Below are 135,763 nucleotides of genomic sequence, written 5' to 3' on the forward strand. Positions count from 1 at the left end.
TTTTGGGAAGCATCTTTGATTTCAGGTTGAAAATGATGAATTCTCAATTAATGGCCCTACCTATCGACAACGGAGCTGGCCTTCAAGATGAGAACAACAACTTAACCCCCGGGGGTGCAAGGCCGCTCGTCGACCCCGTTGAAGCTCGGGTCAAAGAGCCAATAGACGTCAATTCACATGCGGCCATCGAGGCTAACCAACGTTCCGACCCTGAAAATAGCATTCATGGTGGAACTCGGTCTGCAGCTCGAAATACCCAAAACGCTGAGGAAAACGGAATCAGCTTGCGCATGATCTTCGAGATGTTGCAAGCTCAACAAATAGCAATAGCCCAGTTGCAGAGCCAAACCCAGGCACCGACCAGACTCGAGCCCAGTGCACCCCAAGAAGTCACCCACAAAATGGGGCCAACTATAGTAAGGTCAAATGAGCAAGAATCGAGGCCTAATCACGAAATCGTTAAGATTCTCGAAGAACTGACAAAACGAATAGAGTCAGGAGAAAGGAGGATCGAGGCAAACGACAAAAAAGTAAAAAAATATAACTCCAGGGTTGATCAGATCCCGGGGGCACCACCGATATTGAAGGGTTTAGATTCCAAAATATTCATACAAAAGCCCTTCTCCCCGAGCGCGGCTCCTAAACCAATCCCAAAAAAGTTTCGCATGCCTGAGATTCCTAAATATAATGGAATGACCGACCCTGACGAACATGTCACCTCTTACACATGTGCCATCAAAGGGAATGATCTAGAGGACGATGAAATCAAATTTGTATTATTGAAAAAATTCGGTGAAACCCTGTCAAAGGGAGCAATGATATGGTATCATAATTTACCGTCTAACTCTATTGATTCATTTGCTATGCTTGCATATTCTTTCGTAAAAGCACATGCTGGGGCCATAAAGGTCGAGACCAGGAAGTCGGACCTATTCAAGGTAAGACAAAAGGATAACGAGATGCTAAGAGAATTCGTATCTCGTTTCCAAATGGAGAGAATGGATCTAACACCAGTCACAGATGATTGGGCTATTCAAGCTTTCACTCAAGGTCTAAACGAACGAAGCTTGATGGCTTCACGGCGGCTGAAGCATAACCTGATCGAGTATCCAGCTATTACTTGGGCCGACATACACAATTGGTATCAATCCAAAATAAGAGTCGAAGACGACCAGTTGAGTTCTGGGGCCGATATTAAAAGGGATATCGACCGAGAACTTAGGTCAAACAAAGAACGATACCGGCCGTATAACGGAGATCGTAGGGGTAGCGAACCTTCACGTAACCCCGTATGAGGCGAAAAGAGAAATGATCGAGACCAAGGGTCTAGGGGATGATGAACAGGAATGGGTTCGACATGCATACCAGACCTAAGGAAGCACCTCGGTTATCGGAGTATAACTTCAGCATCGATGCATCCGCTATCGTATCGGCTATCGGACGCATCCAAGATACTAAATGGCCTCGACCTATGCAGATCGATCTTGCCCAGAGGAATCCCAATCAAATGTGTGAATATCATGGCACTCATGGACACAGAACGGAAGATTACAGGCAACTAAGTGAGGAGGTAGCTCGGTTATTCAACAAAGGGCACCTTCGAGAAGTTTTAAGTGACAGGGCCAAAAACCATTTCAAAACCAGGAATTTCAAAAGACAAAATGAACAAGAGGAGCCACAACACATCATCCACATGATCATTGGTGGGATCGATACCCCCAAGGGCCGGTGCTTAAATGCACTAAGATGTCGGTTGTAAGATAAAAGCAATCCCGGACACATGATTACACCCCTGAAGGAACCTTGTCCTCTAATAACGAAGACGCGGAAGGAATCATGCAACCATATAACGATGCACTTGTAATATCTATACTTATGAATAAAACTCAAGTTAAACATGTGTTAATTGATCCAGGTAGTTTGTCCAACATTATTCGATCGAGGGTCATAGAGCAACTCGGTCTACAGGACCAGGTCATGCCCGCAACCTTGGTACTAAACGGATTCAATATGGCATGTGAAACTACTAAGGGCGAAATAATCTTGCCAGTTAATGTGGCTGGAATCATCCAAGAAACGAAATTCCACGTGATCGAAGGCTATATGAGATAAAACACCCTGTTCGGAAGGCCGTGGATCCACAATATGAGGGTTGTACCCTCGACCCCCCACCAGGTTTTGAAGTTCCCAACATCGGAGGGAATCAAAACGGTCTACGGGGAGCAACCGGCCGCAAAAACAATGATTGTCGTCGATGAAGTAATTTCGATGTCATCATTACCATCAGCAAAAGGATCAGATTCGGAGGAGGAACGAAATACCAAATAGCAATTAAAAACGCCAGCTTCAACCCAATTATAAAATCAGAAGACTGGCGAAGATGATGAACATAGGATCCCTCGATCTTTCGTGGTTCCCGATGATTCCGACGCCACCCAATCAACAATCGAAGAACTGGAGCAAGTCATACTAATCGAATATTTGCCCGAACGAAAGGTATACCTGGGCACGGTATTAGATCCCGAGCTCAGGAGAAAGCTTATTCAATTTCTTATAGCTAACATAGACTGTTTCGCTTAGTCCCATCTTGATATTATAGGGATACCACCGGGAATCACCACTCATAAGCTAAGCTTGGACCCAAAATTCCACCCGGTAAAACAAAAGAGGAGGCCCCAATCCGAGGTCAAACACGCCTTCATCAAAGACGAGGTAACCAGACTTCTTAAAGTAGGATCCATTCGGGAAGTAAAGTACCCCGAATGGCTAGCAAATGTGGTGGTAGTTCCTAAAAAGGGGAACAAACTTAGAATGTGTATAGATTATAAAGACCTGAATAAAGCATGAACTACAGACTCTTTTCCTTTGCCTAATATCGATCGTATGATCGATGCTACGGCTGGCCACGAGACTCTCAGTTTTCTCGATGAATATTCCGGGTACAACCAAATATAGATGAACACAGAGGATCAGGAAAAGACCTCATTTATCACTAAGTACGAAACCTACTGTTATAATGTAATGCCATTCGGCCTAAAAAATGTTGGTGCAACTTACCAACGCCTAATAAACAGAATGTTCGAAAAGTAAATAGAAAAATAAATGGAGGTTTATATTGATGACATGTTAGTTAAATTCCTGCGAGTAGAGGACCATTTACAGCATTTGTAGGAAACTTTCAACATACTAAGGGAGTACAACATGAAGCTCAATCCCGAAAAATGTGCTTTCTGGGTTAGCTCGGGCAAGTTTCTCGGTTTCATGGTGTCCAATTGAGGAATCGAGATTAACCCCGATAAAATCAAAGCAATCGAGGACATCACTGTGGTAGATAATGTAAAGGACGTGCAAAGGCAAACGAAACGGATAGCCGCCCTGGGACGATTCATTTCGAGATCTTTGGATCGGAGCCACCGATTTTCTCTTTGCTTAAAAAGAAAAGCAATTTTTCATGGACTCTGGAATGTCAGCAGGCTTTGGAAGAACTAAAACAGTATTTATCGAGCCCTCCGTTGCTTCATACCCCGAAGGCAGACGGACAGCTTTACCTGTATCTAGCTGTCTCAGAGGTAGCGGTAAGTGGAGTCCTAATTCGAGAAGAACGAAGTACGCAATTCCCTATTTATTATGTCAGTCGAACTCTAGGCGAAGCCGAAACTAGATATCCACACTTAGAAAAATTAGCGCTTGCTTTAATAAGTGCCTCTAGGAAATTAAAACCATATTTCCAGTGCCATCGGATACATGTTGTAACAACTTATCCTCTACGAAGTATTTTACATAAACCTGAGCTTTCAAGTCGATTGGCCAAATGGTCCATAGAGATCGGTGGGTACGACATTGAGTATCGACCTTGAACCGCTATCAAATCTCAAATCTTAGCGGACTTCATGGCTGACTTTACGCCGGCTTTCGTACCCGAGATCGAAAAGGAATTACTGATAAAATTGGGTACCTTTTTGCGAATCTAGACCCTCTTTACAAACGGTTCCTCGAACGCAAAAGGGTCCGGACTGGGCATCATACTAAAATCGCCCACAGGTAGTATAGTTAGACAGTCTATTAAAACTACAAAATTGACTAACAATGAGGCCGAGTATGAGGCCGTGATTGCAGGTCTCGAACTAGCTAGAAGTTTAGGAGCCTAGGTTGTGAAGGCTAAATATGATTCCCTCCTCGTGGTAAATCAAGTCAATGGGACTTTTGAGGTCTGGGAAGATCGAATGCAGAGGTACTTGGATAAATTACAAGTGACTCTACATTGATTTAAGGAATGGACTTTGCAACATGTACTTCGAGAGCAGAACAGTGAGGCCGGCGCTCTTGCAAACTTAGGGTCATCGGTCGAGGATGACGAACTCAACTCGGGAACTGTCGTGCAACTCATGAAATCGATAATCGAAAAAGGTCATGCCGAGAAAAACTCCACATGTCGTGAAGGCTAAATATGATTCCCTCCTCGTGGTAAATCAAGTCAATGGGACTTTTGAGGTCTGGGAAGATCGAATGCAGAGGTACTTGGATAAATTACAAGTGACTCTACATCGATTTAAGGAATGGACTTTGCAACATGTACTTCGAGAGTAGAACAGTGAGGCCGGCGCTCTTGCAAACTTAGGGTCGTCGGTCGAGGATGACGAACTCAACTCGGGAACTGTCGTGCAACTCATGAAATCGATAATCGAAAAAGGTCATGCCGAGAAAAACTCCACATGTCTAACCTGGTATTGGAGAAACAAATATATAGAGTACTTCAAGAATGGGAAACTTCCATCGGATCCAAAGGAATCGAGAGCTCTACGCACAAAAGTTGCACGGTTCACCTTGTCTAATGATGGAACACTGTTTAGAAGGACCTTCGATGGTCCACTGGCAATATATTTGGGACCGGGAGATACCGACTACATCCTGCATGAGATTCACGAGGGCACTTGTAGGAATCATTGCGGTGCCGATTCATTAGTCTACAAAATAATCAGAGCAGGATATTATTGGATCGATATGGACAAAGATGCAAGAGAGTTCGTTCGAAAATGCGACAAATGTCAAAGACATGCCCCCATGATTCATCAACCCGGGGAACTCCTCCACTAGTTCCTATCTCCATGGCCTTTCATGAAATGGGGAATGGACATCGTCGGCCCCCTCCCATCGGCCCCAGGTAAGGCTCAGTTTATTTTGTTTATGACTGATTATTTCTCTAAATGGGTTGAAGCACAGGCTTTCAAGAAAGTGAGAGAAAAGGAAGTAATAGACTTTATTTGGGACCACATCATATGTCGGTTCGAGATGCCATCCGAGATTGTATGTGACAATGAAAAGCAATTCATCGGCAGCAAAGTAACTAAATTTCTCGAAGACCACAAAATCAAAAGGATCCTATCAACTCCTTATCACCCCAGCGGGAACGGACAGGCCGAATCGACCAACAAAACCAACATCCAAAATCTTAAGAAAAGATTAACCAACGCTAAAGGAAAATGGAGAGAAATATTACCCAAAGTCCTATGGACATACCGCACAACATCGAAATCCAGTACCGGAGCAACACCGTTCTCGTTGGTTTATGGCACAGAGGCTCTTATCCAGTAGAGGTCGGAGAACCTAGCATCAGGTTTCGATATGCAACTAATGAGTCGAATAACGAGACAATAAACACGAGCCTAGAATTATTGGACAAAAAACGAGAAGCAACTCTCATCCGATTAGCCACCCAACAACAGTGGATAAAAAGGTATTATAATCGAAGAACCAATCTTCAATATTTTATAATCGGGGACTTAGTGCTAAGGAAAGTCACCCTCAACACTCGAAATCCAAATGAAGGAAAATTGGGTCCGAACTGGGAAGGACCGTATCAGGTTCTCAAAATTATCGGAAAAGGATCCTACAAGCTCGATGTAATAAACGACAAATAACTACCAAGCAATTGGAACGTGTCGCACCTAAAACAATACTATTGTTAAGGTATGACCCTTCTATGTTCATTTATATTTTAAAATTAACCCTTGCAGGTGTTCGATCAAAAACAGCGATGGATTATCCAACTCGAAGCCTTTAGGCCTGAAAGCACGCGTTGCACTCTTTTTCCCTTAGACCGGTTTTGTCCCAAATGGGTTTTTTGGCAAGGTTTTTAATGAGGCAACCATTGATCGTGCTAACTTAGAACAATTAAACAGCATCCGAGGCCTCTTTACAATCCACCTCGGATACTGGGGGGCATTATCCTCGAATATATCAAGTTCGATGCAAGGAAGTTACTACATGACAACAGGGTTTCGATAGGAAAAAATGTAAGAGCCAAATGGTCAAAATAAACCATGCTCCTGTAGTTTGCTCGATCCTTGGTACAAAACATGAACACATGTATAATGATAGAGAAATGTTTTCTTTACCGATATCTCATATCTCAGAATCCATCCTCTACTTCGTGATCTATTATGCAAACAGGCTTTAGGGCCAATCATTACCCCATAAATCGGGGACTGCCAACGGAAAAATCAATGAGATCAAGCCCCACATAAGCCTACGGGCTACTCTTACTTCGAATTCAAGCAAAAACTCACTCGATTATTAAAGCCTACGGGCTACATTACTTCGATTTTGAGCAATCACTCACTTGACTACAAAGCCTACGGGCTACATTACTTCGAGTTCGAGCAATCACTCACTCGACTACTAAGCCTACGGGCTACATTACTTCGAGTTCGAGCAGTCACTTACTCAAGTATTAAAGGCTAAGGGCTACCCCAACTCGAGTTCGAGCAACCATTCTCACTCGGGGACTATCTACGAAGCCCAAGGGCTAACTTATTTCGAGTTCGAGTAAACACTCACTCGACTACTAAGCCTACGGGCTACATTACTTCGAGTTCGAGAACCATTCTCACTCGGGGACTATCTACGAAGCCCAAGGACTACCTTATTTTGAGTTCGAGTAAACACTCACTCGACTACTAAGCCTACGGGCTACATTACTTCGAGTTCGAGCAATCACTCACTTGACTACTAAGCCTAAGGGCTAATCTTATTTCGAGTTCTAGAAATCACTCACTCAACTACTAAGCCTACGGGCTACATTACTTCGAGTTCGAGCAGTCACTCACTCGACTATTAAGCCTATGGGCTACTCTTACTTCGCGTTCGAGCAAACACTCACTCGACTATTAAAGCCTACGGGCTACTCTTACTTCGAGTTCGAGCAAACACTCACTTGACTATTAACGACTACGGGCTACATTACTTCCAGTTTGAGCAATCACTCACTCGACTACAAAGCCTACGGGCTACATTACTTCGAGTTCGAGCAATCACTCACTCGACTACTAAGCCTACGGGCTATATTACTTCGAGTTCGAGCAGACACTCACTCGACTATTAAAGCCTACAAGCTACTCTTACTTCGAGTTCGATCAAACACTCACTTGACTATTAAAGCCTATGGGCTACTCTTACTTCGAGTTTGAGCAAACACTCACTCGACTATAAAATCCTACGGGATACATTACTTTGAGTTCGAGCAATCACTCACTCGACTACAAAACCTACGGGCTACATTACTTCGAGTTCGAGCAATCACTCACTCGACTACTAAGCCTACGAGTTACATTACTTCGAGTTCGAGCGGTCACTCACTCGACTATTATAGACTAAGGGCTATCCCAACTCGAGTTCTAGCAACCATTATCACTCGAGGACTATCTACGAAGCCCAAGGGCTACCTTATTTCGAGTTCGAGTAAACACTCACTCGACTACTAAACCTACGGGCTACATTACTTCGAGTTCAAGCAATCACTCACTCGACTACTAAGACTAAGGGCTAATCTTATTTCGAGTTCGAGCAATCACTCACTTGACCATAAAGCCTACGGGCTACATTACTTCGAGTTCGAGTAATCACTCACTCGACTATAAATCCTACGAGCTACATCATTTTGATTTCGAGCAATCACTCACTCAAGCATAAAGCCTACGGGATACATACCTTTGAGTTCGAGAAACACTCACTCGACTATAAAGCCTAAGGGCTATCCCAACTCGAGTTCGAGCAACCATTCTCACTCGGGGACTATCTACGAAGCCCAAGGGCTACCTTATTTCGAGTTCGAGTAAATACTCACTCGACTACTAAGCCTATGGTCTACATTACTTCGAGTTCGAGTAAACACTCACTCGACTACTAAGCCTACGGGCTACATTACTTTGATTTCGAATAAGCAATCGCTCGACTATTAAGCCTAAGGGATACTCTTACTTCAAGCTCGAGCTAACACTCATTCGGTTATAAAGACTACAAGGTCCGACTTCGATCAAATTGCCTAAGGCCTCGAACTTATGAAAACTTTCATAAGGCATGAATGAAACAAAATCTTCACAAGGAAGAGAATAAAACAGAGACAAGTCGGGAAAGTATATATATATATATATATATATATATATATATATATATATATATATATATATATATATATATATATATATATATATATATATATATATATATATATATATATATATATATATATATATAAGTATTTACAACGTCTAATCAGGACCCTACACAAAAAATCAAAATGGAAAAAACCCTAAGTTTCCTGGTTATCTCCGGGGGCAGTCTCTTCTCCATCGGGATCCTCCCCGCTCTCAGACCCACTCTTGCTCCCATCATTATTATCATCATCATCATCATCATCATCGGAAGCCAAGGCTCCGGCATAGGCTTCAAGATCTTTAGCCTTTTTTATCTCCTCGGTAAGATCAAAACCTCGAGCATGGATCTCCTTGAGGGTTTCCCTCCGAGATTGGCATTTGGCAAGTTCAGCAACCCAATATGCTCGAGTTTGAGTGGTCTTGGCTGCCTTTTTTACTTGTACTTGAGCGGCTTCAACATCGGCCCGATAGACGGCCATGAATGCATCTGCCTCGGCCTTTGCTTTTTCTGCTTCAGATTTGGCCTGGGCAAGTACGAAAGCCAACCGAGCCTCGAGCTCCTCTATTTTTCTTGCTTGAACCGAGCTCTTTTCCTTCATGACTTGAAGTTGACTTTCGGCCAATGATAATTGGGCTCGAGCAGTCTCTTTTTCTACAGCAAGGCGGTCCATGCCTTCTTTCCACCCCAAGGTCTTCGCCCTTATTGTATCGACCTCCTCACGAAGCAGCTCGATCACCTCAAGCTTTTGCTGCAGCTGTGAGATCAAAATATTAGCCATCATTCCCGAATCGATCCCATGAGTTTTTAAGATTATAATTACCTGCTCAGTCAGGTCGGTCTGATCTTGGTATGCCTTGGCCAACTCAGCTCGGAGATCTTTGATCTCTTCCTCTTTCTACCCATTAAGAAGTTTAAGGGCATTTCTCTCTTCTAAAATCCCTCGGAAGTCAGCCTCACGTCGGCTCAGTTCCGTTCGAGACTTGGAAAACTCCTCTTGGTGAAGAGCTAAAGCCTATACGAAAAAGAGAAAAAGTTAGGCAGAAAATGGAAAAATATGACATCGACAAAGGGAATCGAGACTTACCCGATTCAGGGTCCGTTAAACCTCAAAGAAAAGACCCGACGCGTCACTCGGGTCGGCAGCATCCTCAATACCGGTAAAAAAATCACGAAAGGGATCCTCTCCCTCATGGGGCCCGTCTACATCAAGGGTCCCCAAAACTAGAGCTTCCCGAATCGCCCCTTCGAAAAAAGCAGGGAGAGTAGGCGAGTCTCCGATTACTATTGCCCCAGTTCGAAGAGCTTCAGGGCCGGTCCCTTCAGATATACCCACCATTTGTTGACTTCGGTGGGAGGCATCCTCGATCTCCAATGACTCGGGGACTTTGCTCGAGTCCTTCCCCGATATCCCCTCAGTTCGAGATGGAGCCTCATCAACCGCCATCGACCCAGCTGCTTTTGGGGCATCGATGGTTTTCTTCACTCGGGCCACCAGTATGGACCCGTCATTTTCTTCTTCTTCTTCTTCTTCTTCTTCTTCTTCATCCCTTAGACGCCGAACAGATTCTTCGGTCAAAGGGATGATGTTCTTCCTCGGCTTATGAGCTGCCCTCTTCTTAAGCTTTGGATCCTCGGCAATTGAGGCCCTTTTTCTCTTGTTATCCTTCGCCGGTTTTGGAACCGGGGCCGAAGTCTCTTCCTCACCAGACGAGGACCTCATGATTGCATCTTTGCCCAGGCCTACACACAAGAAAATTGGTTTAAGTATAGGAAAGACATTTTGTTCGAATCATCGAAGACATGGGAATGAGGCTTACCATGATTTTTAGCCTCCCATTGACCCTTTGATAAGTTGCGCCACGAGCGCTCAACATATGTGGAGGTCGAAGCCAGGTCCTGTACCTAACTCTTAAGGTTAGGAACAACACCAGGCATCCAAGCAAGTGCTACATCACGGAAAAGGATACCGGTGAGAAAGAAACAAAGGAGCAAAACAATAGGAGCTAACAGTAGAAATTATACTTACGCTTCATGTTCCACTCCTCAGGAGACGGAATCTTCTCAGCAGGGATTAAGTCAGAAGTCTTCACTCAAACGAACCTGCCTATCCAGCCTCGATCCTTGTCCTCGTCAATGCTCGATAACAGCACTTTGGTAGCCCGGCATTGGAGTTTTATTAACCCACCTCGATAAAGGTGGGGGCTGTACAATCTAACGAGGTGTTCGAGGCTGAAAGACATCCTCTCGACTCTGCTCACGAAGAAGAGAATCAGAATAATGATCCGCCAAAAAGAAGGATGGATTTGGCCTAGGTTTACTTGATATTGGCAGCAAAAGTCGATGACAACAGGGTCGAGAGGGCCCAACGTGAAAGGGTAAGTATATACACTTAAAAACCCTTTCACATGGGTAGTAATATCTTCTTCGGGAGCCGGGACTATCACTTATATGTCCTCCCAGTTGCAATATTTCCTTAACTGCTTAAGATGGCCCTCGGTTATCGAGCACATATATCTCGATACTGGCTTGCATCGACCAGGGACCGGTGAAACTTTGTCGATCTTAAAATCGGAGGTAAGAACATACCCCCCCGGGAACACACTCCTCAAGTCGTGGCTCTACCGGTGTTTTGTCGCCGGCGGGCCGCGAAGAAGAAGCTTTTTCTTTTTGAGGAACAGTTTTTGACTTTTTCGCCATTGGGATTTGAAGATTAAAGATAGAGGAAGATGACAAGATTTGGTGTTCTAAAGAGAGATTTTGCAGTAAAAAACACAAATTTACAGATGAAGAACTCAGAAGATGCGAAAGGGAACTTAGAGAATTTGGAGATGTAAAAGTAAAAAATGGTAAAAATAGGGGCTATTTATAGGGTTGGCAATGACGGTTCAGTTTGTCGATGAATGGCCGACCATCGTCTGACACGCATTTAATACCTTGGTAAACTAAGCCGACGGAACAGCTATCACGTACGTCACGGTCGGGCTCGATGCAAACGTCAGTTTGTATCGAGTCACATCGCTTGAAAATCATGTCGTTTCTTGCCACATTCTTTCCGAGAAATGAGGGGACTATCTGTATACGGTCAAAACCGATTTCGACCTTCATATGATTAGTCAAGATTGGAACACAATGGACCGAAGGTCATCCTCGTAATATCAGGTATGAGATCCGAAGCCAGGTTACCGAGCTCAAATTTCTGAGACCGATCAAATACCGAACTCGAAGTCATTACTAAGCTCGAATCCAAATCGAACTATGATGCGAAGCGGCGTTATCGAGCTTTAGAGCCAGAGACCGACCAATACCGAGCCCGAGCCAATACCGGGCCCCGAGTCAATATCGAGCCCGAGTCAATATCGGGCTCTAAATCTGAAAACCAACCAATACTGAGTCCGATCAAGATCAAGTCATGGGACAAGAGCCGTTACAGACGCACTCAGGAGAGAGAATCTCGGCGGAAATTTGAAAAAAGTTATTCTATCATAGGTTTTCCACTATATATTTTTAATTATATCCAAAGTAGGATCCCTCCACTATAAGAGGAATGGCTATTATTTCTGTAAGGATCCAACATCAAGGCATACATACATTCTTATATTCAGATACTACTATTGACAGAGAAATACAGTAGAGATTATCCTCTTGTGAGCTTTATACATTGATTCATCTTGCTAGTCCATAAAATCGCTTTCTAATTTAATATTGGCTCGTATTTCATTCTTTACAAGTCAATATTCGATATATTTCTATTTACTTTCTGATTTGTACCAAGTTGTACCACGTATCCTTAGAACTACGTATAAATTCAACTCTATCCATTTTTTGGGTAAACAATGTTCTTTTAAAAGTTCATCTGCATTTTTATTTTATTTTTTGGAAATTACTTTTGCTTTTACGCTTTTTGGAATTGTGATTGTTTGAATTTGGTTAATCCTACCCAACTTATGTACCACTAATTGAATCGTTAAACAACCAAATTTTTGGGACTTTTTTCAACCCCAAGATGTAATGAATTGACATAAAATGCAAATGACTCTAATACGAGAGCATACGCTAAGCACTTAGTTAATGAAGGTTGCGTTTTCCTTCCTTTTCGTGTTTACTGATAAGGTGGAATCATGGGAATAACTTTACCGGGTATCTATCTTAGCTTTCTCAACAAATGATTTGAAAGAAGCAAACCTTGAAGGAGAAGACCTAACATATTTTACCACATTTCTTACACGAGTAATAGGATCAATTTGTTCATCTAACTCATCTTTTACAATCAAGTTCAAAATATGAGCATTGCATCTAACATGCAAAAACTCATTTCCAAGTATTACCACTTTCTAATCATCAATACGCAACTTCAAATGCTTAATGGCAGCATCATTAGCACTTGCATTGTCCAAGGTCACTGTAAACAAGTTCTCAAAACCCCAATCAAATAAACATGCTTCAATTCCCTTAGCAATAGTCTCACCTTTGTGATTCGGTGTTGGAAAAAAGTTTAAATTTTTTTTTGTAGATTCCATTGATCATCTATCCAATGTGGTGACAACCATGTAAGTTAAGTTTTGAAGTAATATCTATGTATCACTAGTAAGACATACACGTTGGTTCTTAATAAAAATTTTAAGTTTTTCCTTCTCTTCCTAATAAATCCTCAAACAATGTCTAGCAACAGTTACACGAGAAGGTAATTCAAAATTAGGTAAGGCTTTAGCCATTAATTTCTTAAATCCTTCTCCCTCAACAACTCTAAAAGGTTGCTCATCAAGAATTACAAATTCGGCAATCGCCCTCCTAATGTCATCCACATTATACACTACCCTTTCATTAGTACCCGAACCACCTTGTAGCCACCCTTCTTTGATAGGTTTTAATGTTGATTGTCTCTTATCAAGGACTCTAAAGGGAGATTTGTGACATATAGCATTTAAATGCGACCATAACGTAGTAGTCTCATTCCTGCTACCTGCAACAAATGTTTTAGGATAATAATTGCATTTTGCCTTACATTTACCTCCTTTAGCAATAAATTTGGAGAAGTGATTCCAATCTCGAATGTCTCTCTACCACTATTCCCAAATTTAGAATTTTCTGATGGAGTCGTTCTTTTTTGCTTTTTAGGAGGAGTGCGTCGATGAGGAGTATCTTTACTTTGTTGTTGAGCTGCCACTGGCGAAGGATTATTGATAACCACCTTCGCATTTCTTTCAGAAGTTGTAGTTTCCATTCGGAGAAAGAGTTCCTACAAATAGAACATATTCAGTTACTATTTAACTCTCTTAAAATAAAAGAACGATGGGATGTAAGCTATGATAAAATTAAACTTCTCTATACTCAATATCTTTTTAAGTAACAGTATAGTGAACTCAAGTTAATCATCTAAGAGAACAAAATGAACAAATAAATTCGACAACAGGGAGTAATACAACAGATTTGCTATACAACTCGCTAATCGGAAAAAGAAAACTCTTAGTTAATCGGAAAAAAGCAAAGCGTATGTATGCAGCTAAAAGAAAACATGTAAAATGAGAAAGGGAAGAGCCTTATCAATGAAAGCAAAAGAGAGTTGATAGGGTTTGAGCTAATTTGGTTTGAGTTAATTGGGGGTTTTGGAATGGAACGTAGGGTTTCTTGCCTTTGGAGAAGAGGCAAAATGGTTTCAATTGTTTTATTATTTTAGAACTAGTTTATGACTAGTCTAGTTCTACTTTAGGACTAGTTTTTGTTTGGGCTCAATTATTCTTTTATGGGCCAGACAAAAAAAAAGCATTTACATGGGCTATAAAACTAACTTAAAATATTATGCTACATACAGAAATTATAAAAAAAATTAAGAAATATTTATAACTTACATTCTAGTAAATATTTTTAGCTATCTAATATATAAAATATGTATACATGTAATATCGGGTTGGTTTAGTTTCGATTTGACTTTTTTTAGTTAATACCAAACCAAACCTATTATGGTCGGATTTTATTTTTCAATACCAAACCAAGTCAAACCAAACCACTAGTCGGGTTTTTTTCGGGTTGACTCGGATTATCGGGTTGGTGCGGGTTATCGGTTTGGTTTGCACACCCCCTAGTGCACAATATTTATTTTTTTCAAATATCAAGAAAGAATTAACTTTTTTTTTCCAAAGTTGCCCCTGGAGTAAAGAGCCTAGGTGTATTTGTTGTATTTCCACTGAACAATTTAAGTTTAATATGGTCAATTACATTGTTAATTAAAGCTAAAAGGTGGATAACTTAATATGTGTGAAAACAACCAAGAAATTGCTTAAAATGGACCGGAGGGAGTATGAAATATTAAAATTTAAATATGTTGTGAACTAATCAACTCGACACTATCTGCTTCCTTTGTTCAATGATCATGTCTTATTAAGCGCTTAATCCAATTACAATTATGAGAATATCTTCTTCGTTTAGAACCTTTTTGATAGTCTTTTAACTGTGCGAAATACCATAAACAACCATGTCGAACGTGCACGGGCACAATACATAATAGATTATAAGAGGATTAAATCTATCCACCAACTTTTGGAGTTGAGTTCATTTTTATTCATTGATAGAAAGTCATTCATTTGACTTCCTTCATTATTTATACATAATATGAAAGAGAAATAAATTACTATAATAGATGAAGGAAAATACTAAAATCACATAGAAACTCGAATGCATAACATGGATTTGTCTCAGTCGTTGCAATTGACAATAATGTACCTGTTAAGTGTTGTCTAAACTTCACATATATCATAAGGATATAAGCTGCTGTATACACATCTACAGCAAATCCAACAATCATATTCGCAATTATTATTGGTAGTACACTCTCTCAAACAAGTATTGAGTTGTGGTAGTAATCTTTTCTTGAGTCCATAGATTTCAGGATCTATATTACGTGTAGCATTGACTGAAGCAAAAATTACATTCACAATTATTGAAATAAAATGTTAGTTAGTGTAATATGAAATGCACACATTTTACAATTATAATTGTCAAAATTAAATTACGTTTAGCATATTATGAAGTGCAGTCATTGATATGAAATTCATATCACATATATGTGCCCACATGTATATGCATAGTGACACACAAAAATATAGAATTATTATCTTAGGGATAAAAGGGATACTAACCAGTGATTGCTATGAGAAGAACAATAAAAATTAAGCAAATCTTCAACAATAATATGCTAGGCACACTACGGCACATTTTATAAAAGTGTACTATGTGAACATCTCATTACCTTTCGGATGCTATAATTTATAGATCTTTTTGCTAATGAATTGGCTCTCTGTCTTCTCTTTCAAACAATGTGATCTATAATTAAAAATTTCTCTCTTTCACTTTTCCCCGCAATAAAAGTTGCATTGAATTAGTTAGAATGAGTAACTAGAAAGTCATGTAGTAAATTGTATTTTCCAATTGCTTCAACAAAAAATAAAGAGTTCACAAAATTTCATATCCATATTACAGAAGATACATATGAAAATAAAAGATGAACCAGATCATGACATTTTATAATTTGAATATGACTACAAAAATATGCAAGGAAGAATACAACACGAACTTTATTATCTGACAGTCTAGCATGTACTACAGTTATTTCTTTTATGTTTTGTTTATTATACAATGATATGAGTTGAGTTTATATGGAGAAGTGAGAATTCATATAGCCTACTGATCCATTGCTTGGGATTAAGGCGCAGGTATTATTATATTTTTTTACATGTTTTTCTGCTTAAGCCTTACTCTGAGTTTGCCTTCCTTTTTAAATAATGTGATCTATAATTTAAGATCTTTTTCTCTCCTACATTTCTTGATAATGAAACTGAATGACATTAGTCAAATGAAATTCTTTTACTACAAAATCTTGTAGTAAATTGATTCCTTAATGCTCCAACAAAAAATAAAGAGTTGTCCAAATTTCAGATCCATTATTTTTGAAAGAAGCATGTTAGAAATGAAGATGAACCATCTTATAGCATTTATGAAAGTGTACTAGGTGAACATGTCATTGCTTACTTCTCTTTTCCAAAAAATGATCTTTGATTTACAATTCCTTTCTCTTTCACATTTTTCCATATTAGTTAATTAGAATAAATTTTTTAAACTAGAAAGTCACGTAGTAAGTTGTGTTTTTGAATTGCTCCCATTAAAATATAAACAACAACAACAACAACAACCCAGTATAATCTCACTAGTGGGGTCTGGGGTTACTCTAGGGTAGAGAGGCTATTTCCAATAGAAACTCGGCATCCTTCCCTCCAAGAACTCCCCACCTTGCTCTTGGGGTGACTCGAACTCACAACCTCTTGATTGGAAGTAGAGGGTGCTTACCATCAGAGCAACCCCTTGTTCCCCTTAAAAAGATAAAGAGTTTACAAATTCAAGATCCATCATTTTCGAAAGATAAAAAGATGAACCTGTTCATATATCTACTAAAATATGTTATTTGACTACACCTAGAGAAGTACATAAATCACATTAATGAACTGACAGTCTAGCATGCACTATATATAGTTTCTTTTTGTTTTTTACTCATTATTATACATTTCTACGAGTTTTTATGTGTAATCCTTAACTAAATAAATGAGTTCTATTCATTCCAACTTTTATTTGTAATTCAAAATGAAGTAACAGACATGAATTTATTGGAAGGATAGGCTTTATAACTAACAAATATGATCTATATTTAATAATCTCTTTCCCTCCCACATTTCTTGAAAACAAAAACTGAATAAAATTAGTAAAATGTGAAAAATTTACTAAAAGGTCATCTAGTAAATTGTGCTTCCCAATTACTTCAATAAAAAATAAAGAGTTGATCAGATTTCAAATTCACTATTTTTGGAAGAAACATGTTAGACATGAAGATGAACTACATCATAACATTTTATGAAAGTTTATAAAATCAATGTCGCGATCATGGCCAACGGGTATGTCCCATGCCGATCGCAACCGCAGGCCAAGATCCGGGATCGCGAAGAAACTATGTCAAGCTTAGGTTCATCATGGGGTTCCATGATCACGTTTGGCCTAGTAATCAAATAAAACGAAATCAAAGGAATTAGGAAAAAGTACATAAATAGCCAATTTAAACTCAAACTTTGATGACCCAAAATGTTATCTTTAACTTTAATAATTAATTCAGTATTCTAAGACCTCGAAAAGTATTATTTATCACTCCTCGACTTGCGTGTGTAGTCCGTATAATTTTTTGAAAAGTTTTTATGTGAAAAATATATTAAAATGTAAAATAGAGCTTTAAAACTTAACTGAGTTGACTTTGGTCAATATTTTGAGCAAACAGACTCGGATTAGTATTTTGACAGTTTCGGTAGGTCCGTATCATGATTTGGGACTTAGGCTTATGCCCGAAATTAAATTCTGAGATCCCTAGCCTGAGAGATGGAATTTTGATGAGAAATTAAAAGTTTGTAAGCTTAATGATTTTTAAGAATTTACTCATGTTGGATTTATTGATACCGGGTCCGTATTTTAGTTTCGGAGCCCGCTATAGGTCCACTATAATATTTATGACTTGCCTGCCAAATTTGGTGGGAATCAGAGTTGATTTGACGTGATTCAGACGTCCGGTTGTAAAAATATAAGTTTTAAAGTTTTCTTGAAAATTTCCTTTGATTTGGTGTTTGATTCGTAGTTTTAGGCGTTATTTTGGTGATTTGATCGCGCGAGCAAGTTCGTATGATATTTTAGGACTTGAGTGCATGTTTGTTTTGGAGCCTCGAGGGCTCGGGTGAGTTTCGGATAGGCTACGGGATGATTTCGGACTTAGAAAATTTGATTTTCTGTAGACTTCAGGCTTCTGGTGTGTTCTTCTTCGCATTCGCGAAGGTACTCTCGCGAACGCGGAGAGTAAATTGAACTGGCACGTTTAGTGCTTCGCGTTCGCGACAGGGAGAATGCATTCGCGAAGGGTTGAGGTGCGAAGCTTCGCTTTCGCGATCGAAGCCTCGCGTTCGCGAAGGGAAAGAGGCTGGCTAGGTAATTTGCCTTCGCGTTCACGAAGGACATGCCAGGCAAGCTTCGCGTTCGCGAAGGGTAAAATTAGACAGCCCAAATTTTTGCTTCGCGAACGCGAGGCACTGACCGTGTTCGCGAAGGGTAAAAATTTCAGAAACAAAACTTAAGTTCTCGAAAATGGGATTCGTCCCATTTTCAACTCTTTTCCATTTTTGAGCTCGGGTAAGGCGATTTTCATGGAAAAATATTGGGGTAAGTGTTACTTATCCTAAGTTGATTATATTTCATAATTCCATACTCATTTACATCATGAATCCGTGAATTTATGGAAGAAAGATCAGATTTTTATAAAATCTTTCAAAAACGAAAATTTAAGATTTGAAGGTTCATTTGACATCGGAATTGGATAATTTTTGTATGGTTGAACTCGTAGAGGAACGGGTGTTCGGATTTCGCGAGTTTCTCGTAGAGGAACGGGTGTTCGAATTTTGCGAGTTTTTTCGGGATTTGAGATGTGGGTCCCACTGTCGAATATTTAAATAAATTTTAGATTTTTATCCGAAAAATTAGTAAATTCATATGGAATTAATTCCTATGATTCGTATTGGGTATATCGAATTGTTTGTGAATAGATTTGACGCTTTTGGTGACAAATTCAAAAGAAAAAATTGTGGTCGAATAATTTATTTGAATTTGCAAAGCGAGGTAAGTGTCGTGATTAACCTTGACTTGAGGGAATAGAACCCTTCAACTAAATGTTATGTAAAATGCATGTGAAGGACGTATAGGCAAAGTGACGAGTTTCTATACGTCGTCAAATTAATTGTTTGCATAATTATTTGAAAAATCACAAATTATTTTAAATCATGAATTAATTATTATAATAATTATTTCTCTCTTATTCTTTGTCAAATAGTATACAATTTTGATGTTGTAATAGTTACTCCAAATATAAGTTTTGAAGATTTTGTAAGCGTGATTTCGAAACAAGTTATGATTGATACTTCATTGAATGTTATTGAAATCAAATAAATTGTTCAAAACGGTTCTCCACCAATATTGATACACAATAATATGGGTGTATGTGTATATCTTGAGCTGAAAAAAAGTTCGAAATTTACAATGTATCCCCTTTGTACATTATCGAGTGAAAAGGATATGGATATGATATGCTACAATTCAAATTTTGATGTGATTTCCTCAGAGTATGCACAAAGGTTATACAGAAGAGATACAATGGCGATACAATTAATATGATTGAGTTTGGGGATGGAGAAACCTGGCAGGATACAGAATCTGATGAAAATACAATAATAAATGACCCTCAACACATAGATGAAGATGAAGGTCAAATTTATAAAGACAAGGCTACGATGGTCAAAGTCATGAAGCACTTGGCAGTAAAGGAAAAATTCAAGTTTAAGGTGTATAGATCAAGTGAAAGCGGGTATCAAAATATTTACTGTATAATTATGTATCTCAATGTATATCGTAGTTGATGTTATAAGCATTAATTATGCAAAAAATAAGTTGATATTTGTAAGTCTGTAGCGGTACACTTTTAAGTTGTGATTGTCACCTACTTATATTCTGTAATTCAAAATGAAGTAACAGGCTTGGATTTATTGGAAGGATAGGCTTTATACTTAACAAATATGATCTATATTTAATAATCTCTTTCCCTCCCACATTTCTTGAAAACAAAAACCGAATGAAATTAGTAAATGTGAAAAAATTACTAAAAGGTCATCTAGTAAATTGTGCTTCCCAATTACTCCAATAAAGAATAAAGAGTTGATGAGATTTTAGATCCACTATTTTGGAAGAACCATGTTAGACATGAAGATGAACCACATCATAGCATTTTATGAAAGTTCATAAAATCAATGCCGCGATCACGCCCAAACGGGTATATCCCACGCCGACCGCGACCGCAGACCAAGATCCCGGATCGCGAAGAAGCTAAGTCAAGCTTAGGTAAATCATGGGGTTCCATCATCGTGTTTGGCCTAGTAATCAAATAAAACGAAGTCAAAGAAATTAGGAAAAAGTACAGAAATAGCCAATTTAAACTCAAACTTACCAACCTCTAGCCCTAAATTAGATACTTACCAAAAGTAGCCGAAAATTAAAGATACACACAAGGAAGGATTCTTCCATCTGACAATCACGCAAAAGATCTTCCTTCCTTCCCTGTTTTTCAAGCGTATCATTTTCACAGAGACCTACATTCTGTAGATCGCGATATTCTCTCCCAAAAGATTCTCAAAAGGAGCTCCAAATTTAATTCAAAAATCGATCAATTTCACTATAAAAGCAATAATTTCCTTTCACGATTTCTCTGTAGATACAGCTTTGATGAATGAACTACGAACTACAATCAAAATCAATCAAGGAATTAGTGAGTTTTGACCTAATTTCAGCTACTTCAATGGAAAATTTACCAATTTTTATTCAGTATGGTGGCCGATGGAATGTTGACAACAGTTTTGTGAATTACAATGTCGATGATGTAATAGTTACTCCAAATATAAATTTTAAAGATTTTGTAAATGTGATTTCGAAACAACTTATGATAGATACTTTATTGAATGTTATTGAAATCAAATACACTGTCCAAAATAGTTCTCCACCAATATTGATACACAATAATATTGGTGTTTGTGTATATCTTGAGCTGCAAAAAAGCTTAGAATTTACAATGTATCCCCTTTGTATAACATCGAGTTAAAAGGATATGGATATGATCTGCTACAATTCAAATTCTGTTGTGATTTCCTCAGAGTGTGCATAAAGGTTATACATGAGAGATACAATAGGGATACAATTAATATGATTGAGTTAGGGTATGGAGAAGACTGGCAGGATACAGAATCTGATAAAAATACAATAATAACTTACCCTCAACACGTAGATGTAGATGAAGGTCAAATTTATAAAGACAAGGCTACGATAGTCAAAGTCATGAAGCATTTGGCAGTAAAGGAAAAATTCAAGTTTAAGGTACATAGGTCAAGTGAAAGCAGGTATCAAAATATTTACTGTATAATTATGTATCTCAATGTATATCATAGTTGATGTTAGAAGCATAATTATACAGAAAATAAATTGATGCTTGTAAGTCTGTGGCGGTACACTTTTAAGTTGTAGTTGTCACCTACTTATATTTGTAATTCAAAATGAAGTAACAGACTTGGATTTATTGGAAGGATAGGCTTTATACTTAACAAATATGATCTATATTTAATAATCTCTTTCCCTCCCACATTTCTTGAAAACGAAAACCGAATGAAATTAGTAAATGTGAAAATTTTACTAAAAGGTCATCTAGTAAATTGTGCTTCCTAATTACTCCAATAAAGAATAAAGAGTTAATCAGATTTTAGATCCACTATTTTTGGAAGAACCATTTTAGAAGATGAACCACATCATAGCATTTTATGAAAGTTCATAAAATCAATGCCTCGATCACGGCCAAAGGGGTATGTCCCACGCCGACCGTGACCATAGGCCAAGATCTAGGATTGCGAAGAAGCTACGTCAAGCTTAGGTTCATCATAGGGTTCCATGATCACGTTTGGCCTAGTAATCAAATAAAATGAAATCAAATAAATTAGGAAAAAGTACAGAAATAGCCAATTTAAACTCAAACTTACCAACCTCTAGCCCAAAATTAGACACTTACCAAAAGTAGCTGAAAATTAGAGATACACACAAGGAAAGATTCTTCCATCTGACAATCACGCAAAAGATCTTCCTTCCTTCCCTGTTTTTCAACCGTTTCATTTTCACAGAGACCTACATTCTATAAATCTCGGCATTCTCTCCTAAAAGATTCTCAAAAGGAGCTCCAAATTTAACTCAAAAATCTATCAATTTCACTATTAAAGCACCAATTTCCTTTCTCGATTTCTCTGTAGATACAGCTTTGATGAATGAACTACGAACAACAATCAAAATCAATCAAGGAATTAGTGAGTTTTGACCTAATTTCAGCTACTTCTATGGCAAATTTACCAATTTTTATCCAGTATGGTGGTCGATGGAATGTTGATAACAGTTTCGTGGATTACAATGTCGATGATGTAATAGTTACTCCAAATATAAGTTTTGAAGATTTTGTAAACGTGATTTCGAAACAAGTTATGATTGATACTTCATTGAATGTTATTGAAATCAAATAAATTGTCCAAAACGGTTCTCCACCAATATTGATACACAATAATATGGATGTATGTGTATATCTTGAGCTGAAAAAAAGCTCGGAATTTACAATGCATCTCTTTTGTATAATATCGAGTGAAAAGGATATGGATATGATCTGCTACAATTCAAATTCTACTGTGATTTCCTCACAGTGTGCACAAAGGTTATACAGAAGAGATACAATGACGATACAATTAATATGATTGAGTTTGGGGATGGAGAAGCCTGGCAGGATACAGAATCTGATAAAAATACAATAATAAATGACCCTCAACATATAGATGAAGGTCAAATTTATAAAGACAAGGCTACGGTAGTCAAAGTCATGAAGCACTTGGCAGTAAAGAAAAAATTCAAGTTTAAGGTGTATAGATCAAGTGAAAGCGGGTATCAAAATTTTTACTGTATAATTATGTATCTCAATGTATATCGTAGTTGATGTTATAAGCATAATTATGCAAAAAATAAGTTGATATTTGTAAGTCTGTGGCGGTACACTTTTAAGTTGTGGTTGTTACGTACTTATATTTGTAATTTAAAACAAAGTAACAGGCTTGGATTTATTGGAAGGATAGGCTTTATACTTAACAAATATGATCTATATTTAATAATCTCTTTCCCACATTTCTTGAAAACGAAAACCGAATGAAATTAGTAATTGTGAAAAATTTACTAAAAGGTCATCTAGTAAATTGTGCTTCCCAATTACTCCAATAAAGAATAAAGAGTTGATGAGATTTTAGATCCACTATTTTGGAAGAACCATGTTAGACATGAGATGAACCACATCATAGCATTTTATGAAAGTTCATAAAATCAATGCCGCGATCACGCCCAAACAGGTATATCCCACGCCGACCACGACCGCAGGCCAAGATCCGGGATCGCGAAGAAGCTAAGTCTGGGGTTCCATCATCGCGTTTGGCATGGTAATCAAATAAAACGAAGTCAAAGAAATTATTCATGACAAATGAGAACAAGCCCAAGAGAAAAAAAAATAGTCTCAAATTTTTAGCAAGGTTGAATGTAAACACAGGACAAACAAAGTTTCTTTGTGCTGTATAAAACTAAAATCCATCTAGTCAGAAAATAATTGCAGAGAAACTCAATTGACTATCAAAGAGAAGCGGTTAAAAACTGAAAATTATAGCAAATCGAACGGAACTCAGGCAATCTCTAACGCTGCTGCATTTTGCCATAATGCAGTTAGTTTTTGGAGAAAATTGGCTCCAATGCTCCTCCATTTTTGGTCCCAAAATGGGTGATGAATAGCGCCACTCTAAATTTGGAGTGACACTATTCATCTCCTCCATTACTATTCCCTATTACTTTATTATTAATTTTATTATTTAACTCTTTTAATTTATATCTTTATATATACCTAATTATATTTATGTAATATCTTTATAATATTAATTTTAAATCTTAACTTTGGCGTATAATTTTGATAAATTAATTTTGGTGCATTTATTATTTTTATGTAAAATTGTAAGTTAATTTTATTATAAGTTATAATTGTATAAAAAATATATAATCATCTCAAAAAATGAATGATGCAAATATAAAATATTAGATGTTGCTAAAATTGAAAAATGCGAATATAAAATATTAGATGTTGCTAAAATTGAAAAATGCGAATATAAAATATTAGATGTTTCTAAAATTGAAAAGTAAAAATTGAAAATACATTAAATGAAATACATTAAAATTGGAAATATATTAAATTAAAATACATAAAAATAACTTAGTAGGGACCTATGTCGTTTCCAGATACACCAAAATCATTACAGTATTGAGTGAATGGGGCCGAGGATTGTTGTGGTTGTGACTGTAGAAATTGTTGACTTCTTTTATACATTATTCGTTGTTGTTCTTGTCGCAAAAATTCACCACGAGTCGGATCGACAATAGATCCACATCGATCATTAAAATTTTATTTTCTTCTTTCAATTCTTTAAGTCTTAGTTTTTTCTTTTTGAACAGTCAAAACATCTTTTTTTGTCTCAGTTGCATTATTCATCGCCTCAACAATCCAATTATTTTCTGATTAGACTATCTTATATAATAAAGGAATATAAATTATATGTGATGAATATGTAAAAAAAAAAAAAAAAAAACAGATAGAATTTCTTTAATAGAAATAAGAAAATAAATTTTAAATAAAAGATAATAATATAATATTGAAGAGAGAGAAGAATATAAAATGAAATATTCTTTTTTGGAATAAAAAATAGAGTAACGGTTGGAGTAACTTTACTCCATTTTGGATTTTAAGGACCCGTTTGGCCATAGATTTTGTCAAAATAAATTTGGATTTTAAGGACCCGTTTGGCCATAGATTTTGTCAAAATAAATTTGGATTTTATTTGGCAAACACATGTTTGGCCATAGATTTTGCCTATATTTTGGGAAAATTCCAAATCCCAAAACCAGCTGGGCCAAAATATCACTATTATATTTTTTTAAAATTACCCCAAACTTTTGTATTTTATAAAAGAGCCCACCATCTATTATTTTGTAACAATGTTGCTTCGTCTTCTCGGTCACCTGACAGCGTATCATGTAGTTCATTATAAAAATGATAATTTTGTATCAAATTTATTTATGTTCAGGACTATGGTTTGCGATAATATAATGAATGTTATTAATAATGGTACTGTTAGGTATTTGTGATAGTTTTTAAAACTTGTGGGTATAAGTCATGTTTCATGTTTTTCCAAAATAAATTTGGGAAATATGTTTTGAAAACTAATGTCCAAACACATTTTCATCTTCAAACCAAACTTCACCCAAATCAAATTTTTCAGAACAAATTTGGGAATATATGGCCAAAGGCTAGCTAAATGAAGGCAAGGGCTGGAGATGGCCTCGGAGTGCAAAAATAACACCAATCAGTACAACTTGCTTCCTAAATTAAAATAAAGGGATCATAAAAATGCTTATACATATAAAAAAAAATCCTTTGCACCATCATTGCTACAATTCTCAATAATGAAGAATTATAAGGTAATGTAACTTAAACATTTTTATGTTCTAAATCCCTATTGGGTAAATTGATCTGCAAAAATAATATTTAGAGGGACATGTGAGGAGAAATCAAATAAAGCAATTGAGTATCAGCTCAAACGTATTCACTTCAATGTATTAAAATGATATCCATGCGTCTACATGAGGCAAAATTAAACAAGAATAGGATTATATCTCAATAACTTTCGAAGATGATTAGCAACACCAGGCGGCAAGGAAAAGAACGAACACCCTCACTACATTGTGAAACGCACAGCGAGAACTTCAGAAATTCATTCACTTCCCAAAAAAATAAAAAGGATTAGAAGAAGGTGAATCTAGTTTCTTTTTTTACTCTTTTCTATGTAATATTTCTTCACTACTGATCTCGCTCTTATTCTTCAATTCTCTTTTTCTTCACTGGTGAAAATGTGCTATCTGAGACGGCAACTCCGGAAGATGTTGGCTTCATCCGATCTCAGTTCTCGGGTTTCAAAGTAGACTTTGTCATATTTTTAAACTGAAGCTGTGATTGACTATTGGATTGTGACGGTGCAATTGATTTTCTTCAAACTTCAGCTGAGTTCACCTGTATGACCCTTCTTCTATACTTCAAGAGAGCTGATATACGACTTTTGAGCTACATGGAAATGAATACTCTTCTAGTTATTGGGACTATAAACTATGACACAGTCATCAGTATATTCTACAAGAATAATCTTAATCATTCTCTCCTATCTCAATATTAACATATACCTATACGTATTAATAAATAATAGATAAGACTTACAAGTTACAACAACAATAAAATTTAGCGAGTATATCTTAAGCTCATCACCGGGAGCAAAACCCTACTCTGTTGATCTCACTGAGGGCAGTAACATCAGTTGTCGGGAACACCAAATGTAAAAGAGGGACCGAAGAGGATGTGTTAATTGCCTTGATTTTATCCAAAGCTCTTTTAACTTCGAATGGTGATGCCACATTGTACCATCGTACATACCAAGAAAGAAGAGTTGATGAAACCCTTCTCTCAGAATCTTCAGTTGGCCATTTTCCAGATTTCATGTACGTAGAGAAGTCCTTTGGGAATTCAAGAGATGAATTAAGAATCTCATCTACACGCTTCTGCACTGAACCAAGAAAAGTTGATTGCACTATCCCTTCCTTTGAACTTGTTGATCTTTTACTTAGCAAACCATTACTGTAAGCCAGTGCTATCTATACACCAAGAATGGAATACGGTAATCAATTAAAGATGGATACCAAGCACAGCAATTAAAGGTAATTGCAGAAATAAAACTACTTGAAACTAGTCATATGCAGCTTAGTAGGAAAGGCGTAGAGAATAATTATCTTCCCTATTGATCAGCTTCTGTCAAGCATACATACAGCTAGTAAATCAACACAGACAGCACATCGTTAAGAGCAACGAGCATTTCCAAATAGATTTGTGACCTAACCCTATTAAATGTTTGTTCCTTGGTATAAGGAGACTTTAACATAAGGCACATGATTGTTACTAAATATTAATTAGGTGACATTGATTGTCCAAGGTTTACCAAGGGTAAAATCTTTACTTGCCACCTAAGTTGCTCGGACTCGGGTGCGGGTGTCCGATGCGGGTGCGGATCTAGAGGTCAGATACTTCATGATCTAAATTTAAAGATTCGGGGGTACGGATACGGGTCCGGGGATTCGGCTAAAAATAATTCAATTATTTAAAAATAGAGTTATAAAAATATGTCTAAATTATGAGACATTATATGAAAAACTTACAAGGTATTCCGAGAAGAAAGAAAATATTGAACAAGAGTAGAATTTTAGAAGAAGATAAAAGGAAAAGGACTGACATAGAAATTTATATATACAAGGTATTCCATTTTCTTTCATATCACCCTAACTTTTGATTTGTTTTAAAAAATCATTGTATCTGTCCCAAATTTCTCCGTTGATTTTGGTCAAAGTACCCAAAATCGGTTGACCAGATCCGACACGGATCCCACACCCACGTCGTGTCGACACGGGTGCGGCACTGAAAGTGAAGAGTGCAAGCAACTTAGCTTGCCACAATAAAATCTTCTTATTGACTTATGTTAGATATCTAAAGAAGATTTATTTCATAAAGATGAAATAGTATTTAAAGAGTATTAGGTCTGTAACGGTGTTAGATATGTTAAGATACATTAATACTCATCGACCAAGGGTAGGATATAAACTTTCCAAATTAAAATCATCCGTCTTTTGGACTTTCTTATGTTAGATAAGTATTATTTCATAAAGAGGAAATAATATAGTTAAAGATATATTAGTGCCTTATGGTGTTAAAAATGTTAATAATACATTAAGGGGTCGTTTGGTGTGGTGTATGAGAATTTGAATAGGGTGTATTAGTAATGTTGGGTTTAGTAATGCTGGGATTATTTCTTATCTACTGTTTGGTTTGGTGTATAAAAAATAACATGCATTACATAGGGGTGTATACATGCACATCCATGCATTAAAAACCATGGTATTACTAATGTCATGGTTTACTATGTATTAGTTATACATAAGATAATACCAAATAGGGTGTATAACTAATATTGTATTGGTTATACCAAAGCTAATACATGTATTATTTTCTCCTAATACATCCTACCAAATGATCCCTAACGGTCATCATATTTTGGTACCAAAACTAAGACCACAAACACTGCAACTCTCAAAAACATGACTTCATGCATGTAATCAAGCAATTTATATTAATAATAATCTGTGCAGAAGCATACAATTCAACACGTAGCTCCTGCACAGAAATCTCAATGCCATCTGCCCTCAATAATTCATTATACTTTCATAGTTTCATGTACTTAGCTAATGGAAAAGAGTTGGCTCATGCATTAAGTTGATGATAGATAAATAAACCTTTCTAATACCAATCAGATTAACTTTTAAGTAAACCATAGCTAGCTCCCCTCCACTTCAGCAATATCACGTACACTAACCTCTAGTTTAAAAGTTACACCAACCACCTATTTGATTTGTGTTTTGGAGACTTCCCATCACTTGTTTCAAAGAGCATTTGGTTTGGTTTACACTCCACGGTAGCCAGGTATACAAAAGAAACATGCACCAAAGCACTAAACAGAGAGTCCAAATATATTTTGAGTCTAAAACTAGATCACATTCAAGTAAGAAAAGGAAACCCTTCACTTCTTCCAAAGAGAATTTAGAATGATCTAAATGCAAAATAACACAAAGATAGCATGCCCAAGCACTAAGCAGGTAGTTAAAATGGAAATTTGAGTCTGAAACAAGATCACTTTTAAGAAAATTCATAGGTTGAACCAGCTAATCAGGTACAAAGCAAACAACAGATACCTTCAAACTTGAGATGAACAGTGCGTCCTGTAAATTGCTGGATCTACTAGTAATCTGATCGACCATGGAACCAATAGTTGTGTATAATGACAGATAAACCTGCAGCGTTTCCAAATGTTAAAAAAACTACCTCCTAATATTAACACAAGCTTTTGAACAAGGAAAACAAGTAACAAAATCTTCATGAGAATCTACTTCAAACATTGAGTAGATAACATTTTTTCTGAAAAGGCTAGCAGAAGTTCAGTTCAAATGTAAGCTTTTTCTGTGGTAACTACACAACTGCATGGCTCAAAGACATAGCATGTACTGTCCACCATTTAAGAATTCACTGTTAAGTATCAAGGTGAAAGAAACATTTGCAAGATGAAGCATCACCTGTAATAGTGCTGCCCTGTCCTTGCTTACACACTCAAATAACACTTGTAAGCAAAATTCCTGGAAGTCAATGTCAGATCTGCGAACATGCAATACAGGCTTTACTATCAACTCATGATTCCAATCAGAAGACAAGATTATCAGCAGGACTTCAGACAATCTTGCTACATTCACATCTTGGAGGCTAATCGTTCATTATCTGTGCAATCAAGTTTGATAGGACTTCACAAAATCCTGCTGCATTCACATAATCAAGGCTATTCTTTCATGCAATCTTTGTTATATTATTTAGTTGGTTCCTTGTAAATGAATTACTTGGTAGAAAAATTTTATGTAAATAGTCCCTTCTTAATTGGAGCAGATATAGCTTATTTAATCAGCTTGATGAGTCCGTTCATGCATGATTCTCGGGATTCTCGTATGCAAGTTCTTCACATTTTGGAGTATCTGATGTCTGCTCAATGCAAAGGTCTCCTTTTCTCCAAATATGGTCACCTCCAGGTAGAAGCCCATTCAGATGCGGATTGGGCTGGATTTCTAGATGACAGAAGATCTACATCCAGTTAATGTACGCTCATAGGACGGAACTTAGCTACTTGGAGAAGCAAGAAGCAAAGTATTGTTCTTGATCAAGTGCAGAGGCAGAATATAGATTTATGGCCCAGGGTGTTTGTGAACTTTTGTGGCTACAAAAGCTACTTGAGGAATTGAGATTGTCTAAAAAAGGGAAACTTTTCTTGTATTGTGATAATAAGGCCGCAATTAGTATAGCTCAAAATCTTGTTCAACATGACAAATGAAACATGTTGATATTGATCGACAACACTTCATCAAAGAAATGATTATAAGTGGTATCTTGACTTTGTTTCATGTGTCATCAGAGAAACAGCTAGCTGATGCGTTTACAAAAGGACTCAATAAAAGATCCTTTCACACACTGGTTTGCAAGTTGGACATGTGTGACATCTTTGCACCAATTTGAGGGGTTTTTATTCTTAGAATCAGGGTACTAGTAGCTTAAAAGCTATTTTGGCTTAAAAGCACTTAAAATAAGCCAATCCAAACTGGCTCTTTGTTTCAGGTGTCATCATAGAAACAACTAGCTGATGTGTTTACAAAAGGACTCAATAAAAGATCCTTTCACACACTGGTTTGCAAGTTGGACATGTGTGACACTTTGCAACATTGAGTCAGGAAATCAGTAATAGCTAGTGTATTGACTTGAGAATGAGCAATTAATAGACGGGCACTTGCCTGCTATTCCAGTTAGGGTCACAGCAGAGTTGGGCAAACGAAATTAAGCTTGGGTTAGACGAGAAAGTACTGATCAACTGATCTACCATGTCGCCATCTCGACAATCTCTACTGGTGGCAGAAGCTCTTAAACGTGTCAAACCAAACACCTGTGTTAAAAGCAAACAAAATTTGATGTAACACGTAAACTAGACAAAGAAGAGTTAAATTGATGTAAATGAGAACTAACCTTGTGCATTGCTCGTGACAGCAGTGACTGACACCCCGCAGGATCATCCACATAGGAACATGCTCCGACTTTTCTCTTGACATAGAGGACACCAGAACTAAGCGCATCATTCTTGTCCCCTGAGCTCCATGGTTTTTCTGTAAAAGAGTTGCAGATAATATTGAACAAAATAAGTAAATAACCTCAATGTCCAACTACAAGAAGCTAAAAGCAACGTCAAATTTACCCTCAGGAATGTGGTTGATGACTTGAGGCCAGTATCGAGGACCGCAGACACGAACAGCCTTTAACTATAATGCAAAAAGGAAAAAACTTGGTTTGGACCTAAAGTTTCACGTATATGGTAATCTTAAAATTACAGCATAACTTTGCTTGTACAGAAGATCAGAACTTACAACAGCACGTTCTGGAAGAATACATGGGGTGACCTCATAAAAACTTGTTTCTGCATAGTGTTCTGTCTCTCGAACAGTAACTTCTAAAGGACAATAGACAGGTAAACCAGTGTCCACATCAACTGTCTGAACCCAACGAGCTTCTGTCGCAAGAACATACAAATGCCGAAAAGCCTGTACTGATGCAAACTTGAATTATAAAGTACCCAAAAAAAAAATCACAGGCAAAGGAACGGAAAGAAGCATAAACAATGACAGTATATAATGTTTACTTAGATAATTAACCAAAATATAAGGCATCAATTGAGATCGAAGAAGAAAGAGCAATACAGTTGCAAAGAGATACTCCACACAGGGGGGAAAAGGAAATAGTCAATAACCTGTCAATTTGAAACAGGGAAACCAATATGTTGAATAATTTCAACTTCTGCATGACTAGTATCAATGAAATCCACAAATGAGAGTTTTGAGATAATTCAGCTTCAAATAAGAGTCAATACATCATATCATGTTGTTGATTAGCATGATTCAAGGAGACTTGATTTAGGAGTATTGATTAGCATGATTTCAGGAGATTTGATTATATTTAGGAGATCTGATTCTGATTTGATTTGATTTGATTTGATAGCTATATTGATTGTGTAGATCTATTTTATTTCCTTAATTAGCATTAGGAGTTTTTTATAAATTCCCTTGCTCGTAGGAGGTAAACACACACAGAAATATAAAAAGCCTTTTCTTCTTCTCAAAATCTACATGGTATCAGAGCCATTGTTGCCTTTTTGAGGTGAGTTATCTCCCTCGCAGTACTAGAGTTCCGTTTTTATCAAAGAGGTCGAGTTTTTTCTCTCTTGGTGGCTGTCTGCAACACAAACTCCTTCTGATTTTCTTCTGATTGGGCAGAATTATGGAGACATTCAAGGAGACGGTTTCTGGAGAAATCTTGTCTTCGGATGAAATTCAGCTTCTTCATCGTCTCCTAGCCAAACTTGACTCTGCTATTGTTGCTACATCCAATCATGTGCAATCAGGTACTGCCTTTGCTGCTCACCGTAATTCTTGGATTGTCGATTCTGGTGCAAATAGACACATGGCAAGCTCTTCTAAAGGCATTCAAAACTATTCTCTGTGTCCCAAAGAAGATAATGCTAAAATAGCCAATGGTTCTTTAACCCCTATCTCTGGAATAGGTTTTGTTATTTGTACTCCTAATATTAAACTATCATCCATGCTCTATGTCCCTAAGTTTCTTGTCAATCTTTTATCTGTTAGTGCCATCACCGGATTGTAAAATCGAGTTCATTCCCGATCATTGTATTTTTCAGGATCTTCAAACAGGGAAAAGGATTGGCAGTGGTAGATTGCGTGATGACTTGTATATATTAGATGGAATTCAAAACTCTAGTCAAGCCTTTTTTTGGGGGAAAGTAAGGATGTTAACCAAGAAATAATACAGCGGCATAGACGGTTAGGACACCGTCATTCTTTGTTTTGAAGAAGTTATATCCCGATTTGTTTTCAAGGACTCGATTTGAATCTTTGTTCTGTGATGCGTGTGGATATGCCAAGCATACTAGAAACTCTTATCCTGTGAGTGATAATTTAAGTTGCTCGGACAAGGGTGCGGATCTAGAAGTCGGATCCTTCGAGATGTAAATTCTAAGATTCCGGGATACGGATCCTAGTACGGACACGGGTGCGGGAATCTGGCTAAAAATAATTCAAAAATATAAAAATATAAAATTATTTCTAAATTATGAGAAATTATAAAATGGGAATTTCTTTTTTATTCTCAAGTTGTAGATAAGTAAATGATTGATTTCCTGGATAAGGTACGCTATTTTCTTCAAATTTACCCTAGTTTAAATTCTGATTTCGGGAATCAAATAGTATCTCGTATCGAATTTATCCGTCTGTCGTGGTCAAAGTACCCAGAATTGTTTGACCATATCCGGTACAGATCCCATACCCACATCCATACTAGTGTCGTGTCGACATGGGTGCAGCACCTAAACTGGCGTGCCAGAGCAACTTAGGTGATAATAGAAGCACAACTCTGTTTATGACTATTCATTCTGATAGTTGGTGCTTCATGTGCAAAAGCTCGGGCGAAGATGTAGATCATCTCCTATTGCATTGTCAAGTGGCTAATCGGTTGTGGGGAGTGATCCTTAATTTGTTTGGGGTGCAATGGGCGATGCCGGGTACAATGAAGGAGGCGTTGCATAGTTGGGTTCACATGAGTGGAAAGAGAAGTCCAAGGGCATGGAGTGTCGCTCCCTTAGCAATCATGTGGGTGATATGGAAAGAGAGAAATAGGAGGGCTTTTGAAAGGATGGTTTTGTGAAATTGCAAAGTAGTTTCTTGTTCCTAGTTTCTTTTTGGTGTACTCATGAGGTCCCTATTTGTATAGAGGATTGAATCTCTTTTGTTGAGAACTATATTTTGGTGTAGGTTCTCTTTTTTTTATATATATACGGCTTGTATACGGGGTTAGTCCCCAATTGTGAATAAAATTATTTATCTTATCAAAAAAATGACTATTCATTCTAATGCATGGGGTCCTACCCAAACTGTTTTTTTGTCTGGTAGTCAATGGTTTGTTACTTTCATTGATTGATGCACTAGGATGACTTGGGTATATTTGTTAAAAGCCAAAAGTGAAGTTTTCTCTTGTTTTCATTCATTTCATTAGATGATTTGTACTCAGTTTGATGCCAAAATAAAAATCTTGAGAACTGACAATGGTAGCGAATACATGGATAAAAGATTTGATGCTTATATGGAGTCCAATGGGATAATCCATCAGATTTGTTGTCCTTACATTAGTGCACAAAATGGGGTCGTTGAAAGAAAAAATAGGCATTTGTTAGAAGTAGCAAGATCTCTTATGTTAACCATGCATCCACCCAAACCTTACTGGGGGGATGCTATTCTAGCGGCTTCCTATCTTATCAACAGAATGCACTTAAACCCCTCAATTTTCAAAGTCCTCTGGAAACTTTAAAGGGTAAGAATGAATATATCGTTCCTCCAAAGGTGTTTGAGTGTGTTTGCTTTGTCCACACTAGAAATTCTGGAAAACTTGATCCTAGAGCTATAAAGTGTGTTTTCATTGGGTATTCTCCGATACAAAAAGGTTACAAATGTTATCATCCTCCCTCTAGGATCTTTTGTTAGCATGGATGTTACCTTTCGAGAATCTGAACCTTATTTTAGTATTACCTCATCACCTCTTCAGGGGAAGAGCAGTAAGGAGGAACAGGTGATTCCACCTAGTTCTATTACTGAACCTCTTGATGACACTATCACGGGGGTAAGTGAAATTGGAGAAAGAATCCAGAGGGAACTATTGGGCGTTTGGATAGACCTGATTTAAAAATTTACTCAAGGAGAAATAGAGCAGAAGAAGCCATCATGCAATTTACCGAAACTGAATCTTCTTCTACTTGTGAGTTATCTACATTTCCTGATAAGTTAGATGTGCCTATTGCTCAAAGAAAAGGAGTCAAACCTTGCACCACCAAACACCTTTTATGTAACTTTGTCTTCTATAAATCTTTGTCTCCCTCCTAGAGTCTTTGCCTTGTCTATTTCTTCAGTGTCTATTCCTTAGAATTGGAGGGTAGCTTTTGCAGATCCTAAATGGAAGCAAGCTATGATTGAAGAAATGAAGGCCTTGTCAAAAAATGAGACTTGGAAACTTGTCACTTCACCACCACACAAGAAGTTGGTTGGCTGCAAATGAGTCTTCAGTGTGGAGCACAAAGCTGATGGCTCAATTGAAAGATTCAAAGCAAGATTGGTGGTTAAGGGATTCGCTCAGACATATGGAGTGGATTATTCACAAGAGACATTTGCTCATGTTGCTAAGATGAATACTATTAGAATTCTTTTATCTTGTGCAGCTAATCTTGATTGGGACTTGCACCAGTTTGATGTGAAGAATGCATTTCTTCATGGAGACTTAGAAGAAGAGGTGTCTATGGAGATTCCTCCTAGATTTGATACTGCACAGTGTCAAGAAAAGGTATGCAAATTGAAGAAAGCCTTATACGGACTGAAGCAATCCCCCAGAGCCTGGTTTGACAGATTCAGCAAAGCAATAATCTCCTTCGATTACCAACAAAGCAATGTTGATCACACCCTCTTCATAAGACATCAAACGGGTAAACTCACTCTTCTCATAGTTTATGTTGATGACATAGTAATGACAGGAGATGACAAAGAGGAGATGGCCCGATTGAAGAAGTTGTTGGCACATGAATTTGAGATCAAGGATCTAGGAAAATTGCAATACTTCTTGGGAATTGAGGTTGCTAGATCCAAAAGAGGAATCTTTATTTCTCAAAGGAAGTATATTCTGGATCTCTTGAAAGAAACCGGTATGACAGGTTGCAGCCCTGCAAAATCGCCCATTGAAAGCAATCACAAGTTACAAAGCGGAGTTGGAGAATCAGTTGATAAGGAGAGATATTAAAGGTTGGTTGGAAGACCCATTTATCTCTCCCATACTAGACCAGACATAGCCTATTCACTTAGCCTGGTGAGTCAGTTCATACATGATCCCCGAGATCCTCATATGCAAGTTGTCTTTCACATTTTGCGGTATCTGAAGTCTGCTCCAGGAAAAGGTCTACTTTTCTCCAAACATGATCACCTCCAAATAGAAGCCTTTACAGATGCGGATTGGGCTGGATCCCCAGATGACAGAAGATCAACATCTGGTTACTGTACGCTCGTAGGAGGAAACTTGGTTACTTGGAGAAGCAAGAAGGAAAGTGTAGTTGCTAGATCAAGTGCGGAGGCAGAACATAGAGCTATGGCCCAGGGTGTTTGCGAACCGTTTTGGCTACAAAAGCTACTACGGGAATTGAGACTGTCTGAAAAAGAAAAACTTTCCTTGTACTGACAATAAGGCTGCCATCAGTACAGCTCATAATCCAATCCAGATCGAACAAAGCATGTGAAAATTGATCGACACTTCGTCAAAGAAAAAGTTACAACTGGTGTCTTGAGTTTGTTTCATATGCCATCGGAAAAACAGCTAGCTAATGTGTTTACCAAAGGTCTCAACAAGTGAACTTTCTATACTTTGAGTTGCAAGTTGGGCATGTGCGACATCTTTGCACCAACTTGAGGGGGAGTGTTGATTAGCATGATTCAAGGAGACTTGATTTAGGAGTATTGATTAGCATGATTTAATGAAATTTGATTATATTTAGGAGATCTGATGTTATTCTGATTTTATTTGATTTGATTTGATAGCTATATTGATTGTATAAATTTATTTTATTTCCTTAATCAGCATTAGGAGTTTTGTATAAATTCCCTTGCTCATGGGATGTATACACACAAAAATACAAGAAGCCTTTTCTTCTTCTCAAAATCTACACATGCAACACTAACTTTCAGCTCAATACTATGTGCAAGTATTGCCAACGTTCCGTGGGACTTTTAATATCTAAACTCACCACCTGTAAACAGATCTTAACTCACATGTATTAGTGGATAGCTACATATACCTTCTCCTTTGCATCACATTACAGCTGAATATGTCAGAGAACTCCTTCAACAGCAGGTGCATTCATATGCACTCTTCAGAACAAAGTTCACATATCCTAATAAGTCGGTTGTCCCACTAAAACACGTCAAGGTGTTTTATCAGGCAATTACCAAATGCAGGTAATACCAGTTTGATTTTTTTACCTCATTAAAATAGCTCTTGCAGCGACCATGGTCGTCTCTCTCATTTCAACTGCCCATTCTCTATAAAAAAATTACAACTTTCTTAATAGGTAGTCCTACAATTGGTGGATCTACAGAATCCAATGAGAAAAGTTGTCTACTTCCAGTGTTACGAGGCCTCCAGTGTTCCCTGTATCTACTCGACTATCGGCAAACAAAAGGTCTCAGACGCACTCGATTACAGTGTTTAACTTCAAAATCTTTAAGTTCTTTTCACAGGTCTTAATAGGAAATACCCCATTTACGCTTTTCTTTTATCTTTTTAAATTAAAAGACACCTATTGTGAACACCACATTGAATGGAACTTGTCTCAATTTTTCTGGTTAGCGAAAGCAAAATTTGGATGGACAAAGCACAGGCAATAGCAAGAGATTCCATTTTGGAGTGTTGGTACACCAAGCCTGATTTATAAGTTCCTAAAATCTACTAAGTCACTTCTGCATTCATTTACCTGAAGGTGGCACCGATTGTCATTAGGTCCAGTCGGCAATCGTGGATATAGTGTTATTAGCAAAGCAGCAATAGAACTTTTGCTAGTCGAAAAAGTCTGCATTCCACCCCCAAGAAACAAGAAACCAGTGGCTAAGCTTACCTGAAACATTTTTCAGATCAATGCATGAGAAAGATGGTCATAAAAGAAACTGCAATTTGAATCCACAATAATTTCTGCATCTTAATGCAAATAATTTGAATGAGTATAGACAGAAGAATTAATTTCACAAACGAGTAACGTCATACTATCAGATGCTTTGAATCTAAAATGAACATGTCCAAGCAATTATTTATTGGTTGTTGAAAGAAAATAGTTTATGGTGATCCTTTTCTTTTCAGGGTGATGAGTAATCCACAGTATTTGTTGGTTGATCATAGACATTCCTCTGATCTCTCGTGGAAATTGGGTAGCAACCAGTGCAAGAAACAGGTGATTCAAGAACTCGTTGTAAAATGACAATACACTTACAGCCATCTGATTACCGAAGCTCAAGTGCCCATCTGCAGAATTTCGACCACGCAAATATTTCAACAATTTGAATGTTTGTAGGTGTCCAGACCCTGCCATAACCTGCACAAGTAGGATTTCTGAATGAAGCCTACCCCTACAATTAACCAATTTGCACTTGTGCAACTATATACCAACCACACAAAGAGAGAGAACAATTAGGTGAAGACATGTCTCCAATGAGCCACGATCAATATATCTAGACAGTCCTTTTGGCAATCCACGTCCAGTTGTGACAGATACAGGTTTAATCTGCAATTAGAAGCAAACTTGTCACAGCATAATAAATATGAATCAGCACATTAAGGTGAAGGACAGACCTCGTTAAGGAAGTATAGAGCATATTTGTAGAGCAGTTCTTGTAAGTTGCCATCTCTAGTACCAGCATATCTTAACCCTGCCAGAATTATAGCTTGCAAATCAGGGATAACCGAAAGTACAACATTGGGCAGATGTAATGATGAATCAAATGCGATTCACCTCAGGCCTAGAAGTAGGTTAGTGTAGTAAGCATAAAATACACTCTAAAAGACGAATAAGAATCTAAGACTTCGTCCGGAATCTGATCCATTTCATATGGTATGAATTAAGCATATTTTGATATCGAGACTGCCAACAGAAATTCACCATAAATGAAGAGCTGGTGTCAAACTTGAAACAACAATTGGTTAGTTCTCTGCCAGCATTCAGCATGTCCAAGAAAATCTAGCACCCAAGAAACCTCATACTTCGTATCATATACCCGTCTCAATCTGTTAAATGACTTGTAGATTACTGATGAACCTTTCTGAGCTTAGTGCCAAGGCAACTAAACAGGAAGCCAGAGACAGAAGTAAACACTTTGAGTTGTTCAATAGTCTCCTACGCAGTTCACTAAATGAACGAAGCCCACATTTTGCATTAGCTGTCCATCCCTCTCAATTGATGTGCCTTTGAAACACAATCGCATTGCAAAAGAGCTTCTGCCCATATCAACTAACTTCTGAAAGATCCACGCTACTACAAAAACATATACTCCCACTTTCCAGAATATTCATGTCTCCACCTGCTCTAATTCAGTGTCTAAGTAGGTGTTTGGACAATATTTGGTCGAACAACAATTAGTTATGCCTCAGTCCCAAAAACATTTGGCATCGGCTATATGAATCCTCACTTCTCCATTTAAGCTCAACTCACGTTATCATACCAAATAAAAATAAAAATGAGAATAAATTATATATATATATGTATGTGTGGGTTTTACTAACCTACTATAGTAGTAGTAATTAATAATAATAATAATAATAATCATATTATTAGAGGTTCTTTAACAAGACTAAATCATATTCCCCAGTAGATATCGCCAAATGAATCTTTTTCTTTCATTGTGTCTGATCTTTAGCTAAGTTTGCATTGATCCCCAAAAATTTGTAGGTCTTTCGAGACAACTTCTTTCCATATCATTTTAGGTCTACCTCGTCCCCTTTTAATACCTTCATACATCATAATTATTTCTCCTTTTCCCATGTTCCTGGTCCCATTGCTTTTGAACTTCATACCAAAAACCAAGCTTTTTTAATTCTTGCATGCCCTTCTCTTTGTGGGAATAGCAGCAACTGATGATTCTGCTATTTCTAATCTCTTCGCATGCCTACTACTGTCAATTTTCATAAACAAAGCCATTGCCTCCTTTTCACATCCCTGGAAATCCACCCCAAATTGTTTGCTGAGTTTGATTACATTTTGGTGTACCCATAAGGATGCGTCCAGTTAACCCTCTATCTCCCTCTCTATCGGCTATATTTGTAACGGTTCAGCTTTCTCTATAGGCCCAATATGTGTTCCTGTTGTTTCAAGCATGTCTCTTGTGACCCCTGAATTCTCCAATTGTACCCCTTCCCTTTCGATGTTAGTCATGGCATCTTCATAATCATCAGCTTCCTCATGTATTATCATCTCTTTTGAATCCTGAAATTTTGGTTTTTAGTCTTGTATGTGGTTTTTCATAACACTCTCGCTTTTTCATCTTCGTTCTGGGACTTCAGCATATTGAACCCAATTTCATAAGCTATTGGGTTAAATTTGTTCTCCATATTTAAGTAGACTTTGTCTTGTTTAAAGACTTGTGTTACAACCCGCACTTTGGGGTTGTAATTTCGGCCAAGAACTGGTGAGAAAAGGTCCTTCTGATGGTCTAACGTAGAGCAGTCTACTCGGGCAACTTGGGCTTTTTAATTTTAAGCATATATAAGGGGGGTATAGGTGATGAAAGCTCCGACCTGCCTCCCCCACACGCGCTGCCACCGAGCCGTATAGAACGAGCTGCCTTGGGGGCGAACCCCAAGGGCCTGCCTAGATGACTCAAGGGAGTGTCAAAGGTATCCATACGAGTTTGGGAACTCGTATGGGTTGCGCAACGCCTTAGGGCCTGCGTTGGGCATCAAAAGGGCAGTGGAGGCTGCTATTGTGGAACGGCCAGCCCCGCGGGCTGCCGAGTGTTGGAAAGAGACCTCCACGCCGATTGGATACTTGACGCACCTGTCATAGGGGCATCATGTGTCGACTTGTGAGCATGGCTTTGGTTCAGCCATGCAAGCAAGGGTCCGTTGGCCTAAAGGTGCAGGTGTGGGCGACACTGCACTACTTCGGAATGGAAGCGTGCTGAAAGAGGGCTATGTATGGGCATGGCACGAAAGAGGCGCAGGACAATGGCCAAGGGCTAAAGGTTGCCTTACTCGGGCGAGGCACGAGCTAGTCGCGGATGCACTAGGCGAGTGTCAAGCTTGAGGATTGGGATGTGCACGCGGGAGCGATGCTCAGTCTTAGGCTAAGGACAAGGCATGTCCTAAGCCAAGTCCCCAGGGCGCGCATGGATTGTGATCCTAAGATGAAGAGCCACGACATGTCTAGGGCCAAGGGCCTAGGCATCTTACGGGCGGCACAAGTTGGGGCGAGCCTACGGGCGAGTCCCTCCGACAGGCACAGGATCGTGCTTGAGAAATCATGGGACAGGAAAAAGGCTGGCCTGCAGCGAGGGGAACTGCAGGCGCCGCACGGGCGAGCAGGTGCCGCTACCTAATGTAAGGATTCGGGCCCGTGACACTTGGGCCTCATTAAATAAGTTTGGGCCAGAGGAGGAGCTGGCCTTATTGTTAGTTTTGCTTGTATTATCCGGCCCAATCTCCACTCCTTCAATGAATTTAGTCTACAGCTGCTTGTCACATGTCTGCTCCCCTTCAACCAATACAATTTTATCTTTCCACTTGCATTTATTAGAGACCACGTGTGCCCCCTTTTTTTGTAGTATAGCTATCAGGTCTATGCACCTCCCCGTAGCTCTCGTTTACCCAGCGGTTCTCCATACGTTTCTGTTCATCTTCTCCGGTGAGTAGGATGGTTGGCGTTTGCAACAAATAGGAACAAATGAAGGTTAAACCTATGTCTTCAATCTCCACCTCTTTCGGAACTTTTCCCCCATCTCCTTTAGTCTTTACTCTTGCCCATTTTAGATGATTTCTCAGAGAAGTTTCCTCCTCTCCTCTGTTTCCACCCATCCTCCACATTGATCTACAATGGCTTTGAAGATTTTCTCTGTCCATAGATGCATGGGTAAGCCCATGGCTCTGATCCAGGTCCATCCCTTTCGATGACTGTCAGAGCAGCATCCGGCTACCGAGGACCCCATTTCATAGGGAGTTTTGTTCGCTTCCACCACCACTCTCCTTACAGTACATGTTACCCCCATATATTTTGTTGGGAATTCAAAAAGAAAGAGGTTGTCCCCCATTTCGTATATGTTCACTCCAAAGGTGCTTTTTCAAGAGCTCACTGACTATCTTCGGATGTCATACAAAGTCGGTTTTTCCTTCACTTCTTTATCAATATGACCTAGCAGACATCTTCCGAGAAACCCACTTTCAGCATCTGCTTCTCCTCCATCTATGATAATTTTGTTGCTTCTTGTGTTGATCATGGCTTCATTGAAACCCTAATTTGCCATTTCCTAGCTCTGACAGAAGCTGCGTATATGTTTGTAATAAATGGCCCTGTATCTTCTTTAATGAATTTATCAATCTTAAATGCAATATCCCTCCATCCAGCATTGAATGTAATTTCTGGAATAATAATGACAGATATATTAACTCCTTGTATTGTTGCAATGCTTATGAATCTGCCAAAATTATTGTTTTTCCTTGCACAAAAAAAAAAAAAAGTGATTGTTGCTCATTTAGCTTCCATCTTCTCGTCAGTCTCTCAGTGTCTCTTGAAGCTTCTTGTAATACAAAGCATATCCAACTGCAAAATTAATTTTGTTCTCCCCATTAAATTTGTAACAAGAAAGATACTGAAAAAGCACTAAGAAACTACCGAAAAAGAGTTCTTTTCCTTCCTCGATTTATGTGCCTTAGGAGCATTTTCTCTCTCTTAGTTCCTTGTGTTAAAACCTGCTACTTTCCGCACCACATTCTTCGTAGCACGGAAGCATTAAAATATCCACATGGGCATCTACTTCGTATTCAAATATGACGTCCTCTTCACCATTATCCATTGAATCATCATAGTATTCTAATTATTCACCATCATCATTAGCTTCAATTAGCTCTGCTCTCGTAATTTCCACATTATCAGCTTCAGTAATCATGTCGTCCTCTGATTGTTTGCTAATTGATTGACCTAAATTCACTTCCTCCATTTTCTCTGCTTATTTATCTCTATAATGTCAATTCTCCAAATTTTTAATTCTTTGTTCCCGACATTTTTGAAGATGGAATTTCTCAACAGCCTCTATCTCGATATTCATAACTATGATTATAATGAAGGGCATAACTTGGGTCAACCTAATTATAAGGACTGGGCCTATTATCTTTTTTTATTGTCCACACCGAGGTCCCTTGGCCTTTGAGCCTTTTTTATACACATTAACACCCGGCCCAAACCTCTCCACTTCATTACCCATAACCTGAGGCCTTTTAAAGTTCATTATAATATTCAACTTATTATTAATGCTATGCACACATTCCGCATGCGTCTCCAATTACGAAGTTCCACCTTCCTGGGGACTCTGCTCCACCGTCTCTCTTTCTCCGATGAACTGTTGCGTCACTTAATCCCGATTTTCGGTGAACCTCTTCAATTTTCCTGTCACTTTTCTCCACCCAAACTGTGGATTTCACCCACACCAAAACCGTGAAAGTAAGATCTTCCACTCTGAAAATTTCTAATTTGCCGGAAATTTATTTCGAGAGAATCGAACACAAATTCTTACCCATCTTATATGTGTTCTAAATCTAGTATCATCATCAACTTCCAGATACCCTCCAAGTTTAAACTCTCTGACCACAAGCAAATAGGGAATCCCACCAATCTGACCCACACATGATTAGGTCGGAATTTTTCACGATGACAATTCCAACCTCAATTCTAAATTCTTAAAGAACCAATTTCCCATCTTGATCTTTCCGCTTCAGAATCCTTAAGGAAACTCAAATAAGAAAAAAAAACTCCATTTAGCTCCTTCAAAGAGGCCAGCGCGAATTTGCCATTTTCTACAAACCCATTATGAGACTTCATATCTGCTGGGAGTCGCAACTGTATTGTCACCGAAATAGCCAATTAAACAACTATGCAGATATTCCACCCTTGACTTGATCGAGCTTTTGCCTATTATGAATTGATTTCCTTCCTCACCTTCTTTTTCTATTGCTTTCACATCATCTTTGGGCCATCCCTTAATCTGTGCAACTTGAGCAAACTTCCTTTTGCTTTGTATCTTATTGTTACTCTAATCATTGTTGATTCCCCCTTTTTCGATGAATCTAAGGATCTTTTCTGCATAATCATCCCAACCAAGATTTTCTCCTATTTCCGGGATGATATTAATAGATTTTTTCCTCCCCTTATAAGAAACCACTCTGACGTATCTTCCATATACGTTAAAGTTCAGGTATATAAAATATGAATATAGTTGACTACTAAACTCCCATTCTGCAGGTTTTACCATTCTCCTTCGATGCCAATTTGAGATACTTGCAAAGCTCCAGCAAACTAAATTATCAAAGGAAGTCATGTACATAAAATCCTTTCTTCTCGCAGTTAAATCAACCAGCCCCCTCCTACATCCAGTATTTCGAAGGACTTGTTACCAGCCAGAAAGAAAGAATTCCTCCTCATGTTATTTTGTTAGTTTCTAGGACAATCACCTTTCTCATCGCCGTATACTAGGCTTAAGTTACTCAGTGACCGTCTTCAAAGCTAACAAAACAGACAAAGTAATGGAAGGAATAGAACGTTGTTATGAAGGATGAACGATGGTAACAGGGATAAGAAAGAATAGGGCCACCTAAACAGACAGATTTGAATCTGAAAATAAACAGTAGAGAGAAATAAGAGAAGAGAAGAATCGAAAGAGAATTATAAAAATTAATCGGAAGAAAAGGATTGAATTCTTGCCTGAAAATCTAGTCGAAAGAATAGGGATGAAAGAGAATGTTTATTAGCGCACTTCCCAAGAGAGAAAATAAGATCCATTCCAATTGGAAGAAAGTATTACATAGCAACTTAACTAGAAAAAGTTCAACAGACAGGAGAAAGACATCTTTAAGAACTTGGGCTCACCAAGAGAAATGCAGGCTCCAACCATTATGTGAACATACGCCTGAACAAATGCATCAGCATTTATTTCATCTGTGTCACTCATGCTATCACCAAGGTCTTTAACACCATTTTGAATAACTTCTGGAATTTGAGATTGAATCCATCCTTCAGATGCATGAACTCTAGAAAAATTAAACTATAGTTAAACCTGAGAAGCAACCTATAAATGTTTTGCTGATTGAAAAGTGTTGGGAGCATGTTTACCTGCTCCACATTATCAAATTCCGGGCAATGACACGGAGCATTATGAAATCAGGTCGAACATAGTGTAAATCAAAATGTGTCTGCGGGACAGACAACCTAGAATAGACCAACTCTGACTCCGTCTGCAGTTGATTGAGAGCAAAATTAATTACTAGAAGAAAGTTGTCTAGGAGGTTATCTTGAACGAGAAAATAATATAATGTATAAAATTACCTTCAAAAACATAAGAGCAAGGGCAATGGTGGCTCCAGGTGCAGTAACATCAACATTGACTGCAGCGCTGTCCATTATCTGCAAGAAAAAGGGTATAGTTTCAGAAGATAGATTTAGAGATCCTTACATTGGTACCTATCTTTAAGTCAGATAAGACTAGCAGCACTATCATATATGTGAAGAGACAGGATGACCTAACCTGTCCTGCACTCCGATTATGTTCATCAATAGATGGTGCGAAAAGATGGAACCTCTCCTGAAGAAGATCAGTTTGAAGAATTATATTCAAAAAAATGAGAACATCACTTTAGTCACAAATCAAAATTTTCGAATTATATTGCATAAAACAGGAAACAAATTCTGCAAGCATATACATTTTGAGGCTCCTTGCAGCCAATGTACTGGAACAACCGATCAACCAAAGCATCCACGAAACCAAGAGCATCTTCTCCACGACCTTCACTTAAACCAAAAACACTTAGAGACAGACATTAGCCATAATGATGCATGTGATCATTCAATCATACCCAACGCGACCAATCCCAGTGAAAACCCTGCTGCAACTGCATAACCCTCCCTTTCAAGTACATTATCTCCTCCACTTCTACGACCTATTTCACCCTGCAAACCAGTTACCAGTGGTTAAATTCATGAAAAACATGCATAAAACTTGGATTAACACTATATTACCATTTTGGTCAAATAAGAAGCCATCTCTTCTTGTACGCAAGCAAGATCATTATGAACTATCTATAATCACCTACTCCTTTTCACTTTAATGCCAGAACTGTAGAAACAAATAATTCTGCAATTCCCTAAAATAACTTCCAGAGGAACAAATTATTTTAAATGAATGCCACACAAGATGAATTGTCCTACTACTCCAGTTAGCTTTTAGTAGCCCTCTGCTCCTAACTAAGATTGAGAAACAGCAAAAGCAAAACTCGGTCATGCACCAGAAATAAGAACTCAAGTTTCCATATATTCGAATAAGGTGAACACTTATCTTGAGGCGAGACCAACTACCTAATAATACACAGTGACTGTTCAACACTTGACCAACAGATGATCCAAGAAAACTCCAGGAGTGTATAGACCTCCAAGATTTAGAGAAGAAAGTACCAGAAGAATTTGCATTGTTTGGGGATGTGCCGATCCCTCATATAAAAGCCCAACAGAAAGGAGAGCTGCTGCCTGAAAAGCAATACACCTTACGAACAATCATTTTTCAAGTCAAAGATACTTCATTAAAGAGGTTGATTGTTTACCACAAAATAAAAATTCAAAAAAAACATCACTTTAACACAAGTGCATGGAGGAGGAAACACAAACCATTTTTTATTAGGTAGGAGGAAACGCATACCTTTAACTCTTCTAAAAGTTAATAGGTGGAAAAAAAGAAATAAGAACAGAAACATATTGGAGTAAGGATATCATGGAAGCATGAAACATATATTCAGTTCTGATTTGCTAGCAAGTATATTAACATAGAATAAAAATCTACTAGGGGACAAAGAGGAAATTATTTTAGACGAAAATGATAAAATGAGGTAAGGATCAGTACAGCACTTCGGCTGAACACTGAAGCTTAATAAAACAGAAGCAAGAGTATGATGACCTAAACGAACTGCAAATAAAAGATAAATCCATAGAGAAGACCAATCTCCACTGAGAATTCAACATTTTCACAGATTTACAATGCATGCAAAATTAGGAGGTAATCCTGCAACATTACCTGCAAAAGGGTTGGCAACTCCAATTCCGGAAAGGAAGATGGATGATGTGATGGTATATGAACATAGAGAGACTGCATGGAGATCAAATAGATTCCTGATTCGTTAGAAGGAAAACGAGAAAAGCACATCCAATGACAAATTCGATAAACTGCAACTAGAAAGTAGATACAAAATTAATAAAGCAGATAAGGCACCCAATAATAAGGGACGTTTGAATGCCAGTACTGATTGTTAAGTAGGAAATATCATTCAGTAACTGACAAGGGCAGATCTGGAGTGCTCTAACTGAAAAATGCGTTGAAATAAAAGAATCAAAGTTACATTTAGCTAGTTTAGCAACAAGAATACAGCAACTTCCTATCTGCAGATAAACTAAGAGACACTCTACTCGTCGAATTATTATGAGTCATCCTCCTAAGCTTCGAAAAGTAAAACAATCTGGCAGCAGGCAGTTATATGTTGTTGAGAACAACAAATGAAGTGTAAGGAAGCTTGATGAGAATATCCTGGCAATAATAAGGCCATTGCCTAAGCTAGCTGATAGTTAATAAGGGTTTTAAGATCTGCTGACACAATCAAAACTTCATGCAGTATGTCTGTTAACTTCATTAGCATAGGTTACTTCCACGAGACTTTATCAGCTACAACCTTCTACTTATCTTCTTCCTCCCCCCACCAAAAGGAAAGATGAAAAAACAGCAATCAGATATGTACATAACTGTGTTGACGACTCCTAAATAACACTACTAGTGTAGTTTATAAGTACTCTACTTAATTAAAATATGCATAGGTCGTGAAGCGAAAGCTCATAATTAGATGATTCAGAGATCACAAGGAAAATAAGTACTCTTTGTTACAACATTTGATATTCACAGTAGGTGGAGCAAAGATATGACAAGAATGGAATAGGAAATGGGAAAAATGAAGAATCATTCCTTACCTTTGAGATTGCTGGCTGCATAGTTCCCCTGTATGATGCTGCAAGGCCAAGCATCAATCCAACAGTTGTACTTTCGTGTTCCTACAAGGGACAACATCACCGGAAGCAGAAAATAAGCATGTGTCTAATAGATTCATCCAGTGTTATCAAGGGCGAAAAGCGCAAAAAAGCTCTAAGGTCCATTGGGGCTTTAAGCGCAAACGCAAATAAAGCACGTGTTTTAATGAAGAAAGGCTCAAATGCGGGGAAAAAATATAAATATGTATGTGTAGTCCAAAACTATTAATTATAAGCATGAATAATAAATATATGAACAAAGAAATAGAAAACAATTACAATAAACTGAAATATCATTGTTCAGTATTGCCTCTTTAGGATTATGCTCATTGGCAAAGAAAAGTATGCCGTAGAGCCTTGATGACAACACAAAAGTGCCCACTAAACCCGCTAAGCGAGGTAAAGCACTCAACATGTTTAGCATCTCGCTTCAGGGCTTAAGCACACTTTAAGCGCGCCTTTGACAACACTGGATTCATAATGCATTTAACTCCACCTCCATATGCGAACCTAATCTTTCCAACTTATAATTGTAATATACTCGAAAAGATTTTGAAACCTGACTATTGTTACTTCAAACAAACATGACAACGGATTGATGCCACTTAAAAGTCTTCATTCTACCAAGATGAGAACTTCAACTACGCAGGTTGTAGTTATCCTCCCAACCTTCATGTGTAATCCAAATAAATTCTACTTTGCATAATCACATAGCATTCTAGCTGTCAACACCCTTTTTTTCCTTTTCAAAAAGAAACATAGCACTCTAGCTCAAATGCAAGTCGACAGTACCAAACAGTTACTTTAGTAGCTTTCACAAAATTCATCATTTCCTCTTTCCCCCAATAGGAGCAGGAAAATCATGTTACATGATATATGCAGTACAAATAGAAGTCTGATGCGTAAAATATGTTGAATCTGAAATATGAAAAGAATATTGTAATTTAGGTAAGGAGGAAAGCACTTCCTTAAAACAAGATCGGTCCTAAAAGAAATAAACAACCTGAGAGTAATATTGGTATATATCAGTTATAGTTAAGACGCGAAGATGTCCATGTAATCCCAAAGCAAGTAATAATCCAGCATGAACAACATTGGGCTCTTCAGGTTTGTTATACAATATCCATGTTCTTGACATTTTTCCCTGCATAAGCACATGACAATGCATCAGAACATTAGGAAACGATATCAACTGAGCAATTAGAAAACCATCTACATAAGACACTGGAAGAACAGTGGGAGGAAACCGCATGCAGAATGGATAAAGTACTTCAAGAGCAAAACTGAACCTGAGGTGGAGCAAGTCTTAGTCCCGCAGCAACTGCATTGTGAAACTCCGGCCAAGATTTGAGTTCTTGAACATTCCGAACATTTGGATCTAAATTAACCTAAACAAGCACAAGAGGCAAGATTTACACAAAAAACTTCACAAATGCATAACTGCTGCAAGGTAGACATGGACCTGAGGGGTATATAGGTGGTTAGGGTACTGGTCACAAATGCCTAAAGAATCTACTAAACATCATGCAAAAGAACAAGCTTCAAGGATAAAAATTATTCACCGATATTATGTGTCCATCTACATTCAGTAAGTAAAAGGAATCAACCTGACTCCACTCAATTATCTCAAGACCGAACAGCTACTTTAAAGAAATACATACATAGAAAGAAATAGATGTTCACTGGAATTTGACCAGACATACCGTTGCATTTTGCTGTGCTGGCAACCGACCAGCCAAGACAAGCTTGGGAACCGTGAGCGCCTGCAGATGTTAAAACAACTTCCTTAAAACACCACAAGGTCCAGCTGCTATATTGTCGATCAAAGACTATGCTAAACTATACCAATTGTAGAAGAAAGTAAAGAATGGTACCTCCGTCAAGAGAGTGCAGGTTGTAGCAAGTGTAAATGCACCACGGCCAAAGGGAAGGGCAGTAGTCCTTTGAGCAAGCTGCCATAACTGAGCCTAAAGAAAAGAAAAAAAGAGAATCTATGTGACAGACAAACACTCGCAGGGGTATGTGAGATGTAAAGGATAAAGTGATGCACATGGTCATATGTCACAATAACAATGTACAACCCGACTCGACATACCATGTTGGACATGAGTCAACCCCATTATCCCAAAAAGAGAATGCACTAGATAGGTCTGAGTGCCACAATATAAGAAATAAGCCAGATCACTCGATCAGCCTTTTGTAGATTTTAAAAGTTAATGAAATATGTGGACAAAGACTGGAACTGTCTCTGGCATGAGGGAAATTGGAAAAGAGAGGAAAAGGAACAATATTCCGATTTCTTCCCTTTTATTAGAGTATTGAGCACAGGGTAAAAAGTTATAACCTGAGCCAATACATCTGCTTGCCAGTCAGTTAGCTGGCTTGCCAACACCTACCAACTCTATGTACCCTTATAGGTATATTCTGTTTACAAAGAAAACAAGCAACATACCCAGTGCAATCCCACATAGTGGTGCCTAGGGAGGGTAGTGTGTACGCAGACCTTACCCCTATCTTGTGAAGGTAGAGAGGATGTTTCCAATAGACCCTCGGCTCAAGGTGTTTACAAAGAAAACATATGTAGGTTATTAGATCGGTAATTTAATAGGCAATAGTAACTTGTTGGTAGATAGTAACATAAGGACGGTCCATGGACATATAAATTGCAAGGGCAATAGGTCAACGTAGTTAAAAAAACCAATAGCAGAAGAGAAGAAGCACATGGTGACAATTTATAGGTAAAAAAAAGGCAAATATAGTTTAGGGGGCTTTGGGGACACCGGATAGTTTAGATAGGAAACTGACAAAGAGAGTTTTAGTTTTTTTTTTGTGTGTGTGTGTGTGTGTGTTGTGGGGGGGGGGGGGGGGTTATTCACTTAGGAAAAAAGAACTGTTGTCATTACCCTATTAGTAGCACTGGGAAAACAGGTAGCCTTATTTATAGTACATGTAGCACATTACCAAAAAAGAATTGATAAAGTAAGGTGTTTTCATTAAAAAAGGCATCAAGAAGATGCATAAGGAAACAAAAGGTTACAAAGAGAGATGACTATTAGCTCTATTAATACAAAAAAAGCTATGCTATGATCAGAGAGCTTACAAAGTCCAAAAAATAGTCAGTGCTAGTTACAGGGGTCATGAAGTTCCAACTAAAAAGAACATTACCAAATTATTGAAACAGTATACCTGTTGAAGGTCCTGATCTGATGCAGTTGGATTAACAGGTGTTTGAATAACGACAGGCCTAGCAGAGCATAGAAGACGTCTAACCTATGAAAGCAAAATCACTTTTTAATGATAGTAAAGAAGAATAAACAAATTACATAAGTACAGCACTCGACCGTGCATGGAACTTCGTGATGAAATTAGCAAATGAATAGATCAGGTATGCCAGAGAAACTAATTTAATGGTCTATTGACATCACCAAGTATACACTGTGGTTTTCACATCACAAATAAAAATGACATGACAGTCAGTATTTATGAGTTTCCATAAAGAAATGAATGTGGATTGACTTTTTAGAGAAGAGTTATTGGATGGCCACCCAGTTGAGGGTAAGTATCACTCTCTCATGAGTTAATTCATGGATAGCTCCTATAAGTATGGCAAGGTTGTATTTTAGTGGAAAACATTGCCCGCAAACATCTATTTCAGTAATGCACAATATTAATAAACCGACCTCATTCAACCGCAGATCACGACCATAACGCAACTGGATGCCAGAGTTGAAAATATGCTCCATACCATCAGCCACAGATCCCTCAACAGAATCTACATCCTCTAGCTTGTTATCATCTGACTCTATTGTGTCAGATATTGAGGAAGGAATTGTCACCGGATGCAGGTTCAACATGTAAGGAGTGGACATACATGTCATATTTACATTAATGTGGGGCTCAAGCTCCACAGATTTTCTTGAATATGCTAAGCGTGAGAAAGCCAAATCCTCCCGGCCAAGAAGAACATAAGCAGCAGCAGGCCAATCCATTGGAGGAGATTCACGACATTTATCCAATGCCTGCATAAGAACAAAATCACCCCTTTTGTTAATAAAAAGCAAGTCAACCAAAAAAGAAAATCTTGAGTGCATGGAAACATCTGAGTAAAATTTTGTAATGTGAACTGGTGCAATTAAAAGGAGAAGATTGTACATCCATTTAGGGTAAAAGATCTCATTATGCAACATCTCCGGTTGGCCTATTTGTATGTTCAAGCGAATAGATCAAGAATAACCAAATTTTACACTTCCTTATTTTGGATTGGAAACCTCAGATGTAGATTTCTTTGAGCTCTTCACTTACATCTCGAAGAGGAAGGGAAACTCCAGCAGGCAACAAGTCTAACTGCTGCAGACCTACTCTTTCTCCAACCATTGCCAAGATAGTTAGTTCCTCTGGAGTATTAAATGATCCAGATGCAACAGCACAAGAAACCCCAGAAGATAACCTTTTACCCAAAAGCTCAGCGCCACATAACAAGCTATAGAAAGATACAATTTTCCGTCCCCAGTTGACAACAGAACTTCCGTCTTTGAAGATCAAAGATGGGAGATGACTGATACTAGCAGAACTACACCCATGCTTCAAGCAGGACTCAAGCCATTTGAATAAACTAGGAGGAATTTTCTTGGAGGATGAGGTGAGAGATACTTCACGGCCTTTTGAGAGGCAAGGAAAGTCGCGTATATAATGATCCAAGTAGCAATCTTCGTGCAGGAAAGCAGCAATATCACATAATAGAACCACCAGAAGACCCAAATCTCTGCATTAAGTTTAGTATATTAAGTGGATACCACATGAGATTATGGAAGTGCAATAAGCGAAAGAGATTTTACTAACACATCAGAAAAAACTGCAGAAGTCATTGAGTTAATACAGGAAAAAATTGCTCTTAATCTACAAATATATTTTGAACTGTTAACATCAAGTCCAACTCACAGTGTTGATCCATTGGCAGGATATATTTTACCCCCTAGAAACTCAATTAATCAGCAGACATTCCACCTTCCTCCCCGGGCAAAGGAAGGTGGCATATAAAGCCACTCATCTCATATTCAATAAAGTTTCCAACTGACAAGCAACATGAGTTCCGAACCAAAATTCCAAGCTTAGAGTTGCAAGCCAACGAGACCAAAAGAAAATTCATGCACAACTTGTTTTTTTTTTTTGTTTCTTTCTTTTTTCGTGTTTCTCCTTTTGGATCCTCTGACATAACATTAGCTATCTGTACGCACTATTGGTGGGGATCAACGCATCATGGAAGGTTATCCTAAACTTCAGCCTAATAGATTATGTTACAGCAAACAGAGCTCATTTCTAGAGAATCTTGCAATTTTACTTTTACAACATATGATTATTGGATAGCAAATAAGTCATTAGAAGTAAAAACAAAGGACTCCACAGAGATCTCAAACAACCTATGTAATGTGAAACCATCTTCTCTTTTTCCTTTTTTCCTATTTATTTGCAAGAGCAATGCAGATCACTTCATATAGAATCTGATCAATCTGCATCACCAGAAATATGATGAAATTGTGAAAAAGCATTAAAAAATTCACAACTAAAATACTTCTACTCAGAGATATTAATTACAAGATTTTATTCAACTCTGAAGGCAGATAAGCTAAAGCTTTAGCCACTGTGTGCACCATAACTTATCAAAAAATACTGTGTGCAATTGCCACTCCAATTCACAGACCAACATTACAAATATAGTGGCTTAGAGATACAACGAGTGTTAAATCAGCAGGATAGCTCAAAACTTTCAACTTATCCAACTAGAATGAAGACGCAAATGTCGTGACATCGGTCACCACTAAATTATATTCTGGCACCAGTCTGATACCCAAGTCAACCCGAGGAGGGGTAGTTTCAAGTATCTCGGGTCTATAATCCAAGGTAACGGGGAGATTGATGATGAGGTCTCCCACCGTATCGGTGCGGGGTGGATGAAATGGAGGCTCGCATCCGGTGTTTTGTGTGATAAGAAGGTTGTTAGTTGCTATGTTTTAGGACTGCAGTTTAGCTGTGAATAGTTGCAGTTACTTTGACTGTAGTTACTTAGTTTTAATTCTGCATTTATTACTTTTCCCAGTATCTTGTTAGTTTTTTTTAAAGTAGATCATGTGCTGATATTCAGGACCATGAAGTTAGTAGTTAAGTTTTTCTTATAAATTGTAACTTAGATTACAATGAAAAGTAATCCTTGTTCTGTATTAGTCTTATGCTCTCTCTTTTCAGATTTCTTCTCTGTTCTTCATTCCTTTAATATTCTGCTCTTTCATTAATCACAAACATTCACTTGTTTTCTGGTTTGTTGATTAAAATTAACAACAATTGGTATCAGAGCTGTTTTTTCTTGAGGGGCCTGTGTGAATGCAAGCAGATTCCGTGGACGCCATGGACGGAGAAACAAGTTTTTCTTCAATAGCACCACCAACCTTTGATGGAGAAAGTTATCAGATCTGGACAGTTAGAATGCAGACCTATTTGGAAGCATTGGATCTTTGAGAGGCTGTTGAAGATGATTACGAAATTGCTCCCTTGCCAAACAATCCCACGATGGCTCAGATCAAAAATTACAAGGAGAGGAAAATCAGAAAGTCAAAGGCAAAGGCATGCTTGTTTGCTGCAGTTTCATCCACCATCTTTACTCGTATCATGTCTCTGAAGTCAGCAAAAGTGGTATGGGATTATCTCAAGACTGAATATGAAGGAGATGAAAAAGTTCGAGGAATGCAAATGCTGAATTTAGTGCGTGAATTTGAGTTGCAAAGGATGAAAGACAGTGAAACCATAAAGGAATATTCTGACAGACTTCTTAACATAGCAAATCGTGTCAGATTGTTGGGTTCCACTTTAAACGATTCAAGAATCGTTGAGAAAATCCTTGTAACGGTGCCTGAAAGATTTGAGGCTACCATTACAACCTTAGAAAATACTAACGACTTGTCCAAAAGCACACTAGCAGAGCTCTTGAGTACTTTTCAAGCACAAGAGCAATGACGTGTTATGAGACAAGAAGGAGCTGTTAAAGGAGCCTTACCAGTGAAGCATCAAGACAGTAGAAGAAACCAGAAGAAGCAGAACAAAAAGATCCAAGGAGCAAACAATGAGAATGTTGGAAACAACAACAAAATCAAGACTGGAAGCAAGAAGACAAACTTTCCGCCTTGTCAACATTGTGGTAAAAAAGGTCACCCTCCTTTCAAATGTTGGAGGAGACCTAATGCAAAATGCAGCAAGTGCAATCAGCAGGGTCACGAAGCTGTAATTTGCAAAAGCAAAATTCAGCAACATGAAGTAGAAGCTCAAGTTGTTGAACAAGAAGAAGACGATCAACTCTTTGTTGCAACTTGTTTCACAAGTCGCGATTCAAGTGAAAGTTGGTTAATCGATAGTTGTTGCACTAACCACATGACGTATGATAAGGCGCTATTCAAAAGAGTTAAGGAGCACTGAGACGAAGAAAGTTAGAATTGGAAATGGTGAGTATATTCCTGCTAAAGGCAAGGGCACCATAGCCATTGCAAGTTGTTCAGGAACTAAGTTTATCACAGATATTATCTATGTCCCAGATATTGATCAAAATCTGCTAAGTGTTGGTCAATTAATGGAGAAAGGATACGGACTTCACTTCGTAAACAAAGCATGTGTGATAGAAGATCCATCAGGCCATGAGATATTCAAGGTCAAAATGGTGGGCAAGAGTTTCTCACTAAATCCATTGGAGGAGGAGCAAACTGCTTTTCAAGTCAAAGAAAGTGTCACAGAAGTTTGGCATAAGAGGCTCGGGCACTATCATCATGAGGAGCTGTTGCGAATGAAATCTAAAAGGATGGCAAATGATCTTCCAGAGTTCGATGATCCCATTCCAAACTGCAGAGCATGTCAGTTTGGAAAGCAAAATAGGAAATTCTTTCCTAAGTCAACCTGGAGAGCCACTCACAAGCTGCAATTGATCCATACAGATGTATCTGGTCCTCAAAGAACTCCGTCATTAGCAGGTAGTCGATATTATATTGCTTTCATTGATGATTTTACAAGAATGTGCTGGATTTATTTCTTGAAATTCAAATCAGAAGTAGCTAGAGTGTTTTGGAAGTTCCAGAAAATGGTGGAAAACCAAAGTGGCTGCAAAATTCAAGTTCTAAGGTCAGATAATGGAAAAGAATACACCTCAAAAGAATTTAATTTGTTTTGCGAGGAATCTGGCATTGAACACCAGCCTACTGCTCCTTATACTCCGCAACAAAATGGAGTTCGTGAAAGAAGAAACAGATATATCCTAGAGATGACAAGATGCATGTTACATGAGAAGAATCTACCCAAGCAGTTCTGGGCAGAAGCAGCTCATACGGCTGTTTTTATACAAAACAGGCTTCCCACAAGAGCATTGAAGAATCAAACACCTTTCGAAGCATGGCATGATTATAAACCATCTCTGAATTTTCTTAGAATATTTGGATGTCTGTGCTTCACTCACGTTCCACAAATCAAGAGGGATAAATTAGATAAAAGAGCACTTCCAGGCATCTTTATTGGCTACAGTTCTGTTGCAAAAGCTTATAAAGTGTTCCAGCCACAAACGGGAAAGATTATTGTAAGTAGAGATGTGCACTTTAAGGAAGATGAAGGGTGGAACTGGGACGATGCAGATAAGAAGGATCTGACTTCAAAGTTCAAGTTGCCTGCTTCAGATACATTAGATCAAAGTATCACAAGAGATGGGCAAAATGATTTGGTGGATCACATTCTTGTTCGAGGCACACGATTACTTTCTGATGTTTATCAGAAAAGTAACATTGCAATTTGTGAACCTGCTCATTATGAAGAAGCTCAGAAGAATGAAGATTGGAGTGTTGCAATGAAAGAGGAGTTGCTCATGATTGAAAAGAACAAAACATGGGAGTTAGTTGATCGACCTCAAAACAGAAAGGTGATTGGAGTCAAATGGGTGTACAGAACAAAGCTTAATGCTGATGGCTCAATCAACAAGCATAAAGCTAGGCTCGTGGTCAAAGGATATGCTCAAATATTCGGTGTGGACTACTCAGATACCTTTGCACCAGTAGCGAGACTTGACACTATTAGGCTTTTACTCGCTGTTGCAGCACAAAAGAAATGGAAAGTGTACCAGTTAGATGTCAAATCAGCATTCCTGAATGGTTTTCTGCAGGAGGAGATCTATGTAGAGCAACCAGAAGGCTATGTGAAAGAAGGAGAAATATAAAGTCAATCTTCTTAAAAAGGCACTCTATGGATTGAAACAAGCTCCAAGAGCTTGGTACAGTAGAATTGATGACCATTTACTCAGTTTAGGCTTTGAAAAAAGCTTATCTGAGTCCACTTTGTATGTCAAATATAGTGGAAATGATACTCTAATTATTTCACTTTATGTTGACGATCTTCTGGTTACAGGAAGTAGCGCATATCAAATTGAAGATTTCAAACAAGAAATGATGAAAGTGTTTGAAATGACAGATCTTGGGCTTATGTCTTACTTCCTAGGCATGGAGATTAAACAAGATCGGGGTGAAGTGTTCATTTGTCAGAAAAAATATGCAAAAGAGATACTAAAAAAGTTTTGCATGGAAGACTGCAAAGAGATGAGCACTCCGATGAATCAAAAAGAAAAATTGAGCAAAGAAGATGGAACACAGAAAGTGGATGAGTCATATTTCAGAAGTTTGGTTGAGTGTCTGATGTATCTAACAGCAACAAGGCCTGACATCCTCAATGTTGTAAGCATTCTATCTCGCTTCATGCATTGTGCAAGTAAAGTGCATTTAAAGGCAGCAAATAGGGTGATCAGATATGTCAAAGGAACGACTGATTTTGGAATCAAGTTTAAAAGTTGTGAACAACTCAAACTAACTGGTTTTTCCGACAGTGATTGGGGTGGTTCAGTTGACGACATGAAGAGCACTTCTGGATACTGTTTCACTATTGGTTCAGGTGTCTTTTCATGGAGTTCCAAAAAGCAGGATACAATAGCTCAATCGACAGCGGAAGCAGAATTTGTGGCAGCAGCAGCTGCGGTGAATCAAGCATTGTGGTTGAGGAAAATATTGGAAGATCTTCATCTTGAGCAGAAAGAAGAAACTGAGATATTTGTTGACAATCATGCTGCAATAGCTATTTCTCATAATCCTGTTTTCCATGGAAAGACGAAACCCTTTAATATCAAGTTGTTTTCTTGAGAGAAGTCCAGAAGAATGGGGAGGTGACTCTCATTTATTGCAAATCAGATGATCAATTAGCTGATGCTTTTACCAAACCATTGTCAGTTCACATGTTCGAGTCTTTGAGATCGAAACTTGGTGTCTGCAGATCCTAAAGCAAGGAGGAGTGTTAGTTGCTATGTTTTAGGACTGCAGTTTAGCTGTGAATAGTTGCAGTTACTTAGACTGCAGTTACTTAGTTTTAATTTTGCAGTTATTACTTTTCCCAGTATCTTGTTAGTTTTTTTAAAGTAGATCATGTGCTGATATTCAGGACCATGAAGTTAGTAGTTAAGTTTTTCTTATAAATTGTAATTTAGATTACAATGAAAAATAATCCTTGTTCTGTATTAGTCTTATGCTCTCTCTTTTCAGATTTCTTCTCTGTTCTTCATTCCTTTAATATTCTGCTCTTTCATTAATCACAAACATTCACTTGTTTTTTGGTTTGTTGATTAAAATTAACAACAAAGGTGCCACCAAGACTTAAGGGTAAGTTCTACAGAGTTGTGGTTAGATCTACTATGTTGTATGGGGCTGAGTGTTGGCCAGTCAAGAACTCAGAACTCCCATGTTCAGAGGATGAAAGTAGCAGAAATGAGGATGTTGAGATGGATGTGTGGGCATACCAGGAGAGATAAGATTAGGAACGAAGTTATTCGGGACAAAGTGGGAGTGGCTCCAGTGGAGGACAAGATGCGGGAGTTGAGGCTAAAATGGTTCGGGCACGTGCAGAGGAGGAGGGTGTGGAGGTCAAAGATTAGGGTAGTAGGCTAGTAGGTAGTCGAGAGTTCCCCGTTCTTTTTTAGTAGTATTAGTAGCTCTCTTGGTTTTTTTGGGTATTCTTTGACCTCTAGTATTTGCTTATTGTTTCGTTTACTCTGTGTATCATATTTTCCAGTTTGTTAATATTTGATGCTACTTTTTCTTTTACTTGTTGTTTTGTTGTTGTTGTTATTTTGTCGTGATTGTTGTTACTTTAGTTGTCTTTTTTCCCTTTTTATTATCGTCCTTTGTCCCCCTATTCTTTCTTTCTTCTTCCTCTTTCTTCTTCGTCTTCTTCCTTTCTCTCTTTTCACCTTTTCTTGAGCCGAGGGTCTACCGGAAACAGCCTCTCTACCTCGCCAGGTAGGGGTAAGGTCTGCGTACACACTACCCTCCCCAGACTTCACTTGTGAGATTACACTGGGTATGTTGTTGTTGTTGTTGTTGTTGCACCAGTCTGATAGACTGATACTATAAAAGCTCCAAGACTTTACTATATTGCCTTCTTATGTATCCTGAAGAAGGGCTCCAAATTCAGTTAAAACGATCAAAAGATATCTAAGAGGGTGTTGGTTTTATTTCTTTTGGGACAAACAGACAATCTACAGCATATACATTGAAAAAGGGCATCACAGCTCACTGTGTATAAATACAATAGTTTGGAGAGACAATGGGCATCAAAGCTGAATCAACAGCAGATCTGAAAGATCAGATTTAGGAGACTTTCTGCAAAGGTCAAATGTGGAAGGATCTGGAACTGACTCCTAAGTCATATCTTTCCCCCTGCTTCTTTTCTTTCAGGTAACACAGATAGACCAACATTATTTTTGATGAACATAGGAGGATATAGTAGGCTGAACTATGAAAACTTAAATTCCAGATTAGGTTTCCTTGTACTTGAAATGCATAAAATATGTCAGGAACTGACTCCTTTTTCCCCTCTGATTGTTGTCTATACGGAGAAAAGCATAATGTTCCTTAGCAATAGTACTTGTTGAGAAGCATAAAGAACTAGTGTTAACAGCGCAAATGAAAGAATGAACATAAAAGATGGTTTAAAATGACAAATGAGCTGATGAAACAATAAATGTAAACAGGAATGTTACCGTTTACGGAGGTTGTTTAGTTTCAAACTTTCGTATACAGTATGCAGTGTATCTAGGGTCTCTGCCAGCAATTCTGCATACAACGAACTTTCAGCATTATGTGACGTATCCACGAATGATCCAGGTGAATACGATCCCTGCTGATCAATTGAAGTTTCTGAAAATCCAGATATAGGATAGCTTTTGCTGTATTGCTTATGATATCTGCTGTTAATAAGGAACTCCCATGAAGAGCATGAAACAGAATCTGAAAGCTTTTCAGAATTATGACTAGACTCTTTGCATATTTGTGATATTACACTTTGAAAGGACTCCCACTCAGAATCAGCAGTCAGATCCGTCCTACTCAGATATGCTTGATCACCATTGCGCCAAAGAAGAACAAGAAAGTGATTATACAAAGTAGAGCTCATCCCCTCAGCCATTGCAGTGATGCAATCATTTGCCAAGGACGATGATGGATTGCGTCGCCAAGTACATCGGTAAATCTGAAATGTCAAAATAAAGCGGGAATCATAATTCCATCCTGGTTAGAAACTCAACTGACCTATATCAGACTATATATGGTTATCAAAATTAACAGATCGGGGATGATAACTTAAAGAAGACTGTCTCGATCCCTCCATCCAGCAGCCCCCCCTCTCTTTGGCTCCTTCCCATCAGAAACATCAATCCACCAGGGGTAAAACCTAGCACAATTACTACTCCATTTTGGATCCATCTCTTTTCTCAACATTGTCTTCTGATGTGAGATTTTAAGTTGGTGATAACAGGTTCTAATCTCTTGGTCCTGTTGTCTTACTCTCACATTTTTATCCAAGAGGGATTTAAGAGCTATGGAGCACTAACAGCAGTGTTTGCAGCCCCTCCCTTCACAGTCTATCTTCTCTTCCAGAAATACTGGTGTTTATTGGTGCTGGAATATGGAAGTCTCCTATTTCTCCAAATAACTTCTCATAAGAATAAGTTTTTCAGCAGAAAATGTTAGTAAATTTGAAAATTTCCAAACTATATAAGCCCCAACCACAATGTGGAGAAAGAGAGAAACTAATAATAATCTAAATCTATTTGCCAAGTATCTAACTTATTCAGCCAATAAAATGTCATAATTATCGAGTTAGTAAAACTACATGAGACTTGGGAAACAGGAAGTATCAACGATATAGCTAAAATCAAAACGATACTTTGCAGCACAAGTAGAACCTATAACAGTGAGTTGAAGGTATTCACAAATGCCGGACAAAAGAAGAAACTTTTACAATATGGACAACTTGGTGCCACCACAGGCCCTGAAAGGAGAAGGTAGGTTGAAACGCTAACAGGCGTGAATTATATTGGCTTTACCTGAATAGTTCCCAATTTGGGAACGCCCACATATCGTCTCTCTGTGGGACTTCTTCCCTCTTCAAATCAATGCTTTATAGAGAGGCATCTTCTTTATTAGTTTTTCGATTTAATGGACCTGTTAGTCATAAAGAGATTTATCGTTCCTGAATCAGCTTCACCTTAATTATTAGTATTTGTCTATTTGAACAAGAAGTGGGATGATTAGGCCGAAGTGGTTGGTGAGGTTGTAACGTCTTCTGGCTATCCTATGCCTTAAAACTGAATTTTCCCTAAATTTGCAGTGGAAAAATGCACTATCACAATTTTAATATGGATGCTCCTTTAGAGCGAAATAGATATTCTAGATTGCCAAAAATCATTTCAAAGGGAAAAATAAGATGGATGACATAATGCAAACAAGTGGGAGCACGAATGTATTTCCAGCTTCAAATAGCTACATAAGCAGAAAGCATGATCTCCTTCTAGGAATCTAGACTTAAGCCCAGGCATAGCATTTTTTCTAGCATTTTAAAGCCTATGATTGCAGAAAAGAAACAAAAGAAATAAAGGTAGGATAACTTGAGAACTGCATCTCTTAATTTTCTCCTACTCCATTCAAACAGTGTAATCCCTAATAGTGCTACTTCAACATGACAGTTTGTAGCAAATAAAAATACATGTATCAATTGTCACCTAGATGATTGCAGAAGCGACGAAAGACCATCTTCTTCAAATTACACATTTCAAAAGCTACTTGAACAATGATTTTAGGCATCAGAGAGGAAAATATACCATTTAACTCCTCTGTTTCTATAGAATGAAGGTCCTCAGTACTTACCTATTGCACAAACAATTTCATTAAAATTTTATGTGGTATAGAAACTTAGTGCGACTCATCCTAGCCATCTAAAGCTCAATGAAGGTAAAAACAGATATAGACTCACAATCTCGTTATCTGATGTCAGTCCCATCATTAGTAACAGTCACAATATGGGATGCAAAAGTGACAATGAGGAACTTACAAACTACTTCAGCCTCAAGTAACAAAAGCCAAATACAGTCAGCAACCATACCCGTCCACTGTTCACAATTACATTGATACGCTCCTCAACAGCATCGGCTAACCCAACAATTTTAGGATCATGCAAAATCTGATCTTTGCCAAGGGAAGACAACTTGAATCTACAAAGACATTGCTTCCCGGACTGCAATTTTAAAAGATAAAACATCATATTTCATGAAGAAATCAAAACATCAGATACTAAGCGAAAGTGACGTTCGAAGGTGATGACATCCTTCCACAAATAATTTCGTGATGAATTAAGTGGTTTACAAAAGTGAATTAAAAATTTCTAAATACTTTTTATCACAATGTGGACGATCATAGGTTTTTTTCCTACACTGGGGGGTCATTTGGTTACCAGGATGGGATAGATAAGGATATCCCATGGGATTAGCTAACCCATATAATCCCACCATTTTAGTACAAAAAATACCCATAACCAAACGCGGGATAAAATACCTGGGTTTGTTATCCCTTATCCCACCAACCAAACGACCCCTGAGTTCTTTAGACATAAAAGTACATCAGAACCTCAAAAGGACATGTTCACATAGGATCTGTACGATATTGAAAATCTTGCAATATCATTCTCATGTCCTACACCCATCTAAACAATGTGCCAAGGCAAAAGTGAAATTTCCTCAAGAAGCCAAAATGTGTTTCACTGGAAAATAAACCATGACACCATCTATGTCAAGCTTGAAAATATCAAGATAACTAAACAACTACCAGGTTTACATGTCCCAGATTGTAAATTTTGGCAGGAATAGAAAGGGGACAGAAACGGGAAAAAAGAAAGGAGGAGAATAAAAAAGAAGACTTGCTCTCCTCCCACTTTAAACCTGCTCCACAATGACCTGACCTTACCCAAGCAAACTTCAAAAGAGAATGCATTTACTCTAAGCTCTTCAAAAGAAAAATCTAATGGATGAGTTCCAATAAAGGACTCAAATATCAATCAATCAATTATCTAAGCCTCAGTAATTTAGCTTGGCACCAGCTATATGAATAATCATCTATATCCATGTCACTTTATTCAGGTCTATTTCATTCCAATACCAAATATTTGCATGTTAACACAAATTAGGGGTTCTCTAAATCTAGAAATTCTCTAAATCTCATCTAAGTTGCTCTGACACGGCAGTTTAGATATCGCACCCGTGTCGACACGACACTAGTATGAGTGTGGGTATGGGATCCGTACAGGATGTGGTCAAACAATTTTTGGTACTTTGACCACGACAAATGGAAAACTTCGAGGAGAGATACTTTGATTCCCGAAATCAGAACCAACATTAGGGTAAATTTATAGAAAATAGCATACCTTATCTAGGAAATCAATCCTCTACTTATCTACAACTTGAGAATAAAAAAGAAATCCACACTTTACAAGCTATATGTAAGTATTCTACAAAATTTCTTATAATTTAGAGATTTTTTATTTTTTTATTTTTTTAATTATCTTAGTCGGGTCCCCCCAACACGTATCTGTACTAGGAGTTGTATCCCCGAATTTTAGTATTTACATCTCGAAAGATCCAACTTCTAGATCCGCACATGTGTCGGATACCCACACCCGTGTCCGAGCAACTTAGAATCTCATACATATTGATACACAGATATAAGAGTTATAACACGACTTTTGACAAAGAACGGACCTAATGTAAGTGTAACAATAACGAAGCCTTAATATCAGCCCGTTGGGATCGTCAATACGGATCTTTTGCTTCAATTGTGTTCTGTTTCTAGCTGCAGCTGCATCAATTTTGAGAGATTATATGTTTTTGAAACTTACCTCCATATAATTTTAAATCGATATCATCCCATTTTATAACAGTGGTGTTCGAACCACCATGTCTGTACCTCAACTAATCCACTGGGTACTTGCATCCTCCGATGGTATATGTACAGGATAACTCGGCCCATCAATTTTGTTTTTAAATGTAAATAAGAATTTCATTGATAATAAATAGTCCAGCACTAAACTAGTACTTAACCAAGACAAAGTCAGACCCCCCCCCCCTCCAACCACCCTACAAAAAGAAAAGGGTCCCTACAGTGTTAAGCTTCTTCAAATCGCATACCATTCTTCTTGCACTATGGATGATTATAGTTATTGTGTTAGTTCAGATCTATCTTTCCTTCGGAACCTTGGCGAAGGTTGTTTCCCTTGCCAAGAAGGATTCTCCAGTATTATCACTCAAGACTTGGACTTGGAATCCAGCCATCTTATTTTTATTATGTGATTTCTTTCATCTATCACGTCGTTTTCCTAAAAGATAGCCTTTTGAATATCTGAAAGTCAATATATAGACTTCACGAGTTCGTCTAATCTATCGTGTCATTCATCAAAAACTCTGAGCCTAGATATATGAATTGTCTACGTTTAGCTACTACGATCCCGACTAATACAGCTTCATCTTCATTATTCTTATACTGACTAAATTTGTCGCGCATATGTACTTTCTTACTTACTTCTACTTATTCTAAAACTCTTACATGAGTATTTTCCCATAATTCTAATTTCTAACTTTTGGTTGACTCTTTATGAGTTTCGCCAATTAACACAATAACATTTGCAAATAGCATACGTCTATTATTGGTTAGCTCATCTATAATTCTGGAGAAAAGAAAAAGTGTTGAAGGCAGATCCTTAGTGTAAGCCCGCGGTTACAGAAAACTTCCTCTATTTTTTCATTGTTCTCACGCTTATAACCACTCCTTTATACTAATCCCTTGCTCAATGAACAAAACAGAAAATATCTTTTCATCCAAAATCAAGTTTTGTATTTGTATGGATAACCTCTTGTAATATATTTGACAATGCAAATTATCCACACTTACTTCTAGCTTTCTCTAGGAAACCTTTGTACCATCTAATCTTAATTCTTCATTCCAAGTGATGAACATTATTAAGTTAGATAAATTTCTTAAAGAAAGAAATCAAAAAGCTACACAAATCATAATGACAATCATGCAAAAATTTAAAAGGAAAATAAAAGAATTAAGAGAGAAAAACAGTATTTGCTGCAAACATACCAAATATCACAAAAGTTGTACCTTTAAGACAAAGAACTTTTGTGGAAAAGACAACGGCACATTAGCATTTAGCACACAAAGAAATAACTTTTGCAAAATAGAGTATGTTAGTTTAGGGCTATGTACATGATATAGTCTTGTCCCACATTGGAATGGGAGTAATATGTCCTTGTAGTGTATAGCTATAAATAAGGACCTATTGTATTGTATTCATCTATCCAATATCAATAACATATTTTCTCCCATACTTTCTCACATGGTATCAGAGCAATTGTGAGAGATTTATCGCTGTGCATAAATTACAGCGACTCCGGGAAAAGAAATCAGTCACCGAAAGTCTTTTTCCGACGACTTTTTCAAGGATGTTTGCGTCTGCTTTATCTCCGTCAGTGTTGTGCAAATCCAACACTACCACAAGAGTAGTCATTGTCCGGCAACCAAACCCCAATAAAAATCTCCGACAGAAGCCTCCTCACGCGCCACCAGAAGCTCACGCGCCGACGCATACGCCCACTTCCGGCCATTTTTTGAAAAAGTCTCGTAAGTGGCCGGAAGTGGGCGTACGCGCCGGCGCCTACTGTCTCGTAATTCCGATCCTACCCCTACTGTTTTTGTTTCATTCCGACCACTTTGGCTTTTTTCCGTCAGCTACAGTAGATTCCGGCAGCTACAGTAATTCATTATTCTGTTTCAGCGTTTTCTTACTCTGTTTCAGTGGATTACAGTTGATTCTTTCTCTTATTTGGTATTCCCTCCGTTCCAATTTATGTGAACCTGTTTGATTGGGCACGGAGTTTAAGAACCTGTTTGATTGGGCACGGAGTTTAAGAAAAAATAAAGACTTCTAGAATTTGTGGTCCTAAACAAGTCAAAAAGGGGTCCAGAGTATTTGTGTGGTTATAAAAGCTTCTCACTGAGGGTAGAATTAGAAGTTTAAGCTAAATTATTTCTAAATTTAGAAAGGGATCATTCTTTTTGGAACGGATCAAAAAGGAAATAGGTTCACATAAACTGGAACAAAGGAAGTAATAATTTGCAACGATGTCTTTAAGATTTGATGTCTTTGGGATTTGATGTTCAAACTACTTAGCTGGGGCTTCATCTGTCGAGTTGTGGTGTAAAGGTCAAGGTGTTCAAGATCATCTAATCAAACAGTCTAGCGAATGAGATGAAAAGGCGATAGCACGTTGGGCAAAGATCGATGTTCAGTTATGTAGCATCATGTGGCGATCTATTGATTCCAAGTTGATGTGCTTGTTTCGTCCATTCCAGACATGTTATTTGGTTTGGGCAAAGGCCCGTACCTCATACATTAATAACATACCTCGCTTCTATGATGTGATATCGCGGATGACAAACTTAAAGAAGTAGGAACTAGATATGTCTACTTACTTGGGTCAAGTACAGGCAGTCATGGAGGAATTTGAGAAGATGCAAGTTTCTGCTAGTGTGGAAAAACAAGAGCAGCGACAGAAGATGTTTCTAGTTCTTACCCTCGTTGGACTTCCTAATGATCTTGATTCAGTACGCGACCAGATTTTGGCTTGTCCGACTGTCCCCACAGTTGATGAATTATTCTCTCGATTACTCTGCCTTGCTGCAGCACCAAGTCACCCGGTGATCTCATCACAAATACTTGATTCCTCTATTCTCGCATCACAGACAGTGGATGTTCGGGCGTCTCAAACTATGGAGAATAGACGAGGAGGAGGTCGTTTTGGAAGATCTAGACCCAAGTGTTCTTATTGTCACAAACTTGGACACAATCGTGAAATGTGTTATTCCTTACATGGTCGTCTACCCAAAAATGCTTACATTGCTCAGACCGAGACTACAGGTAACCAGGGATTTTCTTTATCTAAAGAAGAATATAATGAGCTCCTTCAGTATCGAGCAAGTAAACACACATCTCCACAAGTAGCCTCGGTTGCCCAGACTGATACTTCTGTTGCTGGTAATTTTTTTGCTTGTGTTTCCCAATCTAGTACTCTTGGACCATGGGTCATGGACTCAGGCGCTTCTAATCACATCTCTGGTAATAAATCACTTTGGTCGAATATTATATATTCACAGTCTATTCTCATTGTTACTTTAGCCAATGGATATCAAACTAAGGCAAAAGGAGTTGGACAAGCTAACCATTTGTCTTCTATCACCCTAGATTCAGTTCTTTATGTCCCTGATTGTCTTTTTAGTCTTGCATCTGTTAGTCGTTTGACTCGTGCCCTCCATTGACGTGAATCAGAAGGCCTTTCTACCTTAACTTGCTCAGTCCTTCCACAACATGTCTAGTTACAGATCCTCCAGACCTAATCCACAGACGTTTAGGACATCCGAGTTTATCCAAACTTCAGAATATGGTGCCTAGTTTATCTAGTTTGTCTACATTAGATTGTGAGTCGTGTCAGTTTGGGAAACATGCCTGAGCCTCCTTTCCACGTATTGTTGAGAGTCATGCAAAGTCTATTTTCTCCTTAGTTCATTCTGATATATGGGGTCATAGTAGAGTCAGTTCAACCTTGGAATTTCGTTATTTTGTTAGTTTTATTGATGATTACTCAAGATGTACTTGGCTTTTCTTAATGAAAGATCATTCTGAGTTATTCTTTATATTCCCGAGTTTTTGTGCTGAAATCAAAAACCAATTTGGTGTTTCTGTTCGCATTTCCTTGGAATTTCGTTATTTTGTTAGTTTTATTGATGATTACTCAAGATGTACTTGGCTTTTCTTAATGAAAGATCATTCTGAGTTATTCTTTATATTCCAGAGTTTTTGTGCTGAAATCAAAAACCAATTTGGTGTTTCTGTTCGCATTTTTCGTAGTGATAATGCCTTAGAATATTTATCTTCTCAGTTTTAGCAGTTTATGACTTCTCAAGGAATTATTCATCAGACATCTTGTCCTTATACCCCTCAGCAAAATGGGGTTGCAGAGAGAAAGAATAGGCACCTTATTGAGACTGCCCGCACACTTCTAATTGAATCTCGTGCTCCCTTGCGGTTTTGGGGCGATGCAGTTCTCACAGTTTGTTATTTGATTAATCGGATGCCTTCATCTCCCATCAAGGATCAGATTCCGCATTCAATATTGTTTCCCCGGTCAACCTTATACTCTCTTCCACCTCGTGTTTTTGGGAGCACGTGTTTTGTTCATAACTTAGCCCCGAGGAAAGATAAGTTAGCTCCTCGTGCTCTCAAGTGTGTCTTCCTTGGTTATTCTCGTGTTCAGAAGGGATATCGTTGTTATTCACCTGATCTTCGTAGGTATCTTATGTCAGCTGACGTCACATTTTTTTAGTCTAAACCTTTCTTTACTTCTGCTGACCACCATGATATATCTGAGGTCTTACCTATACCGATCTTTGAGGAGTTTACTATAGCTCCTCCTCCACCTTCGACCATAGAGGTTTCACCCATACCAACCGTTGAGGAGTCTAGTGTTGTTCCTCCTAGTTCCCCAGCCACAGAAACACCACTCTTGACTTATCATCGTCGTCTGCGCCCTACATCAGGCCCAACTGGTTCTCGTCCTGCACCTAACCCTGCTCCTACTGCGGACCCTGCTCCTAGTACACCGATTGCACTTCGGAAAGGTATACGGACCACACTTAACCCTAATCCTCATTATGTCGGTTTGAGTTATCATCGTATGTCATCTCCCCATTATGCTTTTATATCTTCTTTGTCCTCGATTTCCATCCTTAAGTCTAAAGGTGAAGCGTTGTCTCATCCAAGATGGCGAGAGGCTATGAGTGACGAGATGTCTGCTTTACATACAAGTGGTACTTGGGAGCTTGTTCCTTTTCCTTCAGGTAAATCTACTGTTGGGAGTCGTTGGGTTTATGCAGTCAAAGTTGGTCCCGATGGCCAGATTGATCGACTTAAGGCCTGTCTTGTTGCCAAAGGATATACTCAGATATTTGGGCTCGATTACAGTGATACCTTCTCTCTCATGGCTAAAGTTACATCAGCCCGCCTTTTTCTATCCATGGTTGCGGTTCGTCATTGGCCTCTCTATCAGTTGGACATTAAGAATGCCTTTCTTCACGGTGATCTTGAGGATGAAGTTTATATGGAGCAACCAACTGATTTTGTTGCTCAAGGGGAGTCTCATGGCTTTGTATGTCGCTTGCGTCGGTCACTTTATGGTCTAAAGCAGTCTCCTCGAGCCTGGTTTGGTAAGTTCAGCACGGTTATCCAGGAGTTTGGCATGACTCATAGTGAAGCTGATCACTCTGTGTTTTATCGGCACTTTACTTCAAGTCTCTGTATTTATCTGGTAGTCTATGTTGATGATATTGTTATTACTGGCAATGATCAGGATGGTATTACCAATCTAAAGCAGCATCTCTTCCAGCACTTCCAAACTAAGGATCTAGGCAGATTGAAGTACTTTCTAGGTATTGAGGTTGCTCAGTCTAGCTCAGGTATTCTTATTTCTCAAAGAAAATATGCTTTAGACATTCTTGAGGAGACAGGATGATAGGTTGCAGACCTATTGACACTCCGATGGATCTGAATTCTAAACTTCTGCCAGGACAGAGGGAGCCGCTTAGTGATCCTGCAAGCTATAGGCAGCTGGTTAGTAAATTAAATTATCTCACAGTGACTAGACCCGACATTTCTTATCTTGTGAGTGTTGTGAGTCAATTTATGAATTCTCTCTGTGATAGTCATTGGGATGCAGTTGTCTGCATTATTCGGTATATAAAATCGGCTCCAAGCAAAGGGTTATTGTTTGAGGATCGAGGTCGTGAGCAGATCGTTGGATACTCAGATGTTGATTGGGCAGGATCACCTTCTGATAGACGTTCTACGTCTGGATATTGTGTTTTAGTAGGAGGCAATTTGGTGTCTTGGAAGAGCAAGAAACAGAATGTAATTGATCGGTCTAGTACAGAAGCAGAATATCGAGCAATTGCTATGGCAACATGTGAGCTAGTCTGGACCAAACAATTGCTCAAGGAGTTGAAATTTGGTGAAATCAGTTGGATGGAACCTGTGTGCGATAATCAAGCTGCCCTTCATATTGCATCAAATCCGGTGTTCCATGAGAGAACTAAACACATTGAGATTGATTGTCACTTCGTCAGAGAAAAGATACTTTCAGGAGAGATTGCTACAAAGTTGTGAGATCGAATGATCAACTTGCAGATATTTTCACTAAGTCCCTCACTGGTCCTCGTATTGGTTATATATGTAACAAGCTCGGTATATATGATTTGTATGCACCGGCTTGAGGGGGAGTGTTAGTTTAGAGCTATGTACATAATATAGTCTTGTCCCACATTGGAATGGGAGTAATATGTCCTTGTAGTGTACAGCTAGCTATAAATAAGGACCTCTTGTATTGTATTCATCCATCCAATATCAATAACATATTTTCTATTCATCCATCCAATATCAATAACATATTTTCTCCCGTGCTTTCTCACAGAGTCACCAATATCTTCAGCCAGAAGCGAAGTAAACACATAGAGAGTCGACATATTCCAGATGCAAATATTCTAGAATACATCAAATGGAAGTCCTCCGCTTTAAAAAGAAGATGAGAGGAATGCAATTCATGGCATAGAAAAATGCAATTCATGGCATAGAAATTGTTTTCTACTAAGAGGGGAAGTTATGTAAGAGAATTAGCATTGCACTTACATACAGAAGAAGAGTGTTTTCTGACGTCAACACAACAATATCCACAAATGGAAGTCCACCCACTTTAACTCTGAAGATCAAAAATTGGCAGTCAAGACCAAAAAGTTGTAATATAGCTGGAGAAAACCAAAATATATAGTAAAACCTACCCGGGTCGAGTAACAACAACTGGTGCTGCAGCAACTGCTGGTATGCTCCAACTCATGTCAGGCTTAATATCATAGATAGTTTCAGTATTTATTTCGACAGTCTGAAGCCGCAGAGACAACAACCTTTTTTGCTCTTGGAGTAGAAAGCAAATAATGGGTGATGTATCATCATCAGTTGCTAGAAACACCTGAGAAAATTACTTGAGGTTCTAAACAGACAAGCACATATAAGGACACAAATATATGAAATCGTTCATGGAGATATGATTTTAAACTAGGACGTTAGATTCCTAATAATGTAGTTCACTGAGAGCAATGCCCCGTCAAGCAACAAAAGAATTTCTATTCCTTTCCCAATTACGAGGGTAGAGGGAGTAGCATGACATTCTTTTCATTAAAGCAACAAAAGAATCATCTATAATCAAACCTTACTAGCAGCTGTTTGGGAACCCTTTACTTGCCATATCCTCCGGAATGAAAAATGCTTTGTTAGCACCCCAACAGGAACATCAGGAAATCTAGAATTTCCCATTTCAATGTTAGAATTGATTTTTTCAACAACCCATAAAGAATGCTGAAGCTTAGCTGCAAAGTAAACCAGAGACAATGAATGCACTCTATTATAAGTCAACCAACAAAGAAAGGACAATCTAATAGTTAACTAAAAATAAAAGGAGAAACCTTGGTTGTATGACGCCATCAGGGGGACACAGTCTCCAGTCCAGATGGTCCTTTCATCAAATTCTTTAATAAAGTTTAATTTCCCCCTCTCCTCAATATAGGTAGGCTGTGATAATCAGAATCCAAAAGTACAATCAAATTCGAATCAAAAACTCTAGGGAGGAAAATTCTATCCCTTCAGCTGACAAATGGAAAATACAAGTGGATTACAGGAGTAATAAACTTAAACAGTCCTTAAATATTCCTATAGGAGTATTTTTATCCCTTATCTATACCACTGAATATAATAAAACTCTTATCTCTATAAAAGTAGATAACTTTCATCTAACCTTAACAGGGTCTGTAAAACCAACAGTCAAACACTCAAACTGAGTCAAAAATAACAGAATTGTCCAACTATCAAAGCCCAGTTAAATATTCTGTTAGTGAGTCACATGGATGTCACGTGACTCTCCACCATCTCCCAAATTAATCCCATCAGGCCCCTTTTCTCGTTTGCTTCGCACCTGTCGACTCCCTTTCTCCCTAAATCCCTTGAAATCAACCATTTAACTTGATAATGATTTTCAAAAAACTAGCTTAAGGTTCTATTTCTAAAGTCTCGGTAAGTGCCAGATTAAATAGAAGGAAATGTTATTTACTTATGTAGTTTATGTTTACGGCAATATTGTAGTGATAATGGAAGCATTAGTGACATAAGTTATACAGTGACACTAAATGAGAGCTTAGCGATGAATTTTCTCATAAAGAACAGGGTAAGGCAAGTTTAGATAATCAACTTTCCCCGGTTTGACCGTCGCCGATTTTGAACCAGCTGGATGAACAACAATCCTACAAGAAGGTATTGAGCGTGTCCTCATTGGGGTAAGCCTATCAGTTTAAAGCTTTTCTTTTAAGGTGTCAAAGAAAGAAGGAGAAGAGACAAGTTCTACACCTGATATGCAATTTTTAGTGCGGGTAGTCTTAGAAGGAGCAAGCAGATTGTAGTATAAATAGTGTGGAGAACTTTAAATAGTCTTAGAAGGAGCAACCTGAAATGCAATTTTTCTTCTTCATGTTTAGTTTAATAGTTGCCGTAACTTTTGGGAACTTACAGTTAGTTTTACAAACCGCGTTAAGGGTTAGACTAAAGCTGACCACTTTTATAACGATAAGGGAAGTTTTATATTCAGCAGTATAGATAAGGGATAAAAATACTCCTATAGGGATACTTACGGGACTATCTAAGTTTATTTCTCTAGATAACAATATAATATTACCAAAGCCCAAGATCAGAAAGAGAAAAGGAATAGACAGTAAAACAAAATAATAGAGACAGAGGGGAGGCAGAGAAAGCATCATGTATACCTGAGGTTCTTCCAATGGATCCTTTAATATCAGATGTGAGGACATTGAAGACCCATCTCCCCTGACAGTAAAATCTAGACCATGTACAGCAGTACAATTCTGAAGGTTAACGTCCCTTTTTGAACGAAATGTATCACGAACACTTAATAATGGGCTCAAAGACAAAAATGGGATATGCGCTGGCGAGCTCCCTTCAGGTGCCTGTTGGAGCAGTAAACCATATGGAAGAGGCCATATGGAGGTGATGCTACGAGAAAGAGGAACGGATGTTACTTCACCTACAAGGCAAACCGCTCAGCAATTTTAACATCTTCTCTAAACAACCAATTGTAATGGCAAAACAGCAAGAACTCACTTGGACAAAAAGAGGAAAATTCAAATACTAAAAAGGTTGCCATGGGTCAGGTAATTGAAAAATTTTAAAGGATGAAAATAAATACACTTGGTCTCCTCTTTACTCAGCAACTCTTTAACTGTGAAAAGAGCCTAATTCGGAGCCCCAGAGCCTCCCATTACCAATTTACCACAAAATTAAAATCAAACCAGAAAAACTTATCGACACAATTTAGAGAAGAAAACTAATTTCTTTGCCAACAATAGTTCAAATATCAACTAAAAACCAAATCTGCCCCTCTGCTGCACTAAACTCCAGTTCCACTTACAGTTCTGAACAACTTTATGTTTAATCATTTTAACACATCCCAAAGAGACGGTTGCAAGGGATCCGACACTAGTTTGCTTCACTACTCTACAATTATTACCCATAAAAGAAAAGGCAGACTTATCAACTCCAATCACAAAATCTCGCACTGGTACACATTTAAAAGCGTACGTGGTATTTGAACATGATGAGAACTCCAAATGTCAACCAATTCCTTCACTAAAACACATCAGTAAATTCTCTTATCGACTCTAGTTGTTCAATAAATGTCAAATTATTGATTTTTTCAAATCCTAAGTTCTATGGATTTTCCTTAACTAGAAAGAAAAAATAAAAAAAATAAACAATAGGAACTAAAATAAGTAAAGTTGATCTAATGTTTTCCGCGGGACAAGTAAATCAACTTCATTTTTATTTTATTGGGGACAAGTAAATCAACTTGATTATTGAAAGAAATTCTTTATATACAGTGAGACATGTGGAATAAAGCTCAATGTAAAATAGAATATGCAGCAGGAAAACTGGTTAAATCACCTGATGTGTCATAAATTGTCAAACTATCACTCTGTAGTATGCACAGAACAGCTTCTGAAGTATAGCCCATACGGCACCAGCATGCCTAAAACATCATTAAAAGTTGATTAAACATCCACCTAGAGAATATGAAAGTGAACAGCAAATGATTAAAAATAGTAATGATCATGAAAATCATAAATCAAGTTCCATTTATGTGAGATATGCCATAAGCTAAGCACGACACCAAGTGGATGTGGGGAGGACTAACAGACCAAGAATAAAATTAGACAATTCCACAAGACATGTAAATTTATGTGAAACCACATATTGGCCATATAAGTGACCTGCAAATGTTGTTACAAACCAAACCACACAGGTTCATCTCAATAGTCTAAGCAAGTCAGTTATTTGCATATTTATTGAGCAGTAAAAATGCATCTAAAGTAAGAATATAAATAGTTGCAGATGAAATAGAACAATTTCATTCACATGGCTCGAATTTTATTTCAATCAAGCCAGCCACGACTTGAGCTGGTTTTGCAGATTCACCAAGCGACCAATGTTATTTAGGCTCGCCTGAGACACTATTAACTTTTGAAGCTAGGTGAAACCCAAGTTGGACGTTTCGCTTTGCTTAGGTGCTCTTTATCACAAAGTCATGTGCCTCGTCACCCTAAACTCGTCTTTAAGAGGGTGGCAACTAAACAATAAGATGGTTCTTTTACATGATCGATGTGATTTTTACTTCATATAATTCACTGGGTTACACTAGGTTTGTTGTTGTTGTTGTATATTTCAGCTGATTATCAGCTTTTTTCCGATTCTTTTGTTCTACTAAGAAATGTTTGTGTTTATAGTAACTTTTTCCTTGCAGTAGATACATATTTTTAATTTTTCATCATTAGCACATTTCTTGATTGCCCGTGCTTTTTTGTAATTTGCGCTTGAAGCCCAACAGACCCTGGCGCTTTTCTAAACTTTTTGCCTTTGACAACTCTGCAAGCTACAAATCATGGAAAATGGATCGATCATGAAAGAGACAAGAATGATAAATGAGACTAGGTATACCTATTTCAGTTCTAAAATTTAACAGTACATCGCATTTCCATGATTTCATAGAAGGAAAAAAAGACATCAAGCAACGAAAGCATACAAAAAACTTACATAAACTCAACAAGGCAATACAATAAGCAAAACCTTTATATGAATGCTGAGTCAATCATTTGTAAATCATATTCTTAGCTAGGTACATGTGTATGCTTAGTGGTAGAGTCAGTAGCGGAGCCCGGCATTCTGGCAAGGGATTCAAAAAAGTACAAGAATATCACTCAGGAGATTTGAATCTGCAACCTAAAGTAATTTAAAATCCCATTTACCACTATATTAGAAGCTGCACTTACGTTAAGGGGATTGAAAAGCTTAGATATACACAAAAAGAACTGTTTTACCCTATTTGCGCAAGTTTTTATGATTGCAGAGTTACCTTTATTACTGTGGAGGGTGATGTGAACCTCTTATAGACTCGCGAGCCTATGCTCCATATTATCCTGTAATCATGTGACAAATAACAAATAAAGCCAAGTTACATCTTGATTTTCACAAAACAAAAAATTTGGAACTTTATTTCTTAGTTGCAATTTAGTAAACTTAAACAGCAACTAAAGAAAGAAGGCTAACAAATTTGCAACTATGAATTGAAAGAGCAAAACATTAGAAGTCCTTAAGGGATAATTTCTTAATCAAAATACCTATTCCCTCTAATGAAGAGCTCATGATCGCTCCGGTCACTTGAGGGCGACGGCAAATCGACATCATCAGCTTCATCTCTTTGTTTGGTCACTTCTGGACTGAACAGGAAGTAACGATAATCCTCCACACAATTATCGGAGGGTTTCCCGTCAAGAGCTTCGGCAATCAAGCCAAAGGGCTTGAACTCACCGAGAACAGTAAGTTCACGAGCACCAATTGACATCTTCGGAGCCGAAAGGCGTTGGGAATGAGGGGGAGTGTATTCTCTCCCGCTCTCTCCCGCTCTTTTTTTGCTGTTTCTTTGTTTTGAAGTGGGAGTGACTGACTAGCTATCTGACTCATAAACCCTAACCCCTGCGCACTGAATGGCGCCCTTTTTTTTTTTTAAGCCAAGGTTGGATTCGAACAAAACTATTAAGAAATGAGCAAAATAGAATAATGGAGACAAAATATATACAGGAGGAGAATGTAGAAATTATTTTATTTAAGTGTGTTTTTTGTGTATTCTTCTATGGGCAAAGAATATCATATTTATAGTATACACGATCCATTCAAAACTCACTAGATACATCATAGGAATTAATAGGTACATCTATCCAAGTAGTATATTATATAGAATGTATGGATGGATCAAATGAGCATCCATATACATTCACTTTATTTATAACACTCTCCGTTGGATGTTCATTTGAAAGATAACGTGACTCGTTAAAACCTTACTAGGAACAACCCAGTGGAAAACGCCTAGTGAAGGAAAAAGAGTACACACATCTTGTAATACGCATTGAGTGCTGTCTCATTAAAAACCTTACCAGGAAAACTCAATTGGGACAAAACTTTGGTTAAGGGAAAAATAGTACAGTGCGTATTATACTCCCCTTGATGAAAACTTTATTTGATATCTCGAAGACAATGTGTCACGACCCAAAATCCACTAAAGGTCGTGATTGCGCCTAATATCGTCGTCAGGCCAGCCAACGGTGATTGATCAACTTAATTACCCAAATCATTATTTTTATTAATTAAATAGTATGAAATAGAATTTACACAACTACATTAATGAACAACCCGCAGAGACCCCCAAAACCCGGTGTCACAAGTGCACGAGCATTTTCTAAGGAGTACAATAATAATACAACATTTATCCCGGATGTAATAAGACAGAATAAAATAATTAGTACAATGGAGACTCGATGGACTGCGATGCGTAGCTTGGAATGCAGCTCACGTGAAATCTCCTCAACACGTGCGCCTACGCGCCAAGGTGATCATCAATGAACATGTCAGATCCTGCACATTTAGTACAAAAGTACATCATGGGTACGTAAATCAACGCATACCCAGTAAGTATCTAGCCTAACCCTGGGGAAGTAGTGACGAGGGGTCGACATCGACACTTACTAAAGGTCCAATAAAGCAATATAATAAAACATAAGTAGATATGAGGCATACGACAATGATGGGGTAAATCTGTAAGTTACATAATCTTCCAATTTCTTTTTTCGAAGCATAAATTTCTAAATCTTATATTCTACCTTAACAACTCGAAAAAATGTCAAGTGTCATTATCAAATAAGTAAGGAATACCATATAAAATGTTGGGCATAAGTGAAAAGTTTAGCTCGTGAATATTCGATCTACTAGCGATATAACGCACGATTCTGCCAAGATTGTTCGGCCCGATCCAGAATAATGTGTACACTGCTGAGGGTCTAGCGGCACGAACCATAGATGCATCTATAACTGCCGAGGTATTTGGCCCGCTCCACAAGAAAAGGAAGGAAGTTACCGAATTACGAGATACGTGTTTACAATACAGCACATGAGTATAAAATGGATATAATCTTTACCATTTCTCAAATAACTCGCCCAAAACTCAAAGTGTTAAGGCTTGGCCTAGTGTGCATATATTTATTTCTATATCGATTTCAGTTATAACTTCAATTAATTAAACCCGCAGAGTGAGTTCAAGTAATTCAAATATTACATGATAGGATCCTAAGTCTATCCGGACATAAAGATGCTTTAGCTACGTACGGACTCTCGTCACCTCGTGCATACGTAGCACCCACAACTAGTTGCACATAATAATAAATATCACCCAGGGGTAGTTCCCCCTCACAAGGTTAGACATGAGACTTACTTCGCTCCGAAGTTTTATAACCGGCTCCAAAGCCTCTCTAACACCTCAAACCGATGCCCGTCGATCCAAAACTAGTCAAATAAGGTGCAAACCCGTCAAAATATACTCTAATACCCATAATTAATCAATTTAAACAAATTTTCAACTCTAGTCGAAAAGTCGATAAAGTTAACCATCAGGCCCACGTGCCCGGATGCCGAAAACTTTCGAAGATAAACCTTACCCATAACACTACTAACTCAAATATATAATTTATTCTTAATTCCATTTCCAAATTGTGGTCAAAATCTAAAATTATCAATTATAGGTCTTCTACCAAAATCCCACATTTTCCCTAAATTTTACTCCTTAAATCCACATATAAACCTTACATTTAGCTCACAACAAGTGGAAAATTACTTACCTTGTGTTACATGATGGAAATTTCTCAAAATCGCCCAAGAATCGAGCTCCAAAAATCCCAAATAAAAATGACTAAAAGACCAAGTCTGATCCCCTTATGTTATACCAGTTTCCGCTTCTGCGGACATATTTGCGCATATGCGGCCTCGATTTTGCGAGCCAAATGCGCATCTGCAGAGTACAATACACAGCTGAGACCTCGCATATGCAGAAGCAATTTTGCTTCTGCGCAGGTGCTTATGCGATGGCCAATCGTGCATCTGCGGACCAGCCGCTTTTGCATCTTCATTTCTCGCTTCTACGATTCCGTATGTGCAGAAATTTATTCGCACCTGCGACCACTGCCTTGAACCTACCCATTTTGCTTCTGTGAGCTCGACCTCGCTTCTGTGACCAAGACATCGCAGAAAGCGATCACACCAGTTGCTGCCCAGCTTCAGCATTTCTTAAGTCCAAAAATCAATCTGTTAACCATCCGGAATTCACCCGGGGCTCTCGGGACCTTAATCAAATACACCAACATGTCCAAAATACAATACGAACTTAGTCGAGCTTTCAAATCACATCAAACAACGCTAAAACCACGAATCGCACCTCAATCCAAGCTTAATAAACTTTAGAATTTCAAACTTCTACATTCAACGCCGAAACCTATCAAATCAAGTTCGATTGACCTTAAATTTTGCACACAAGTAATAATTGATATTACGGACCTACTCCCACTTCCGGAATCGGAATCTGACCCTGATATCAAAAGGTCCACTCCCGGTCAAACTTCCCAAAATCATCTAATTTCCAACTTTCGCCAATTAACGCCAAAATGACATACGGACCTCTAAATTGACATTCGGGCACGCTCCTAAGACCAAAATCATCATATGAACATGTTGGAACCTTCAAATTTTGATTCCAAAGTTGTTTACTCAAAAGTCAAATCTCAGTGAATTCTTCTAACTTAAAGCTTCCGAAATTAGAATTTTCTTTCCAAATCAACTTCGACCTTCCTGAAATTTAATTCCGACCACACGTACAAGTCATAATACCCTAAGTGAATCTACTCAAGACCTCAAACCGCCGAACGACGTGCTAGAGCTCAAAATGACTGATCTGGTCGTTACACGATGCATTCCAATTTTATGTCTTAGCTTCTCAAATGTTGATGTTGGAAACACCTTAGTGAATAAATCTGCCAGATTATCAATTGAACGGAATTTTTGAACATCTATCTCACCATTTTGTTTAAGATCATGCGTGAAAAAGAACTTTGGTGAAATGTCTTTTGTTCTGTCTCCTTTGATATATCCTCCTTTTTGTTGAGCTATGCAAGCAGCATTATCTTATCTTCATACAATATTATTGGAACCTTTGTCATTAAAGAAAGACCACACATTTGTTGAATGTGTTGAGTCACCGATCTCAACCATACACATTCTTGACTAGCTTCATGAATAGCTATTACCTCTACATGATTGGAATATGTAGCAGCTAAAGTTTGTTTTGTTGAATACCATGAAATAATTATACCTCCACAAGTAAATAGATAGCATGTTTGAGATCGGGTTTATGTGGGTCGGACAAATAACTTACATCTGCGTAATCAATCATTTGTGAATCGGATTCATAAGAATCCCATATCAATAGTCTCTTGGAGGTATCTAAAAATATGATTAACACCATTCCAGTGTCTTGTTGTTGGAAAGGAACTAAATCTTACTAATAAACTTACTGCAAAAGTTATATCTGGTCGAGTATTATTTGCAAGATACATTAGTGCTCCAATTGCACTAAGATATGGAGTTTCATAACCAAGAAGCTCTCCATCATTTTATGAGGTCGGAATGGATCTTTATTTATATCGAGTGATCTCACAACTATCGGGGTACTAAATAGATGTGCTTTATCCATATAAAAACGCTTTACGATCTTTTGAGTTGATTGATGGACAAAAAATCCATCTTTCACATGCTCAATTTGTAGACCAAGACAAATTTTTGTATTTCCAAGATCTTTCATTTCAAACTCTTTCTTCTGTCTATTGCTTTTGGAAGTTCCGCGTGAGTTCCAATGATATTTAGATCATCAACAAATACAGTGATTATAACAAATTCAGATCCGGACCTTTTTATAAATACACAAGGACAAATTGGATCATTCTTATACCCTTCTTTAGCAAATACTTACTCACGCGATTATGCCATATTCGCCCTGATTGTTTCAATCCGTATAAGGCTTTTTGAAGCTTTATTGAACAAGTTTTCCGAAAACTTTTATAAGATTCAGGCAATTTAAACCCTTCAGGGATTTTCATATAAATTTCGTTGTCTAATGTGCCATACAAATAGGATGTGACAACATCCATCAGACGCACATCAAGTTTTTCATGGACTGCCAGATTTATAAGATACATAAAGATGATTGCATCCACCACAGGAGAATATGTCTCCATATAATCAATGTCAGTCCTTTGCAAAAATTCTTGTGCCACAAATCATGCTTTATATATAACGACTTCATTTTTATCATTTCGTTTTGCACACAAAAATCCATTTGTATCACACTGGCTTTATTCCTTCAGGTGTTCAAGCTTTACGTCCGGATACTTCACGTTTTTTAAGCGAAGTTAATTCTGCCTAGATAATGTCTTTCCATTTTGGCCAATCATTTCTCTGTTTACATTCATCAACAAATCTTGGTTCAATATCCTCATCTTATTGCATTATTTTAACAGCAACATTATAAGCAAAAACGTTGTCGACAATAATATTATTTTAGTTCCACCTCTTTCCCGTAGAGACATAATGTCACGACCCCAAAATCAACCGTCGTGATGGCGCCTATCGTGGAACTAGGCAAGCCAACTATTCAACCAGGTCACCAAGTAAAAACTTTGAAAATAAAACAGAAGCAGTTAATAATTTAAGAAACCATTTAAAAACCGAAATATAACCACAATGCAATACGAATCCCTCCCAAAAATCGGGATGTCACCGAGTACATGAGCATCTATGTCAGAATACGGTCTAGTACAATATCTAAGGAGTAAAAACTGAAGTACATATAAAGATAATGAGGGAGAGTCAAGGCTTGCGAACACCATGCAGCTACCTCGATAGTCTCCGAGATCCTATCTCCTCAATCAGCAACCGCCGTAACCGGAAGTACATGGATCTGCACACGAGGTACAGGGTATAGCGTGAGTACAACCAACTCAGTAAGTAACAAACCCCAAAATGTGGGCTGAAAGTAGTGACGAACTCAACCGACACAACTCAATACAGAAAATAACGGTGCAGAAATGTAGACATGCTTTCAAGTTCGATAGATATCTTAAAAGAGTAAAATGGATCAATATGAATGATATGAAAAATATAACTCCTTTACCTCTACCATGCCAATGCACATGCTGTATATGATGCACCCATCTAACAACCTCATGTGCTCACACTCTCAACTTCTCAATCACTCGGTACTGTATATGGCCCAAACGGCCCAGGAAAAATCAATCCCGAAATATATACATCACTGACCATCAGTCACCAAGTACCGAGCAGGGCAAATCCAGCCCGTGGAGAAGATCTATCTCCAGTTATAAAATGCTCCGGACAAGATCCATGTCAATGGAAGATCCATCCCTCAATAATATCAACCGCGCTCACTCGGGTGTGTGCAGACTTCAGAGGGGCTCCTTCAACCCAAGCGCTATCATAAATCAGTATAACCGCTACGGCGTGCAGCCCGATCATATAAATGTCACTCATAATCAGGTCCTCAGTCTCACTCAATCATCAATCTCTCCAGTCTCTCTCTCACGGGCTCACAATGTCATGATACTAACCCGAAAAAAATGATATGATGTATCAATAATTAATAACAGAGACTGAGATATGATATGAAATGAATGAATATGACTGAGTACGAAATATCAATGAAATCAGTAAGACAACAACAAGAAACGACCACTATGGGTTCCGACAGTATCGACATAAAGCCTAAACATGATATCTATCATGAGTGACAACTCAATTACTTTATCACATGATGAAAACACACATATCAACAAGATAGAACCACTAGACAGTGCCGTGGAATCTACCAGGTCACAATTCTCACTGTGCACGCCCGCACACCCGTCACTTGGCATGTGCGTCACCTCAATACCAATCACATAACACATAATTCGGGGTTTCGAACCCTCAAAACCAAGTTTGAAAGTGTTACTTACCTCAATCCGGGCTAAACTCTACTCCAAAATGCCTTTGTCCCTCAAATCGGTCTCCAAACGTCTCGAATCTAGCCACAAGCAGTACAATACAATCAACATAGGCTAAAGGAATCAATTTCACAAGAAAAATACGAAATTATAGCCAAAATACGAAATCAGCCCAAACCCGACCCCGGGCCCACGTCTCGAAACCCAACAAAAGTCACAAAATCCGAAAGCCCATTCACTCACGAGTCTAACCATACCAAATTTACCAAACTCCGACATCAAATGGTCATTCAAATCCTCAAAAATCAACTCTTCAAATCCCTAGCCTCAAACCCCCAAATTACACCTAAAAAACACACTATCTAGGTGGAAAACTAGTGGGGAAACATAATTATTGAAGAAAATGGACACAAGGATCTTACCTCAAGAATTCCACTTGAAAAACCCTCTCATAATCTCCAAAATCCGAGCTCAAAATGATGAAATGAAGCCAAAATCATGAAGTCTCGCATTTATAGACTCTGCCCAGTCCTTCTGCACCTGCGACAACTTGGTCGCTTCTGCGGTCTCGCAGGTGTGCCAACCGCATGTGCGCAACAAACTCGTACCTGCGCCATTCTCCGCATCTGCACCCAACGTGCGCTCCTGTGCAAACCGCTTCTGTGCGTGAATGGCCGCATCTGCGGCCTCTGACCAAAGCATCCCTGGCCGCTTCTGCGGTCTCTTTTCTCACTTTTGCGAGCTCCCATGCGCTCTTCAATCCGTATATTCGATCACACCAGCAGCCCTCAAACTTCAGCAGTTCTTCAACTTCAAATCTTGAACCGTTAATCACCCGAAATCAATCCAAGGCCCCTGGGACCTCAACCAAACACACCAACACGTCTTAAAACATCATACGAACTTAGTCGAATCTTCAAATCACCTCTAACAACATCAAAAACTCTAATTACACACGGATTCAAGCCTAATGAACTTCGAAATTTCTAAATTCTATAAACGACGCCGAAACCTATCAAATCACGTCCGGTTGATTTCAAATTTTGCACACAAGTCACAAATGACCCCACGAACCTACTACAACTTCCAGAATCGGAATCCGACCTCGATATCAAAAAGTCAACCCCCCGGTCAAACTTCCCAAAAATTCGACTTTCGCCATTTGAAGCCTAATTCTACTCCCGACCTCCAAATCACAATCTGAATATGCTCCTAAGTCTAGAATCACCCAACGGAGCTAACGGAACCATCAAAATTTCGATCCGAGGTCGTTTACACATAAGTCGATATCCGGTCGATTTTTCCACCTTAAGATTTCAATTAAGAGACTAAGTGTCTCAATTCACTCTGAATTCACTCCGGAGCGAAACCAACTAACCCGATAAGTCATATAATAGCCATAAAACACAAATGTAGCAGTAAATAGGGGAACAGGGCCACAACTCTCGAAATGACCGGCCAGGTCATTACACATAACTTATTGAGATCTCTTCATTCCTAATTATTTTCAAGTACCTGGACCTCCTTTGAGGTCTTATCATTTGTTATGTCACGAGGCTCTTTTTGAGCAATTGCCTCCATATTATGATCTCCTAGATCATTTTCTCCTTTTCACTTTCGAGGATTTTTATCTTTGGAACCAATTGGTCTACCACGTTTCAAGTGTGGCTTAGACTCATTTGCATTTATAGATTGTCCAGCCGGGACATCAATTCGAATATGAGCATTAGCAGTTGGAATATGTGACTTAGTCACCCTTGGTAGGTCAGTTAATGCATCTGGAAGTTGATTTATAATATTTTGCAAATAAATTATCTTTTGAACCTCGTGTTCACGTTGATTTGTTCGAGGATCTAAATGAGATAGTGATAATGCATTCCAATCTATCTCTTTTTTCAATTGCTTATTTTCTCCCCCCAATGTTGGTTTACCGATTCATCAAAATGGCAACCAGCAAATCTTGTCGTAAATAAATCTCCAATCATAGCATCCAAATATTTTATAATAGAAGGAGATTCATACCCAACATATCCAATCTTCTTTGGGGACCCAACTTTGTGTGTTGTGGTGGAGAAATTGAAACATAAATCGCATATCCAAATATTCTAAGATGGGAAATATTTGGCTCCTGGCCAAAAGCTAATTGTAATGAGGAGACTTTATAATAACTTGTGGGCCTGATCCGCACAAGAGCTGTTGCATGCAAAATAGCATGACCCCATACCGAAATGGGAAGTTTTGTTCTTATAAGCTTTGGTCTAGCAATTAATTTGAGGCTTTTGATTAATGATTCCGCTAGATCATTTTGAGTATGAACATGAGCAACTAGATGCTCAATTGTTATCCCAGTTGATATACAATAATCATTAAAAGCCCGGGATGTAAATTCACCAGCATTATCAAGACGAAGTGTCTTAATTGCATAATCTGGAAATTGTGCTCTTAATCTTATTAATTGAGCCAGTAACCTCGCAAAGAGCAATTTGCGGGTTGATATATAACAAGCACACATGTGACCATCTTGTAGATGCATCTATCAGAATCATATAATATTTGAATGGTCCACATGTAGGGTGTATGGCCCCACATATATCACCCTGTATACATTCAAAAAATGCAGGAGATTCAACTCCAACTTTAATTATTGATGGTCTGATAATCAGTTTGCCTTAAGAACATGCAACACAAGAGAATTCTTTAGTTTGAAGAATCTTTTGATTCTTTAGTGAATGACCATGTGAATTCTCAATTATTTTGCGCATCATATTATAATCGGGATGGCCCAACCGGTCATGCCAAATAATAAAATCAGTAGTAAACCCTTTGTTTACTAAGGTATGTGATTCGACCACACTAATACTAGTGTAGTATAATTTGGAGGAAAATACGAAAAGGTTTTCAAGCACATACTCCTTTCCCGTTTTTATTATAGTAATATAAAGGTATTCAACCTTTCCTTCATTAGTGGTCTCAATATGATAGCCATTTTGGCGAATATCTTTAAAACTCAACAAGTTTCTTTGAGACATACTACAATATAATACATAATTAACAGTCAATATAGTTCCTCCTGGTAGTAATACAGTCGCTCTTCCAGAGCCCTCAATTAATTTTGTACTACCAGATATTGTTATGATAGTGGCTTCTTAATAATTAAATAAGAGAAATATCTCTTATCTTTTAATATGGTGTGCGTCGTAGCACTATCAAGAAGGCATATTTCTTCTTTATTATTCATACGGCCAACTGAAGACTGGAAGTTTTCATATTCTTCATAAAGAAAAAAATACATCATAAGTAATATTGAAAAATTTAAGAACAAAAGAAACTACATTTAGGAAAGTAAATACTGACAATATAAAATTTTTTATTCAAAATATGAACTTCATTAAAAAATATTTATTCTTATAATTTTTTCCAATAATAAATCTTCAGATATGATGCTCAAAGAAGTCTCCAACATCTAAATGAGTAATATCTGCAAGGCCTTCAAAATATCATCTTTATAGGCAAGGTTTGCTTCAACTTTATCATGATTATTCATAAGGCCCGCCTCAACATCATTTTAAAAAGTCAAGTGAGTCTCAATATTATTTTGTTTCCCTTTTATATAGGACTGATAAAGCTTGACAAAATATTTAGGCGTACGACAAATTCGTGTCCAATGATTTTCATACCACATCAGCGACAAATATTACCTTTGCCTTTTGAAGGATTATTCTGAGAACCCTTATTGTTCTCTTGTGTATAACCACCACCACGATGGCGATTATTATTTCGTCCCTTACCACGCCCACGTATATTCATACGACCACGATAATTATTTTGTCTTCTTTCAGACTTTGGATCTATCGCTACCACATTCGCTTCTGGAATGGAGCTGATCCAGTGGGGCGGGCTTCATGATTTTTCATTACAAGGACATTATGTTGTTTAGCTACCAAAAGGCATGAAATTAACTCAGAATATTTCTTAAAGCCATTTTCACAATATTGTTGCTGTAACAATATATTTGAGGCATAAAAAATGGAAAGAGTCTTTTCCAACATGTCCTCATCATTCATAGGTTCCCTACATAATTTTAGTTATTTTATATACAACAGAATTATATTCACTTATGGTCTTATAATCTTGTAGCCGTAAGTGAATCCACTCACGAAGAGCTCTTGGCAATACCGTGGCCTTTAAGTGGTCATATCGTTCCTTCAAACTAGTCCATAATTGAAATGAAACTTTCAAGGTTAAATATTCACTTTTTAACCCTTCATCGAGATGCCGGCGAAGGACAATCATGGCTTTCGCCTTATCCTGACTTGATACTTCATTTCCTTCTTTAATAGTGTCACCAAGTCCTTTAGCATCAAGGTGAATTTCAGCATCAAGTACCCATAGCAAATAGTTATTCCCAGAGATGGCAAGTGCAACAAATTCAAGCTTTGACAAGTTCGACATAGTAAAAATATAACGATCTGGCCGGTCGTTTTGAGGATTTGAACCCCGATCCCCTAATATCTGCTTTCCCCATATTTGTTTCTACTTTTGGGATTTTCCGGAGTGTTTGGTTATGGAATTCGGGGAGTTTTGGGACACTTAGTCCCTAGTTGTGAGTTTAAGCCTTAGAATTTGGACCGTAGTCGGAACTGTGTAAAGACGGATCCGGAATGGAATTTCGTCGACTCCATTAGCTCCGTTGAGTGATTTTGGGGTTATGAGTGCATCCGGAATATGTTTTAGAGGTTTGTAGTAGATTTAGGCTTGAATTGGCAAAAAATAGTTTTTCGATGATTTCGGCCGATAGTGAAAATTTTGATGTCCAGCTCGGAATGGAATTCCGAAAGTGTTTGTAGGTTCGTAATGTCATTTGTGACCTGTGTGTAAAATTTGAGGTCATTCGGACTAGATTTGATGTAGTTCGGCGTCCTTTGTAGAATTTGGAAAATTTTAAATTCTTAGGCTTGAATCCGTGCTTAATTCATGATTTTGGTGTTGTTCGACGTAGTTTAAAGGCTCGACTAAGTTCGTACGGTGTTTTAGGATTGTTTGGTATGTTTGGTTGAGGTCCCGGGGGCCTCGGGTGTGTTTCAGATGCTTAACGGAATGAATTTGGACTTAGGAAAAATTTGGTGGTTATGCTGTAATCGCACCTGCGCAAGGCTGCCCACAAGTGCGAGAAAATCCGCACAGAAGCGGAGTTGGGTGGATTGGTCAGGGGTCGCAGGTGCGTGGGAAAAGGCCGCATCTGCGATGCCCGCAAATGCGCAAGACTGTTTGCAAGTGCGCAAGTTACGCAGAAGCGGAGGGGATTTTCGTAGGCGCGCACGTGCAGGTGCAGCCCTTTCGTCGCAGGTGCGAAGGCAGAGAAGGGCAAGTGAATTGCGCAGATGCTCACTTTTTCCGCACAAGCACACCCGCAGGTGCGACCCCAGGTTCCGCAGGTGCGAAAATACCTGGGCAGTGGTTAAAACCGAAGGGTTTCGCGATTTTTATCATTTTTGACTTTGCAAACTCGGTTTAGGGCGATTTTTGAGAGCATTTTCGAGGCATTTCTTGAGGTAAGTCCCTTGTGCTTATTTTTTATCAATAATCTTGCCTTGCCATATATTTTTTCACCTAGTTAGTGTGTATTTAAGGTGGAAATTGGAAGTTGAAGGCTAGGGATTTGGAAGTTTGATTTGTGGATTTGGAGGACCATTTGGTGTCAGATTTTAGTAAATTTGATATGGTTAGACTCGTGAGTGAATGAGTATTCAAAATTTGTAATTTTTACCCGGTTCCGAGACGTGAGCCCGGGGAGACTTTTTTTGGACGTTTTTCCTAATTTCACGCTTTAGCTTCGAATTAATTAGCTAAATTAGTTACTTGTAGTTATATTTATATTATGCAATTTATTTGAATAGATTCGGGCCATTTGGAGTCGGATACTCGTGGCAAGAATGTGTTATCGAGGTGATTTGAGCGGTTCGAGGTAAGTGGCTTGTCTAATCTTGTATTGGAGACTTTCCTTTAAGATGTTTGATATTAATTGATGTGTGAGCGCCGTGTACGTGAGGTGACGAGTACGTACACGAGCTATTATTGCAAAAATCCCGTTTTTCCTTCTAAATTATAAAGTGTTTTTTTCTTATTAAATTGCACTAATACGTTTAATTGTTAAATTTAGACTAGAGAAGCATGCTTACGTGTTTTAACTGCCTATTTGACATTCTGTGTGCCATGCTTAGTTAAGTCCCTACTTTCCTTATATGTGTTCAGTATAAACTGTATAGCTCGATGCCATACCTGCCATTTTATCTTGCGTTGTATATTTAAATTGGGACTACAGACGTATTCCGGGAGATCTCCCTGTACTGCATATTTACTTTGGAACTACGGACGTATTCCGGGAGATCCCCCAGCACTGTATATTTACTTTGGGACTACAGACGTATTTCGGGAGATCCCCAGCACTGCATATTTACTTTGGGACTACGGATGTATTCCGAGAGATCCCCCTGTACTGCATATTCATTTGGAACTACGGGACTGTATCCCGGGAGATTCCCCACTGTGTTTACCTTGTTCTGAGTTGAGGACTCCCTTGACTGTTAACTTTTCGAGAATTTCTTTAACTGTGTTACCGTAAATTTTACTTATACCTTTTACTGTTTAATTTATTATATTTACTCCGATAGGGCCTTGACCTGACCTCGTCACTACTTGATCGAGGTTAGACTTGGCACTTACTGGGTACCATTGTGGTGTACTCATGCCCTTTCCTGCATATGTTTTCGTGTGCAGATCCAGGTACGAGCTATCAACCTTGGGGTTAGTGCGTGCTGCTGATTCTAGGAGACTTCAAGGTACTTCTGCTTGCGTCCGCAGATCTTCGGAGTCCCCTTCTACTCCCTCGCCTAGAGACTTTCTTTATTATCTTCAGACTTTTGTATAGAGCTACGTAGATTATAGCAGCTTGCGACTTAGTGATATTCCGGGGCTTGGGAAATATTTTTGTATATGCCGAGTGGTACTATTCTTGGTTATTCACAATATGCTGTTTATCTTTAAAATGCTGTGTTTTCTTTATATTTTTCGTAATATTAGGCTTATCTAGTCGTAAAGACTAGGTGCCATCACGACACCTTATGGAGGGCTAATTTGGGTCGTGACAGAAAACTATGATAGAAAATAAGTGAATTAGAATGATAAGGATTATTATCAATAAAAAAAAAATTCAATGCAGAATATAATCGTGTATTAACATTCTCTATATATAATTGTTAGACCAAATAATTATGTGTAGTGCGATGATAAATTAGTGCTTAATATTACATACAAAAACTTTAGACATGTAAGTATATTTTTAGAGAATAAATAAGTTGAAGTAATCTCATTAATAGGTACTAATATATTTTGTTCTACTTGGAAGACGTTTCAATAAGTTAAGAAGGCATAAAACTAGATGATATCAATTCTGTCAAGTTTCAACATTTAATACGATTCATCTAATAGTTAAGTCATTAATTTTAAAGTTATTAATTACTTTGTACACTTAGGTGATAAATTCATTGAAGACACATTTAAACCTTTTAAAAATTTTGCAAGAATTCCTTCTAAATGCCTATTCTGTCAAAATATTTAGATGTGGGCTTAATTAATCTAATCATTGTAATTCAATTAAATACTTATCTATTTATGTGTAGGTTTAAACTTTTTCGTAATTTATATAATGAAATAACAATTTAACCGCAGCCTATTATTTTCATACCAAGGCAATTATTATAATAACTAGTGAAATTGTTCGCGATTCGCGCAATTATTAAAAGGATCACTAAATCTTTTTATGACTTTAGTCGAAATAGAATATGTTAAGTTTTTCGTATACACAGATATGAAATTTGGTTATTTTCATGAGATAACAGATATAATTATTTTCGTTAGAATTAGAGCATAAATGATTGCAACTTTTATTATTGTATTTTTTCGAAGAGAAAACTATATAATGGGTGTCTACTTGGTTTTAATACACTATTTTCTTATTTGAATTATATTTTAGATACATAAATATAGGAGTATGTGATTTCTTTTAATTTCATTAGATAGTGAGACTTCTGCATTCCTAAAATTATCTTTTCAAATTAAAGAAAAACTGAAAAAAAAATGTAAAGAAAAGAAACAAATAAATATATAAATAATACGTGCCAATCCAAGTTGCGATGTTCATCCATTGAGTTGCATTTTCGTTATGTAATTTTTCCCCATCCTTTATTATTTTTCAAATACTTTCTTTCAAGTTCGTTTTCTTCACTTTTTTTTATCCTTAATCTTTCTCTCAAGTTTTAATTCTATAAATAATCTCATATTCCATAAAAGCCATGTGCATTACTTCTCTATCCTTTATTATTTTTTCTTTCCTTCCCTTTTCTCCCTATGTTATTTTTCTCCTCTAAACTCTGTTTTTTCTCCTCTTTCCTACTGTTACTTAGCAGAATTTCTTAATATTGATCGTGAAATTAGATACAAATTATTCAAGTTCCTGAAAATAACATTTATATATTTAGAAACTACATAAAAAAAATATTATAAGTCATAATAATTTATAATTCAAAATACTTATAAAATATCTAAGAAAAATATGGTCAAAAGATCAACCTTGTAGACTTCCCAAATAGTTATGTTCTCACATAAACTGAAACATGAGGTAGAATTTTAGGCAAATACATAGAAAACAATAAATATATCAGTAACACAACTTAAAAGTAATGCAAATATTAATGCTACTACGAAACTGATTTAAAGTCTATGCAGAAAAATTGATCAAATACGCTTGGTATATGAAGAAGCAAAAGTTCTAGGGGCCGCGGTGCATATACACATTAACTATGACGCTATTAAAATTGTTAGAATTTGCTCGATTGCTGGTGAACAGAGAATCTAAACAGCAAAAAATAATAGGGAGGACAAAAAAAACATCTCTCACATGTAATAAAAGAAGACAAACTCATATTGAAAAATGTCAAATTTATCATCCGAATTAGAGATAATGCAAAGATTTAATCAGCCAACCCCATAACTTGAGATTGCAGAGGCTTGGGTGGCATTTTAGATTGTGTGCAACAGCTTTCTGAAAAGAAATGAAGAGCCTAAGGAGAGTCCAATACAATGAAAATTCTAAACAGTATATATATAGCGAGACAAATAGCATCCACTGGTGATGGAGAAGAGAAAACACGATGAACTTGAAGATTGATGGTGGCTTCTCAATTCTCCATTAGTATACACAATAACTAATAATAATTAATATAGTAATTTATATGCGATGAATTTATTTGGGAGTTACTTTGTGTAAAGACCATAAATAAGGGAAGGGGAATGAACCATAACATTTATTCTTACAATAAGATAATTAAAAAGTAGAGAAAAAGGCAAAAAAGGAGAAAAAAAGATAAATCGGATATCATTGGCCTAAAAGAGGTGACACATCATCTTGCATAACTGTAATGCTTATATGTTTCTACAATCTTTAAAAAAATGTGTTTCTCCGAATTAAAAAATTCTTAAATTTCTTGTACTGCCACATTCTTTTGCAGCACAATAGAAGAAATTCTTCGATTAACCCAAAGAGATGTACAATGAGCCTCTTAACGTTGTGTTGACTCCATTCATCTTCTGCTTCATAAAAAAAAAAGTTGGTCCATAAAGTAGTTGAATAGTATTTCTTTCAGCAAATAGACATTTTTAGGCTAAATATTGAACATACATATTGACTACATAAACCGATTCATCAAACTTTAATTTCTATATAGTTCAGAACTCACTTGATTCCAGAATAAAGATAGAAGGAATACAAATAAAATAAAATGATTACAAGAGGGAACTTTGTTCTTATCATCAATTTTACTACACTAAAAAAAAGGCATATATGCATATTCAGGAATAGTCTTGCAAGTCCAACAATCTAATTTCGTCATATAAGTAAACAAATGAACAAAACCCGAAAAGGAAAAAAAAGGGAAAGACAGTAAAGCAAAATACAAAGGCAGAACACAAGTAAAAGAGATACACTATATATGTAAAATAGCGATGATGACAAAATTCTCTAAATTTTCCAAAATTATAGCATCCCAAAATACTACGACATGCAGAAAAACAAAAATCTGAGAATATGTCATAAATAATGTAATGCCGGAAATTTTGAAATAGCCTGTAAGGTTAGTCAGGAACTGAGGATAAAAGAATACAAACCTGGCCGGAAGAACCATTGCCTGGAAGTTGTGTTTTCTGACGGGAAGGGAGCCAATATTTGTAGTATATTTATAATTCTCTGCTAACTACAGGAGATTGTAGTAGTTCTTTTTCTCCATAACTATGAAATTGAAAGGTTACAACTTGCAAAAGTAACAACCATTATTGGGACTCTTTTTCTCTCATTTATGCATGAATATTAAATTAATGTTTTCCATGGCAATAATAATTAAAAAGCCTATTCCAAATTCAAGACAAATCATACCATGCAAATCAGCTTTTGTACCTTTGCGCAAAGAGATTGTTGGGCAACATATAAAATGATTCAATAAGGAGTAGGAAAGGTTGATAAATAAAGATGCCAATTTCAAGTTAAGTGGAATACTCCTGCATACGGTACATGTTGTGACAATAGGTATAAATTTCTTGTCACAACACACAGAAAGTATTTGTGTTGCTTACAGGGAAAAATTTAGATGTGGGATTATTATTATATAGAGACGGGTGAAGCTATATATGGAAATTTATTTAATTGAGGAAAACCAATAGGTGAGAGGTTCTTTGTAACTGGTATGCTATTCATTGAGAGATTATGATGCGATGTAATAAATGAGATTAACAAAAGCATCAGTTTCATATTCCTTTCAATGATAATAGGTAAAATGTAATACGTCTGCTTGGATAAGAGAATTTGGATTTAAAAAAAGCAAAAAAAGGAGAAAAAAGATAAAAGCACTTCCTTGAGCAATAAGATGTGCCACATCACCTTTTTTATTCCTAGCTTTACATACATATAGATATTCAAAACAAGTTATTTTTATGGTAATTAAATTGCAGGTTAAAGAAGATCCTAATAGAAACGTTATAAACATAAGAATGTATGCCTGAATCGGAAAAGAAATTAACTATCTCTTTTTGGAAGAAGATAAAATTCGGATGAAGCATATAACCTCAGTTAGTTAGAACCTTGTGCTGATAGCGTATTAAGAAACGAGGGCAAAATAGAATAATGGAGACATGATATATAGAAGGAGAATATAGAAGTTATCTTTGTGACGACCCAAAATTCACTATAAGTCGTAATGGCGCCTAACGCCACAGTCAGGCAAGCCAACGGTAATTTACCAATTTGATTACTCATTTTATTACTTTTAAAATCGTAAATTTTAATAAGAAAAGAAGATTTACACTTCTAAATCACGGGAACGTACAATATTTGTAATTTATAAAAGAATGAAAGGCGACAATAATGTACGAAACCCTAAGCATCAACTAGTATAACCCTAAAACCTAGTGTCACAAGTGCATGAGCATTTTTTAGGGAGTAAAATAATAATACAACATCTGTCCAGAATATAAATAAGACAGGATAAAATAAATAGTACGATGGAGACTTGGTGGACTGCGATGCGTAGCCTGGATTGCAGCTCACATAAAGTCTCCTCAACAGATGCGCCTACGCGCCAAGATGACCTCCAAATGAACCTGTCACATCCTGCACATTTAGTGCAAAAGTACAGCATGAGTACGTAAATCAACGCATACCCATTAAGTATCTAGCCTAACCTCGGAGAAGTAGTGACGAGGGGTCGACATCGACACTTACTAAAGGTCCAATAAAATAATATAATAATTCGTAACAGATATGAAGTGCACATCGCTAGTGGGGTAAATCTGTAAATTTCATAATCTTCCAAATATTTCTTTTAAAATATAAATTTATCGACCTTGTATTCTACCTTAATAGCTCAGAAAATCCCAAGTGCCAATATCAAATAAATAAGGAATACCATATAGAATGCCGGGCATCACTGGAAAGATTATCTCGTGAATGTTCGGACTACTAGCGATATAACGCACGATTCTGCCGAGGTTGTTCGGCCCGATCCAGAATAATGTGTATACTGTCGAGGGTCAAGCGACACGAACCATAGATACATCTATTATAATGCCTAGGCGTTCGGTCCGCTCCACAAGAAAGGAAAGAAGTTATCGAATTACGAGACACGTATTTACAATACAGTACATGAGCACAAAAGGAATATAATCTTTATTGTTTCTTAAATAACTCGCCCACAACTCATAGTATTAAGGCTCAGCCTATTATACATATATTTATTTCTAAATCAAATTCAGTTATAACTTTAATTAATTTAGCCAGCAGAACGAGTTCAAATAATTCAATCATTACATGATAAAGTCCTAAGTCTACCCGGACATAAACATGCTTTAGCTACATACGGACTCTCGTCACCTCGTGCGTACGTAGCACCCACAACTAGTTGCACATAATAATACATATCACCTAGGGGGTAGTTTCCCCCTCACAAGGTTAGACAGGAGACTTACCTCGCTCCGAAATTCTATAACCGGCTCCAACGCCTCTCTAACACCTCAACTCAAAGCCAAACGTCTCGAAACTAGTCAAACAACATGCAATTCAATCAAAATATACTCCAATGCGTAAATTTATCAATTTATAAAAATTCTCAACTCCGCTCGAAAAGTCAATAAAATCAATCCTCAGGCCTGGATGCCCGGATTCCGAAAGTTTTCGAAGACAAACTTTACCCATAACACCACGAACTCAAATATATAATTTATTCCAAATTCCATGTCCAATTTCGTGGTAAAAATCCAAAATACCAATTTCTAGGGTTTCTATCAAAATTCAAAATTTCTACTCATTGCCATATTCAAATCCACATATAAACCATGTATTTAACTCACAATGTGAAGAAATCACTTACCCCATAATAGACGATGAAGATGGCACTCCAAAATTGCTCCAAAATCGGCTCCCATGAACGAAATGAAGTGGAATTAAGCCAAACCCCCGATTTAAAAGAACCACATTTCCCAGCCCGACCATCACACCTGTAGAACAGTAGCCGCTTCTGCGGAAGCTTCCTCGTAGGTGCAGTTTCCCCCAAGGCCAGCTTTTTCCGCTTTTGCGGAAATCCGACCGCAGGTGCGTATTCGCTTCTGTGGAAAACCTCCGTACCTGATGACTCCCCAGCTCGAGCACCACTCCGCACCTGCGCGCCCATGACTGCACCTGCAGTTCCGTATGTGCGCTACAACACTCGCACCTGCGATCATCCAACCCCATACCATTTCGGCTTCTACGCTTCTTCGCCCATATCTGCGAACTCGCAAGTACGACCAAAGTGCCTCGCACCTGCGAATCCCATCCAGCCTCACTCCCTACCGCTTCTGCGACCCCTGGGCCGCTTCTGCGGTCTCGCACCTGCGGCCATAACCTTGTAGGTGCGGTCGCACCAGAAGCCTTAAGCTTCAGCAATTCTTCCAAGTCCAAACTCGTTCTGTTTCCAATCCGATTCGCACTCGAGGCCACCCGAGACCCTGTCCAAACATACTAACATATCTCGCAACACGATACAGACTTAGTGTAAACCTCGAATCACGTCAAACAACATCAAAACTACAAATCGACGGCCAAAACCTTTCTTTCAACTCTCCAACCTTCAAACTTCGCTGAATGCGTCCGAATTACACTCAAACATCGTGGAATGATGCCAAACTTCATGTGCAATTCACAATTCACGATTCGAACCTATTTCAAGGCCCGGTACTCTGAATGGATATCAATAATACCAAAATTCATTTCAAATCATACTTAAGAATTTCTTAAACTTCCAAAATGCCAACCTTCCATAATAGGCACCGAAATGCTCCCAGGTAGTCCGATACACAACCCGAATATACGCCCAAGTCCGAAATCATCATACGAACCTATTGGAACCTTCAAATCTCAATTCCGAGGTTTTTTTCTCAAAAGTCAAACCTAAGCCAATTTTTCCAACATAAAGCTTCCGAAATTAAAATTTTCTTTCTAAATCAACTCTAAACTTCCTGAAATTCAATTCCAACCACACGTACAAGTCATAATACCTGAAGTGAAGCTACTCAATGCCTCAAACCTCCGAACGACGTGCTAGATCTCAAAACGACCGGTCGGGTCATTACATTCTCCCCTACTTAAACATACGTTTGTCCTCGAACATGCTAGGGACTGTTCCAGAGTTGTCCAAAATCATTGTTTAACACTTCATGCACCTGCCCGTGCCACCACAACCCAGTTGAGCCCATTAGTTCGAGCCAGACTGAAGATCCTCTCTTTTTATTTAGTCAATAAGCCTTAGGATCAAATTCCAACCTCTGAATTCCTCTACAAGACCCGATTCTAACTTACGAACACCGTATCAATCACCATACACTGTACCAAAACATGATCATGCACCTATATTGAAATCACACCCTGTACCACATAAGTCGGTTGCCCATAATAACATCCTCCGACCACAATAACTGGAATTTTCACGAATCTGATGCCCGCAGTACGCCTCATGATGCATATAAGTCCTGTTACAACTCTCGAAATACTGCTACGATGGCAGAGATGTGTAGAAACTAATAACCACCTGCCGAATCAACATATCATACAGTCTCTCCTCCTGACAAGAACCATTACCTCATTCTGAACTGAATAACGATATTTGATCTATAACATACCCTACATAACTCCGATCGCACTGATCCCGGGTCCAATAACCTCGTCTCACCCAGTCCAAGCTGCTCAGATAATAAGCCATCTCAGACACTGCCAAAAATCTTATATGATGCCCACAATGCGCCAACAAGCTACAAACTCGAATGTGATACATAAGGAAAAACGAACTCTGAAAAAGGATTACCCAGCCCGCGTAATGAATAAGATAGCTGAATAAATGCTGTGAACCTACCTCAGGGATGAAAAGCAAGACACACAAAATGAGTGTAAGGAACTCTGCTCAACATCTCGTTATTGCGGCGTGCAACCCAATCCAATATGACACTGCTGCGACGTGCAACCCGATCCAACATGACACTGTTTGCGACGTGCAACCCGATCCAAACAGGACAATGTTGCGGCGTGCAACTTGATCCATATAACATGCCCATGGCGGTGTGCCACCCGATCCAAGCAATATACCCATGGCAGAATGCCACCCGATCCGCACATAACAATCAAGAAGAAAACACACATTAAGCCGTAACACTTACACTTATGAAATGCCCGAATATCAACCACAAGCACGCCAAGTGCATAATACAAATCCTGGGGAGACAAATAGCGCCAAACGCTACGAAACCCAAGCACAACTAAGGTGTAATATATGACCTGCATCTCGAGAGCCATCCTGCTCATATAACACCACAAGCTACACGGGACCTCAACACATGTGCGAATAATCAAGGCGTCTCACAACCCACATGGCACAATAGAGATTTACATGGAATAACTGACAATGGGAATAACATGCAATGCCCGATGACTCCTCCGTAAGCAATGCTATGACGAATGGACACATCCGACCTGACGTAGAGCACCTATTCACATTAGACCCACCAACGGACCTCAAACCGATTCTGATTATACCATACTGGGCCAATAACCTTCCAAGGATCCATAATGGCCCCATTCATGACACACACGAGCAACCGTCCACTCTAGACCAACTCCCACAGTTCAGAACCAAGGGAATAAAGCGCCCTCCAGGCATAAAATCTCACATTAACGATAGTACCAAAAATCTTCGTACTTGGTTTTAATCTTTAACAATCAGGTGACTAACATGGCACACTCATACAAATTTCCGTGTGGGGTACGCTCCCACGACCTTCCGCCCGGGTAGCAAAGTCCGCATATCCATGCTACTAACCGTACTAATTCCTTAAAGCAAATCAAGAATCCGCAAATCAATACACAAAGCCTCTTACACAGAATGTCATTCTCAGGTGACATTAAAGAAAATGCGAGCTTACTCTGAACATCTGAATTCTTTCCGGTTCATCCGAGCTGGTGACATTCTTATCATCACCAAACCGCAACCTTGATGCTTAACTTTCAAATTCCCATGCCGCTCACTGCACCTATCATGCCGCTATGCGATAATACAAGTATTCACCATAACCCTTGAACTACTAGTAGAATATACACTTTATTGAATTGAAACCTTTCACTTAGCTCAATTCAGAAGAACCAATATAACACACAACTGAATTCCCAAACCGCAGAAAATACAAACCTCAAGTCGTGATCTAAACCGCCATGACTCTTCCGGAATCCATTTACACAACAAGTCCATTTGAATCAAATATCTCCCAAATCAGTCAAGTTATGGTGGATGTCAAGCCCGCATGTATAACCACAAAACACATGTATAACTTCACACATCGAAGGAACTGATCATTGCCACAATCATGTCGATTCAACCATTACTAACTGACCTAACTTCTTTCAATTTACTCTTGACTTGTCTTAGAAATAATAATAGCTCCATTCACGACATAACGAACTCAATCCGCACTTATCCCGAGTGACCCGAATCGCGAGACCACATCATCTCAATACCAATGAATCATCTCATACCCTTATCAAGCGCACAATAACATCTCCAACTGGTACACCCATTCTACAAGACCTTCCGCGAATCCGTAGCTATTTCTCCCTTTCCTCTAATACTGCACCACATACCCGATGATAACATAAAACATTCCAAGTCCCGTTCGTCATCCAGTGCGAAAACTCACTCCTTAACCATACAACAGACCTGAAATCCTTAGGCACTGCACTTTAATTCTTGAACTCACTAGGACCGTTGTTGAGAGTCACTCACCCTGATCTGGTCCCGAATATAATCAAACTTCAACGCATTGATAGCACATGAACACCCTCTAAAAAAACAACCGGCTGAATCCTTTTCCTTGTACATCACATCCACTAGAAGCATAAACTCTGGGTCTTCCCAAAACTGCACATGAATCAATATTTATCAATTTCTTCCTCGAATTAGCCCTGATATTTTCTTTCCTTAGTCATAATAACCCACCAATACACCGATAACCAGAAACCGCACAAGCGGATAACTACGCAATCCAATCGTAGACGGTGGGCTCCCCCACTTAGCTTTAAGCTACAATCATAAAAATCTGGAACCCACAGAGATTCCTCTTTCACAATCGCCATGATCTCGCACCGTTAACCCATCAAATTCTCGAAACCTCATGTTAAACTTTTCATAAAACATCCCGAATTATCAGCCACAATTGCCTATTCGACCTCCCGCTGGATAGTAAGTAGAACTCTTCATAGAAACTTCATCAAAATCATTCAACCGCAGGCATTTTCACATGAGATATCCCACATGTGGAATTCCATATCGACATCTCCCAGTGATGCTGCACTGGGCACAACTACCACGAAATCAGTAAACCCTCCTGAGCCCGTGCTCATCCACCAACTGTACAAGGCTGTTCATTCCCCATTGACATCAACTGAAAGTCTGACAATACACTCCAAACTCGAAGTCATGTTGCATCCCAACGATAATCAAGTTTTCACACCCCTCTTCATTTCCAGCAACTCCTTTCTGCCATATTCGATCTTCCTCAGTGCATTAGCCACTATTTCAAATAAGGTCCGTAGACCTAGTCACTTTCCACCATGACTTCCAAATCGCTCTGAACTTCCTCAAGGCATATGGCTATCCTACCACAAAATCTACATGCTACTCCGCCACTCTCAATTTGGCTAAACTATATTCTTTAAGTAACTGCTCGAACTCTGCTTTTCATACTTGACATGCTAGTAATTCAACCACCGTGAGACACCTCCCGCCATGTCCTCCCTCATACTTTGCTGCCCAAATGTTGCCTCAAATCAAATCCATATCTGTAGCACTTGAACTGATAAATCGCTACCAACTCCCAACCTCCTAGAACATCTTCGTTCTCGAGCCATCAACATTAGAAACACCAATTTGTTCTGAAACCGTTACACTCCGCTATCTCCGACAACCGCTTCTTAGGCGCCACTTCCCCACAATTTGCCCTGAAGGCAAATTGAAGAAGACCATAACACCGGCGAACTATAATGCATTCCAACAAGGACAATGATACCATATCACAAATTAGAATTCCAATACGCCCGAAAATATCAAGTCTCGTCACTTCACTAACCAAGGCCTGAACATCCATAGTCCGATTGCCTTTCCTCCGCTGGAATTAAATGCCGAGCTTCTAGATCATGCACCGAGAAATCCTCCTTTCAGGTCATTCACTGCCTCAACACATAGACAAGCACCCTACCATTACACTAACACTGTGCAATAACAACGCATTTACATCATAGCAATCTGCGTGTAGCCTCAAAACCATAGGCAATACTGATACAAGGCATGGAAAGACATAACCCCCTTCCACAAGACGATGATAATGACTCGCTCGAGTACGCAGGGAAAAACATCATGCACCACATCTGCAATACCATTACAACTCCTCCATGCCTAATTGATAATAAGCGCTCCACGTTGCATAAGATTGAGTAGGAAGGAAATAAAGGCATAAGCTTCAATGGGATCAAATCGCACGAAGAGGAATCAAGAAGGAAAGTGCTCCTAACAGCCTTGTAGCCTTTCAAAGATAAGTACAGACGTCTCCATAATGATCTACAAGACTCTACTAGACTTGCTCATGACTCGTGAGACCTAAGTGAATCTAACGCTCTGATACCAAGCTGTCACGACCCAAACTCCACTATAGGTCGTGATGGCGCCTGACGCTGCCATCAGGCAAGCCAACGGTAATTTACCAATTTGATTACTTTCAAAATCACAAATCTTAATAAGAAAATGAGATTTACACTTCTAAATCACGGGAATATACAAAATTTGTAATTTATAAAAGAATGAAAGGCGATAATAATGTACGAAACCCTAAGAATCAACTAGTATAACCCCAAAATCCGGTGTCACAAGTGCCTAGGCATTTTTTAGGGAGTACAATAATAATACAACATCTGTCCAGAATGTAAATAAGATATGGTAAAATAAATAGTACGATGGGGACTCGGTGGACTACGATGCGTAGCCTGGATTGCAGCTCACATAAAGTCTCCTCAACAGATGCGCCTACGCGCCAAGATGATCACCAAATGAACCTGTCAGATCATGCACATTTAGTGCAGAAGTGCAACATGAGTACGTAAATCAACGTGTACCCAGTAAGTATCTAGCCTAACCCCGAAAAAGTAGTGACGAGAGGTCGACATCGACACTTACTAAAGGTCCAATAAAATAATATAATAATTCATAATAGATATGAAGTGCACATCGATAGTGGGGTAAATTTGTAAATTTCATAATCTTCCAAATATTTCTTTTAAAGTATAAATTTCTCGATCTTGTATTCTACCTTAACAACTCAGAAAATGCCAACTGCCAATATCAAATAAATAAGGAATACCATATAGAATGCCGGGCATCAGTGGAACGATTATCTCGTGAATATTCGGACTACTAGCGATATAATGCACGATTCTGCCGAGGTCCTTCGGCCTGATCCAGATTAATGTGTACACTGCCGAGGTTTGAGTGACACAAACCATAGATGCATGTATTATACTAACGAGGTGTTCGACCCACTCCACAAGAAAGGAAGGAAGTTACCGAATTACGAGACACGTGCTTACAATACATTACATGAGCACAAAAGGAATATAATCTTTACCGTTTCTCAAATAACTCGCCCACAACTCAAAGTGTTATGGCTCAGCCTAGTATACATATATTTATTTCTAAATCAAATTCAGTTATAACTTTAATAAATCAAGCCAGTAGAACGAGTTCAAATAATTCAATCATTATATGATAAAGTCCTAAGTCTACCCGGACATAAACATGCTTTAGCTACGTACGGACTCTCGTCACCTCGTGCGTACGTAGCACCTACAACTAGTTGCACATAACAATACATATCACCTAGGGGGTAGTTTCCCCATCACAAGGTTAGACAGGAGAATTTTCTCGCCCCGAAGTTCCATAACCGGCTCCAAAGCCTCTCTAACACCCCAACTCAAAGCCAAACGTCTCGAAACTAGTCAAACAATGTGTAATTCAGTCAAAATAAACTCCAATGATTACAATTTATCAATTTATAAAATTTTCCAACTTCGCTCGAAAAGTTAATAAAATCAACCCTTGGGCCAACGTGCCCGGATTTCAAAAATTTACGAAGATAAATTTTACCCAAAACACCACGAACTCAAATATATAATTTATTCCAAATTCCATGTCCAATTTCATGGTAAAAATCCAAAAATACCAATTTCTAAGTTTTCTACTAAAATCCCAAATTCCTACTCATTTTCATGTTCAAATCCACATATAAACCATGTATTTAACTAACAATGTGAAGAAATAATTTACCCCATAATAGACGATGAAGATGGCACTCCAAAATTGCTCCAAAATTGGCTCCCATGAACGAAATGAAGTGGAATTAAGCCAAACCCCCGATTTAAAAGAACCACATTTCCCAGCCCGACCATCGCACATGTGGAACAGTAGCCGCTTCTATGGCCATCTGACCGCAGGTGTGCATCCACTTCTGCGAAAAATCTCCGCACCTACAGACTCCCCAGCTTGAGCACCACTCCACACCTGCGCGCTGATGTCCGCACCTGCGGCTCCGCAGGTGCGCTATAGCACCCGTACCCGCAATCATCCAACCCCATACCACTTCCACTTCTGAGATTCTCCGCCCGCACCTGCGAGCCTGCAGGTGCGGCAATTTCCTTACACCTCCGAATCCCATCCAGCCTCACTCTCTACTGCTTCTGCGACCCCTGGGCCACTTCTGCAGTCTCGCACCTGCGAACATAACCTCGCAAGTGCGATCGCACCAGAAGCCTTAAGCTTCAACAGTTCTTCCAAGTCTAAACTCGATCCGTTTCCAATCCGATTCGCACCCAAGGCCCCCTGGGACCCCGTCCAAACATACCAACACATCCCACAACATGATACGGACTTAGTTGAAACCTAGAATCACGTCAAACAACATCAAAATTACAAATCGATGGTCAAAACCTTTCTTTCAACTCTCCAACCTTCAAACTTCGCCGAACGCGTCCGAATTAAACTCAAACATCTCAGAATGATGCCAAACCTTATGTGTAAGTCACAATTCATGATACTAACCTATTCCAAGGCCCGGTACTCCGAACGGACATCGAAAACACCAAAATATATTTCAAATCAAACTTAAGAATTTCTTAAACTTTCAAAATGCCAACCTTTCATAATTGATGCTGAAATGCTCTCGGGTGGTCCGATACACAACCTGAACATACGCCCAAGTCCGAAGTCATCATACGAACCTATTAGAACCTTCAAATCTCGATTCTGAGGTCTTTTGCTCAAAAGTCAAAATTAACTCCAAATCAACTTCAAACTTCCCGAAATTCAATTTCGACCACACGTACAAGTCATAATACCTGAAATGAAGCTACTCAAGGCCTCAAATTGCCGAACGATGTGCTAGAGCTCAAAACGACCTGTCAGGTCGTTACAATCTTATTCAAGTGTGTTTCTTATGTGTTCTTCCATGGGCAAAGGATGTCTTATTTATAGTATACCATATACACCCAAGACTCAGTAGATACATCTTAGGAATTAACAGGTACATCTATCCAAGTAGCACATTATATAGAATGTATGGATGGATTACAGGAACATCCATATACATTCACTTTATTTATAACAAAAACGTAATTTTAACCAACTTTATTTACATCTCTCATGTATTTTACCTACTAGTAAGTTTGATGCACTTCACAAAAGGTACTTACAAGTAAATTAAAGAAACAAATTTCTTAATGAATTTAGATGTAAATTATCATGTATATACACACATTATTTTATTTTATTGATGAAATCACAAAAGATAATACTTTATTTATTAGAATTAGAGTTTAAATGGAGTTTATTTTTATCATCAAATTTCTTTAAAAATAGAAAAAGAAAATGACTTTTAATATATAATGGCATTAACTTGAAAGGAGTAGTCTCATCTTCGTAATTTCTAATAATGGGCTAAGAGGAAACAATCTCATTATGATTAACATTTTGCAAATTGCCGTGGCTATGAATTGATAATTCAGTAGGTACCTTATCGAAAATCAATTCTAAAGGTAAATATTTAGTTGATTATGGAATTGATCATGAATTAAAATATGAGTACTCAATATTTAGAGAGATTTTTGTCATTAACTTCTGATAAGTTATGTGGGTATGATTTTGATGATTCGTCAAACTTCATAAAGGAACCATATAGGAATATGATATAATCAGATCCTTGTGCTTATTGTAACATACTTAGTTGTCTAGTTTAATTCTCAAGGAAACCTGATAAAGAAACGACAAAGGGAACATATAGGATCAAGTCCTCAAGTCATCATACATGTCAACTCTACAACGGTTAAAGCTGTTGCATTGTACTTGCAATAGTACAACAGCACAACTGCAATTTGCTAGAGACCGGAAATGCCCTTGTATCATTTCTCATGATCTCACATATATAAACAACATGATACAAGGTTTTGACATAACACTTGCAAACCCAAAAACACATATTCTCTCAAATGTCCAGTCGCCTCTATTTTCTTCGGGTGCATTGAAGAACAAAGCTGCTACAAACCAAGAACCAGACCCCAACATTGAATATGTCTTGAGTTCTTTAGTTTGTTATGTCTTTGTCTTTTGTTATTTACTTGTATTCTTATGCGTCTTTTTAGAAGCATTTAGTAGGACATCATTTAATCATCATTTGTTTTGGTTGGTTAACTAGATTTAGTCAAGAGTGTGGCTTTGTAATAGAGTTATTACAAAGTGCTTACAATAGAGTTATTGTAAGAGGTAAGGGATTAAGATTTTAATTCCTAGATTGCAATAGGTTGTAATATGAAGTTTGCTTAGTTAGTGGAGTTGAAATTCTACTGGGGTCTATCGTGATTTTTAATCCCCTGAGTAGGGAGTTTTACACGTAAATATTGTGTGTTCTTTACTTTCAGTTTATTTATTATGGAAACAGATAGAGAACATGGTTCTCTATATTATTTGGGGAACCTTTAATTTTTATCAATTTGTATCAGAGTAGGTTCTTTCTAAAAGGTTAACACCTAGAAATGATCCTCATCATGACTGCTCTACCAAACTACTAGGAAGGACAATCGACATATAGACCCTCAAGATTCAATGACCAATACTATGGCTGGTGAAAAACAAGAATGCATGACTTCATTATGGCTGAGGACTCAGAGCTGTGGGAAGTGATTTGTGATGGTCCTTTTGTTCCCATGAAAACTGGTTGTAAGGGAACAATTACTGTCCCCAAAACAAGAAAAGAGTACAATGATGATGATAAAAAGTCTATTGAAAAAAATTTCAGGGCAAAGAAGATTGTTATTTGTGTCATTGGACCAGATGAATATAATCGCATCTCAGCTTGTCTGTCTGCTAAGGAGATATGGGAAGCTCTCCAAACTGCCCATGAGGGAACTACTCAAGTTAAGCAATCCAAAATTGATATGCTTACTACCGAGTATGAGCTTTTCAATATGAAGGAGGATGAGCCCACTCTGAATATACACACACGTTTTACCTCAATTACCAATGAGCTTCAGTCCCTTGGAGAAGTCATCTCAAGAAACAAGCTGGTCCGAAACATACTCAGTGTTCTACCAGGTTTCGTGGAAAGTAAAGTGAATGTTATCGCTGAAGCCAAGGATTTGCTGAAGTTGACCATTGACGAACTCATTGGAAACCTCAAAACCTATGAGATGAAGAGGAAGAAAGATCTTGAAAAAAGAGAGCCAAAAAAAGAGAAGAGCCTGGTTCTCAAGGCTGACAACAGTGACTCAAGTGGTGATGAGACAGACATGGCCCATCTTACACGAAGATTCCAAAAGATGGTTCGAAGAAATGGAGGAATTCCGAAGAGAGGAAGTTCTAGTAGAAACACCAACGTAAATGATTGTTGTCATAAGTACGGAAAGCCAGGACACTTTATCAAAGACTGTCCTCTTCACAAGCAGAACCACTACAAACACAACGCTAACAAAGTGATTAAGAGGAACCCGATCCCTGACAAGAGGTTCAAGAGAAAATATGTTGCTGACAATATTGTGAAGCAAGCTCTGGCTGCCTGGGGAGATTCCTCCAGCGAATCTGCAGGTGAGGATGACCAAGGAGACACCTCTATGATGGCAGTTGAAAGTGGATCTACAGAGTATGATTCTATATTTGCACTCATATCTTGATTGATGCTTAGAAAATGACTTGATTGATGCTTATCACAACCTCATTAATGAGAAAAATGTTTTAATCGAGGAAATTGGAGAGGTAGAACAAGAGAGAGACGATATAGTGGTTGTAACTGTAGATCTGAAGGAACAAGTGGAAGAAATAACAAGAGAAAATACCTTGTTAAAAAATCAAATGGAAAAAATGGATGAACACCCCTAAGGGAAATAATGGACCTGGTCCTCTGATACGATCACGTTTATGTATAAAAGTAATGGTTAAACAGGCAAGGAATCAGGTTCCATAAGGCTAAAGCTCCCTATAATCCCCATAGCAAGTTTGTATTTGTGGTTGATAATTGGCTTTGTACTTATTATGGTTAAACTGGTCATTACAAGGACTCTTGTAAAGCTAAAATTCAGTATCAGCAGAAAAACAAAGTTTTTGTTTAAAAGAAATTGTCACGACCCAAAATTCAACCCGTCGTGATGGCACCCAACCCAACCCGCAAGGTAAGCCAAATAACAATAAAAAACAATATAGTAATAATGATAAGAGTCAAAAATGAAATAATTGAATTTTTATACAACTCCCCAAGGACTCGTAGTACAAGTAATGAGCCACTAAGAGTTAAATTTTACAAAAATACTGAACTGAAATAATTACAACATATGTTTGGATTGTACATGAATAGAATTGGAATCTAAAGATACCAAGGGCAAGTGTCAGCCATAATTGGAACGCAGGTACATCTTCAATGCCAACTCCCGCCATACACATCAGCAACAATTGCAAGATCTGCACGCAAGGTGCAGAAGTGTAGTATGAATACAATCGACCCCATGTACTCAATAAGTATCCTAACTAACCCCGGTGAGGTAGAAGAAGAAAGAACTATAGATGATACTCACTAACACCTATGCAGTTCATAATTTCAACCAGTATAGAACAAATATATGATCAAATCAGGAAATCTCAGGTAAAACCACTTTGATGCTCCTAATTCTTTCGTTTAAAGTGTTCTACTCAGTTAACAATCTAGCATATAAGAAAGATATGCAAGTAAATCAAGTAAACAGTCAAGGAAATTGCAAGTAAAGATGAAATGCAATAATCAAATATCAGTCCGTTACGCCACACAATCTGATCCAATAACAGTAACCAGCTCTCCCAGAGCTCACATCAACCAGAAACCCGTCGGTTTCTCACAATCCGTGTGTACACCATCAAGAGAGAAACATGAGAGGGTGACCCTAGGGGGATGGATCCGTATCCACACGCTGCACGGACAACTCATGCGATGCACGGACAATTCATGTTCTAATAATACCAATCCGCCCGGCGTGGTCATATGCACAATATCATAATGTGCCTGGCATGGTCATCCGGTATAACAACACAATCCGCCTGGTGTGGTCACAAGCACCCAATCCTAATCTTATCACACAAAAGCAAGTATATAAGATCACATGTATATGATGGATAAATATCATATTTCATGCTCCTGGACTGGTATAATAACATGATAAAGTGTAGGCATGTGCAATGTGTGCTATCATAACTCAAATCAGCAATTTATCACAAAAATAACAATTACCAAGTTTATTCAGGGAATTAGCCCCTTCGTAACCTTAAGCATGGCCCAAATAGTTCACAACAATGGTACAAATATGATAAACATTATAGCTTAAATCTTAACAGTCAACTCTAGACATATCATAGCCTAAGCACTACCCCGAGCATGGATAAATACTCCGGTGCTCGCACATGGGTTCAAACCTCACACATATGCGCACCCATAGCACGTAGTTATCACAAATAATCCAGGCAACTATTGCCTCAACCAAGTTTAGATAGGATACCTACCTCAAACAAGTCAAGACAAATACCAAGCAAGCCAAACTACACTCTAGAAATGTCATCCCGCGCGTATAAACCTCCAAGCGGCTCGAAACTAGCCAAAAATAACTCAAAAAAATCAAATAATGCCAAAGGAAACAAACCCAATCTATAAAGGTCGAATCTTTAATCAAAAGCCCAAAGTCAATCAAAAAGTCAAACCCGGGTCCGCACCTCAGAAATTGACAAAACTCACAAAATTCGACAACCTATTCAATTACGAGTCCAACCATACTAGTTTCACTCAAATCCGACTCCGAATCAATGGTCAAAACTCAAAAATTCACTTTATAAAATTTTAGACAAAACCCCCCAATTTCTCTTTCAACAATCACCAATTAAATGTCAAAAACAAAGATGGCTTCATTTAATATAATAAAAAACGAGTATAGAACACTTACCCCAACCCATGTGGTGAAAATCGCCTCCAAAATCGCCCAAATCCGAGCTCCCCAACTCAAAATATGACCAAATGAGCAAACCTTCGATATTATATGCTTCTGCCTAGTCAATTCGCAAATGCGAACAATAAGTCGCACCTGCGACCTCCGCTTATGCGGTAAAAGATCGCACCTGCGAGAAAGCCTCAACCGAGCACTTGTTGCTTCTGCGACACCAAAACTTGCTCCTGCGCTAAAAGTGCCGCACCTGCGGCCCCGCAGATGTGTCTGCACTCCGCATCTGCGACCTTCTTGCCCACCGTCCATTTTCGCTTCTGCGATCACAATGTACACATCTACGGATGTGCTTCAACACCCAAACTTCCGCACATGCGGTCTATGCTCCCAAGACACAACTTCCGCTTCTGTGACTCTTTTGCCACTTTTGCGGCTCTGCACCTACGCCCATAGCTCTGCAAGTGTGGTCACACCAGAATCCCTGGCAAACTAGCATAGCCAAAATGATCCAAAACGATCTGAACCTAGTCCGAAACTTATCCGAGCCCCTCGGGACCTCGTCCAAATATACCAACAAGTACCATGACATAACAAGGACTTACTCGAGGGCTCAAATCACGCATAACAATACCAAAACCACTAATCGCACCTCGATCAAATTTAACGAACTTTTGAACTTTCAACTACCAAAACTAATGGCGAACCATATCAAATCAACCCGGATTGACCTCAAATTTTGCACACAAGTACCAACTGACATAACAAAGCTATTCCAATTCCTGGAACCATAATCCAAACCTGATATCATCCAAGTCGACTCCCGGTCAAACTTATGAATATTCCAAACCTTCAAATTTCTAACTTTTGCCAAATAGTGCCGAAACCTTCTAGAAATATCCAAATGCAACTCCGGGCATAAGCCCAAGTCCAAAATCACCATCCAGACCTAAAGGAACTATCAAAACTCCGATCCGAGATCAAATACTCTAAAGTCAAACCTGGTCAACTCTTCCAATTTAAAGCTTCCTAATTGAGAATCATTCCTCCAAATAAATTCCGAATCACCTAAAAACCAAAACCAACGATTCAGAGAGGTCATAATACATCATACGAAGCTACTCAAGACTTCAAATAGCTGAACAAATTGCAAATGCTCAAAACGACGGTCGAGTCGTTACATTCACCCCACTTAAACATACGTTCGTCCTCGAATGTGCCTAGAGTCATTCCAAAGGCATTAAATCGCCGTGTAACCTTATGATGCACATACCTGGGGGTGATCTCGCATCACCCCACCCCATATAAGTCCGTCAACTCAACATAACCGAAGATTCTTCCTTCACCCTAGCCCATAAACCTTGGAACCCAATTTACAACATCCGAAATTCCTCACAAGACCCGAATCTCGCATCTACACACTATATAAGTCTGATCAAGTTGTATCAAGTCATAACCATAACCCAAGATGTAATCACATGATATACCACATAACTCGCATACTCGTAGCAATAATTTCGCTTACAGTAGTTGTTTTAAAACAAACCTGATGCCAGTAGTAAGCCTCATATCAAATAAAACCCCGTTCAGAACCTTCATACACTGCCAACGATGAAAGAAACACGCAGAAACGTATAACCACTCATCAGATCAACAAGTCATGGATATCTATCTCTCGTCCGACAAGAACCAAAGCCAAATCCTAAGCTGAATTCCGATATTCTTCTTCCAAACATACCGTAATCAAATCCGACAGTATCCATTCTAGGTCCAATGACCTTATCTCATCAAACACAACTATCTATTAACATGCCACACCAATATAAGCTAAAGCCACAATTGTGCAATCTTTGCACCAATAAGCAACAATTCAAATGTACTCAACCCTGGAAAATGACTCAAATGAGAAAACCGTCTTGCAAGGTCAACAAGTGCCACCACAAACGCAATGCTACAAATCCATCACACATAGTAGAACCGAAATACATGAATCTAACTCAAAAGATCATATCTCAACATTACTCCGCTGCAACGCGTGACCCTATCCAAACACCGGTCCTATGAAATACCTCAAACTACAATGCTCAAAATCAACAACCACACGGAATTTGACATCAAGTACATGAAGTATATGACCATAACCATGGAGAAGCGAATAACTCAATATACCACATCCTGGAAAGACCATAGCCAAGGCGCAATCAACCATTCAACACTCCAATAACCATATCGCTAGAATTCTGTTACAAGGCCTAAACAGACCGCATCAGGTGTGCATATAATCAACGAATCACAACCCTTCGTAGCATAGAAGAGTAACACATAGAACATATCAGAACACGAACAAGATCAACTCTAACCGAATGACACACCTTTTAGCAATAACGGTGCTGAGTCAACAAATCCAACCCAGTGTAGAATACATATCCTCATTGGGCCTACCAATGGGCCCCCAAACCAACTCTGGTCATCCCTAAATGGATAACTGGCCCTCCAAAAGTCTACAATGACCTAACCATAGCACGTACTACCATCTAGCTAACCTTGGCCATATCTTCACAATACGCAACCCCAAAACAATATGCTTTTGAGAACTCCCAGTCTCCAAATCCATAGAACACATGAATCACCATAGCCGATCCCAACTCCACCACTCGAATGACTAACACATCTCCCATATACAATCATCCCATGAGAAATACTTTTATAATTCCCTCGCACCACATGGCAAAAATCTGAATATCAGCTGTCGATCAACCAAGCGAGTACCACAATACCAATGAAGCATCCGTAAGTCAAAACACAGTGCGTCTTCTGAAATGCGCACCCTTCTCAGGCAATACCAAGTAGTAATAGCATTTATCTAATCACCTGAAACCATCCATATTGTTCAAGATCCACGACCTTCCCTCCAAAACTGAATTGTCACCTTGTACATGCAAATCTCAATCCCATAGGACGCATCACATCTATCGTGCCGTCATATGAAAAGCACGAGAATCTCATAATCAACTCTGAGTTACCAGCAGAATACATACCCAATCAGTCAGAAACCTTCCACTTGATCCCATCCAGGAGAAAATCATAACACGCCTCATACCCCTTATACCTGTAGATAAATCCATCTCAAGTTATGGCAGAAATTTTCGAGAACACTTTAAAACCCATTTGCACATAACAAAGCCATCAAAACTAAATCTCTCTAACTCAACCAAGCCACGCAGGTCGCCAAACCCAAGAGTATTTCCACGAAATACCTGTAGAGACTCACCACATTATAAGTACCCAAAGAACCGATCATATCCATTACCGTGTTGATCCAACCTACTAAGCTGTCCTATTTCTCCAAGTTCCCTTCGAATTACCCTCAAGTTGACACTTCTCCTTGCCAGAACACCACGATCCTTACCCAAAGCTCACCACTAGAGGTCCTAGCATAAAACCATCCTAAGGCCCATAAGCCACTATATTCCCTCTTAAGCACCCCAAAAGTACCACAACTGAGACACCCACTATGAAGAGAGCTTCTGTGAATCTAAAGCTGTTTCCTTCACCTTCATGATACTAAAATGTAGAATCCATAATGATATAGAAGTACCGTGAGTATCGACACCATCCAATGTAAATCTCATATTCTAGCCATATACAAATCCGAAAAATTCTCAATTGCTACATATAAATCTTGAACCATTAGAACCTTCTCGAGAGTCATCCACCCTACTCAAATCTCAATTGCACCGCCCAAATGGGCCAAACGACCTATGCCCCACTAGTACAATAACACCCAAAGAAGTAATCCACGTCTAAGCAACTGAGTAAATTCCTACTCCATGCGCACTACATCCTTTACGAATAACAACTCAAATCATTCCATGATCTCCATATACCCATAAAGTGTAATATAACCCATATCCAGAAACTTCCTTGCTTAAGTCATCTTCAAAACTAACCTCTGCAAGTCATAACCGATCCACAAGTATGCCTCAGACCTAAACCAATACAACACATAACCATGCAATTAAATCACCGACGACAGACTACACCACTTGGCTCAAAGCCATAGAACAAACATCCGATAACTCACAATACCTATACTCTATTACTACCATAATCCCAAAGTGAGATTCAACTAAATTCTTCACAAGCCCATGCAACACAAACCATAAAATACCTCAAATCATCTACTAAGCTCGCAATCATCCTCGTGACAGTAAGGTAAATTTTCTCAATAGATCCAAACTCAAATTGCAACACATATAGCCCACTGGTAGAAGAAACTCTCCACATAATATCATAAGGATCACACATCCGTGGATTGCCCCGTAGGTGATAACCCACCTGCTTAGCCTCAAACTGGCATCTCTCTATGCCCTTTCACGGCCACAACCACTATGCACTCACTACATCTTCTTGAGTCTAAACTCATCAACAAGACATGAGAATTTACTTTGTTCCACAAATAAACAACATGAAAAAATCCCTCAAAACCCTCATAACTCCCGACTGTATAGCACATCCACATAAATCGAGCATCCAATAGTCCTTTTCACATCCCAAGCAAACTCTTCTCATTACATTCAAGTTATCTGAGCACATCCCGCGGTCACATCCTACTCATCATATACCCATCTAACTACTCATCGAGCCACTAGTCCCACTCATAGGGACACCACTGGACATAGAAGTCCAAAAACACATACTCTCACAACTGAAACTACCGAGCCTAAGCTGCGGTCCAAGCCCGGCCTCAAGTCCTTCAGACTGGCCCATCACCAAAATACAGAAAACACATCTCGCACCTTATCCATGGAATCATAAGCCGTCGATGCACAGATGATATCGATCGCTCACATACGCATACGAGTGAGTGGAAGGAATTCAAAGAGATATGCTTCAAGTTGAACCAATGCCGCACTATAAGGAAAGAAAGACTAGAAGTTTTTCGTAGATGCCCCATAGCCTCTCGGAGATAGGTATAGACGTCATCATACCGATCCGCAAAACTCTACTAGACACTTGCTCATGACTCATAGAACCTATGAACCTAGAGCTCTGATACTAACTTATCACAACCCAAAATCCAACCCGTCGTGATGGCACCTAACCCAACCCGCCTGGTAAGCCAAATAACAATAAAACACAATATAGTGATAATAATAAGAGTCAAAAATGAAATAACTATATTTTAATACTATTCCCCACAGACTGGTAGTACAAGTCACGAGCCACTAAGACTTAGATTTTACCAAAAAACTGAATTGAAATAATTACAATATCTGTTTGAATTGTACATGAACAGAATTGGAATCTAAAGCTACCAAAGGGAAAGTGTCATCCATAACTGGAATGCAGGTACATCTTCAATGCCAACTCCCGCCATACACAACAACAACAACTTCAAGATCTGCATGCAAGGTGCAAAAGTGTAGTATAAGTATAACCGACCCCATGTACTCAATAAGTATCCTAACTAACCTCGGTGAGGTAAAAGAAGCAAGAATTATAGATGATACTCACTAACACCTGTGCAGTTCATCATTTCAACCAGTATAGAACAGATATATAATCAAATCAGGAAATATCAGGTAAAACCACTTTGATGCTCCCAATTCTTTCGTTTAAAGTGTTCTGCTAAGTCAACAATCCAGCATATAAGAAAGATATGCAAGTAAATTAGGTAAATAGTCAAGGAAATTGCAAGTAAATATGAAATGCAATAATCAAATATCAGCCCGTTATGACACGCAATCCTATCCAATAACAGTAACCAGCTCTCCCAGAGCTCACATCAAGCAGAAACCCATTAGTTTCTCACAATCCACGTGTACACCATCAAGAGAGAAACATGAGAAGGTGACCCTAGGGGGATGGATCCGTATCCACACGCTGCAGGGACAACTCATGTTCTAATAATGCCAATCCGCCCGGCGTGGTCAGATGAACAATATCATAATCTGCCCGGCATGGTCATCCGGCGTAACAATACAATCCGCCTGGCGTGGTCACAAGCACCCAATCCTAATCCTATCACACAAAAGTAAGTATATAAGATCACATGTATATGATGGATAAATATCAGATTTCATGCTCCTAGAGTAGTATAATAACATGCTAAAGTGTAGGCATGTGCAATGTGTGCTATCATAGCTCAAATCAGCAATTTATCACAGAAATAGCAATTACCAAGTTTATTCAGGGAATTAGCCTCTTCTTAACCTCAAGCATGGCCCAAATAGTTCACAACAATGGTATAAATATGAGAAACATTATAGCTTAAAGCTTAACAGTCAACTCTAGGCATATCATAGCCTAAGCACTACCCCGAGCATGGATAAATACTCCGGTACTCGCACATGGATTCAAACCCCACACATATGCGCACCCATAACACGTAGCTATCACAAATAATTCAGGAAACTAGTGCCTCAACCAAGTTTAGATACCAAGACAAATACCAAGCAAGCCAAACTACACTCTATAAATGCTATCCCACGCGTATCAACCTCCAAGCTGCTCGAAACTTGTCAAAAGCAACTCAAAAACATCAAATAATGCCAAAGGAAACAAATCTAATCGATAAAGGTTGAGTCTTTAATCAAAAGCCCAAAGTCAACCAAAAAGTCAAACCCGGGCCCGTACCTCAGAACCTGACAAAACTCATAAAATCCGATAACCCATTCAATTACTAGTCCAACCATACTAGCTTTTACTCAAATCCAACTCAGAATCGATGTTCAAAACTTAAAAATTCACTGTAAGAATTTTTAGACAAAAACCCCCAATTTGTCTTTCAAAAATCACAAATCAAATACCAAAAACGAAGATGGGTTCATGGAATATAATCTAAACCGAGTATAGAACACTTACCCCAATCCATGTGGTGAAAATCGCCTCCAAAATCGCTCAAATCAGAGCTCCCCAACTCAAAATATGACCAAATGAGCAAACCCTCGATATTATATGCTTCTGCCCCGTCATTTCACAAATGCAAACAATAAGTCGCACCTGCGACCTCCGCTTCTGTGGTAAAAGACTTGCACCTGCGAGAAAGCCTCAACCCAGCAGTTGTCGCTTCTGCGACACCAAAACTCGCTCCTGCGATAGCGTTTCTGTGCTAAAAGTGTTGCACCTGTGGCCCTGCAGATGCGTCTGCACTCCACATTTGCGACCTTCCCGCTCACCGTCCATTTTCGCTTCTGCGATCACAATGTCCGCATCCGTGGACGCACTTGAGTGCCCAAATGTCTGCACCTATGGTCTCTTCTCCCAAGCCACAACTTCCGTTTCTATGACTCTTTTGCCGCTTTTGCGGCTCCGCACCTGCGCCCATAGCTCCGCAAGTCCGGTCACACTAGAATCCCTGCCAAACCAACATAGCCAAAATGATCCAAAACGTTCTAAACTTCGTCCGAAACTCATCTGATCCCCTCGGGACCCCGTCCGAATATACCCATAAGTCCCATAACATAACACAGAATTACTCAAGGCCTAAAATCACTCATAACAACACCAAAATCACAAATCGCACATCGATCAAACTTAACGAATTTTTAAACTTTCAACTTCCAAAACTCGTGCCGAACCTTATCAAATCAACCCGGAATGACCTCAAATTTTGCACACAAGTCCCAAATGTCATAACAAATCTATTCCAATTCCCGTAACCACTATCCAAACCTGATATCATCCAAGTCAACTTCCGGTCAAACTTATGAACATTTTACACCTTCAAATTTCCAACTTACGCCAAATAGTGCAGAAACCTTCTAGAAATATCCAAATGCAACTCCAGGCATACGCCCAAGTCCAAAATCACCATCCGGACCTAATAGAACCATCAAAACTCTAACCCGAGATCAAATACTCAAAAGCCAAACTTGGTAAACTCTTCTAACTTAAAGCTTCCTAGTTGAGAATCGTTCCTCTGAATGAATTCCGAATCACCTAAAAACTAAAACCGATGATTCACACAGGTCATAATACATCATACGAAGCTACTTATGACTTCAAATAGCTGAACAATATATAAATGCTCAAAATGACCGGTCAGATCGTTACAGAAACATACTGCTAAGGAACCTGATTCTTTGAAAAAGGAATATGTGATGCCTGCATGGACAAAAAGAAGTTTGATTAACCCATTCTATCATTACAAGGGACCCAAACTAATTTGGGTTCCTAAGTCTAATAAGTGATTTCATGTGCAGACTGGACTGTGGGGAAGCAGTGAAAAATGGTACGTGGATAGCGGCTGCTCTAAACACATGATCAGAAGAATGTATGATTTCATCTTACTCAAGGGCTTCTAGGGTGGGATTGTGTCTTTTGGAAATGGCAAGAAGGCCCATATTCTTGGCTTTGGAACGATTGGAAAAACACTCTCCCACTCAATTGAAAATGTGTATTATGTGAATGGTTTGAAATATAGCCTATTGAGTGGGTCCCAAATCTGTGACAAAGGGAACAAAGTGGAGTTCTTGCAAAAATCCTGCATTGTCACCAATCTCACAAAAGGTGAAGTGGTTTTGATCGCAAAAAGATTCAAGAACATCTATGTTGCAGATTTCAACTCTCTGAATGATGGTGATCTCATATGCCTAAGTGTTAATGATGATGATGTTGAGCTGTGGCATAGACGACTAGGGTATGCAGGCTTTTCTTTGCTAAACAAGCTGAGCAAGAAGGACCTGGTTCGTGGGCTGCCCAAGTAAAAGTTCAAGGATCATAAAGTGTGTGATGCGTATGTGAAAGGGAAGCAAGTCAGGTCCTCGTTTAAATCAAAGAAGGAGGTGAGCACCTCAAGGTCATTGGATCTTCTTTATATGGATTTTTGTGGACCTATGAGGATACCTAGTAGAGGAGGAAAGAAGTACATTTTTGTAATTCTTGATGACTATTCCAGATTTACATGGACATTATTTCTGAAGACCAAAGATGAAACCTTTCCAGTATTTGTTGCATTTGTGAAGCATATTCAAGTGTAGATGGGACATAATGTTGTGAGTATCAGATTTGATCATGGTACCGAGTTTGACAATACCAAGTTTGATGAATTTTGTGCTGAAAATTGTATAAGTCATAGTTCTTTTGCTCCTAGAATACCTCAACAAAATGGTGTTGTGGAGAGGAAAAATAGGAATCTCGACGATATGGCTAGAATAATGCTTGTCGCACTCCATTTTCTCGCAAAAGTGGGTTTCGACGTGAGACAACTCTTTTAAATGGGTATTAAAAGAGAAGAGTCGTTACCTAACAATTTTGAGGTGCGTTAGGGCACCTATTTGTAAGTAACTCTATTTGACTAGTCCGTATCACCAAAGAATGGGTAAGGGCTCAAATTACCTCAAAGAGAAGGTATTAGGCACTCTTCGAAGTCCACAATTATGGGTCCCGATCGAACTTTAAACAATGTGGATTATGTAATTAGACTAGGTGATCAAATAAATAAAGGGAATTCTAGAAGTCAAAGAGTCTTATTAGGGCACATGAGAATCGACACAAATTTTAATGAATACAGAGATACAACTACATTGATCTATGTTAAATTACTAAGTGTAAATATCAAATACATAAAGAAAAAGGGGGAGGGGGTCCTAAAGTTTTTAGCCTAAAGGGTCATCCCGTGCAACATAAATAATACTTCACAATTCCTTTGAGGTAGGGGTTGCTCATATTATTTAGCTGGCACAGACTATCATCTCCTGCTACCCGATTACTATATTAAAGTTATTTTCCTAAAGGCCCACTAATTCGATTCTAGGTTGTACCCTATGCGTGCACTACCTGTCCCATACCTAAGGTCCAGGAGGCTTTGGACCTCTATTTGGGTGGTTCTAGACTTCACTTAGGATGCTCAAAATGATAAAACTAGCGCACATTCAAAAACATGTAGGACTACACATAAGTACAATTAAAGGCTCAAGTTAACCTTCACACATAAACAACAAATGCACGCGGGTAGTTAAGCAGTAGACAATTTCAGATGCATTAGAGTCATTAAGTCCTATAAGCATAGTTTCTATGTGATTCTAATTTCCAGCATTGTACAGGCGGCGTTGCAGCTTTAAACTAACAAATTTGTAGATTAAAGGTATTACAAACCTATAGGCATGACATCTATATTGTTCGTGCGATGGGGCAGTAAGGCTGTTCGAAAACTCAGGGTTTATGACACTGATTTTATAAACATATTTCTTAGGTAGGTGACAATATCCTATAGGCAAGATTTCTAACATGACAAATCATTACCGGCCTAAAATGAAGAGTACATGCTCGAATATTACAAGCTGAATGAGTACATACCCAATAAGCAGAGCAGGCCCAAAGAGGAATAACCCAACAACTTCAAGGTTTTGAATAATCTCATTCTTCACACAAAAAATAGTAAACCCAGGTATAGATACACCCCAGGACATTAGAGTGTATCAGCTGCATGACTCGAACCCAAACATATACCAAGTCTGAAAGGGGGAATCAACTTACCCAGTAATAACAGACTTAACCACATAAGTAACAAGTTGTTCATAAATTAATCAAACCACCAGAAGTCCACACACTTAATTCTTAGGACTGCAACTAACAGTAGTTTAAACCAGAGAAGGTAGATGAGATCACACAGATTTATACATATAAGATGCTAGAAGTTCAGAAGACATAATGGAACATCACAAACCAACAAACAACCCCAAATAGAGTTTCGGGATATAATATGATGTGAGGTTAACTTAAACACAATCTTGACAGAGGAATCTTGTAGAATCACAGACGGAAACAAGTAAGATTTCTAGCATGAGGGTCTAGGGAAAATATGATAAAAAAACAGGCTAATGAACATAGTCTGTTATAATCCAATCAAATGGGCATAAAGAGTTTAACATTATCAATCCTACACGAAGGTTTAAATAGCACCAGGACTCACAATGGGCAAGGATATGCCAAATATAGGTTAAGAGGACTAGCCTGTAGTAGTCTTAATCACATATGGGGGAAAAGGCTAGACATGAGTTTTTCCCTAAGGTCTCAAATAGGATTGCATAAGTCAAAGCATATATAAGAACTTAAATGACATGAAAGCAGGCCCTAGCTAATCAGTACAACATCAAAACTTAGCAGGTTGGACAGGAATGACTTAACAAGGTCTAAAACATATGCATGGATTCATCACAAAGGTACAGGACATGGCAGGTAACGAGCATTAGTTCACAAGTAACAGGGAAAGCATGCATGTGCTAATAACATGACCAGGAGTTAATTCTTAGAAAAGTATTAAGTCGTGCATGAATGCCTCAAGACTTAGAATAGGTTCTGGGCATGACTCGATTCATCATAAGAGTACAGAACAAGGCAAGAAACCAAACTCAGAATAGGCAACAGTAATGAGCATTTGAGCACATACATTAGCAAGTAGGCTTAAGAAGGCAAAATCAAGGCAATAAATATGCAAGTTGGGCTACTAGAACGTATAGAGCCTCAAGAAGAGTTTCAAAGCATATAATGGCATGTTGGTTCATAAATATTCTCAGAGACATAGATATGTAGAGCAGGAATTTAAACGAGAAGAAACAAAAATAAAATTGCATGAGTCGTAGCTTCATTACCAGTTACAGACGAACAAGTAAACAAGAGGAGTAATTTCAGCAACACTTCAATGTCAATAGCAAAACGAGCAGTAGAACCTAAGAATCTTAGTGTATCAGAGTTCCCTAGGGTTTCGAACGAACCCCGAGCAGTGCTCACACTGAGAAAGGTTCGAGAATTGAATTCCGGTGGCCTTGGCTTTCAGCCGGCCAAAAGATTGAGCCTCAAAATAGTATAGGACAAGAAAGAATAAGAGAACATTAGTAGTTTTCTTTTGCGATCCCGTATCCCCTGGGGGAATTGGGGGATGGGTTTATATAGTAATGGAAATTGAACAAAAAAACAAGGAAATATAATCAATCAAACACAAATAAGGAAAGAAAAGCATGCAGAATCGATTTAGAACCAAATTAGGAGAAAAATAAGGCAAACCCTATTCTGCCCAGAATCTCAGATTAGCCGAAGAATCTTGTTAAATCAGACCCATATAATCTTGCCATGAGTGTATATAGACGAAAAATCGTCTGAATCTTGAGGAGTGAGTCTGATTTCTCTTGATTCGGAAGATTGGTGCTTGCCAAAAATGGGGCAAGTACTATGTAATACCATAATCTTGTAAAGAACAATGAGATAATCCATAAAAGGTAAGTGAATCATTGCAGGAATCCATGAATTAATCGGATTTGGAGAGGGTTGGTGAAGGCGGCTAGGGTTTCTGAAAGAGGGATGAGGAGAGACCAGGGAAACGAGGGCGGCAGTCTATAGGAGAATAGGGATTAGGGTTTGGGGTTGGGTTATTAAAAATGGTAGGGTAGTTATGGGCCGTTGATCTTGAGAGATCAACGACCAAGATTAAAACTCGAGCGGGGCGGGTTGGTTCAACGAGTCACGACCGGGTTGGATCAAAAGGGTCATTTGGTTTGGGCTAAAAGGATTGGGACAGGGATTTGGGTCTGTTTGGTCCGAAAATTAGCCCTTCATTGGACTATAAAAATTAAATATACAAAATTTATGAAACAATAATTTATAAAAGTGATTAATAAAATATAAAAAATACTATTTATGCAGTAAAATACTGGAAAATAATAGCTTAACATTATAAAAATATAAAATGTTATTCTAACATAAATAATATAATAAATATAATTATGTATAGAATGTAGGTTATTCTTGCAAAAATTATGTAAATAGGTAAAAATGCAAATGTAATCATATGCAATGAAGTAAAAATGTTGTAAAACATATATGTGGGTGTAAATGATAAATTTGGATGATTAAGTCATCACAAAATAATTTAAAGGGTAATTCATGCATATTCAAGTAATTAAAATGCAAGAAATCAATTTTAAAGATTTTAAAAATTATAACAATTATAGAAAATACTTGTATAACTCTTTTAAATTAAGTAATGATGCAAAATAATATTTTGAAAGTATATATACTATTTAAAAATATGTGGACAAAATTGGGTATTAACAACTGCTCCTCTTTACCCGAGAATGATGAAAGAGTTGTCGGGTAAAGAAAATGATGACCGATTTTGTCCGAAGTGAGTGAGGAATGATGTATTTTGAAAAAATGGGGACCGAACCCTGATTCTTGAGTTGCCTACATATCCATGGTGTTACGGGAATCAGGCCGTGTGTAGTTCTGGATCCAACGGCGAACGAAACCGATAGAGTTATTACAAGACTGGTCATGTGTTTCAAAAGATCTTTTGGATGTGATAGTGTCGTGAATACCAGATAAATCCAGGCGGCGCTATGAATGCGAATTTCAACCTTACGGGTGTATGAGGCAAATATTTGAACGGTTATAGAACAAAAGGAAATCAATTGCTGATCATCAGTTACGTTTGAGGTAGTCAAAGGATGTGAACGGAAACCGGAGCAAAAATTGCTCCTGTTTGTAGAACGGTTACCTCCCGAGTTACTTGAAAAACTCAAAACATGATGAACACGAATATATGGGGTTACTGCATAAAATTAAACATGGTGAAGATTCCGTTCGGACCATGGGAGTTGTTTTTCGGACGATGAGGATGATGTCCTTAGACCATGACATCCTGGGCCGTGAAGCGTATGATAATAGATTCATAGGCCATGGAATGGTGTCCTCGGGCCATGAGGATGGTGACTCTAGACTATGACGCCTTTGAATAATGATATGCAATTTTGAGATATCCTCAGGCCAAGGCATGATGTCTTCGGGCTATGAGGATGATGCCCTCAGACTATGACGCCTTCGGACAACGTGGCGATATTTTAGCCCATGAGATGCAAAGATGCGGCGATATCGATCGTTTGATAGAGGAAACAGATCATGCTTAGTCATATGCAAGAACGAGACGAGACAAGGTTTAGTTTTGTATGAGATAAGGGCAGTGCTTAGCCCGATGCAAAGAGCTGAGACAATGTTTTGTCTCATGCAAGGAAAGGCAATTCCTAGCCTTATGCGACAATGGAGACAATGCTTAGCCTCATGCAAGGAATTGAGACAGTGTTTAGTCTTTGGCAAGGAAAGGCAATGCTTAGCCTTATGCAATAATGGAGACAATACTTAAAGAATGGATACAATGCTTAGTCTCATGCAAGGAAAAATAGTGCTTACCTTATGCAATATGGAGACAATGCTTAGCCTTATGCAATATGGAGACAGGGCTTAGCCTCATGCGAGAAATGGAGACAATGTTTAGTCTCATGCAAAGAAAGGCGGTGCTTAGCCTTATGCAGCGTGGAGGCAATGCTTAGCCTCATGCAACGAAAGGCAACACTTAGCCTTATGCAATGAGTAGAGACAATATTTAGTCTCATGCAAAAGAAGGCAGTGCTTAGCCTTATGTAATGATGAGGTGCAATGCTTAGACCTATGCAAGAAAGGCAATGACTAAATGCAAGAGAATAAAGCATTTCTTAGCTTGATGTGTTTGCGTTTGGTAACCTTTGTCAGTGTGAAGATAGTGATCTTGCTATGTGTATGTATTTCCAGACGTTCCTGTTATGTTCATTGTGCCTGCATCCAAAGAAAAATCATGAGTTTTGTGGGGAAAGGTTGGTTCGTGCTCTCGATTCCTTGCTTCGCCTTTGCTTTTGTCCGAAGTCCCTGCTTGAGTCACCCCGAGTAACGTCTGGCTGCTATAGAAACAAAATTTTTGAAAAACATGCGTTTGATAAATTATTTATGAAAATGTAGTTGTTTGAAATATGTGATAATGCACGAAAGCAAATAATTGGTTGAATTGATGACTGTGAGACGATTTTCAGACATTGCAACCTCCTTGACTCGGAACTTTGAGGATCCTCCTCAAAATTTCCCCCCAGTTTAAGTGCATACTTCCTGTGATACATTCCTTGTCGATTTCAAACATGATGAGGTCGGGCAAGCTCGAGATCCTGCCTCAGTTTCTAACCATAGGGGGAGTGAAGATTTTATTATGATGTGACCGAACCCACAGGACTGCCTACGTATCCCCTCTTAAATGGGAATCAGGTCAAGCGTAGTTCAGTTACATCAAAGAGAAAATGCGAACATCGAACATAATCTTAAACATAGTTTCTCTTGACTGCGTCTGAATTGATAGGTTTTGTCCAAATCTCCCCATCCATTTCTTGCAAGTATAAGTGCCCCCCTGTTAATACTCTGTGAACCATGTAAGGGCATTTCCAGTTGGGTGAGAATTTCCCCTTTGCTTCATCCTGATGTGGGAAGATCCGTTTCAACACCAATTGCCCCGTTGTGAATTGCCTTGACCTGACCTTTTTATTGAAAGCTCTTGCCATTCTGTTATGGTAGAGTTGACCGTGACATATTGCGTTCATTCCTTTTCCATCAATGAGAGCTAGTTGTTCATACCGACTCCGTACCCATTCTGCGTCACTGAGCTCGGCTTCCTGCATGATTCTTAAGGAAGGGATTTCTACTTCAGCGGGAATAACAACTTTAGTATCGTAAACCAGTAGATAGGGGGTTGCCCCAGTGGATGTAACGAATTGTGGTGCGAAACTCGAGAAAGCAAACGGTAGCTTCTGGTGCCATTGTTTGTAATTGTCTACCATTTTCCTCAATATCTTCTTGATGTTCTTGTTGGAGGCTTCTACGGCTCCATTCATTTGTGGCTTATATGATGTAGAGTTCTGATACTTGATCTTGAATGTTTCATACATGGCTTTCATCAAGTCACTGTTGAGATTGGCAGCATTGTCAGTAATGATTGACTCAGGTACCCAAATCGACAAACGATGCGGTCTCAAACAAAATCTACTGCAACCTTTCTTAGTTACAGCCTTATAGGATGCGGCTTCAACCCATTTTGTGAAGTAGTCTATAGCCACTAGAATGAACCTATGTCCGTTTGAGGCAGCGTGTTCAATTGGTCCGGTGACATCCATACCCCAAGCAGAGAAGGTCCAGGGCGAACTTGTTGCATTGAGTTCGTTGGGCGGCACTCATATCATATTAGCATGTATCTGGCATTGGTAACACTTTTGAACATATTTGATACAGTCTGTTTCCATAATCATCCATAAATATCCTACTCTTAATATCTTCTTGGCCAGAACAAAACCATTCATGTGGGGTCCGCAAGTTCCGGCATGTATTTCCTCGAGCAATCTAGACGCCTCCTTGGCATCGACGCATTGCAACAATCCCAAATCAGGAGTCCTTCTATAGAGAATTCCTCCATTTCGGAAGAAATGGTTGGCCAATCTTCGAAGCGTGCGCTTCTGAGTGTGTGTAGCATGATATGGATATTCTCTCTTTTCTAAGTATTCCATGATGTCATGGAACCACGAATTTCCGTCAATTTCTTCCTCAACATGAGCACAATAAGCTGGCTGCTTATGAATTCCTTTTGGGATGGGATTGATGAAATGCTTGTCTGGGTGTTTATCATGGAGGATAAAGTGGCTAATACATCTACAAACGCATTCTGAATCCTTGGAACATGCTTGAACTCTATCTTTGTGAATCTCTTGATCAACTCTTGTACACAGTGCAAGTATGGTAATATTTTAGTGTTCTTCATAGCCCATTCTCCTAGAACCTGGTGCACCAATAGATTTGAATCTCTGATTACCAGCAACTCCTGAACGTTCATATCAATGGCCAACCTAAGTCCCAGGATGCATGCCTCATATTCCGCCGTATTGTTGGTACACGGAAACCTGAGTTTTGCGGATACCAGATAGTGTTGACCGGTTTTTGATACTAAGACAGCTCCGATACCCACTCCTTTGAAGTTTGCTGCTCCGTCGAAGAACATCCTCCAACCATCATATGCCTCAGTAATATCTTCTCCTACAAATGATACCTCATCATGGGGAAAATACGTTTTCAATGGTTCATATTCTCCATCTATAAGATTTTCTACCAAGTGATCCGCCAATGCTTGCCCTTTGATTGCCTTCTGAGTTACATAGGCGATGTCGAACTCACTCAGTAATATCTACTACTTTGCTAACTTACCCGTAGGCATGGGTTTCTGAAAGATGTATTTTAGCGGATCCATCCTTGATATGAGATATATAGTGTACGCACATAAATAATGTCTCAACTTCTGGGCTATCCATGTCAAAGCACAACAGGTGCGTTCCAATAAAGAGTATCGAGCTTCGTAAGGCGTGAACTTCTTGCTCAGATAATTTATCGCCTGCTCCTTCCTTCCAGTTTCATCTTGTTGTCCTAGAACACGACCAAAGGCTCCTTTCAACACAGACATATAAAGCAGCAGAGGTCTTCCTAGTTCTGGTGGGACCAACACGGGCTGGTTAGATAAATACTCCTTGATTTTATAGAAGGCTTTCTGGCATTCTTTAGTCCAGCTTGTTGCAGCATCTTTCCTCAACATTTTGAATATTGGCTCACATATCACCGTTGATTGTGCTATAAAACGGCTTTTATAATTAAGGCACCCTAGAAAACTAATCATATCTTTCTTATTCTTTGGCGATGGCAAGTCCTGGATAGCTTTGATTTTTGATGGGTCTAACTCGATTCCTCGGCGACTAACGATGTAACCTAACAACTTTCCAGCAGGGAATCCGAAGGCACATTTTACAGGGTTCAACTTCAAGTTATATTTTCGAAGCCGATCAAAATATTTTTTCAAGTCTGTTATGTGATCTGGACTCCTTTTAGATTTGATGATAACACCATCCACATACACCTCCATTTCCTTATGTATCATGTTGTGGAATATAGTCGTCATGGCCCTTATGTAGGTGGCCCCAACATTCTTCAAACCAAACAACATCATTTTGTAACAATATATTCCCCATGATGTGATAAAGGCGGTCTTTTTGGCATCATCTTCCTCCATCCAAATCTGGTGGTATCCTACGAAGCAATCCACAAAGGATTGGAGTTCATGCTTAGTGCAGTTGTCAATCAGTATGTGTATGTTGGGCAGCGGGAAATCATCCTTGGACTTGCTCAGTTCAGATCTCGGTAATCGACACATACTCTAACTTTCCCATCCTTCTTTGGAACTGGCACAATGTTGGCTAACCAGGTCGGGTATTCGACCACTCGGAGAACCTTGGCTTTGATTTGCTTGGTGACCTCCTCTTTTATATTCAAACTCATATCTGGCTTGAACGTTCTGAGCTTCTGCTTTACCAGTGGACACATGTGATTGATGGGTAGCTTGTGAGGTATTATGGATGTGCTCAAGCCAATCATATCATTGTAGGACCATGCAAAGATGTCCTCATACTCCTTTAGGAACCTGATATACCCTTCTTTCTCTGATGGTGATAGATGAATACTTATACGAGTTTCCTTGACTGTTTCATAATCCCCTAAGTTAACTGCCTCAGTTTCTTCCAAATTGGACTTTGGTTTGTTTTCAAAATTCTCTACTTCTTTGACGATTTTCTCATGTATTATATCATCTTCCAGATCATTCGAATCATTGTCCTTATGTTGTGTTGTCTCATTACATGTTACAATTGTAGGTTCATTGGGATATGCAATAATTATGCTGAAAAAAATATAGAAATATAATAATAAATATGAAAAGCAGTAATGTATTAAAACCTTAAAATGTCAACAAGTACGACTCGATGGCGCGAGTAATTATTTCAAAACAAAATACTGAAAATGTCTTAAATGCTCAAAACTATTTAAAAGTAATTCATGCTAATTCTCCAGGCTACTCAGGAACTCGGCGAGCCCGGGACGGTGCATCGGTCCAGTGTTTGAGAACATCTCCCTCTTCCATTGTCTGAATGGTAAGGTCTTCCTCCTCCTGCTCCCTAACAATTGCACTGCAGTACATTTCTTCTTCATCTAGAAATAGCTTCCTCATATCGGCCAAAACCTCATCTTCTTCGGTTCCCCACATCATGTCGGCTTGATGGAATGTCTGGTGCAGCGGTGGTACGGGCTGTTCTAGTGGATAATAAGGGGCATGCCATGGCGGTGTCCAATCCTGATATTCTTGCCATGTATATTCATATCCGAGTCCAAAGGTTGTGCCATGATATAGTGGTTGTACGGGTTTGGTGATCCCCTGAAGTTTTTTGCCAAGACCCTTGCCTGGTTCATATCCCGTCCACATCAATATACTTTCTATCTTCTTGCTCCACCATCGATCCTTTTCAATTGCATTCACCCGTTCAATGTGGTGATATGTTTCTCCGCCCAACTTCCTCCTGTTCTTGATGATTGGAATGGTGTGATTGGTGTAGATGGGGTTGCTTCTATCTCCATGAATGATCACCTCCTGATGATTCCACTCGAACTTCACAGCGTGGTGTAGATTTGAAGCTACTGCCCCGACTGCATTTATCCATGGTGTCCCAACAATACATTGTAAGTAGCAGATATATCTAGCATTTGGAAATTAACATCAAACCAAGTTGGACCCATATGTAGATTGAGGTTGATTTCTCCGATAGTGGCTCTCTGAGATCCATTGAACGCCTTCACATTCATGCTTCCCATTCGTATCTCGTGCAGGCCTTTACCCAATCTCTTTAGAGTGGTCAGTGGGCATATGTTCAGACTCGAACCTCCATCTATCAAGACCCTGGAGATGCACTTGTCCTCGAATTGTACAATAATGTGCAATGCCCTGTTGTGACTCAATCGTTATGGTGGTAACGTATCTTCGTGAAAAGTGATTTTGTAGATCTCCAATACCTGTCCGACCATGTTAGCCATCTGTCAACTAGTGATGCCGGTGGGTACATAAGCTTCACTTAACACCTTCATCAAAGTATTCTTGTGCGAGTCTGAGTTTTGCAACAATGATAAGATGGATATCTGAGCAGGAGTATTGTTCAGGTGGTCAACAACGGAGTACTCCCTTGCTTGTATCTTCCTTCAGAGATCGTCAGTGCCAGTCTCAACAACAGGCGACTTAGGTGTAGCTTCCTTGCTCGTTCCTCCCAGATTTTCAGATGTGATGCCAGTTCTAGTCATACCTTGCGCGACACTTGTTTATTCCATTTTGGCTTTTCCCTTTCTCCTTGCTTCCGCAACATAATCCCATGAGATGGCATCGGACTTGTAAGATGGTGTGGGAGCTACCATTACAGTGAAGGGTGTAGCTACCTCAACTTCAAATGTTGCTTGGGTTTGTACCACAACTGGCGTGAGGGTGACCGGAGATGTTTTAGAAGCGTCTCCCTCTCGAATGTGTCCAATGGACCCTTCCTGATCCCACTTCTCATCAGTTTCTATCACGTTCACTCCCTCACCTCTATGATCCGGGAGAGGGTTGTTACGAACATTTGGTGAAACTTCCTTTGCTTGTATAACCTTAGTGTTGATCAGTGTCTGAATCTTATCTTTCAACGTGCAACACTCCTCAATAGTATGACCCTTTATGCCTGAATGATAAGCACATATTTTGTTGGGGTTGATCCATTGGGAGGGATTTTCCATAACAACAGCAGGAATGAGGGTGACATAGCCTGCAGATTTCAATCTCTCATACAATTGGGCTATGGGTTTAGCACTAGGGTGTATTGTCTAGGTGGTCTGCGGTCAAAATATGGACGTGGCTTTGGATAGTTTTGGCGGGTGGGTGTAGGTAAATAGTAATATGCAGGCTTTGGGTAGTTATGCTAGGTGGTGGCATATTATTGGTATTTTGGTGGTGAGGGTTGATATGTGGGTGGAGGTATTTGGTATGTGAGGGGAGACATAGGGCCCTGGGCTACCATCACAGCACCCACTTCTTTCTTCTTTGAGATACCTCCTGATTGCAAGGCTTTGTTCATGGCTTGCAGCGCCTCGAAATTAGTTACTATCCCGCTTTTGATTCCTTCTTTTATTCTTTCCCCTAACTTGATGATGTCAGAGAACTTGTGATTTTATATGACCATCAACCTTTCGTAATACTACGGATCTTGAGCCCTAACAAAGAATTGTTCATTTGTTCATCTTCAAGTGCTGGCCTTACCTTTGCGGCCTCTGATCTCCAACGAGTAGCATGCTCGCGGAAGGTTTCTGTCTGCTTCTTCTTGAGATTTTGAATGTAGAAAATGTCTGGCACATTTTCCAGGTTGAACCTGAATCTATCCAGGAAATCTGATGCCATACCCACCCAATTAACCCACTTCTTTGGATTTTGACTGATATACCAAGACAAAGCATCTCCTTTAAGGCTTTGTATGAATAGTTTCATGCAGATTTGTTCATTCTTACCCACTCCTACAAGCTTGTCGCAGTATGTTCTCAGATGCACCTTCGGATCACCAGTACCATCGAACATTTTGAACTTGGGAGGTTTGTAACCCTCCGGCAGTTCCACATCCGACTGAATACACATGTCTTTATAGTTTAGACCTTCAACGCCTTTCCTACCTTCAATACTCTAGACTTTCCCTGTGAGCTTCTTGAGTTCCTCTGCCCTGTTTCTAATGAACATGTCCTTCTCAGTTGGTCGAGTATGTATATGGTTTGCTGCGGGGTATGGGGTAAGGTTTCCACATATATCATATTATTTTGATGAGTTCCTGGGACTTGGGTATACGGGTGGTCGTTGGTCGAGTTTTGGGGATCGGGAGTAGGTTGTGATGCATTTTGGGGAGTGTGATAAGTGGTGGTTTGCGTGTATTGAGCTGGATGATGGTGATGTTGTTGAGGGGTTTGCACCGGTGGTGGGTTAAAGTTCTGGGGAGGTGCAGGATTATGATACTGGTGTTGTGCAGGAGGATTCGGAACTATGGGTAATGGATTCTGATTTTGTGCGTTTTGTGGTGGTGTTTGGTTCTGGGTAGTCGGGTTTTGCTAGTTGATGTCGAGAACATTGAGAGTAAGGGAGAGGTTTGCCAAATTTCGGACCTGCTCAAGCTCGTCCTGTAGTTCTAGGATTTTCTGCTCCAAACGTAAGACCAACTCATTCTGCCCCAGAGTACTTCTGCCATCTGAAGTTTCAACATTTTCCGCCACAACAGTGTTGTCTTTCTGGATACCACTTAAATCATCCATTTTCCCTTTGCCCTTGCCTTTTCTATTCGGGTCGCTCGGTGGAGGAGGAGGTGGAGGGCTTCTGGATCTAGTATGGTATGTCGATGATGCCAGTATGCACAAACCAACCTTTGGGAACGGGAATAATCAAAAAGAAAGAAAAAAGCAAAAGATAATCAAGTCAGTAAGGTGAAATAAAAGAGTGTTCGCAATATTTAAACATGTTTGGCAAAGTCATGCAATAATTCGCGTCCTAATTTGAGGACCTCATTGTGCCTGAGGTAAGCTTAAGCGACACATAGACTTGGAGAAAATTGGTGCCAATATTTGCTTCATTTCATTAATGCGAAAATGAGCCAAAACAAACTTTCACTAAATCGACAATATTAATAAAGTCACTAATGGCATTTAGCCTTATTACATCAAAATCTAATCTAAGCTAGAAAGTAGTAAAGAACATTATCTCCTAATCTACTGGGTCCTTGAAGGACCTTCTCCATGTTTGGCTCGTTTGACCCCATCAATCAGGTTTCCCAGATCGCGCATATCCAATAGTAAATAAGCTTTTGCCATATTTCCTCCTTCATCGTCGTCCATGCCTTGACAATCCGAGTCTCTTTCTTATCTTCCCTTCTAGCTCTATCAGTCCTTGTTCCAAGTATTCCAATCTTTCTGTTGACTTAGTGGCAATCTCCTTCCATTCCCTTATCACTTCCATGTTTACTTTGTGTTGCTCAAGATGTTTAGCTTCGGACTCGAACACCCTTTTGCGTAGCCTTTTGTACTTAACCTGTGCCTCAGCCACTTCATCTATGACCCTATCCTTCAGATTGACTCCCGGCTTGATGTCCCCCGCTACATTGTCTTTTAGCCATGACAGATAGTAGTACATATGATCGGCGTGATACCTGTCTGGCTCAATAGTTTCCCCTTCCACAATGATCTTTTGGTTCCACATGTGTTGCGCTTCGAATTTGAACGGAATGACATCTCCCTTGAAATCTTCCTTGTACTGGACCATATTGGAAACCCGAGGTATGACTTATTTTCTTCCAGCTTGTCGCATTACCCTTATAGGAGCGTAAGGGTAGATACCTCATAGCCCGATCAACACCAAGTGAGTAGTCCCCTTCGATCTGATGATGAACTCACTACTAGGAAACCATTCGAACATCCAATGCACCTGCTCGTCTGTCAAATTGCTGAAGAAACGCACCCAACTTACAACATTTCCAGGCTTTACAAACTTTTCTGAAACAAACGTCATTTTCTTTGGGTGATGGTTGTCTATGTAGTCATTTAGTGGCCTTCGCAGAAGCTGTTGATGATACTCGCCCCTCTGAAAGTGTTCCAGTAGCCAGACTTGTAGCAATAGATTACAACCCTCAAAGTGTCCGAATCCCTGCTTGCACCGATCTAGAGCGCGGTACATTTCAGTTAAGATCATTGGGATGATAGTATAAGTTTGTCCTTCAATTCCATCCATTAAGGTCCTGGCGACCATGGCTAAGCGAGTATGAATCCTTCCTCCTTTCATTGGAAATATCAACAACCCCAAGAAGTAGATAATGAACACATAAACTCGGCGGTGCACCCATCCTAAGGAAGTAATGGCTAGTTCATCATGGTGAAGACGATATGACTTGCTATGCCTATATCGCTCGTAGAGAAACTCAAAAGGGATGTATGATATATTTAGACAGAGCCGTTCGTCATTCTTCTTAAAACCCAACATTTTCAAAAAACCACAGGGAGTACGATTCTCTGGTACCAGTAATCCCAGATTATCCCATGGTAACTTGGAGAAACCTCTTATTTCTTTTAGGAAAGGGGTCATTTCTATATTGCCAAATCGAAAAACAACTCTTTTCTCATCCTAGAACATGGTGGCGGCCTCGATCAGCTCCCTATTTGGTTGAATGTTCAACAAAGATGGCAGGTCACCAAGTACTCTCCTCACATGATTCTTGTCACAAGGCGCAAGGTCTTTCCACCAGTCAAGTAGAAAAGGCGGGATATTCTGGACTATACCAAACCTGGGGATTTCGTGCTTCATTTTCTACAAAACAAAGTTTAGCCCTTTCCCCCTCTAGATTTGACTACTTACGCAATAATGATCAACATGTTGGCACATTTTCTCCAAGTAATTCACATAATAAGATAGTGTCCATTGGGAATGTGGGAATCCCATCGAACTTTGGACAAGGCTCATCTTAGCGGGTTGTTACGTTAACAACGCTTCAACCCGTACTAGGTTTAGCATGATGCATGTACATTTCAAATTGGAGTAGGGTCTCTAGAAGGGTCTAGACTGGTACTCCTAAGTGGACAACTTGAGAGAGAAAGGCACGGGATCGTCGACTGCACCGCTGATCGACTAGTCTACCGCAAATAAGCCTTTATGATTTTAAAAAGGGTGATTTTAGTAAAGCGCGAACACTCATCAAGTGCCACTATGTTGATAATTGGTATGAGTGGAGTTTGATGTAGAGCTTGCTTTATGCAAAATAATAACACATTGCTAAGTATTTGCATGCTAAAAGTACGTAAAAATAGTAAATAAAATAGCAAAAGTGAACATGAAGAGAAAAGAGAAGAAAGACAAAAGAGATAAGTCAGTTTAGCTCATAAAAAAAGTGCGAGAACATAATGAAGCAGGTAGGGAAGTAGGGATGGGAGAGTCATAATATAGCAGTCTTAGACAAGATGAAGGAGATGGAGAGAGGTCGTACATGTCATAGAAAATAAAGGAGAATAAGGGAAGGGATGTGCATGTCATAGCAAAATAAAGGTGAATGAGGAAAATGAGGTGCATGTAATAGCGTTTTAAAATAAATAAAGGCAAATAGGAAAGGGGATGTGCATGTAATAGTAGTTTAAGACAAATAGGGGAAAACAAGGAAAGGGATGTGCATGTAATAGTAGTTTAAGACAAAGAAAGTAATCCACATAAGTTAAGTTTATTATGGTAAAAGCCCAAGTATATCCCCAGCGGAGTTGCTATGCTGTCGAGCCCCGTTTTTTTGCAAAAGCGGGTTTCGACGTGTGACAACTCTTTTAAATGGGTATTAAAAGAGAAGAGTCGCCACCTAATAATTTTAAGGTGCGTTAGGGCACCTATTTGCAAGTAACTTTGTTTGACTAGTCCGTGTCACCAAAGAACGGGTAAGGGCTCAAATTACCTCAAAGAGAAGGTATTAGTCACTCTTCGAGGTCCACAACTGTGGGTCCCGATCGAACTTTAAACTATGTGGACTATGTAATTAGACTAGGTGATCAAACAAATAAAGGGAGTTCTAGAAGTCGAAGAGTCGTATTAGGGCACGTGAGAATTGACACAAATCTTAATGAATACAGAGATACAACTACATTGATCTTTGTTAAATGACTAAGTGTAAATAACAAATACATAAAAAAAGGGGGGAGGGGGAGGTCCTAAATTTCTTAGCCTAAAGGATCACCCCGTGCAATATAAATAATACTCCGCAACTTCTTTGAGGTAGGGATTGCTCATATTATTCAGCGGGCACAGACTATCATCTCCTGCTACTGGATTACTATGTTAAAGTTGTTTACCTAAAGGCGCACTAATTTTATTCTAGGTTGTACCCTATGCTTTCACTACCCGTCCCATACCTATGGTCCAGGAGGCTTTGGACCTCTATTTGGGTGGTTTTAGACTTTACTTAGGATGCTCAAAATGCTAAAACTAGCTTACATTCAAAAACATGTAGGACTACACATAAGTACAATTAAAGGCTCAAGTTAACCACCACACATAAACAACAAATGCACGCGGGCAGTTAAGCAGTAGACAATTCCAGACTCATTAGAGTCATTAAGTCCTATAAGCATAGTTTCTATGTGATTCTGATTTCTAGCGTTGTACATGCAGCATTACAGCTTTAACCTAACGAATTTGCAGATTAAAGGTATTACAAACCTATAGGCATGACATCTACATTGTTCGTGCGATGGCGCAGTAAGGCTATTCGAAAACTCAGGGTTTACGACACTGATTTTTTAAACATGTTTCTTAGGCAGATGATAGTATCCCATAGGCATGATTTCTAACAATTGACAATTGAAATTGATTTTATAATTCTTTATCCCTAGAGGCATGTCATCTAAGAGGGACAGTGTAATGGAAATAATGGAAGTAGTCAATTAATAGATTAGGGTCCTATAATCATGATATCTAGATGGGCAGCACCATAAAAGTAATAAAAGCAATAGACCAATTGATTATTTGAAGTCCTATAGGCATGGTTTCTATGTTTACAAAGCATGTG

The 135,763-nt window shown here is 38.6% G+C and overlaps 3 protein-coding genes across 4 annotated transcripts; 1 reads left to right on the plus strand and 2 right to left on the minus strand.

Moving 5' to 3' along the window:
- Positions 1–25,739: 25,739 nt before the first annotated feature.
- On the minus strand, positions 25,740–76,481 carry LOC107823023 (anaphase-promoting complex subunit 1-like). 2 transcript variants are annotated; one of them, XM_075252159.1, is made up of 37 exons: positions 76,058–76,481; positions 75,793–75,856; positions 74,328–74,412; positions 73,133–73,410; positions 71,786–71,891; positions 71,532–71,689; positions 71,105–71,292; positions 70,956–71,025; positions 62,274–62,405; positions 59,875–60,362; positions 52,083–52,542; positions 51,461–51,799; positions 50,967–51,050; positions 49,655–49,747; positions 49,484–49,543; positions 49,070–49,168; positions 48,784–48,924; positions 47,724–47,804; positions 46,783–46,854; positions 46,170–46,241; positions 45,575–45,668; positions 45,422–45,504; positions 45,247–45,303; positions 45,048–45,125; positions 44,835–44,956; positions 44,592–44,752; positions 38,318–38,394; positions 38,136–38,249; positions 37,959–38,060; positions 37,449–37,589; positions 31,249–31,422; positions 31,080–31,143; positions 30,854–30,990; positions 30,625–30,773; positions 29,371–29,449; positions 28,993–29,091; positions 25,740–26,850 (listed from the first exon to the last, which is right to left on the minus strand). In XM_075252159.1, exons 1-37 carry the CDS (start codon positions 76,279–76,281, stop codon positions 26,464–26,466), a joined length of 5,412 nt encoding a protein of 1,803 aa, XP_075108260.1. In that variant the 5' UTR covers positions 76,282–76,481; the 3' UTR covers positions 25,740–26,463. The 2 variants fall into 2 exon arrangements, with proteins under 2 accessions (XP_075108260.1, XP_075108261.1); XM_075252160.1 differs by lacking the exon at positions 29,371–29,449 and having other exon boundaries at positions 26,713–26,850.
- A 10,186-nt stretch (positions 76,482–86,667) lies between these two features.
- Positions 86,668–87,265, minus strand: LOC107793793 (uncharacterized). Its single transcript, XM_075250942.1, has 2 exons — positions 87,075–87,265; positions 86,668–86,884 (listed from the first exon to the last, which is right to left on the minus strand). The coding sequence occupies exons 1-2, from the start codon at positions 87,263–87,265 to the stop codon at positions 86,668–86,670; spliced, it is 408 nt and encodes a 135-aa protein (XP_075107043.1).
- An 18,898-nt stretch (positions 87,266–106,163) lies between these two features.
- LOC142180026 (uncharacterized) lies at positions 106,164–107,195 on the plus strand. The gene has a single exon (XM_075250943.1). It carries the CDS (start codon positions 106,164–106,166, stop codon positions 107,193–107,195), a length of 1,032 nt encoding a protein of 343 aa, XP_075107044.1.
- The last annotated feature ends 28,568 nt before the right edge of the window (positions 107,196–135,763 follow it).

This window comes from Nicotiana tabacum, chromosome 4 (genome assembly GCF_000715075.1).
Source record: "Nicotiana tabacum cultivar K326 chromosome 4, ASM71507v2, whole genome shotgun sequence".
Classification (NCBI taxonomy): domain Eukaryota; kingdom Viridiplantae; phylum Streptophyta; class Magnoliopsida; order Solanales; family Solanaceae; genus Nicotiana; species Nicotiana tabacum.

What these genes read in the sequence shown, in the direction of transcription:
- LOC107823023 (XM_075252159.1), bottom strand. Translation starts at nt 76,281, where the DNA reads ATGTCAATTGGTGCTCGTGAACTTACTGTTCTCGGTGAGTTCAAGCCC. An exon ending in ATAATCGGAGTGCAGGACAG is followed by an intron (nt 45,126 to 45,246) that starts GTTAGGTCATCC and finishes TTTTTCTTGCAG; the next exon opens with ATAATGGACAGCGCTGCAGT. An exon ending in ACAATCGGTGCCACCTTCAG is followed by an intron (nt 31,423 to 37,448) that starts GTAAATGAATGC and finishes GCATCAGTACAG; the next exon opens with GCTTTTCGGCATTTGTATGT.
- LOC107793793 (XM_075250942.1), bottom strand. Translation starts at nt 87,265, where the DNA reads ATGTCGAACTTGTCAAAGCTTGAATTTGTTGCACTTGCCATCTCTGGG. An exon ending in CGCCGGCATCTCGATGAAGG is followed by an intron (nt 86,885 to 87,074) that starts GTTAAAAAGTGA and finishes AAAATTATGTAG; the next exon opens with GGAACCTATGAATGATGAGG.
- LOC142180026 (XM_075250943.1), top strand. Translation starts at nt 106,164, where the DNA reads ATGCATGACTTCATTATGGCTGAGGACTCAGAGCTGTGGGAAGTGATT.